The 144,179-nt window shown below is 37.9% G+C and overlaps 3 protein-coding genes and 2 long non-coding RNA genes across 6 annotated transcripts; 1 reads left to right on the forward strand and 4 right to left on the reverse strand.

Annotated features, from left to right (window-relative positions):
* The first annotated feature begins 45,248 nt into the window (after nt 1-45,248).
* Nucleotides 45,249-64,305, forward strand: LOC129283017 (uncharacterized). Its single transcript, XM_054918858.2, has 6 exons — nt 45,249-45,483; nt 45,932-46,282; nt 56,014-56,098; nt 57,680-57,728; nt 58,158-58,258; nt 59,170-64,305. The coding sequence occupies exons 2-6, from the start codon at nt 46,047-46,049 to the stop codon at nt 59,314-59,316; spliced, it is 618 nt and encodes a 205-aa protein (XP_054774833.2). The 5' UTR covers nt 45,249-45,483; nt 45,932-46,046; the 3' UTR covers nt 59,317-64,305.
* A 10,718-nt stretch (nt 64,306-75,023) lies between these two features.
* LOC135156369 (uncharacterized) lies at nt 75,024-86,695 on the reverse strand. Of its 2 annotated transcripts, XR_010295495.1 has the most exons (5): nt 86,613-86,695; nt 86,222-86,304; nt 79,591-79,672; nt 79,108-79,280; nt 75,024-77,045 (listed from the first exon to the last, which is right to left on the reverse strand). It is a non-coding gene; the product is annotated as an uncharacterized LOC135156369 (long non-coding RNA). The 2 variants fall into 2 exon arrangements; XR_010295494.1 differs by lacking the exon at nt 86,613-86,695 and having other exon boundaries at nt 86,132-86,297.
* An 8,398-nt stretch (nt 86,696-95,093) lies between these two features.
* LOC135153051 (uncharacterized) lies at nt 95,094-100,776 on the reverse strand. The gene is made up of 6 exons (XM_064108750.1): nt 100,719-100,776; nt 99,419-99,485; nt 98,524-98,631; nt 97,625-97,775; nt 96,977-97,086; nt 95,094-95,430 (listed from the first exon to the last, which is right to left on the reverse strand). The coding sequence occupies exons 2-6, from the start codon at nt 99,476-99,478 to the stop codon at nt 95,179-95,181; spliced, it is 681 nt and encodes a 226-aa protein (XP_063964820.1). The 5' UTR covers nt 99,479-99,485; nt 100,719-100,776; the 3' UTR covers nt 95,094-95,178.
* Nucleotides 100,777-106,276: 5,500 nt separating this feature from the next.
* On the reverse strand, nt 106,277-110,409 carry LOC129283032 (uncharacterized). Its single transcript, XR_008586635.2, has 3 exons — nt 109,967-110,409; nt 108,958-109,060; nt 106,277-108,409 (listed from the first exon to the last, which is right to left on the reverse strand). It is a non-coding gene; the product is annotated as an uncharacterized LOC129283032 (long non-coding RNA).
* Nucleotides 110,410-119,184: 8,775 nt separating this feature from the next.
* Nucleotides 119,185-121,047, reverse strand: LOC135156321 (uncharacterized protein K02A2.6-like). The gene has a single exon (XM_064108296.1). The coding sequence runs from the start codon at nt 121,045-121,047 to the stop codon at nt 119,185-119,187; it is 1,863 nt and encodes a 620-aa protein (XP_063964366.1).
* Nucleotides 121,048-144,179: the final 23,132 nt, after the last annotated feature.

The raw sequence follows: 144,179 nt of genomic DNA on the forward strand, positions 1-144,179 counted from the left end.
ATAGGTTGATAAACATTACTGCCAAATGACATTGCTAAAGACAGCCTTGGAAAAAAGTTCCACCATATTGAATAAGGGGTTACTTATTCTTAAAGATATGCACCCATAATGTACACAAGTCTATGAGAGAGGAAGTCAAAATTTTAACAAATATGAAATGAGGGTTTGTTTCATGGACGGTTTTTGTTACTTCTGCCAACAGTTATTTCATGAAACTTCGCACATGGCTTCAGAGTAACACTATCGAAAAGGCGCGCACACCAAAATAACCATTCGATACGGCACAGAGTGGGGCCAAGGCCTTGAACTTTCTTCTCATTTGCATAATTTTCGAATATTGTGTGCTCACTGATGCATTAAACATCGGGATTTTCATAAAAATCAAATCAAATGAACTATGCAAGGAGGTTTGTGACAGATATCCATAGTTACAAATTGCATTTTTCCCAATAACATAAAAAAGAGCTAATCACATAACGGTTCATTCAAGCGTGAATGTTTAATTAAACGCCTTTGAATCATTGAAGCATGTTAATTGGTCTTGAACATTATGAAAAAGTTGAGAAAAGATCATTTTCAGTTACCAATATGAAACAATACTTGTCTATGATATTTGAAAATCGTATTTTTTGTTTTCAGTAAATGTTTATTGAACCGTGAAATTATGAATATTGTTGAAGATACTCTTCCCAAAAATAACTGGCATCATATTCTATCATTTTTATTGATAGAAATGTGTAAAAAATCAAATTATAGCAAATTTAGACTTGTGTTTATTCAACCGTGAAATTTAGCCCAAAAAGTTGTATTGTCTTTTAGAAAGTACCTTTTACAAGCCTTCTGACTATTTTTCATGATGAGAATGTGGAATTAGTTCCAATAAAATGGAATCAAAGTCATGATATTTAGCTTGTGACTTTTGAAAAGTGACATTTTTGCCTTCTGACGGTGCTCACTGATGCATGACGTAAAATACATCCATAACGTTTACTCAGAGGGTAGCTTATAAAATTACCTACACGCTCATGTAAAAATATATTAAAAACTAGCATTGGTTCGGAAATTATTGATGTTTGTTTGGGGGACTTACTTTTTTTGTTGTGTATATATATATACATACATACACACATACTTACATGCATACAACACGCATACATACACACACAATAAAAATTAAGGTCTGAGGAAAATCTATCAAAGATTAAGGGGGTGTTTCAAGAAGATATTTGCGATCTATTGCAAAGTTTCAGATGCATACTTAGAAATGATATCTCAATTTTGACTGAATTTGTTGAATATTTGTTGAATTTGCAAGAAGCAGACCCCCAATCATTTGCAAATTTACAATAAAACGCATGACTTTCAGTGGCGTAACAGGCGGGGGGCAGGGGGGGCAAGTTGCCCCCCCCCCCTGGCGGATTTCACCGGGAAAATAAAAGAAAAACGGGAAAAAGAAAAAAAAGGAGGGGGAAAGGGGAAGGAAAGGGGAAAAGGAAAGGATGAAAAGTAGAGGGAAAGGAAAAAGTAAACGAAGAAAAATATTTTTTAATGGAAAAGGAAGGAAAGCTGGGAAATGTACGAAAGAAGAACATTTGAGAGATAACAAATCATTCTGAAATAGGCCTATGTAATGCAATAGCACGGTGGGAAATAAATTAAAAGATGAAAAATGGCAAACAATAGCGGGAAACGAAGGTATGTAATTAGTCAAAAGCTGAATTGGAAAACAAAGAAAAGGGACAAGAAAAAAAATAAGTACATGACCGGGCTGCCGATTATTGAAATCAAAGAGCGGGAAGAAAGATGTACTGCAAACAACATTGTGCTATAAGTTTGCTAAATTATATGCAAATAAGCTACCGGGGCTTTGCCCCAGACCCCACGCAGTAGGGGCTCTTCATTTATAACATTCAAATGGCTCTATAACGCCCCCCCCCCCCCGTTCAATCACGTTCGATCACTGACATACAGGCGCGAGGGGGGGGGGTCTTAGTTCCACACACAAGAGAAAATAGAAGAAATTATAGAAGACAACGTATAATGAAATGAATGGAAACAATGAAATGTGTTATTTGCTGAATATAATGGAAAAATCTATCACATAATTATAATTTAATTTCAATAGGCAATTTATTTTCCAGCTCGCTTTGCACGCTGGCGACTTTTTACAAAGTTTTCCCACATTGCTATGTTTTGCCCCCTCAAAATATTTGTTTCATTACGCAACTGGGTTGAATATATGTGTTGTGTAAAAGCTATATTCTATATATACCCGCGATTTGATTAAAATAGCGGCAATCTGCGAGGTTTAAATGGCTTTGATATGAGAAGTTCCGGGGGCTCCGCCCTGGACCCAAACCGCACAGCACTTCGTATGGAAGGGTTGGGCCATGGCCCCAAAAGTTCTACAAACAAGAACAAACAAAAAAGGAGGAAAGAAAAAGTGTAGGATAATTATGATTTTGTTTACTGAATATAATGTCAAAACATAGCTCAAAGTTAGATTCTCATAAAAAGGTGATTTTTTCTCGCTCGCTTCGCTCGCTTCGCTCGCTCGGGACTTATATGAAGCAGCTTTTTAGCACATGTGCTATAGCTGCACCCCTCGTTTTTTTAATTTTTATTTTACTCTTCACTGCCGCAAAGAATCCTGTTCACAGTGGCGTACACATCACAAAAAGGGAATCTAAAGAGAGAAGAGTGAAATATTTTATTCTCTGGATATCATGTCAAAGTCTATCACAAAATTGTATTTTTTGTTTGTATTATTAAAAAGGTCAAAATTTTTGCTAGCTCGCTTCGCTCGCTCGCAACTTTTTTTAAAGATAAATTCTGCCCAATACGCGATATCTGGCCTCAAAATAGTCGCCTCATTACACCATTACGCCTGTTCATACCATGATATGACCGAGAAATTTTTGGCTCTTGCCCCCCCCCCCCCCCTGGCCACCGACCCCTGTTACGCCGCTGATGACTTTCAGTTAATTTGGGGTTCTAGAATTGACTAGCGACCAATTGCAAGTTTCTTGCAACACTCCATAAAAAAGTTAATGGATTTTTTTTTTAATTTGTGACGTCACATTAATACGAGCAGCTGCACCATATGTTAATTATGCAACATAAAATGAACCTATATTTCAATTTTTCAATGGTATACTTCCTAAAAATTTATTTTCTTTCAGGAGCGAGTGTAAAGAATGATTTGTTTGTTGATAATTTGATATACTGAAGGTACAATAAAAACAATTTCTTTATTTATTCTTTTTTAAGAAAATGACATTTTATTGATTTTTTAAATAATAACCCATAAGGGGAAGCTGCTCGCATATGACGTTTAAAATAATAAAAAGGAGAATATTCTAATAACTTAAAAAAATCTTTGATGGATTTTTCTCAAACCTTCACCATTAAAAAAAAAAATTTTCCTGCTAATTTTTAAATAAAAATTTTCGTCATAATAACAATAATATTAATGATAATAATGATGATTATATGGAGCTTTTATATAGTGATTAATTCAATTACAGTTTCTAAATGCTTTACAATTGAAACAGAACGTAGATAAAACAAGTTCAATATAATTAATCTAAATAGAAACAAAATATGAATATAAGTGTAAAATTTTATGAGGTACTCAATGTAAATCCTATAAACAACAAATCAATAAATGAAATAGCAAGAAAATAACAGACATCTGGTAATAACACGAAGAACTTCCCTTTAATTCCTAATATTTGTAAATTAAATTTCAAGTGTGTTTGAGGAGGGAAACATGAAATAGGCCATATTTAAGAAAAAAAATAATTACAATTTCCTCCAAAGTGTATATTCAACTCATATGTATTAGATCATACTACAATTAACATGTAATTCAAAGTATTTGTGTCGAATGTATACTTTTATACTTGTGATTTACATGGACATCCATTTAGAGTAAGTAAATAAAAAATCAAATAACTGTCATGTCTTTGCTGAAGAATTACTTTATTTGTGTGCGCAAAATAGCACGCAAATAAGTTTTTTGTGATTTAATTCAATTCAATTCAATTTATTGATACTTCCATTCAATCGATAAAGATCTTGTTTTGTGTGGGAATTTATAGTAAAAGATCATTTTCCGTATTAGAGGGAATTTCATCCTTTCCCTATCGAATTGGAATTAGGGTTAATTAATTCTTCTGCTTCATTCCAAATTGATCCTGGTAGACCTTTATTATATCATCATTCTTGTAAGATTACTGTACTTAGGCTTAGGCATTAGCTCTCCCCAAAACTGATAAGACATTCTAAAGATAACGACCAATTATAATTTGTAAAGAAAAAAGAAGAAGAAATTAACATGCCTAATCATAGGCACACAAATATTAAATCAAACAAAAAGGATATTATTTTTTTCTTTTTCTTTCTTTCTTCTTGTATTTCTTCTGCTCGTTTGAATTTTTTGTGGGGGCGAAAATCTTATACAGAATAAATCAAATCAAGATGCAAGGGAAGGCAATAATGAAATTAAAACATGCAGTATTGTCAATGACTGATAAGGCCGGTATATACCGGTATATACCGAGTACGGCCCACAAAAAAGGAAAGAAAATGAAAATATACAACTACAGAAGATATCAAGGGCATTTCATCATATATCTCTACGTGTACATCATTTACGTACCTATGGATTGAGTATCAAGACTTTAACCTCAAACAGACGAATACCATAATTATGTGGGCAGGGGTTCGAAAACTTCATATTTTTTCCCCTTTGTTCATTTTTTGAGCTACCATATACCGGTACTTTTACCATCCGAGCTAGCACACACGTACGTACGTACGTGCATGCGAGATAACGGAGTTCGACTGCGAAGCTTGATACTAGCGGTATCAAGTCAAGGACAAGGGTAATGGAAAACAACGAAAGACTATATTTCCTGAGGGTAACTTGTTTTTGAGCTTTCTTCCTTTTTCATTTTGAATCTAGCTAGACCTAGACAGCTGGCAGCCGTCTTTTTCAGGATTTTAAAAAACATTTTTGACTATTAGTAATAGTAGTAGTACTGTAGGCCTAGTACTCACTAGTACCGTCACATAACCCAGGGAGCTCCCGCCCGCTGCGTTAGCCTAGAGGCTGTTCTCACTGTGTCAGTTGGTGATGGGTGCACTTTCAAAATTCTCTGCTAAATTCCACTGAAAATCTGCTATTTAAAGATATTTTTCACCACAAAACTTGCTTTGCCAGCCACTATTATCATTGTGAGCATTTTTTGCCACCTTTATTATGGATATCGTCAGTTAATTTTATGGGAATTTGGACACCTCATACTGCTCCTCAACACTGTATAGCTGAGTAATGGCCTACATCAGCCCCACATGCTACTTTTCGTGTTATTACCAGTGGTAACGTGAAATGCAATCCACTTCTCCAGATTTGGTAATGTACCATACTACTGCTATACTACGAGTCTCCCTAACTTCTGCATAATGTTTGTGAGAGTATAAGTTAATCTTTGAAAATGTATACTGATTTTTGAGGTGGGAATCTGCTTTTCTCATATTGATTGTTTGTAGATCTACATCATACATGTATGTATGGATCTGGTGAAGTTTTTGTCTCTTGAGAATTTGACTGACTTCTGCCATTGTCATTGACATTGACTTTAGGCTTTTAAGCTTCTAACTTCAATTCAGATGTATGCCCCAGTCTGGATTCATTTTATGCATAACTACTATAAGCTTTTTTATCCCAGTTATTCCTGCGAGTTGTAATTGAGCCCTCCACTCATTTACTAGACCTGTTAGTGTTAGTTACTCCCGACTACTGGACTATATGACAACTCATAATATGGGTAGACGCCCTTCTTCAACCATGACTCCATGGCCACATCCAGTGATAATGGTTTTCTTCCTCATTATTACGACAAGCCTGTTGCTAGTCAAGCCACTATTCAAGCAAGATGTTCATCAAGATTTTGAATTTCTGTCATCAGATGCCTCAAGCATTTCTCTGTGTCCTCGAGTAGATATATCATTGACATGGAAATCAGGCACATCGTTGCTGCTTCTGACAAAACAGAAGCACATGAATTCAACAAAAGTTTTGAATCTTCACTCTGCTATGGCTAGTCACCTTGCTATTCTCCTTCTTCTGAGCGGCCAAGTTGAGACAAATCCAGGACCTGCAGACACATTCCCTTGTGAGTTTTGTAACAGAAATGTCACGGACAATGACCATGCCCTCCTCTGTGACAACTGCAATATGTGGTGTCATATTGCATGCATTGGCATCACTGAGCAGTCATATGAAGTCCTTTCTAGGTTTAACAGTTTCTCTTGGGTCTGTGCTAAATGTGAAAGTGTTAATGTAGAATTAACAGCTACGATCAGCAAATCCGATCTCTTCACAAGTAATCGTTTTGAGTTATTGAGTACTAGTGACACATCTAGTGATGCTTCATACCATCTGCAGACATCTACTCCAACCTCAGGTCATGCGCCGAGGCTTCCACCTCGGCTTAACTTTTCACCCTCTAAAAACCGCAGAAAGATCCTGAAGGGTATGATAATCAACTGCAACGGCCTCAAAAGCCCTGCCAAGTACACTCAGTTCCAAGCCACAATCAATCATCACAAACCAGATGTAATTCTTGGCTGCGAATCCAAGCTTGATGAAGCAATTTCTACATATAGTGTATTCCCATGTAACTACACAGTATTTAGAAAGGATCGAAATGAACATGGGGGTGGTGTTTTCATAGCAGTCCATGAGTCTCTCATATTATCCAGCTGCCCTGAATTTGACTCTCAAAGTGAAATCATTTGGTGTAATTTGCAGTTCACAAATGCAAAGCCTCTTTTCATCGCAAGTTTCTATCGTCCTCCAACAAATGGAAGGTGGGATCTTGAGGAACTCCAACTCTCTATATCTAAGGTGGTTTCCAAACACAGGAGAAGTCATCCTAATATCATCATTGGAGGAGACTTCAACCTTCCGGATATTGATTGGGAATCCTGCATATTGAGCAGTATGAGCCGTGCAAGCATCCACCAGCTCCTGCTCGACACCCTTTTGGAATTTTCACTGGTACAACTTGTTATGGATGTAACCCGCCCTGCATCGGGTAACACCCTGGATCTTCTCCTGACATCTAACCCAAGCCTTATTACAGATGTACAAGTACTTCCAGGCATATCTGACCACAATGTTGTATCTTTTGTCTTCTCGGGTAACCCTAAGACAGGCCGCACCCCTTCCAGGAAGATTTACCAATTCCACAGAGCAGATGAGGAAGACATCAAAGATGCTGTTGCAAAGTTCTCTTCAGATTTCCTCCTTTCAAATCCAGAGCTTGAATCTGTTGATGGGAACTGGAAGAAGATAGCTGTCTTCCTCAAGAAATGCATGGAAGATCTGATACCATCCAAGTTCAGCAAGTCCCGAAGACACCTTCCATGGATAACCACTGACCTGAAAAGGAAAATGAGGAAACGGGACAGGCTCTTCAAGAAAGCCCGTAGGGGCCCTAGTACGTTAAGATGGAAGGCCTACAGACAGCACCGAAATATGGTTGCTAAGCTTGTTCACCAGGCACACCACAACTATGTGAATAACATCATAGGAGACAGCCTACAAGAAAATCCTAAGATGTTCTGGTCCTACGTCAAATGCTGCAGGTCTGAAAACATCAGCATTCCATCTCTGAAATCTGACAGGGGTATCCACATGACTAGCAAAGACAAAGCGGAGTGCCTAAATGCTTACTTTCACTCTGTCTTCACAAACCAACAGGCTTGTCACACATCTGTGGAAGGTTCTATGCACTATCCTGACATTGGACATTTGCATGTTCATCGCACTGGTGTGGCTAAACAACTGTCAGGTCTCAACCCGTCCAAAGCCTGTGGACCGGATGAGATTCCTCCTAAGCTACTTAAACTTGTAGCCATTGAAATCTCGCCGGCTCTTGGGTTCCTGTTCCAACAGAGCTACAATACAGGTACTGTTCCAACAGAATGGAAGTCTGCCTTGGTGACCCCCATTCACAAGTCGGGTGATAAATGCGACCCAGGAAATTACAGGCCGATTTCCCTGACTTGCATCTGCAGTAAGTTAATGGAACACTTAGTACTTAGTCACATCTCAAAGCATGTAGCTGCAAACAACATCCTAGTAGATGAACAACATGGGTTTAGGCAGAAGTTGTCTACAACTACCCAACTCATCTCAGCCACTCATGACTGGGCACACACCCTACAACGCAGAGGCCAGACGGATATCATATTTCTTGATTTCAAGAAAGCCTTTGACCGAGTACCTCACTGCCATCTGCAAACAAAGCTAGCATACTATGGCATCAAAGGAGACACTCAAAACTGGATCATGTCACTACTCACCAACCGACAACAAGCAGTTGTTGTTCAGGGATCACGGTCATCTTGGATGCCAGTGACATCTGGGGTGCCTCAAGGATCAGTGATCGGCCCTGCCCTTTTCTTGCTTTACATCAACGACATCACTGCAAATATCCAGTCCAAGATGCGCCTCTTTGCAGACGACAGTGTGATATACCGAGATATCAACACAGCACATGATGTCTCCATCCTGCAGCAAGATCTTCAAACCCTATCAGATTGGTCAGCAAAGTGGCTTATGGCTTTTAATGTCAAGAAGTGTGCTTCCCTTACCATTACTAGGAAGCGAGCTCCCATACAACACAACTACAGGCTTTCCAATGAGGTAATAGCAAAGGTCGACCAATACAAATACCTCGGAGTCACCATCTCCAAAGACCTCCGATGGAATACGCACTGTCAACTTATTGCGAACAAGGCCAGCAAAACCCTTGGGTTGCTGAGAAGAACTCTCTCACCTTGTTCTGAAAAGGCCAAATCAAATGCGTATATGGCCTTGGTTCGACCGCAGCTTGAGTATGGTGCTGAAGCCTGGAATCCCCACACCTCTACTACGGCTGCAAGCCTGGAAAGGGTACAGAAAACAGCTGCTCGCTTTGTGACCCGCGACTATAGAAAATCTACATCAGCCTCAGGACTTGTCTCAAATTTGGGATGGGACCAGCTGCACACACGTCGTATCCTTGCACAAAGCACCATGCTCTATCAGATATACCACCAGTTTGTGAATATCCAGCTTCCACACTTCATAACCCAGGCTCCATACATCAGTAGAAGAGATCATATGCTAAAACTCTCTGTACCACAAGCAACGATTGATGCATACAAATTTTCATATTATCCCCGTACCATTCGTATCTGGAACCATCTACCAGCTAAAGCAGTTACTGCCCCATCAGTTGCTGTCTTCCGGGGGGCTGCCCTTCCTGTCATCAGAGGGTTAAAGCCTCCTGTAGGTTCCAGGATGCTGTAAGCACTAGGAGCATGATTTTTACTTGCACTTCACCAATTTTATTGTAAATAGAATTCCAACAAAATTGTCTGCACCATCACCTTCTGTCACAGCACATCCCATCCCAGTTTAGCTTGGAAGAGCTGCTTAAGGGATTATTCCTTCAAGGTTCAAGGTTCAAGGTGGAAACTAGTTTAGTGGAAACTAGTTTAACGCTAAGTGAGAACGGTCGAAGCGCTCTTGGAAGCGCTCTTCCAAACCAGTTTGGAAGACCACCTCGCGATGTAGTTTTCAAGATCGCTTCGCATCGGAAAAGTGGTTTTAGCGTAAGTGAGGACACAACCGTTCTTCGGGAAGCGATCTTCGCACATTTTGAGCGCGCTACTCCACACGACAGGTGTAGAATGCCTATGCTGCGGTTTCGAATTTCGCGCGAAACGTGTCTCCCCACTGAGAGCGTTTCCATAGCAACAAGAGCGCTATACGTGAAGTGATTTTGAAAACCACTTTCGTGTGATCAAGTGAGAACGCTAGCAAAGCGATCTTCCAAACTGGCTTTCTGAACCGGTTCCCAGTAAACTAGTTTTAGGAACGTAGTGAGAACAGCCTCCTAGACTGGCACTGCCACGCGCCACTTAACCCAGCGGGCCGGCGCCCAGGAGCTCACCGTGTATTTACCCATACCCGTGGGCGTGTTTTTTTTCTGTACCGCTAACGCATCATATTCTCTAATTTAATGCCAAAGAGAGACTTGAGCAGAGGCCGTTATCTGTCTACGAATGCCTTAGACCAAAAGCTTCAGCTCAGTTAGACAGCTGGCAGCCGTCTGTTTCGAGGAGTTTTTAAACATTTTTTTAGTTTTTTAATTTCCCCTCGTACACAGACGGCTCGCTATCGTGTAACCCAGAGAGCTCCCGCCCGCGCAGCTGGCGGGAGCCCAGAAGCTTACCGTGTATTTTACCATTGTCACCGGACTAGGGTGATTTATGGTCTAAAAAATGACTAAATATTTCTCCAAATAAATTGTGAAAACAGAAAGTATACAATTACCACGATTATATGGATGAAGGTCTAACGAGTGGCAGTTTCCTGACGTCTGGGCACAGACTGGAACCTCAAAAAAACGAAAAGTTCTCTCCTCTACCCCAGTCTCGATCACTCCTAGTACCAATGAGGTCCAAACATTACATGTATGGACCTCATAGGCGACATCAGTAGTATTTTTGGTTAGAAATCTCTGAGAACAGGATATTTCTATATTATATCACAAGTACAAGCTATATTCCTTTCTCTTATTTAAATTATAATTTTATAGTGTAACTGCATCGTTAGCAACAACAAAAAAATGAAAGAAATGAAGGGGAACTTACATTTTCACGGCTTTTTCCTGATTTTCTGGGCAGTTGCTCTTCACTTCTGACTCGCGATCGAAGCTGATATGAAGATCACGTGATTCGCGTTCTCGTCAGCTGATCGGTTGATTATTCTTTTCGTCAGACGTTAATAATATATATTTTATAATGCTAGCATTCATCGCTAATTTAGGTGAAAGAGATTGAAGTTAAACAGCGCCAGGTCGGAATCATAATTATTTTGGAAGAGTGTATTTATACACTCGATCTCATACCTGACGTAGACGGCGCTATTCAACAAATGCACAATCTTCAATATAAAAAATAAAACAGAAAGAACACCTTGAACACAGGCCAAAATGCCTAACGATTTAACTAAGGCAGCGCGGACGGACGTGTTGCGAATTTCTCGCTCGCTCGATATTTTGCTTTATCTTTGGAATTTTGTCAATCTTTGGATTTTTGCCTATATATGGATTTATATTATCTGGAATAGGGACCATTCTAGCTATATTTGCTATACTTCGGACATAAAACTGGTAAGCAAACATTTTGGGCTTTCTTTTATACACGACTAATACAGCACTTGTTTGATTTTCAAATTTCCCGCCAAATTGGCACATGCCAATAATGGCGGCAAAGTATCCACATCCTCTATTTAGGGGAGAATCTGAATCGGGTACCCCCTACACAGATCATGAAGGCGAATTTCAAACAGTAGAAACGTCTAGACGAAAGAAAAAACGTAAAACTAGAGAAGGAAGTGTTAGTGTAGAAAATGTATCTATCAGGAGTGGATCGTCGGGTGAATCTGACAATGAGTTCCAATTCCGCACACCTTCTGCAGAAACAAGAAACCAAAACCTGAAAGTTTTCATTGTACCAATAGATCGTGATAAATCATTAAAAAATGTTAGCCTATCAGTTGTCATTAGAGCTATCGAAAATTGCACAAGCCTTTCTCCCGAATACATAAAGTCTACTAGAAACGGAATTTTCGTGAAATGCCAAAATATCAAACAGTACAAACGAATCCAGGAAATTCAATCTATTGGAAATATCCCAGTAAAAATAAACAATCGTCCAAACCTACAAAAGGGAGTAATTTCAGGAGTACCAACCGAAATGACAGACCAGGAAATAACAGCAGAATTAAAAAGTCAAAGAGTTGTGAACGCCAAAAGAATATTGAGAAAAAATCCTAGAAAGCAAGAGGTTGATATGGAAACACAAGGTGGACCTACTACTTCCCCGACAAGTAGTGTTATTTTATTCTTTGACACACAGTCTCTCCCAAAAGAAATAACAATGTGTTTTCAAAGAATGGAGGTTAGGATGTTTATCCCCCCTGTCAGTAGATGCTTCAACTGCCAAAAATTTGGACATACGGCAAATACATGCCGTGAAAAACAAAGGTGTGTAAGATGTGGGGAAGCACATAATTTTGATGACTGTACAAAAAAAGAACTAAACAATTGTATCAATTGCGGTGGTCAACATTCGGCGGCGTATAAATGATGCGCAAAAGCCAAAATAGCGAATGAAATCCAGAAAATAAAAGTTGTGAACAAAATGTCCTATGCACAGGCAACCAAAGCTTTCTCAGAAATTCAACAAACGGAGACTCAGATCCCAACAATACCGACTTCGGTGCAATTCAATAAAATCAAAGTAGACAATAACAAACCAATTACTGTCCAGGCACAAATACACAGGAATCCCGATCCCGATAATGTAATTGAACCCAATCACCTTAAGCTACCACAAATACCAACACCCACACATAATCAGATCCCCACACAGTCGTTCTCTAATGTTAGGAAGTTCAAGACCCCACGCCCAGCACCAAAAGAAGAAAATTTTCTAACAGCAGCTAGCAATGAACAACTTGTTACTTTCTTTGCCAAATTACTCATTAACTTTGCAAAAGACCAATCAGAGGCGGAAATTATGTCTTTTATCAGAACAGCCGCGGAACAACTTCCAGCACAAGCAAGCTAATAAGTGTTATAATACCCGCGCTCGTCATTTTACAATGGAACGCGCAGGGAATGCAAGGGCACGGTGATGAACTAGTTAAATATATACATTGTAAAAGAGATGAAATTATCCATTTAATATGTTTACAAGAAACATGGTATCAAGGTTCTCAATCAATACATATTCCTAATTATACTTGTTTTTCTAAAAGCAGAAATTCCCGAAGAGGAGGGGGATGTGCATTCTATATTCATAACTCATTGGATTACGAATACATATCTCTAAATGTAGATTGCGAAATGCAATCAATCAATATACACATGGACAAGTCTTTTATTACAGTTATTAATTACTATAATCCATGTAAAAAACTAGAAGAATACGACTTAAATTTACTCCTTCAAAAAGTCAAGGACATCTCCAAATTATTGATAGTAGGAGATTTTAACTCCCATAACACTGTATGGGGGAGTGAGAAAACTGATAGCAACGGTCATTTAATTGAAAACTTTCTTGCCCAAAATAACCTCGTCATACTTAATAATGGTTCTGGGACTCGATTAGATCCACATACAGGTAAAATATCCTGTCTTGATTTATCCATCACCTCACCCTCTTTAGCTATTAATTGTGAATGGCAGGTCCTATCTGACAAATGTGGCAGCGACCACTTCCCCGTCAGAATTGATTTGCATCTTAGGAAAGCGCCAACAGTGAATGATCCAGATCACTACCCAACCAAAAAATGGTCTCTTAAACATATGAACTGGTCAAATTTTCGAAAGAAGTGCGAGGAACACTTTAGAAACACATACCCTAGTACAACGAGTGCATTGAACGCTTCAGAAACCTATGACCTTTTCATAAAACTAATCACAAGTGTTCTGGAGGAAACTGCCCCACCTTTTAAAAAACACAAACAAAACCCAACTCCCTGGTGGACAAAAGATTGCACCACCAAAATAAGGGAACGAAATAAAGCAAAAAACAAACTGAGGAAAAATCCATCCCAACAAAATTTGGAACACTATAGAAAAAAGAAAGCAGAAGCGCAAAGACTCGTTAGACAGGCTAAACGGCAATATTGGCGGGAACTCTGCTCTAAATTTAACCGGTTTACGCCCCTAACGATGATATGGTGCTCTGTAAAGAGACTAAATGGTTCACAAACTAAACCAACCAATAAAATGCCAGTTCTTCATGCAGACGGTAGGACAATTACCGCAGACGAAGAAAAGGCAAGCGCATTCGCACAAAGTTTCATGTCTACGGGAAAAAACAAATCCCATAACAAAGAAGAAGAGGAGATTAATAAAGAATTTAATGATCTCCCCTTTAAGGAAATGGGCGGTAAACTTGCCATTAATGAACCTTTTGACATGACAGAACTAAATTATATCCTGAAAACGAAAAAAGAATCAATGCCCGGGGAAGATAACATTGGATATCAGGTATATAAGAATCTTCCAACGAACGCAAAAGAAGCCATGCTTATGTTAATCAACAAAATATGGGAATCCGGTGAAATTCCACCCTCGTGTAAGCATTCCATAATGATTCCAATTTTGAAACCAAATAAAGACCCCACATTAACAAATTCATACCGCCCCATTTCCTTAACTTCTTGCCTTATGAAAATAATGGAAAGTTTGGTAAAAAGGAGACTCCAGTTTTATTTGGAAAAACACAATATACTATCCCCAATTCAGAATGGATTTAGAAGGGGACGTTGTAGCTTAGATAATATTATACATCTTGAAAATAGTATCCAAAAGAATCTGGAAGTCGGTACGAAGACGATAGCTGTATTTGTAGACTTAGAGAAAGCGTTCGATTCATTGTGGACCAAAGGACTTTTAGTCAAATTAGGCAAAATAGGACTGAAAGGCAACATACTTCTCTACATCTATAATCTTCTATCACGTCGTACTTTCCAGGTACGAATAGGAAAGCAACTTTCTCCATGTATGGAAATTAACAATGGTCTCCCCCAAGGGAGTACACTCAGTCCAGAATTGTTCAATATAATGCTACATGACATTCCTATTTCACCTTACGTATATAATCTGTTATATGCAGATGATTGTGTTATCTGGAGACACGGAAGTGACTTGAAAGAATCTAGCGAATATATTCAAGAATATTTAAATGAATTGAACAATTGGTTTTCATCATGGGGATTGAATATATCTCATGACAAAACTCGTCCAATGCTATTTTCACGTTCAAATAGAGAAGAACATTTCAGGATCACTTTGAATGAATGTATTCTCGTTCCACAAAAGGAGCACAGATATTTAGGTGTATTATTTGATAAGAGATTGACATGGAAGCCACATATTGATAGCATTGTTCAGAGATGTCAGAAAAAAATAAATGTACTTAAATGTATTGCTTACAGCCCCTTTTGTAACAGCGCGCATGAAACCCTCCAGGTATATAGAGCCATCATACGGTCACTGATGGATTACGCCTGCGAAGCATACAACTCTGCAACAACAAATGTAAAAAATATATTGAACTCGATCCAATATCAGTCCCTGCTAATCTGTGCTGGAGCAAGAAAAGGAACTTCTCTCAGAACATTACAGGTAGAGCTGGGGGAGATGCCTTTAGAATTACGTCGGGAAATGCTAAGTGTCAAATTGAAAAAACGTATTGAAAGTATCCCATACCACCCTTTGATGGAGGACTTGAAAGATTGTTGGCAATTTAATATACAAGTGAATCAAAATACTCGGGAACCCTTTGGTCAAAGAGTGCTAGTATTACCACCGATCTTATCATACAAGATTGAGGACATGTTTATTACAACACCCATTCCAAAGTGGCATTATGAGACCCCATCAGTATCAAATGAACTCGGTGACCTTATTTCCAAGGCAGACAACCCCTTGCTCCAAAAACAGAGAAGTATAGAACTTATTCATCAGAAGTGGCCAAACCACCTACATATATTTACGGATGGCTCAAAGTCTCCAGACACGGGCAGGGCAGCTGCTGCATTTTTTATACCACGCTTCAATCATGTAGAGTCCAAAAGACTACACAACAATACATCCTCTTACAGAGCAGAATTAGCTGCCATTATTCTGTCACTATATTGGTTAAACCAAATACAGATACCAGGATTACTCACAGGAGCGGTTATTTTCTGCGACTCTCTTGGAGCACTAGAAGCTTTAAAAAACAACAATGAAGAACAGTTCATTTATGAGTTGTTGATGCTCCAGACACAACTTCATCATAAAGGATTATACACATTTGTTATGAGTGGATACCTGGGCATTGTAATATCACCGGTAATGAAGTGGTAGATAAGGCCGCCAAAAGTGCTTTAATACATCCTACAATCAACATCCATAATAAACTAAATAAAAGAGAATCAAATAGTATGATCAAATTGTATTATATGCAAAAATGGCAAAAGATGGGAGGAAACTGTATCCCCCTTAAAAAGAATCCAAAAAAATGTAGCAGGAACTTTTAAATGTTCCTTGAACCACAAGAATAGTGAATCCATTTTGCACTGTCTAAGAATGGATAATATAGGATTAAACCAAAACCTATTTCTTTTCAAAACACACCTAACTGGATTATGCGATGTTTGTGGAGTGCCCGAAACAACAAGACATTTTCTAACTGAATGCGCAAAATATATTATAGAAAGAACAATGCTGTTAGTGGATACAGACTGCCAAGATGCAGCAGATCTAGAGGGATCATTGTCTTCAGCAGAAGTTTCACACCAGAGAGCACTTGTGTCTTTCGTAAGAAGGACACATAGACTCTCTTATTTTTAAGTTCTCTCTGCATAACAAGATATAGCGCCTGTAAATAAATGTATATAATGTGTATATATGTATATAATATGTTTTATTTTGTTTTGTTATTTATTTTTTTCCTCTCTCTAAATTTACTTGTATTTTGGCTACTGCATTTTGAAGTTCCCCTTGAGTATATGTACACAGGTGTCACCCATTTATGAATCGATAGAATATTCCAGATAACCATGTAATACATATAACATTTAATAATAACACATAAGATTAATTGCACCGAGCACAAGCCCAGAATGTCTGCATATAATTAATTGTTTCCTTATATTTGGTTATGATATATCATACAGTAACATGTATTTTATATTACACACTTTTATTTTCTCTTTTCAAACTTCGGAAGGAGAGGTCTGTTGACAGGCATCACACTGTCTTGGTTGGGTATTGGGGGGCCTAGGCAGTGCTTGTTTTTATTAGCAACCACGCGCATGCTGAGAAGCCCGTTCAAATTACTGAACCAGGTTGGCCAGAAAATACTATTCAAACAATCAAGAATTTGTGATGAGCCGCCTTTCACGATCTCATCCAAATTTGCTGAAAGCAGCGCTAATCCATTATGCGTCAAATTTTATAACCACAAAACGACAAATTGATCATAGGCGTAACTATTCATATCTGAATGACACGCGCCTCAAAACCCAAGATAACAACAACAACAACAACATTCTCCGCGGCATTAACAACTATCGTAAAGGGCGCTCCATTTATTAATAAAGATGGACGTATAGCTGTCTATGGCGACAAAATTTGCCGCAAATATTTACGAAGAATTGTGAGAAATGGTCTGAAAATGCAACAAAAGAACCGGTGAGTACCGATTAAACATTATCAATTTATTTAATAGAACATATTTCATGACTACAGTTTAACAATTTCTAGATAATATTGCTTAGTTCTAAGCTAGGGCGGCCCAAATGCGCGTGAGTGGAGTCCCAGTTTATTAACACGGGTAAGTATTGGGGTGTCGCCTAGAGTGGTCTCAATCGGCCATTTTGTTACGATTTTTAACAAAAATGGCCAATCGAAACGGGGGTAGAAGGAGAGAACTTTTTTTTTTTTTTTGAGGTTCCAGTCTGTGCCCAGATGTCAGGAAACTGCCACTCGTTAGACCTTCATCCATATAATCGTGGTAATTGTATACTTTCTGTTTTCACAATTCATTTGGAGAAATATTTAGACCATAAATCACCCTAGTCCGGTGACAATGGTAAAATACACGGTAAGCTTCTGGGTTCCCGCCCGCACAGCGGGCGGGAGCTCTCTGGGTTAGCTATCGTGCAGCCACCATTAGGGGACTTACAATGCAAAATCCCCCCGTCGGGGCTCTTCAATTTTCGTCTTTAATGAATCAAAATTTTGAAAATAAACACGACAGAAATGCAAATTAATATTCCCTCTTGGCATTAATTGCCAAAAAACGGGGAAAATCAAGTTGAAGGGAACAAAAACAGTGACTTACCTCGGCTGTTGCGCAACTTCACTTCCTGTTTTATCTGAACTTATAGTACATAAACATATGGCCATTGAGTCCCCTGTACAGATCGCGCTAGAACTTCGGTCTCTGTATTTGGTGAGTGAAGTCAACGGAGTTCAGCTGAACAACCAACATAACAGAGACCGAAGCTTTTGGTCTACAGCTCAGTCAGTCAGTCTCTGTATTTTGGTTGTTCCGCTGAACTGCGTTGGCTCACTAAAATGTCAGAAATTGTTTAATAAATCCCCAGAAACGACGGTTATACCTGTCTACGAATGCCTCAGCTATATCGATCTCTCGCGCGCGCTATAGAAAAGTACCTTAGCTCGCTACATGTAGGCATATCTTCGAGTTCGACTACGTCTATTCTTCGATTAGTAAACCTACGAATTATCATATCAGTTGAAGCTAGTTGTGATGTGTTTAAAAACTCATATTTATTGAAGTTTTATATCGTTGCTGTGCTACCTCGAAACAAAAAAATGAACAGTTTTCATGAAAACGAAAAAATTATTATTTTAACAAATTACGTCAGTACATGTAGAATAAGAGTAATTAAGACCATGTTTGATAATCAATTTGATATGCATTGATTAAAATGCACAAAAAATAATTTGGAAGGAGGAAAATTGAGTTACAAGGTTTTTGCACTAAATTAAATCCAAAAAAGAGATACGAGGTTTTTTACAAAGATGAATTTTGACATATTATGAGTTATACCTTACACCTCACATTTATCAATGAATTATTTTCAGAAAAAAATGAGAAACGAGTTTTAACAGCCCAGTGATGATACGTTCCATAAACGGTGCTGTCATTGACATCGCAAGTTGAACTACAATGATTGCATGTATTTATATATTTATTTCTTGTGGGAATTTGTTATTATAATTAGTCCTAATGGTCAATGTTAGAGAGAGGGACTCTTGCGCATTTTTTTTAAAGATGTCTTCAATTTTTTCCCAGTGCGCCAACCCTGAAAAAGTTACTAGCTTTAGACTCAGACTCCGATGAAAACCAATAATAAAGTTGAAATTAAAACTGTCATTGATGGACTGTTGCACATTTTTTCATGACAAATTTTTCCCCAGTGCACCTGAAAAAGTCGCCCATGGGGGGGGGGATGGCTCTTTTACATTTTTGGGATGTCTTCTCCAATTTTTCCCACCGCGCCAACCCTGAAAAAAGTGACTCAGTTTGGGTCGGATGGGGGAAGGAGAATGTCCAATTTTCCTCCGGTGCGCCAACCCTGAAAAAGTTGCTCAGGGGGGGGGGGGGTATAGTGTAAATAATGTTTTACATGTTTATCACATGAACACTATATGAATATGATTTCTTGTGATAAATACTTGCAGGTACAACTAAAGAACATACATGTATGGTCAGAAAAGTGTTTTGAAGAATGATGTACTTCAAACTGGTTGGAACATACTTCTTTACTTTTGTTGATGTTAACAAATATTTTACTATTAACATTACAATAAAAAAACATGTACACCAATAATGATACTCAATAGTTGATTGAATTGATTTACATTGGGCATTACAGGGATATGAATGATATCACCAGCGTTGTGTTTGTTACAGATTGATGAAGATGTTGTTGGAAAATGATATAATTATGAAGTTTGTTATGATGATAATATGATATAAAGGATGGTGTGGGTGATGATATTTATAAAGGCAGTTGTGGTAATGTGAATATTCTATACCATACATTTGTGTGTGATATGATAGTGATTATGCTGATGGTGATAATTGATATAGAAATGATGATTTTTCTGAGGTGGACTTGACCTTTAAGATTTGTTTTTCTTTTAAAGATTAATCATATGACTCAGATTTATATGATATTACTTCAATACAGATCATCTGAGGTGACCATCATGCATTTAGATTTTTTTTTTTTTTTTTTTTTTTTTTTTGGGGGGGACCTGACCTAAAACAATACCCACTTTATATAGGTACCCATACCTACGTACACGTTATTTGGATGGACCAGGGAGTTGAGAGTGATTGGATCGAGTCACTTACTGAGATAAAGTTCAACTGCATACAATCACAACAATTTGTGTGACTTAATTGCATTATAGATACATTCCTCTCTATTTCTGAATTGATATTGAAATTAGTATTACACTGCCCTTAAAGGGGAAGTTCAGTATATGGTGTAGAGGGTGCTTCAGGTTGATAACTACTCCGGGAGGGAGGATGAAAACTACCATGAGTATTGAAGCAGAATTATCATCTATGAAGAAATATGCCTTTGGTTTGAAGAAAATCTGTTCAGAAATGACTGGAATATGAAGAAAAAACTACTGTAATTAACATTTGGGTATACCAGACAATAATTGCAATTTGAAAATAACCATTATTTACATGCTATGCGCTGATTGGCCTATTTTGGGGGTAATGCATATGCTAGAACTATAATTTGTCATTAGCGATCAAGAACTTACATTTTTAATGGACTAGCTATCATCCTCATTTTGGGAGAAATTTATAACCGATTATAATAATAATCGATTGTCAATTAATTCAATTGAATTCATCTCTTAATAGTGTAAAGAAGCAATCTATTTTTTGATGGTTTCTAAAATTGCTAAATGATATTCCACTCCATAAATGCAATGTTAGCATCATGTTTGCATATGGTTGAAAAATCAAAACCACTACTGATCTATCCCTTTAAATTACGAGATCACAATACTTAGAGCAGATTATTTACTGGTAGTTTAGGATTTGTTTCTAAGTATATTCATAGAATAAATCTGCATGAATTGGGAGGTTGGGAAGGGCTTGTTGCAAACTACCATTACAAAACAACCCAATTTATCCTCATTATCAGGTCCTTCAGAGAGGACCTTAAGCCATCGGTCCCCTGGTTGCTTGTTCACAGGCATTTGTGCTTTCTTAGCAGTCAGGTAGAAACCTCGATATAAATGTACTCATGTCATTATTTCCTAATTCGCTAGCTCAACCGGAAATAAATATTTTCCTATTGAGCCTCTTTCTTTGCAAAAGAAACATATATACTATATAATTAATAAATTATAATTATATTACCTTGAGAGGCACCGTACTTCAGCTGCAGGGACAAGACATTTTCTCTGCTCTCTCTAGGTCAAGACTAAAGAACGGGCATGGTGTATATAGGGTATCAATATCGATAGTTATTCATTTTATGATTAATTTTTGATATTCATTATAACAGAAAACAAGTTATCAAAGCAATGATCAATACTGGAATGATATGCTGAGATCAACTTTAAACCATATTACTATGATTTGCATAAAATTCAAATACCCAGATTCAATGACACAAACATCTTATTTTCAAGAGATTCTTTGATATATCTGTCTTTAAAAGAATCTGATGCCCATCTGGCGTGCCTTTTAATATAGGCGATCTGGTACTGCGATTTGGGCTGCTGCCGTAGCACCACCCGTCCTCAGGCTATGTAACCCAAACTGTTTCGAGTTCACCCCGATAGCTTCCAGAACTTCTTTGAAATTCTCCCTACATCTCGAATAGGACATCGTTCCTTTTCCGAGTTTGTAACAATTCTGAGATGTACAAAAAAAATGAGAGGCCTGAACATAAACTCATTTTCATCTATAGATACTTATTGTGTACTCTCTAAATATCTGCGCATCATAATATTTACTGGATATGTTTCTTTTCCAGTGATAGAAACGATTACCCAGGCTCCTCTCGAAATTTGTCAGTCTAACTTTTCTCAAGGAAAAATTTCATGTGAGAATCAAATAATTCAATGTCAGTAAGCTTAATGATGAAAGGTTCATCGAATCTTAAAATTCCTGCATATGCTAACAATAACATAGAACAATAACGAAGATCTTTCACAGATCCCGAGTCAAACTTAAAAACGATACTCAAAAGCATGTCGGGGGTAACAGATTCTTTCCAATTCACCGGTCTTGGTACGATCCTCTTGATCCCTTCTAAAATCAAATTCAAGAACTTAGATTCACAAGGATTACTTCTGTTCCTTGTATTGAATGAACAATCAAATTACTATTTTAAAGCACAAAAAGCCGTCTCTATTTTGCTATATGTGGATCCTCCAAGTACATAATTAAGTCTTGATATGATGTGCCACTGTTACTACACCAAGCATTCCATGCTTCTACTGCATGTTTATATTTCTTGACCGTGATCTCTGCCCGGGAAGCTTCTAAAAATCTTGTGAGCGTGTCTTTGAAGTCAATGTCCTGTATAAATTATAAAATGAAAGCAAAGAGGATACATCCTCCTCTTGTGAAGATGAATTCTCCATGAAAAACTGCCAGTGCAATCATTAATAGAATATATATTCATTTTGCTACTGCCAGTGCAGATGCATACAGACAACACTTCACAATTAAGGAAAACCAGTGTTTACTTTTAATACACATTCTCCAGTGAGACAGTGTAATTTATCATCTCCAGTGAGATACTATCGCTCTGCTGTCAATCTATCTATCGTCTATATGTAGAAAAATGAATCCACTTTTGAATTTATCGGATCCGAAAAATGTATTTCTATTTCGGCCTTGATCAAAAATTTGATTTAGATCAGAAAACTTGCTAATCTGACAAATAATGCTTGAAAAAATGCCTTTTCTGGAGAAAAGTAAAGGCCAAAAGGGTGCAGAAGGCCAAATAGGAACCACAAGAGTAGCTACTGTTCTGCTTGCTTCAGTGTGTCTGATAGCTTTTGGTACCAATTTGATTGGGGGAACTAACCAATTATTGTGATGTTCCCAGGACACTGAATATGCATCTACTTGATTAGTCTTGGGGATACAAATTTGGAATTGAATTCGGAATCTTAGCATTGCGTTCGTTTGCAAAACTATCAACTGTGTGTGTTCCCCAAAGTCTATCTATGGAGCTATTAAACACAGTAATAGCTCTATGATCTATCCATAAGAGAAAAAGGTTTCTGAAACACCCCAATCATCAAAACCTATTTCTCTGCTCAAGACGTCTGCCTCTTGATTTTGATTTCTCGGTATCCACTGTACCTCCATTACTATATTCATTTGATTACAGTAATCTGCTAACTCAATGCTCAGCTGATGGAGATCATTTTTTCATACTGCCCTTCTTCATGATCTTCTCTACTCCAGTATTATCTGTGAATATCTTTACTGTTTGGTTTCTTATACTCTTTTCAAATGCATTTACTGCCAGTGCAACACCTTTAAGTTCTCTCTAAGTGGAACTTTTACCTTGCTGACCAAATGTGGTGAATTTCAGTCCGCCACACTCTGCTGACAAAGCTCCACACCCGACGTGGCTGGCGTCTGAAAAGACAAGTATCTGTGGTATAGAATAATGCAATATATTTCGTACATTTATTGACTTCACATTATCTCTCCAGAAGAACATTTCTTTTAAGATATCATTTCGTGTGGATAGATTAATTTCATTGGCCCAGTGTTTGCATGATGCAACAACAATTGATGAAAATCTAGTTCTCAACTGTGCGATCTGCCCAGTTACAGGTAGCAAGGAAATAATTTTTACCTATAAAGGCCGATAATTTCCTAGAGGTAGTATGTGATAATTATGTTATCATATTGTGTATGAAATCCAAAATGTTGACAATTCTACGATCTGATGCATGTAAAGTGCCACTATTTGAATCCCACGTTAAACCAAGCCAATCAATTTTCTGAGTTGGTATCCATACCGAGTTTTCTACGTTAGGCACTAAACCCGCATTCAACAAGTCATTTCTGACTGCTAGCTGAGGCAATTTCTTCACATTCTTGAAAGGAGGATGCTCTAATCCAACCATCATCTAGGAATACAACTACAAAAACATGTTTATTCCTCCAGTACTTGACAATTTTAGTGAAAATATATGGAGCAAAGGACAATCCAAAAGGGAGTACCTTTAAAGAGTAATATGTAATAATTCCATTGAAGTTCCAGCTGAAACATTAATACTTATCGTTTTCAAGTTAATATGGTGATCACCCGACTTAAGGTTAAAGGAAACCATGTATAGTCAACCTTTTGGAGGTATTCCAGTGCTACATTCCAATCTTCAAAGAATAATCTTTATTTCCAAACGATATCTTAAATCTAAAATTAGGCACTTCTTGTCAGAATTTTGAGCAGGCTGTAAAAGGATTGACGCATTCTGATACAGAACTCACTTCGAACATGTCGAAATAAAATCTTTATTCAATACTTCATCAAGAGCTTCCGAAACGAAGTCTGTATGCTCAAGGGCTGATTTGTTATTGAAAGACTTTGGAGGAGGGGTCTCAAGAAATGGTATCTCATAACCAAATTGATCATTTTCACTTTTTCTTCTTTGGCTCCTATTAATTTCCAGAAGTAAAAGTTGACTTTCATTCTTCCTCTAACAATATATACAGCTCTACCTTGTTCGTATTTAAAATAGTCGATTCTGTAATCTTCAATTTCAAACCGATTCATAATCTCCCCTCTCCGATTCCAGATCTCTTTCTACTCTTTCATTTAATTCAGTTAATGCTGAAAACAAGAATCCGAGAAAACATACTGATATCCGATGAAAGCACGGATATTGTACTCATTGCAAGCATGTGTTTGATTCTTACAAGAGTGACAGTTTTTATGGTTTCTGGAAGACCCATACAAAGTGACAGTATTTCTCGGTAGAATTTGACTTCTTAAAATCTAATCAATAAATCATGTTCTCGAGTGAAGAAATTGTAACCATATGATTATCTGTAAGATTCCAACTTGGCCCACTTTTTTTTTTTTTTTTTTTTTTAAAACATACAATTAACTTCACACCATTGGTACCACGTACTCACACCAATGCTATAGGATTATATCCAGACGAATGCTTGAAACATGTCTATAAATATTGTCAAAATTATGCTTACCGAATCTGGTATCTTTATAGGCCTGTGCCTTCTTTGGTGGGTTTGCTATTCGGGCAATTCCTCCAATGTCACGACTTGCCGCAACCGAAGCATAAGTCGAATGATCTTGATGTACGAACCTGGTTAAATTGAGGTCGACCTTGTTGCAAATAGCTACGAAAAGTAGCATCAGGATTAGGGAAAAGTTTCTTTTAAACTTAGCATTCCGACGTTTGAAGCTGCTCTGTTTCGAGCAGCTTTGATTTTCTTGTCGTCATCGGAATCACTTGCGAGTTCCTCTGATAAGTACTCATCAACCCCTCATTCTATGAACAAGGTTATAACAAGGTTATGATATAACAAGGTTATGATATAACAAGGTTATGATATAACAAAGTTATGATATAACAAGGTTAGGATATAACAAGGTTATGATATAACAAGGTTATGATATAACAAGGTTATGATATAACAAGGTTATGATATAACAAGGTTATGATATAACAAGGTTATGATAAACAAGGTTATGATATAACAAGGTTATGATATAACAAGGTTATGATATAACAAGGTTATGATATAACAAGGTTATGATATAACAAGGTTATGATATAACAAGGTTATGATATAACAAGGTTATGACATATATGCTCATCAACCACCTTATAACCATCTCCATGATCAGACTTGTCTCTAATCCTAATGAGCTCGTTACGCTTGTGGATATCATCTACTTCCTGAAGCTCTGAAATCACGGAAGCAGTATCTTCCTTCTTGATCGCCTTCCTCGCGGTATGCACACGCTCAAGTTGGGAATTGTTCAATTCAAATTAAAGCTTAAATATATAACCTTTAAATTTGAAATTTATTTCAACTGATTCAATCACTTTAGAGGTAGCTTCTTTTTGTGAAGCTATAGCTTGACCAACGTTTTCCCTAAATCCACCAAGAGCCTCTTTGATAATATCTGATATATTGTTGGCGCTGATGATTTGAAACTGGCCTGGCTGCTGGCCCGGCTGTTGTCCTTTATACGGGTTAGGATTTACCGAATTGTTAATTACTGGGACCGAGCCCGCATTAGGCGATAAATTATTATCAGGCTTTCTCAATGAGGAGGGCAATGATCCCAAAACAAATTTTTCGGAGGATTCCGCCATAGTATGGCTCTTACCTAGTGTGCAAATACAGCTATACGACGTCGCTAAGCTAGAAAAAGTTGTAATAAAACATGGATCCAACAAGGAGGATTTAGAAGCGTGACTTGTCCGCTGCGTGCTGAAAACGGTCAATGATTCAAGCGACTCTTACATGACTGCACACAGTTTAACTTTCCCGCCTCTCCAGCTGATTTGCATACTTGAAATGCAAAGCACGTAACCAACAATTATAGGAAACATCAATATAGTGACTGCAATCACTAATTAGGCAAGTCCATGCGCATGCGTATTGCACAATTCTACTTCTGTAGTACTACTTCTGCACTTTTTTGCGTACCAAAAGCGATAATGGCCTCTGCTAAAGATGCTCTGCGGCATTAAATTAGAGAATCTGACGCGTTAGCAGTACGGTAAAAAAAACACGCTACCTGGGGGGGGGGGGGCCCACTTACATTGATTAGTGGATACCATGTGCGACCAAAAAAACATGTAAGAAGGATGTCTTTTTTCAAGACAGGGCACATTACGTACGTAACGTGATAAGGGTGTCAAAAACACAAAAATAATGAAAAAAGGGTACCGGTATCTATTTCGTTAAGAAAGCTACGTGTTTAGGGTAAAATTTGCGGGGATGATAAAACAAAATTAAAAGGATGTTTTTTTGCCCCAACCCTACGTGTTTAGAGTCCGTTTTGCGCAAGGTGTGGAAGGTGAGGCCGTACTAAACCAAAGGTGTGTAAAGGTAAACAAAAACCGATAACCGACGGACCTGTGACATAATAAAATATCGCTGTACTTGATTAGGGGTTCATTTCAGGGAATACTTGCCAAGAGTCTCATTTTGTTTCCAATACTTGTTAAGGGTAGGTTTTCAGACGCCAATACTTGTTAAGGGGTGCATTTTCAGAATATGGATAATACGTGTTTAGATAGACCAAAAGCTTCAGTTTCTGTATTTTGGTTGTTCCGCTGAACTGCGTCGGCTCACTCACCAATACATAGACTGAAGAGCTTGGAGGCCCGTACGTACAGACAACGTATTTTAGCAGTAACGTTAGATCCAACAGCGGAAACCCGATTTTCCGATCGTTTTTATGTACATAAAATGTCACATTATGAAAAAGAAATCACATCAATATTGGAGAACGGATTGCCAATTAAGCTTATGCAGTATTAGTATAAAGTAGATGTATATCGGTCGGCATTGAGAATCATTCTGGCGTAGGGATTCTGGGCTCTTTGTAGTCTCTTAATGTTCGTTTTTGTTGTGTTACCCCAGATTACGGAACAGTAATCAAGATGGAGGACAAACATGGCAAAATACAGATCAATCAGTGTCTTTTGGGTTAAGTAGGTCTTAATCCTCCTAATACAAGCAGTGACCCGATGAAGTTTGCTTAACACACTGTTAACATGTTTTGTCCATTTCATAACTGGGTCGAGAGTAACTCCAAGATACTTGATGCTGTTTACGTTTTCCAGTGTTAGATTTTTACATGATATATCAATTTTACAACTTTTTATTTTCTTTGTGGAACCGAAGATCATGACTTTAGTCTTGTCGATGTTAATATACATTTTGTTTCTGTCCATCCAATCAGTTATCATATCAAACTGTGATTGTAAAGAATGTTTCAAATTATCTTCAGATTTTTCTCTACAAAATATCACTGAATCATCAGCGTATAAAGATAGTTTTGAATATGGCATAAACTTTATATTGGCAATATCATTGATATACTAAAGATCAAACGCCCAAGTGTCAAACCCTGAGGAATTCCTGTTTTTACGATTAACGAATTGGTATTTTGGTTGGAGTGGCAGGATGTATTTAATTTTAGTAATTGGAAAATGTCTGAAATATATTAAAGATAGGCTTTTGAAAATAAAGGTAGGCTAACCTTTTTTTCTTTGTTTGAATTTACAGGTGAGTGAGAATTGCAGACTCCATACTGAACTTTACATCCTTCATGATGAGTTTAATCAGACCTGGTTTGAAGACAGGCATTTACAGGTGACTAGAGACTTCACTTTGATGGATTTATGAAATTTCTTTCCATGAGTGTAGAATATTTTCCTTTGGCTTTGGCGGTACAGTTTCATTACTTATTTTGACCATGCGTCACAAATGATTTTTCTTTTAGTATGCTATTGGAAAAGCAGTACAGTTTTCATGAATTTTGACCATTATTACTATTAACAATTTAATAAATTTTGCTTGGTAGTGCAAACAATTTTCTGTAGATTTTAGTTCTATATCTCAGGGGATATAGAACTAAAATCTACAGAATTGATAATTTCTAGAATATGAATATATAAAATCTACAGAATTGATAATTTCTAGAATATAAATATATACAATTTTGTTTTGCTTGGGAACGATTTCTCTCAAATTAAAAATTCTGCCATCGGGGCTCTATTCCATTAAAGTTTTTTTTTTTTTTTCAACTCTAGTTGATATCACAACTCTGTACTGTTCTACTATGAAAATTAAAGTCCAAGATTTATTTGCCTTTCTTCTTTTCTTTTTGGATGATGACTTTAATATTTTTACTCAGTAACAGAAAACAGAACCTAGATTATTGCATAGGCCACCATGTTTTTCTTATAAATGTCTACCTAATGAAGTAATGGTAATAATAAATAAATGAAAGGTGAAATAGTTTATTACATAGATCAAATTCTTTATGAAACTTTATGAATCCAAGTGTCTTTTGTCTTACTTTAACAGGAGGTAATTATCCTACTTCGGGACCCCATTAAGGCTAAGTTGGTTTCCCACAATGAACAAACTAGGAAGAAGAAATGGGCTGATGTCAAAGAAGGAAATGATTCTAAGGAACAACCAATCACAGATCAAATGAAATAATGCATGAAGTTATAATAAATAGTTCTGCCATTCTTTTGGATTCACATCTCTTCAGACTTTAATAGTAGGCCTATTTGACTGCTGTGATATATTTTTTTCGCTGTTTGTAATGGCATTTAGTTTTCTGTATGTGTTTTATTGAATCTATTTGATATATTTTTTTGTGGGGGGGGGATAAAGTTTAGAATATTTGTCACTCTAAACTAGTTTAGAGTTTTTATTTTTATTTTTTTAATTTGGTGTACCGGGTCACGATTGGAACAATGCAGTTCGGACTCAGATTGCAAAAAAATGACTGATGACCCACCACTGAAATCAATTATGATTCCTATTCCTTTCAGGTCAGTCTGTTAAGATTGGTTATAAGTTTGTAGATTGTAACGTGCATCAACACTCATGTTTGACACCAACTGAGATTGAATCACCAGTCTGGAAGGATAGGAACTCAAGACATACAGGTAAATATTTCTTTTTTAAATCAGTAAAAATGAAATTTATTTATTTTCATATTTACAGTATCATGAAATTCAAATCAATCTCTTTCTACTGTAGATGACATTCACATTCATTTTTGTCTCACCTGCATAAGAGTGAGACTATAGGCGCTGCTTTTCCGACGGCGGCGGCGACGTCAACACCAAATCTTAACCTAAGGTTAAGTTTTTGAAATGACAGCATAACTTAGAAAGTATATGGACCTAGTTCATGAAAGTTGGCCATAAGGTCAATCAAGTATTACTGAACGTCCTGCCTGAGTTTCGTGTCATATGACCAAGGTCATTTAGGGTCAATGAACTTAGACCATGTTTGGGGAATCAACATCAAAATCTTAACCTAAGGTTAAGTTTTTGAAATGTCCTCATAACTTAGAAAATGTATGGACCTAGTTCATGAAACTTGGGACATAAGGTTAATCAAGTATCACTGAACATCCTGCATGAGTTTTACGTCACATGACCAAGGTCAAAGGTCATTTAGGGTCAATGAACTTTGGCCGAATGGGGGGTATCTGTTGAATTACCATCATAACTTTGAAAGTTTATGGGTCTGATTCATGAAACTTGGAAATGATAGTAATCAAGTATTACTGAATATCTTGTGCAAGTTTCAGGTCACATGATCAAGGTCAAAGGTAATTTAGGGTCAATGAACTTTGGCCAAATTTGGGGTATTTGTTGAATTACCATCATAACTTTGAAAGTATGTTGGTCTAGTTCATAAAACTTGGACATAAGAGTAATCAAGTATCACTGAACATCCTGTGCGCATTTTAGGTCACATGACTAAGGTCAAAGGTCAATGAACTTTGGCCATAATGGGGGTATCTGTTGAATTACCATCATAACTTTGAAAGTTTATGGATCTGACTCTTGAAACTTGGACATAAGAGTTATCAAGTATCACTGAACATCCTGTGTGAGTTTCAGGTCACATGATCAAGGGCAACGGTCATATAAGGTCAATGAACTTTGGCCACGTTGGGGGTATTTGTTGAATTACCATCATATCTCTGTAAGTGTATTGGTCTAGTTCATAAAACGTGGAAATAATAGTAACCAAGTATCACTGAACATCTTGTGCAAGTTATAGTAGTTTTCAAAGTCAGCACTGCTGCTATATTGAATCGTGTGATGCAGGTGAGACCGCTAGAAGCATTCCACTTGTTTAAACAAGATATTGCAATTCATTTTTTTTTTTACAGTTAATGAAATTTGAATCTATACTCCATTTTTTTTCTTTTTTTCAGTTAATGGAATTCAAAATTTCCTTGATTTCTTTCCTCTGACACATTGCTAATAAAGATCATCAGAGCAGTAGAGGTTTCCATTATAATCTCTGTACATGAAAACGGAATAAAAAGAATTCAAGATAACTACAAATCTTTGGCAGCTGAGGTCTATTATAATAGAGAGATGCTGTTTTATCTTCTGCCAATATTTTTGTCTATCCTGTGAAGCAATGTGAGACTATAGGCGCCGCTTTTACAACAGCGGCGACGGCATCAACGCCTAATGTTAACCAAAGGTGAAGTTTTTGAAATGACAACATAACTTAGAAAGTATATGGACCTCGTTCATGAAACTTGGCCATAAGGTTAATGAAGTATTATTATTTGTTTTGGCGTCACCTGTGCCTGGGAGGCGAAAAGCGAACTGGATCACTGTGACCCGCAGGTCTCTCCTCCCGATATAACTGATTGGGGGGAATGCAGGTGGACCACTACACCGGGGTTTCCCCCTACTCTTATACGAATAGTGCAGTGGGTTCTTAATGTGCAAAGGTGGTGATTCCCCTCTACAGGGGGCCTCCATTTAACGTCCTATCCGAGGGACGGAGTGTTTTCAATTGTAACATAGCCTGCATCTATGAAACATGGGAGAGACGTTTACACACAACGTACTGGCTTCAGTCATCCGCCCGGGGTGGACTCGAACCCACGATCTTTGGTTCGATGGGCAGACACGTTACCGACTGAGCCAACTCCGCTGCCTGAGTTTCAGGTCACATGACCAAAGGTCATTTAGCGTCAATGAACTTAGACCATTTTGTAAACAAATTTTCGGCATTACTCCTTAAGATCGCATGCTTGATCTGTAATGAAAATCATAAGTCAGAAAAAATTGGAACCAGTGGGATTCAAACCTGCCATCTACTGCTTTCCGGGCAGTGAAATAACTACCAGGCAATTCTGGTTCACGGCTAAATCACAATGAACTGGAATTCAAATACCCTCAATCATCTTCTTTTTGACTCATTAATATGCAAATGCAGTCCGCCGTGGACAATGGACGGTAAATTAAGAGGCTTTAATAGGAGGAAATTACAATTTGTAAACAAATTTTCTGCATTACTCCTATGTATTTATGTTGCATAACATAACTGTGGAACGTCCTTAAATATGCTTCCTGCTCATATTAGATCATGGTTACAAAATTAAGTGTTTAGAATGTCCGGTTTGTCAGGTCATGAAATCAAGTTTTCAAAGGAGGGAAATAAAAAGGTAAATTTCCAATTCGTCCACTGTCAACACATCTACTCACGTCCATCAACATAATGTCTAACAACCATTATAGGTCAAATAACCATTATTTTGGTGCTATCAACACTTTGTCTAATCACCAGTTGGTCTACATGTATGACCATTTCGTCTCATAACCAGCTGGTCTAATAATCGTATTATTTCCATTTGTTTTGCCTAATAAACACTTGAGACCAATTGGTATAATGACTTAATGACTTTTGGATGAACTTGTTATTAGACGAAATGGCAATTATACCATGCGGATATTGGACGAACTGATGGTAGACACAATTTCTATTAGACAAGTTGGTAAATTGACGAATTAGTATTGGACTAAATGAAAATTCCTTTTGACTAAGCTACTTTAATAGCGCCCCTCTTTATTAGTATTATGAGCAGTGACCATCTTTATTGATTATTGTTAATACCTTGGTCACATTTGATCTATGGCGGCCGTACGGCGAGTCGATATCAGCCGTTTTATTCATTTTTATTCAAACCACCTATACATAGCTGGTACAAAAATGTTAAAACGGCTGTTTTTGACTCGCCGTACGGCCGCCGTAGAGCAAATGTGACCAAGCTATAAGAGTGATGGCCCTCATGGTTGAATATCAGACCTTATGATTTATGGTCCTTATTACTATGACTAATGACCCACTTTCCCTTATAGCAAACCTTTGGTTATAAAGGAACTTACACTTTATGAATAGCAGACCCTTTCACCAGTGGGCATTATTCTAGCCTTACCTGCGGGCAATGCAGGTATGGTTAGAGGATTTTGTATAGCAGGGGTTCTCAAAAACTTTTTCTTTGAAGGGCCAGATGAGACTCCAAGTAAACCTGAAAGGGCCAGGGTGAAGTGAATACTTTGAAAAAAAAATGTGCGCGAAGCCCAAAGATCCTTGTGATCGGGGTCTTAGATGCTATCTTGTGCAATCTGGCCCTTATTTTTGGAGCATTTAATCCAACAAATTTATAACAGTTTCATATGGAACGCAGGCAAAATTAGAAAAAGATTTCAAAATACAGCGAGAGTCAATATTAATGATAACAAAATGGTAGTACTTTGTTAAAATGAATCTAGCAGGGGTTCTCAAACTTTTTCTTTGAAGGGCCAGATGAGACTCCAAGTAAACCTGAAAGGGCCAGGGTGAAGTGAATACTTTGAAAAAAAATGTGTGTGAAGCGCAAAGATCCTTGCGATCGGGGTCTTAGATGCTATCTTGTGCAATCTGGCCCTTATTTTGGGAGCATTTAATCCAACAAATTTATAACAGTTTCATATGGAACGCAGGCAAAATTAGAAAAGATTTCAAAATACAGCAAGAGTAGTACTTTGTTAAAATGAATCTAGATTTATACCTATCCATACCTGGTATTGGGGAGACAGATAATGTCTTGAAGTATCAATATTTGTTGTAGCCAAAGTAGATTGAATAATAGAAGAGGGTCTGTTGTAGACTCTAACAAGGATGTCAGTCTCCTAATCACTCTCAATGGGAAAAGTGACACTGTCTGTCAGCAACAAGTTGCTTGAACCTTGGCACAAAAGGTGTAATTGTCAGACGAAGGCAAATGTTCACTTTTTTTTCCAAAACCATGTACTAAAACGTAAAAATTACCATATGATTGAAAACTGTTCCGCGGACCCTGTCAAGGTACTACGGTATGAGTTAGTTCTTTAAAGTGTTCATTGTGGAAAATGCACTTTCGCACCTGTATTTAGATCTTACATGGTGAGAACAGCGCTGGTCATCTATTAAAGTAGATCGAACAGAGAGAAAGACTCCACTTAACTTTGTTTAAAGGTCAAATTAATTTGACTGCCATTACTTTTATTACGGTTAGGTCTACATTGATACACAATGTAATCATATTGAGCTATGTTTCATATTGTGACTTTAAAAAAAGTGATTAAAAAAAACAGCATCGTCTCGCGGGCCAGATTAAGAAGCACCGGCCCGCGGGCCGTAGTTTGAGAACCCCTGTTGTAGAGGGTATATTGCAGTAGATGTTAAAGGTCAAGTCCACCCCAGAAAATTGTTGAATGAATAAATAGAGAAAAATCAAACTAGCAAAAATCAGATGTGAACTAAGAAAGTTAAGACATTTTAAAGTTTTGCTTATTTTTCACAAAAGAGTGATATGCACAACTCAGTGACATACAAAGTGACATGCATCACTCACTATTTCTTTTGTTTTTTTATTGTTTGAATTAATTAGTTTAGTTTACTTCAACGATGTTGGAGGACTAAAGCATGTTCATCGACCAATTAGAATGTATATTGCTGCTCTCCTTCAGATAAAATTAGTAGCGCTACTTATGTTGGCATGGAGGGGTGACCTATTTCATTTTTTTTTACAGATTTGACAATAAGGACCAACTTGACTGATGTATTAAACAGTGCTGACTCCACATGTTCAGAGAGGATTGATTGTTGTTTCAGTTGATAATGAGGAAAAAATCAAAATATTTCATTTTTTATATAGTGAAATACAAAAGAAATAGTGGATGACATCATCAGTTGCATTTGCATATCAACCAGGCTAACTGTTTAGTAAAATTATGTGAAACTATAAAATGCCATACCTTACTTATTTTACATCCGATTTCGATGAAATTTTCAGTGTTATGCTTGTTGGAATATTCTCTTTTTATTAAAATTAACTTTTGTTGTGGTGGACTTGTCCTTTAAATAAAGATCAATGACGGGCCTACATGTTGTTTCTTGTTGTTTCTAACCTTAAAATGTCCAGTGGAATTTGTGCCTTAATGAAGGTCAGTCCTCATCGTCGAACCATTGACGTCCCTGGTCTTATGTCCCTTGTTAAGACCAACGATCCATCGTTGGGCCAGAGTTCTGGTACCTTTAAAGTATACTTGGCGAAGGTCACTACCATTGGACAGTATACAACATCTGCGTGAAAAAAAATATCACGGAAAAGAATTAGTTGATGCTAAAAATTGCTGGTAGGCAGGGAGCGCATATTCAGCCAAAACACAAAGAATGAGAAAACAGCTCCGGGCTGAAAATATTTAGATCTACATGAATAGAATAAAATTCAGAGCAAAATGCTGAAAATTTCTTCAGAATCGGATAACAAATTACAAAGTTTTTGAATTTCAAAGATTTGCATTACCCATCCCCGGTATTCCGGTGAAACAGTTCTAGGCATGTCTTCATGAATCAACGATTTCGCTACCACGCGTCACCGACAACCCTGAAAATTTTCAGGGCAAATTCGCCAACCGTGAACTTCCCCGACAACCGTGGCCGACAACTGAAAAACAGGCCGAGATCTACTAAAAAAAATGAATAATATATGCTTTTCAGATCCTAGAATAAACTTGTCGATTATTTCTTCCCGGGATTTCTTTGACTCGCTACTATGTTGTATACGATACGACCTCGATTTGAGAATCAGGGTACTAATGGATAATTCGTTTTTCATTCCCGATCATAGCAGAGCAAAAACGGAAATCAACCTCATGGTTCGGTCTTTGAAAACACAAAAACGAAATCACAACGAGAAAAACCTGTTGTGATTTCGTTTTTGGAGATCAAAAACTGAAGAATGAAATCAGAAATACTTTAGGGCTCTTTCTGATTTCTCATTCTATACTTGTGTTGTTATATATCAAAAACAAAATCAGAACACGCTTTCCGCTCCGTGATTCTGTTTGGAAAAACGCAGACAGCACTAGCGTACCTAGGATCTTCCAGGATTTTCGTCAGGGGGGGGGGGGGCAAACAAGGTATTTCAAGCTCGTCAGGGGGGGGGGGCAGACTTTCTTTTCGGACCTTCACAGAGCAGGAAGTGGAAAGCGAGTTTCCGATTCGTTTTCGCTGTCTGCGCTTTTCCAAACAGGAAAAAAAGAGAATGGGGGGTGGCCGTGGGCAATGTAGATGAAAATGATGGGATGTTTGTGACTTTGTGGGGAGGGGATTGTTCGTAGCGAATGAAATTAATATTAATTTATGTATGTGTCTACTGTGATTGTGGCTGCATAATCTTTATGGCGATTGGAAAATCCACCTTGGGGCGGGAGGGGTACGTGATTCAATAGATTTCGATAGAAGTACACATTCAACAAAGTGGAATTGGCAATTCATTCACAGATATTCGTTTCAAGTACGAATTATTGAAGTTGATATGTGTGAACGTTTTAGATGATATCGGATATGTAATCGTTTTTTCACGCCCACAATGAGTTTGCTAGTATAATTTGAATATCGTTGGATGAATTTTTCAAGTTTGTCTTTGTCTTTATGTTTTATATCGGAATTGTGCTTTTAATATATGAGTTATATCTTGGCAACGTCGTTAGCCTAATTATACTGCGAGTGGATATTTATGAAATGAGTTGGAATGTGAACGAGACGCCCCAAAGCCGATGGCACGTGATCTAATTAGTATTCACTTTCTGGGTTGAGCCAATCATTGTGCTTGAAAACGGGTTTCCCCGAATTCCCGCCCTTGGAATGTGTCCCACATGTGTGACCTGTTAACCTGTTGTTTGAGTGCGAATCAGCTGATTTCGTGACCTCAAAAACTCTTCATGGTGTTTACGCTGGATGGGGGCTATAAAATTAAAAAGATCTTTCTCTTTTATTCATTTTTAATAAACTGTTCGTGATTTTCAAACTACACCTATAGTGATATTGTGATGCAATTTATTGAATCACGTACCTCGATCATCCCACTCATGGTGGAAGAAAATATTTTTTAAATTCACCAAAAGATACATGTAAAGAAAGATTATTCGGCCGTCATCATCGGTAGACGTATAGACAGGTCTATAAAAATGTAATCGCTTCGAATATTGACTTCTTCACCAATCCCACACACACGATCTCAACATCCCCTTGTCATTGTCCACGCCACGACCCCTCCCCTATCGCTCTCTCCCTTCGACCAGCCTAGCTACAATCCCCCCTTCCTCTCTTTCACACACACTGTATTTATATACCTACATAGTGCATTATTTAAACATAGAAATCTGCTTTCCTGTCAGTTAAACTTTACTTTCAAAACATTTTAAATCGCAAATAAAAATAAGAACAAGATCGTAATATTAAAGAATTATGAATGACTAAAAATATTTCTCCCGCTCGTGATGGGCACATTCATTATTTTATACATGTTGGTGAGTATAGAACAATACAAATGAACATAGCAATAATTGAAAGTGATAAACGAATCTTGATTGGGTATTATTAGCATAAACATCAACAGAAGTCTTATGAGAGTTATAGTTTCAGTGAGTATCTGAAAACAAAACAAACATGCAAATTATATAAGTTGGGGACCCCGTCTGATGAATACCGATGCCCATTATTTGGAACAGTCTTTGGATTTAGTAAGGGCGTGCCGTGGCGCGGCGCAAGCTCAAAGGGCAACACATGCGGTCCGTAGATGTAGTCGGTCATTAACACGCATTCACAAAATTAATCGCACTTTTTGTGGCTGGAGAAGCATTAAATAGACATAAAATATGGTGCATTTAGCAGCAATCTAAGCTCGTCGATATTGGTATTTTCGATAGCTACTGCGCTTCGCGCGGAAGGGGGGACACCCCCAAACCCTCGACACCCAAGCCCTCCCCCCGTGCGTGCTTCGCACGAACCGAGGCTGCTGCGTGGCTTGCGTCGCTTCATGCCGCCAAGCGTCAGAATGAACCTGGCGAGAACGTTGTCATGAATATTCATTTGGTGGGCTGATGGTGTCATATACTTTCCTTTTTCCAATGTCATAACACGAAATCATAATTGTTTCATTTTTCATAAAATGTGTAAATGATGTGTCTCAATTATTATGAAATACGTTGCAGCTAGAAATACCTATGTACAAGTACGTAATCAGACAGCGGGGATATGACATCATCAGCCCACCTAATGAATACTCATGAAGACGAGCCTATAGCTGTTTCACCAGAATAATGCAAATATTTAATAATATTAATAACTTTATTTGTTATCCGATTTTGATCAAATTTTCAGCATTTTGCTCTTTGAATTTTTATTTTTAATATATAAATATCTCCAGCCCGGAGCATCCCTTTAATAATGAGGGCCTAAACTGCAAATAGAGGACGTCATTTGAAAAATTGAGGGAAGGGTGGCATTTGGTTTATTCTCCCTTTTACCTTGGTCACATTTGCTCTACGACGGCCGTCGAAAACAGCAATTTTATTCATACCACATGTGTAGCTATTCCAAAAAATGTGACCGAGGTATTAATTGTAGCAACGGTAAAATAATGTAAGGTCCTAGTAACAATGCAGTACAGATGATGATTAAAAATGAAATTATTCTGGTTGTGAAGAAATATGTATGATTATAAATTAAGGACGTTCCACAATTAAAGTGAAATCCATGTCATTTTCACCAAACTTTGCACATATATACTTTAGAACCTTAATATTCGAAATATTCAAAAATTAACATAGGTCCATGTGCTTGATTTTTTGCTATAGAGCTTCAAAGTTCACCTAAATTGATGTTCTTAAAAATTGCGCATTCAAAAGAATTTGGCATTTTTAGACCGCCCAAGATTACTAAAAGTGAGTTTAAACCTCTATTACTCAGTCAAAATACATGAAAAAGTCATCAAATTTCGCAAGAGAGTTAATAATTTATCGTTAGAATGGAGAATCTATTTATAGTGCTATTTGTTTGCAATTTTAAGTTTAACAGCACTGTCAGTTCTTAAAATGGTGTTAAAGATAACAAAATCCCAATCTAAAAAATGTAAAATTTCAGTAACAAACTACAAACGTACAATAAATGCTGCACTTTACTCAAAATCCATGTCATTTTCACCAAAATTTGCAGAGTTGTAGAGGAAGGTATACCTAAGAGGGACTAACATTAAAAAATAGGGGTTCATGTGCTCGTTTTTAAAATATCAACATTTTTATTAGAGCAAATGTGCATTTTAAATCACAAAAGTGCGCCGAATGCTTTGTATCTATGTGAAGAAAAAATGAAAACCACTCTACCATTTATTCAAACTCGGGGTAATATTCGTGATTCTTCGCAGCACTGCAGAGTAAAGTATTTTGAATTTGTAGATAAATTTTTTTAATGGTCCATGGAATAAGTCCATTTTTTAGCTTCATGAAATAACGCATCAGATTGATTGATTGATTGAAGGATTTTATTGAAAATATCCATTCTCGCAGTCCAAAGACTGAATTGCAATGGTTACAATGTATGTACAAGATAAAATAAATGATACAATTAAACATTTGGTTCGAAAAATAAATAGTAAATGAAATAGTTACATGCATGCACAATTGAAAGTAGTACTTTTTGGAACAATTATTAATAAGAAATAAAAGTGTATTCACTGGGAATGACAATGCAATCTAGGAAGTATGATATTACTAGAAAGTTATTAAAATTGAATATTATTATACAAGAATGCTTGTATTTTGAAATTGGTTGTTTGTAGATTGATATTGCACAGGTTTAAAATAAAATTGAATGATCTGGGTTAATATATGGTAAAAAAAAAAATCAAACTAAAGTCATGCAGTCTCTACTCAAATTGTGATAAAATTAATATCATTCATGATTAAACGTAATCAATTATAAATCGTACTAATTCAGTGATTAAACAAAATATGCAATTGGGAATATATTAAGTAAAATATTTTAATTGAATATTACAACATTTAATAAAGAATGCTCCTGTATTGAAATTGGTAAATAAATATTGATATTGCACACGATCAAAATACAAAGAAACATAAAATGAATATAAATAAATACCTTATTCACAATTGTGTAAACATTCAATGAATAGTAAAACGACGACATTATTAAAATTCTGAGTACTAAGAAGATCCAATAACACGGAGATAACTGATCTGTCCATTCGATTCACATAAAATTCAAAAAGAAAGAACATGGGCCTAGTAAGTAAAATGTTGATTTAGAGTCTTAACCAAGTAAGGAAGAGTGCTATTTCGTAGTCTTTCTGTTCGGCATTTAAAGTCTCTCAATCTCTCACTGTGCCTCAACTTTCGGTTCATACTTTGCATGTCCGGCAGCCAATCACGGACATGTCTGTAGAGTGATTCAGCGAATCGTAGGCATAGGTGTTCTCTTCTCTCACTGAGCGATTGAAGGTCCGAGATCTGGAGAGCATGCTCGTAGCTTTGATATCGATCATGGAAGATAATACGGAGTGCCCTCTTCTGGACTCGTTCGATATCACTGGCCTGCTCCGACGTGATTGATGAGTGCCACACAGGAACACAATATTCAAGTACAGGTCAAATATAGCATGTGTATAGTACAGTCAAGAGGTCAGCAACAGGAGCGCGATACCGCTCCAGGGCTCGAATGATGTAGAATTTCCGCGATGCACGTCTTGTGATATCACGAATATGTCCGTCCCAACGTAGGTTTTGCTGCAGCATGACACCCAAAAGCTTCAGCTCTTTGACTTCTTGGAGAGTTGCATCATCTAACTCAAGATGCAAAGGTGGAGGGCCAGTCCGTGCAAATGACACTCTCATGAATTTACACTTAGACGAGTTGATACGAAGTCCATTATCTAGACACCACTGACCAAACTCTATCAAGGTGGAAGGTATCACGCTGTTTGAGCCCATCCTACGGCCTTCTGCAAAGGTTAGGTCATCGACGTATTTCCATCTCGATATTCCAGTGGTGTTTCTCAGAGCGTCATTTATTAGCACCAGGAAAATTGCTGGCCCAAGTCGAGTACCCTGGGGTACCCCTCCAGCAGGAGTAAGGGGAGACGAAACCACTCCATTATATCTCGTCATCTGTTCTCGCCCATGAAGAAAACTACTGATCCAAGGCAAGAGACATGGTCGAGCACCCATCGCGAACAACTTATTGATGGCGATATTGTTGTTGACCAAGTCAAATGCCTTTGAGAAATCGGTAATCACGACGGTGGAAACAGTCTGAAGCCGATCAGCGTTTGTGTGGAGGAAATGAAGAAGATTGACGAGATAATGTGTAGTAGAATTCCCTCTTCGACTTCCATACTGTTGGGGATCGATGTTTGCATCAATATCTGACATCAGTTGACGATAGATGAAGAGTTCAGCCAACTTTGCAAAGTGGTCAGTCAAGGAGACTGGTCTTAATTGATCTATTGTAGGAGGAGACTTCTTAGGTACTGGGACCACAATAGATCTTTTCCACTGCGATGGGACCTTTCCTTCCTTGTAAGAGGTGTTAATAATGTCACATATGGGTGAACTCAACTCTACTGCGAATTCTCTAATCAGCTTTGCAGACACTCCATCTGGTCCGCAACTTTTCCCAACTGGTGTCTTCTTCAGCTCACAGTATACTTTCCATGGAGTGACCTCTACGACACTTGAAGGATTTATGGGCTGATAAGCTGGTAGTAGTCGTACATCCAATGGAGGAACATTCGCGGAGATGTCAGTGAAGTGGTGGTTGATTGCATTAGCAATCGCCTGGTCATCATGGCTTTCCAGTCCAGGTACTTCTATAACATTCAATGGTGTTGAGTTACTAGTTGCAATTTTAACAAATTTAAACCATGCACTTGGGTTCTGACTTTTTAATCTCTGGATCCGATTCTTGTAGTAATCCACTTTAGCTTTTTTGATTTCTCTTATAACTCTGTTCTTTAATGATGACCACTCGGAACTGCACTTAATAAAAGCGGTCTGTCTATTCTTTATAAATTCCTTTACCACAGGTGTGATCCAAGGTTTGTCCTTGCAGTGAACCTTTACTTTTCTTGATGGGAAGAAGACTTCAATGGCAGAGTTAAGTTCACTGTAAAAGTTATCACACTTGGTACTGACATCATGTGCGTTCGTGACACTAGACCAATTTTGATGAACTATCCAATTACCAAATCGTCTAATGTCAGATTCCTTCATTGGCACTTAAAGTGCAGAAGATGAGAAAAATCAGCTCATACCCGCAGCTAATTAATCACCGGTTTATCCATTGTGACGTCAGCGCGTAGAGTGTAAACTATGCGCAGATCATAATGCGCACAAACATAACTGTGGAACGTCCTTAAGTAATGAAATAAATGAATTGCTAATGAGATTGGCCCACTTTTATCCAACCTTCATTCTTTCTCTCAATCTATCTCCCATACACCTCTCCCCCTTCATCTCTTGCTCTTTTTACCTCTTAAACGAACCCCTTCTCTCCATTCGCCTTCCATGTGTATTGCACTTTATCCTTTCACTGTTAATTCTTCATAAAACATCTTATGGTCATATCCATGCACCCTTGTTCAGAGGTCAAAATGAGGTCAATCGGAGTTTGTCTTCAACTCTAGTAATCTGGATTGCACAAACCATGGACCTATTACAAATAGGTCCATGCACAAACTTATTGAGCAAGATTTGAGTGCACAAACTTATTGAGCAAGATTTTAGATTTACCAAATAATACCAAAGCAAACTATCATAGATTTCAGTACTTATTTGCTTATATGACAGGGAAATAAAGTGGATAAAAGTGTTTATCGCCTATCGGTTTGTGAATTATTGGTGAAAATTAGAATGCTGTGGTATTTTGATCCTTCTTCATTTTAAAAATATAAGTTAACTGGTCAATATTTGGACCAGGTATATGAAATAATAACAATAACAATATTATCTATTCATATCGTGTGACCAAAGAGTATCTGTGCTCGCAATCTAATTAATAATAAATTCAACGTAGACAAAATGAAGGGGGGAGGGAACCCAAATTAACCTCAACACCGAGAGAGGGAGGAAAAGGACACATGATGATAAACATGAATTAAAAGTAGAGCTTCTAAATAGATCATTCAAAATGAAAATAGGGCCTGTTAAAATCAATGAAGAGTTATGTACATGTATTTACATGCATCAAATTAGTAAACACCCAATATTTAGTCTTTACACATTCTGAGGCAAACACCCACATGGCACGATCCATTTTAAACTAAACTAAAAATACGAGTGCCGACCAGATGAGATTCACTCAACATACACATGCACATTACACAACATTGGGTCTACATGCGTTTAAATAGGAGAGCATCAAAGTTCATACACCCTGTACATCGTGGCCCGCATCGTGGTTTGCCATTCACAGAATCAGGATCTTAACTACACGGAATTGAATAGTAAGTTTATTGTTGCTAATTGATATGCCGATCAATTTTAGCGCTGCAATCTTCCCATTTTAAAGAAGCTTCAATGAGCGTGAGTCATTGCAGAATCGTGTCCCGCTGATCTGCCATAGCGCAGCGCAGCATTGCGGCGGAAAGAAGCAGAACGGATTAGTTCTCCTGTAATCCGACGATTTAGGCTCCTCCTCCTTTTCAACTCTGTCAAGGAGGTTGGGCTAAAATCGTCAGCTATTCCACATGCAGGAATGGCTGCGAACGCCAGCGATAATAAAAATATGGTCCCTTATACAGTGCGTCCCCCAAAAAACTATACACTTTGAAATGGCCGCCATATAAAAAGTGTAGTACTTTTGGGAAAAGACTTCTAGATATGGAAAGCCAATAAAGTAAACTTTCATATGACACCAAAAAGTTGGAAAATTATTCATGCTTGAGCGAGCACTGCCCAGTGAAACAAAGGGTATGAAAATTAGGGTGGGCCGGAATAAGCCTTCCATTTTCTTTCAAGTTTTTTTTGTTGGTACTTGCAAAGTTGAGGGTTATTTGGTGAATTAAAGATCATTTGGGATCAGTTTGTTGTTTGTGAAAATTTAATGCGTTATTTAATTGATGCATGAGTGATCATGAATTGCAATTTTTAGTGCAGCATTTTGTCTTTATCATGTGGATATCAACAATGTGTCCATGACAGTCAGGAGAAGAGGGGGTAAGATAGGACTGAAGTAGGTGAAGTACGTTGATGGGATAAAGGTCAACAGAACGTTAAGCAACCCCCCCCCCCCGTTTCTCTCCTCTTGAGAGACAAAGCTCGGCTAGGCTGGGCAGGAATTAGCCTTACATTTTTTTTGAGTGGTTAGTCCTAGCTTTGGAACTTGCTAAGCTAAATTAATGAGTGAGATATGTTTTGGTTTCTTAGGCAAATTTCATGAGTTACTAAATTAAAATTTAGTGCAGGAGTGAACAGTAAATGTAATTTTAGTGTAGCACATTCATCTTGTGGACCTCAGAAGTGTGTTAGTGAGAGTCAGAGTAATGTGATGGTACTTGTTTCAAGCAAGAGGGTGAGATATGCTAAGACTTGGTTAAAACGGCATTCCTCTTTTTGTCCTTTTACAAATTAAAAGTCATATGTGCCCTCCCCTCTCTCACGGTCTCACTTCCTGGATTGTAGCTTATTCAAAACTTAACTGCCAAGTGTCCGATGGCTGATGGTCAGGTTTTTCTATTGAATGATTACCAAGAAATTTAATGATTATGATGATTAATTGAATAATTTATTGAAAAAAACTGAATGTTTGATTGATCACATTGCACATTGAATGGACTTCACGCGTACATGACAATTGCCATCAGTCTCTCAACAGGAGGGGAGGGAGTGGGCGGGGGCTGAATGTTCTGTTGACCCTTATTCCATCAACCTACTTCTTCCAATTTTTAAGTCTATCTCACCCCCTATTCTCCTGACTCCCATGAACACATTGCTGAGATCCACATGATAAAGTTGAAATGCTGCCCAAAAAGAGATCCAAATGATAAAGTTGAAATGCTGCCCAAAAAGTGTAATTTGTGTTCACTAATGCATTAAATTTTAATTCAATAATTTACAAAATTTGCTTAAGCAACCCAAACTGGTCACGGTTGATCATTAATTTATGACAACGCCCTTAACTTTGCAAGTTTGAACGGATTTGCCTCTCCAAAACTGACATAAATTGGAAGGCTAATTCCAGCCCACCCTAATTTTCATACCCTTTGTTTCAGTGGGCAGTGGTCGCTCAAGCATAAATATTTTTCCATCTTTTTGGTGTCATTTGAAAGTTGACTTTATTGGCATTCCATATATGTAAGTCTTTTTCCCCAAAGTGCTACATTTTTTATTTGGCAGCCATTTCAAAAGTGTATAGTAGTTTTCAAAGTCAGCACTGCTGCTATATTGAATTGCGCAATGCAGGTGAGACTGCCAGAGGCACTCCACTTGTTGAAGTATTGCAGTCAGTTGATAGTAATTCAATCTGTGTATTTCACTTTTTTATTCACTGAAATTAAGAAATGGCAGGCAAAAATGTTAAATTTGTTGAATTTGGTCCAACTGTTCTGAGTTTTTCTACAATTTGTGCACTAAGCCTTGATTTAGCAACATGTTTGAAAACATTTTCTCAATTTTACTGTGTTCATCTCTTTTCAGGTGGAGGATTCAATACCGCCAGAATCTTTGCCAAGAAGCTGATGGTGTTCGTCTGTAGGTACCAACAATCCACCATTGACTATACCACATCGCAGCTGATGAAATCATTGTGTGCTACTTCACCCCCTTCCAAACATGTCAGCAGCTATTTTGCTCCCAAAGCAGATGATGACTTTGTGGGTCAGTCTGTAACCGAGTCAGCCCGCAGGAAGAGGAATAAGTTGAAGAAAGTGTAAGTTCCTATGTTCTTGCTAATTTCATTTTTTTCCTGTAGAATCAAGGTTAATCTCTGAAAATAGTTTACATATCATAGATCTGCATGCTAACACATGTATTCTATTTGTTCTGAAATGAAGTAAATTTTATTCCGTGAACTCCATTATCTTTAATCATTTATCTTCGATGTAAAAGAAGGATTAGCATTGAATAAATTTTAAAAAAAATCCCTTGACTGAGAAAATTTTAAAGTTAGGTAAAATTTCAATAGAGTAAAAAAGAATACTTGTGTATATTTATTGTACATGTACAAATTGTCAACAAAGTCACACTCCCCCAAACCTGTGTCTTGATTATATGATGATCCAGCAATTTGATTATCTTCATCAATTATTATGTATTAAATAATTCTTATGCTGTGATGTTAACAAAATGTAGACTTTGTCTTTTAAAATCCTATACAGTGCCAAAAGAACAAAGACAGAGGCTACTGGATTGAAAGAGTAAAAAGTTCTCTGTGATGATGTGATAGAATCTGTTGAAGAGGCAAAGAATGATCAGGATAAACATGAACATAAAATGGCTCTGCAGTCATCATCATCTGATGACCTTATGATACCAAGCTTTCTTTATAGCAAGGCAACACATTCAACTAAGATGAAAGAGTTGCCGCTGTCCAGTAGTAGTAGGCAGAACAAACTCAATTCCCTAGGGATGAAGGATAATGTTATAGTCATCTCCGATGATAGTTCATCTGGAGATGATGAAGCCCTGAGTCACCACAACGACAACACCGTCTGTTTACCAAACGTCAGGTAATATACAAACAATACACATTATGTAGGGCAACATGCTAGAGATACCTTGGGGACAGTTCTTATACGCCTGATGTATAGACAAGGTCATTTGGACTGTTTCCAAGGTAACAAGTGTGTGTAATTATTCTATTGTGTGACTAAAATGATATGCATCAATGTTTTATGAGATAAACCATCCTCATTTCTAAAATCCTGAACGATTAATAAAACTTGTCATTAGTATTGATCATTAATACATTTTCCTGTTAACTCAAATAAATGCTTAGTCAGTTGAAACATTTCAGCCAATTAAAATGTTTTATCTCATTTCTGAAGTAACATTTATCGTATCATTTGTCTAAGTCAAAACACTTAAGATTATAGTAAACATTGTGACTTAGAAGATTCACAATCTTTTATGAAATATAACATTATTTTATACAAACAGTATTTAATTAGATCGTTTGACTTACATGTAGGAAGAGCTGATGGTATGTCGTTATATCTCTGAATTATTTATGTTTATTTTATGCTAAGTAAAATTTTAGCAATTATTAAACAATGGTCATGTTTATTATAGAATCAGAATATCAATTATAATAAAATATTTCTTTCACTTAAACTGAAATAATGACAATGATGATATTGGATAAGGGTTAACCTCTACCACTAAAATCCATAATATTTTTTGATCTTTTATTTCAGATTTTTTTCTAATACTTGGTTGTTCCTTTTATTTTGTTTTATTAAAATGTCTATTATTTTAATTTTCAAATATAATATTTGGGAAAAAATAATGAATTTATGAAATATGCTTCTATGTGTAGGCTATAGATCTATTGAATATTGATGGTAATTTTGATTGATGCTTCAAAATATTTTTTCCAGGAGAAAAATACCCAACAAAATTCATCATGTGTTTTATAGTCCAGGATAGAAGAGGCATAACCTTGCTTTTTTACATATACAGTATTTTTTGGGGGTTTCTTGCCACTTGTGTAACCTTGAGCATTTTCCGCAAATTGGCAAAATCCAATATGGCTACCAAATATGCAAATTACCCATGAAAATCATTAAATTTACCACCTATTGGCAATGAAATGCATGAAATCGTGTGGCAGGAGTGAAATACTCTCTGAAAAAATAATTTTTGACAAAAAAAATTATTTTTCTGATATTCAAAATGGCCGCCATAGGCCCTTGTATACTCTATTATGTACAATATGAAAAAAAATTAGCACTGAACTGCAAAAAAATCATGATGTACGAACAAAGTAATATAAGCAAATCATCATTATTAACAAGATAATATAATTTATAATGTCATATATGGAAACATTGCTGTATTTTGATATCTTTCTCTTGTCCATCCCCTCTCTCTTAACTTTGATTATCCCACCCTTATCCACCCCTCCCCTTTTCCTCCCACTTCCTCTTACTTTCATTTCTCTTGTCAATCCCCTCTCTCTTAACTTTGATTATCCCACCCTTATCCAGCCCTCCCCTTTTCCTCCCACTACCTCTTACTTTCATATCTCTTGTCCATCCCCTCTCTCTTACTTTGATTATCCCACCCTTATCCACCCCATTCCTTTTCCTCCCACTACCTCTTACTTTCATTTATCTTGTCCATCCCCCTCTCTCTTACTTTGATTATCCCACCCTTATCCACCCCATTCCTTTTCCTCCCACTACCTCTTACTTTCATTTCTCTTGTCCATCCCCTCTCTCTTACTTTGATTATCCCGCCCTTATCCACCCCTCCCCTTTTCCTCCCACTACCTCTTACTTTCATATCTCTTGTCCATCCCCTCTCTCTTACTTTGATTATCCCACCCTTATCCACCCCACTCCTTTTCCTCCCACTACCTTTTACTTTCATTTCTCTTGTCCATCCTCTCTCTCTTACTTTGACTATCCCACCCTTATCCACCCCTCCCCTTTTCCTCCCACTACCTCTTACTTTCATTTATCTTGTCCATCCCCTCTCTCTTACTTTGATTATCCCGCCCTTATCCACCCCTCTCCTTTTCCTCCCACTACCTCTTTCATTTCTCTTGTCCATCCCCTCTCTCTTACTTTGATTATCCCACCCTTATCCACCCCTCCCCTTTTCCTCCCACTACCTTTTACTTTAATTTCTCTTGTCCATCCTCTCTCTCTTACTTTGACTATCCCACCCTTATCCACCCCTCCCCTTTTCCTCCCACTCACTCTTACTTTCATATCTCTTGTCCATCCCCTCTCTCTTACTTTGATTATCCCACCCTTATCCACCCCACCCCTTTTTCTCCCACTACATCTTACTTTCATTTCTCTTGTTCATCCCCTCTCTCTTACTTTGATTATCTCACCCTTATCCACCCCTCCCCTTGTCCTCCCACTACCTCTTACTTTCATTTCTCTTGTCCATCCCCCTCCCTCTTACTTGGACTATCCCACCCCTCCCCTTTTCCTCCCACTACATCTTACTTTCATTTCTCTTTTCCACCCCCTCTCTCTTACTTAGACTATCCCACCCTTATCCACCCCTCCCCTTTTCCTCCCACTACCTCTTACTTTCATTTCTCTTGTCCACCCCCTCTCTCTTACTTTGACTATCCCGCCCTTATCCACCCCTCCCCTTATCCTCCCACTACCTCTCACTTTCATTTCTCTTGTCCATCCTCTTTCTCTTACTTTGATTATCCCGCCCTTATCCACCCTCCCCTTTTCCTCTTGCTACCTCTTACTTTCATATCTCTTGTCCATCCCCTCTCTCTTACTTTGATTATCCCACCCTTATCCACCCCATTCCTTTTCCTCCCACTACCTCTTACTTTCATTTATCTTGTCCATCCCCCTCTCTCTTACTTTGATTATCCCACCCTTATCCACCCCATTCCTTTTCCTCCCACTACCTCTTACTTTCATTTCTCTTGTCCATCCCCTCTCTCTTACTTTGATTATCCCGCCCTTATCCACCCCTCCCCTTTTCCACCCACTACCTCTTACTTTCATATCTCTTGTCCATCCCCTCTCTCTTACTTTGATTATCCCACCCTTATCCACCCCACTCCTTTTCCTCCCACTACCTTTTACTTTCATTTCTCTTGTCCATCCTCTCTCTCTTACTTTGACTATCCCACCCTTATCCACCCCTCCCCTTTTCCTCCCACTACCTCTTACTTTCATTTATCTTGTCCATCCCCTCTCTCTTACTTTGATTATCCCGCCCTTATCCACCCCTCTCCTTTTCCTCCCACTACCTCTTTCATTTCTCTTGTCCATCCCCTCTCTCTTACTTTGATTATCCCACCCTTATCCACCCCTCCCCTTTTCCTCCCACTACCTTTTACTTTAATTTCTCTTGTCCATCCTCTCTCTCTTACTTTGACTATCCCACCCTTATCCACCCCTCCCCTTTTCCTCCCACTACCTCTTACTTTCATATCTCTTGTCCATCCCCTCTCTCTTACTTTGATTATCCCACCCTTATCCACCCCACCCCTTTTTCTCCCACTACATCTTACTTTCATTTCTCTTGTTCATCCCCTCTCTCTTACTTTGATTATCTCACCCTTATCCACCCCTCCCCTTGTCCTCCCACTACCTCTTACTTTCATTTCTCTTGTCCATCCCCCTCCCTCTTACTTGGACTATCCCACTCCTCCCCTTTTCCTCCCACTACATCTTACTTTCATTTATCTTTTCCACCCCCTCTCTCTTACTTTGACTATCCCACCCTTATCCACCCCTCCCCTTTTCCTCCCACTACCTCTTACTTTCATTTCTCTTGTCCACCCCCTCTCTCTTACTTTGACTATCCCGCCCTTATCCACCCCTCCCCTTTTCCTCCCACTACCTCTCACTTTCATTTCTCTTGTCCATCCTCTCTCTCTTACTTTGATTATCCCACCCTTTTCCTCCTGCTACCTCTTACTTTCATTTCTCTTGTCCATCCCCCTCCCTCTTACTTGGACTATCCCACTCCTCCCCTTTTCCTCCCACTACATCTTACTTTCATTTATCTTTTCCACCCCCTCTCTCTTACTTTGACTATCCCACCCTTATCCACCCCTCCCCTTTTCCTCCCACTACCTCTTACTTTCATTTCTCTTGTCCACCCCCTCTCTCTTACTTTGACTATCCCAACCTTATCCACCCCTCCCCTTTTCCTCCCACTACCTCTTTCATTTCTCTTGTCCATCCTCTCTCTCTTACTTTGATTATCCCACCCTTATCCACCCCTCCCCTTTTCCTCCCACTACCTCTTACTTTCATTTCTCTTGTCCATCCCCTCTCTCTTACTTTGATTATCCCACCCTTATCCACCCCTCCCCTTTTCCTCCCACTACCTCTTACTTTCATTTCTCTTTCCCATCCCCTCTCTCTTACTTTGATTATCCCACCCTTATCCACCCCTCCCCTTTTCCTCCCACTACCTCTTACTTTCATTTCTCTTGTCCATCCCCTCTCTCTTACTTTGATTATCCCACCCTTATCCACCCCTCCCCTTTTCCTCCCACTACCTCTTACTTTCATTTCTCTTGTCCACCCCCTCTCTCTCACTTTGACTATCCCGCCCTTATCCACCCCTCCCCTTTTCCTCCCACTACCTCTTACTTTAATTTCTCTTGTCCATCCTCTTTCTCTTACTTTGATTATCCCGCCCTTATCCACCCTCCCCTTTTCCTCTTGCTACCTCTTACTTTCATTTCTCTTGTCCACCCCCCTCTCTCTTACTTTGACTATCCCACCCCTCCCCTTTTCCTCCCACTACCTCTTACTTTCATTTCTCTTGTCCATCCCCCTCGCTCTTACTTTGATTATCCCACCCTTATCCACCCCTCCCCTTTTCTTCCCACTACCTCTTTCATTTCTCTTGTCCATCCTCTCTCTCTTACTTTGATTATCCCGCCCTTATCCACCCCTCCCCTTTTCCTCCCACTTCCTCTTACTTTCATTTCTCTTGTCCATCCCCTCTCTCTTACTTTGATTATCCCACCCTTATCCACCCCACCCCTTTTCCTCCCACTATCTCTTGCTTTCATTTCTCTTGTCCATCCCCCTCGCTCTTACTTTGATTATCCCACCCTTATCCACCCCTCCCCTTTTCCTCCCACTACCTCTTTCATTTCTCTTGTCCATCCCCCTCGCTCTTACTTTGATTATCCCGCCCTTATCCACCCCTCCCCTTTTCCTTCCACTACCTCTTACTTTCATTTCTCTTGTCCATCCCCTCTCTCTTACTTTGATTATCCCGCCCTTATCCACCCCACCCCTTTTCCTCCCACTACCTCTTACTTTCATTTCTCTTGTCCATCCCCTCTCTCTTAATTTGATTATCCCGCCCTTATCCACCCCATCCCTTGTCCTCCCACTACCTCTTACTTTCATTTCTCTTGTCCATCCCCTCTCTCTTACTTTGATTATCCCACCCTTATCCACCCCTCCCCTTTTCCTCCCACTACCTCTTACATTTCTCTTGTTCATCCCCCTCTCTCTTACTTTGATTATCCCGCCCTTATACACCCCTCCCCTTTTCCTCCCACTACCTCTTTCATTTCTCTTGTTCACCCCCCTCTCTCTTACTTTGATTATCCCGCCCTTATCCACCCCTCCCCTTTTCCTCCCACTACCTCTTTCATTTCTCTTGTTCATCCCCCTCTCTCTTACTTTGATTATCCCGCCCTTATCCACCCCTCCCCTTTTCCTCCCACTACCTCTTACTTTCATTTCTCTTGTCCATCCCCCTCTCTATTACTTTGATTAATCCGCCCTTATCCACCCCTCCCCTTTTCCTCCCACTACCTTTTACTTTCATTTATCTTGTCCATCCCCTCTCTCTTACTTTGATTATCCCACCCTTATCCACCCCACCCCTTATCCTCCCACTACCTCTTACTTTCATTTCTCTTGTTCATCCCCTCTCTCTTACTTTGATTATCCCACCCTTATCCACCCCTCCATTTTTCCTCCCACTACCTCTTACATTTCTCTTGTCCATCCCCCTCTCTCTTTCTTTGCCTTTCCCACCCCACCCCTTCCCCCTCCCTCTTTCCTTTCTCTTGTCCATCCCCCTCTTCTGCCCTTCTTTGTATCTTGCCATTTCTTTCCATTGTCTTCCTTCCTCATTGCATATTCACATATCCTCACATGAAATGTCAAGAAAAAATTGTTATTTGATATACAAAAAAAGATGTTTATAAATTTGCAATTAATTAATAGTAAAATAAGAAATTAAATAATAAAAAGTAAATAATTAATTTCAATATTCTTTATACAGGCAGGCTTGTAGTTTATGTCCAAAAGAAAGTGGAGGTTAAATGTACTTTTTTGTACACACAAACATCTACCTAGTCATCTCTTCTGATTCTGTTACTCATTTTGAAATTGTAACCTCAGCCAGATTTTACATTTATAAAGGAATTATGATTTTTTTTCCCTCTTGCCCTATATAAACATATACATGTATGATAGAACCCGGGATGTGGCGCTTACATTAACGAGTGGCTACCCTGCGCGACCCAAGAAGCATGTTAAAAGGATGTCTTTTTCAAGATAGGGCACGTTATGTACATGAAGTAATAAGGTTGTCAAAAACACTATAATAATGAAAAAAGGGTATCTATTTTGCTAGGAAAGCTACGTATTTAGGGCCAAATATACGAGGGTATAAAAAAGATTAAATTGTTTTATAAAGGATGTACTTTTTGCCCCGTCAACACTACGTGTTTAGAGTGTTGGCGGTGGGGCCATACTAAACCCTATGATGTAGGTAAAGGTAAAAGCGATGTTCTTGACATAACTAAAATATCGCTGTACTTCAATTAAGGGAATACTTGTCAGTATTCCACTCGTTCATCTTGCTCACTCTTGTGAAATTTTTTGCCCCCATTGCCATTGTACGTAATACTTTTTGGGCCAGTGGCGGCTATTTTTGATATAAAAATACAGCAATTTCCAATACTTGACATATTAAGATTCAGATTCAGATATTTTTATTGTCCAATTGCAATTGAGTACAAATTGAAATTAAATTTGTTCGCACAAAATAATTTAGAATATTACATGATACATACAAAAGATTACACGATACATACCGTAAGTAACGGTCTATTAACCGCACCTTTTTCTTGGCGGGATAGAAGCAAAAGTCGGGGGTGCGGTTTATACATGGTGACGGGTCTGAGCCAGCCCGTGGTAACCCCTCCCGAACATGTACGATGTCTGCCAGTTCACAACACATCGAGTGGCCGGGCGTAGCGGCCCAGGCAATGTCGTTTAGAGGGTTATGAGCCGCGGGTAATGGGAATCAATTATTACGATCTTAATGAAATATTGTCCATAACAAACGCACCCACATTCATGACACTAATTTTGACTTTATTCTTGACTCAAAGTAGCACTCGGTAAGATTTTGTCACCGCTGAGCGAGAGTTGACTGTTGAGTGAGCTGATCGAGCTTGTGTTGTATTGTGGTTATAGTGAGACTTAAGCTGGCGCTATTCATTTTAACCCCTCCCTCGAAAGTCCTGTTTCGCGCCAGCTTATTTTTTCTTTCCCGTTTGCTTTTCATAAGATTCCATGTAAACCACACACGAGACGACACGAAGCTGTAAAAAACAACTAAAAAAAAAAGCCAATTTCTTTGTTTCTTGAACCTTCCTGTAAACCCGTATCCAAAATTCATTCTAAGACATCCAGTTTCTGAAAGTGATTATGAGGTTGTGATGCAAGAAATGTGAATGTTTCTTCCTCCTACGCCGGGAAAGACACAGATCAAAGTTTACTAAGATACATGTACTGGTACTGTATCGTAGTTTGCAATGTACAAGAACGGCAGTGCTGTGTGTGTGTACATTGTGACTGTGAGGTGAGTGAGTGTGTAAGTGGCCAATATTGTCGGGACCTTTTTTTTGTTAATATTTGTAGATGAATTGATCAAGAACAGCAGATTTCCGCATTTACCGTTAATCTCTTTGGATGCTTTGAAATCTTTAACTTAGTTTTTGTTTCTTCGTACCTCAAATATGCATGTAAATGTGAGAAGGATTTTTTTTTTAGTCCAAAGTTAGGGGTGCGGTTTATAGTCCGTTACTTACTGTAAACATACAAATCAACAAGCAAAGATAAGAGAAATTAAAGGAAAATGAAACCTTGAAAAAAAGATAGCTTGTGTGAAAACAGAAAAATCAAAGAAACAGACCAACGAAAGTTTGAGAAAAATCGGACAAATAATGAGAAAGTTATGAGCATTTGAATATTGTGATCACTTATGCTATGGAGATCCTCATATTGGCAATGCGACAAGATGTGTGATGTCACTTATGAACAACTCTCCCCATTTCATTAGTATATATTTCACTAAAACTGCCTCTTTTATCACATCTATCAGTAGATCATGTATTCTTTCTATAGGAGAGCACGTTATACAGATTTGTAAAGAATACATCATGGATAAAGAGTTTGTATCACCATAAGAAAAAGCAAAAAGAGACATTTTGGGGGTATTTTATAGTCCATCAAAGGGAAAGTTGTTCACATGTGACATCACACATCCTTGTCGCATTGCCAATAGGAGGATCTCCATGGCATTAGTGATTGCAATATTCAATTGCTCATAACTTTTTCATTATTTGTCCAATTTTTCTCAAACTTTGTTTGTTCTTATTCTTTGATTTTTCTGTTTTGACACAAGCCTACTTGTTCCAAAGGTTTCATTTCCCTTTAAGATAAAGGCAAGAAGGGGGTAACATAATTTCAAGTATGGCTATTAAATGTCTGGATTGAAACTGGAACGAAAGAATTTACAAAGCGTAAGGTTCTGCCGGGAAGGGATCTCAAATGTTTGCCTGACCTCATCAATTTATAATAATTATGAAGGGCATGGTTCTCATTGGTCAGGATCTCTTGGGCTTTTTCAAGGACTCTACCTTCATTCTCGTCAACAAAGCACCCTTTTTCTTTTGTCATCTTAGAGGCTTGATAGTAAATGATATATCTCTTTAATAATGGTGATGTGCATACAGTTCTTTTTTCATATATCACGATTTCTTGCAGTTAAGTGCTCATTTTTGTGAAAATTTGTTTTCCCTAAAGACATAATAGAGTAAACATTTACCTATGGCGGCCATTTTTAATATCAAGAAAATGAATATTCTGTCAAAAATTATTTTTTCAGAGAGTATTTCACTCCTACCACACAATTTCATGCATTTTATAGCCATTTTGCAGGCAATTTTATGAATTTCATGGGTAATTTGCATATTTTGGCAGCTATATTGGATTTTGCCAATTTGCGAAAATGCACAAGGTTACACAAGTGGCATCCAGATTCGTAATCAGCACCCTCAAATTGACAAGAAACCATAAAAAAAAACATTGTGTATATGAAAAAATAAGGTTTAGCCACTTTTCTATGTGGGCCACATCTTATAGAGGACGTGTGCTGCTGTGTATCAATTAATAAGATTGCGCATTACATGTCATGTGCGCGTCACCATTTAAAGGAATAGTCCGGGCTGAATATATTTATATGTGAATAAATCGAGTAAAATTCACATAGCAAAATGCTGAAAATTTCAAACTCGGATAACAAATAAAAAAGTAATTGAATTTTAAAGTTTATCGATATTTTGTGAAAACAGTTATTTGCACATCAAATCTGAAGACACATAAACAGGATGACCCATTTACTTTAGTTTTAATAACCTCTATTCAGTTGAGCAGAAACTTGTATGCCTAATTGTTTATTTCTTTTCTAGGCTGGTGAAAGAGTTGAAGATCAATGACATGGTGTTAAGGACTCATCGAAACAGGCGGTATTTAAACGAAGTCTTTCTAGGCCAGGTATACTATCTGACTGAATGCTATGTAATGACAGTTTTTCAAGTAGTGGGAGAAAATTAATGAGTAAGATAAAGTAAAAGAAAAGAAATAGGAGTATAAAAAGACAGCTAATACCCCTAAAATTCAAATCATAAAAAGGATATAGGTCATCTTTTCCCCCTCCCATTAAAGTACCCTGACACCACCCCTGAACAAATATGCCTTTGACAGGTAAGCAAGTTGAATCATAGCTATAATAGAAGTTTTTATGACCTAGAAATTGATAACAGGGTACCATAATGGTTCCAGGGCAATTTGCTTGTCCCTATTTTGCATAATGAACAATCAACTCACTTCGAGTTTTCAAGCTACAACCAATTCTGTGTATTTGATTAAATGCAGAACTTCATACTGTATGTGGGTTGATTTAATGTCTCTGTATTACCCTTTTTACACAGGATTTTCTTAGCCCCCGACTATCGCTAACCCGGCACTATCCTTAACCCTGTACTATTTTTTTCCTTTTCACACATGCCAAATCGTTATTGCTAACCCCGGGTAAGGAATGCTTGCTTTTCACACACGAAACTCGCTAACCCTGGACTTGTGGTAGCTCATGAATATTCACGAGCGCACTGAGGGGTCATTCGGGTCATATCCAAAATCGCTAACATTTGTCAATCATTCGTAGTACAAGTACTTGACTCGTACCCTTTTTTACACATGCTAAAATTTCCTTAACCCTGTACTATAGGTGGGGCTAAATGGCAATTTATAGTACGGGGTTGAGCTAAGCCCACTTTCGTTTTACACTAGCAATCTTAACCCCGTACTATCGCTCGTAGCACCGCAATTGCTGGGGTAACCCTGCTTTTTTGCAGGGCCGAATAATCCCGTACTAAAGGTGGGGTTAGCCCACTTTGCAAAAATGCTGTGTAAAAAAGAAAATGGGCTAAGCTTAACCTCGTACTATAGGTGGGGCTAAATGGCAATTTAGCTCCACCTATAGTATGGGGTTAAGGAAATTTTAGCGTGTGTAAAAAAGGGTATATGTTGATCTGGGTGTTCAGTGGATGATTAGGTCTGCTAGACTGAGCTTAAGCAGAGAGCTTGGTTTCAGATAAATGATACAGATGGTGTTATTGATAGCTCATGAAATCATTTTGTTTTGCAATCATTTCAGCTAGATTTTAATTAGCCTTGATGATGAAATGGAATCAGGCTTAGTGGTGAATCTCATTGTTCAGGATCTAAAATCACGCTAAAAGAGCAAAAGAGACAATACTAATACTCATTGAAATGTACAAAGCTCCAATGATTTGCGCTCATCTTTACTTTAAAATCTGCTTTAACATGAACAATGTAAGCTCAATATCTTTAAAAAAAAAACTTACATACAGTGTAACTATCAATATATTCACTCCTTAAAATAAATATGCTTTGAACTGAACCCAATTCAATTACCTCTTTTAATAAAAGTAAAAGAAATCTCTCAACAATTAAGAATTACAAATTGATTTTACATTGATAGGATTTTTTTATGCTCAGCTACTTGATTTACAACAATATTCTTATCTCTAGCCTGAATTTATTTTCTTTCAGAGAGCTTGTGAAAGGCACCAATGTTACAAGAGAGGTGGGCCACACAGAAGTAAGAAAGTAAAATCAAATTAAAATGTGATTTTTTTTTCCTGTAAGACTATTCAAAGAATAGAAATAATGAAATGGGGGGGGGGGGGATGGGGTTGGGATGGGACTTTTCAAGCATTGAAGAAAAATGAATGGATTGGCAAGTAATGTGAGATTAGTCAGTAGTACCATTCAAAGAAGAGATACGTAATGAAATAATGTTATTCTTTTGGGTCTATTCAAATACCAATCAAAAAAAGTATTATGCAAATATAATATTCCTTTTACCAGTTGAAATGGTAAGAAATGTGAGATCAGTGCCATTCAAAAAAAGAGAATTACTGTAGTGAAATGATTTAATTCTCTTTTTCAGTTTGAATGGTGAGTAATGTAAGGCTAGGATCAGTCAAAAAGGATAATTGATTGAATAATGTCATTTCTTTTTTTTCAGTTGGAATGGGGAGTAGCGTTAGACTGGGACCATTCTCAGAAGATCAGATGGATGCAGTCATGGGGGAACTGGTCAAGATTTACTGCAACAAGCACATTAAGGTAAACCTTGAACACAAATAAGTCTGTCATATTTATGTCATATCAAGTGGACTTTGTCCAGCTCTTATTAAGTAACATATCCATACGTGGCATGAGAATATCCCAGGAGCAGAAAAAAATCTCTCAAAGAATTGATAAGTAGAAGCTTGAAAAATTAATTATATTGTAACAAGGTGTTCACAATGACGAAGTGAGCCATCTTCGGCGAAAAATAAAAAGTTGAGTTATGAAAAACAAAATTATGATGTCGGACTCGATGAATTCGGGCTTGGTGAATGACCATTGTGATGGAATGGACATGATGGGTAATTTTTGAATGCGCTGAAAGGAAAGAGATTGGTACCTCGCGACAATATCATTATCCCCCAACCAATGAAAAATTTCTGTATTATTTGATTGTTGAACTTTTGAATCAATTAATTGTGTGACTGTTTGGATATGACAATTGAGTTATTTTCAAAGATTTTATAAAAAATGTTCTGTTTAAAATTTTGTACAAAAGGTGATTGTAAAATAGAACTATTTGAGTTGTCAAGGCCTATAGCTGTAACTAGAAACTTGACAATAGCCAAAGTATATTAGTTTTCATATTTTGGAAAAAAGAAAGCAAGAATATATTAAAGGTATATCTCTTGATACTGTTGCGAACTTGTACCCTTACTTTGAAATGTCAAAAGTCAAAAGATCGAAATCAAGTATCAACTGGATGTTGTTTTAATGTAAATAGACTCTACATATTCACACTAGAAATCTTAAAATTATGACAAGAATTCACTGATATATTTATTATATTCTAATGTTTATATACCAAAGTGCATATATTGCGTGCAGGATAATAATTATGTAAACCGCTTATAAAAAAAGCTACTACTGTAACTATTATTATATTTTCTTTGTTTTTATTTATACAGTATCTTGATTATGTATCTAAAGTTCTTGTACCAGAGGCCATGACAAAAATATACATGGATGTGCATGGGGCTAGCCACACCCATGCTGAAGAGGTCATGAGAGGGGTGAAAAAGGAGTATCCAAGGTCTTCTAGCTTATCCATCTAAAGTTCTACATGAGACTATCGTTAATGTATGGTCACAAATACCTACGGACAGCAGATGAACAATTATTGTCTCACCTTTTTGAAATGACAGCATAACTTCAAAAGTATATGGACCTAGTTCATGAAACTTGGCCATAAGGTTAATCAAGTATTACTGAATATCCTGCCTGAGTTTCAGGTCACATGAGCAAAGGTCAAAGGTCATCTAGTGTCAATGAACTTAGACCATTTTGGGGGAGTCAACATCAAAATCTTAACTTAGGGTTATGTCTTTGAAATGTCATCATAACTTAAAGATATATGAACCTAGTCATGAAACTTGGCCGTAAGGTCAATCAAGTATTACTGAATATTTTGTTATGAGTTTCAGGTCACATGAACAAGATCAAAGGTCATTCAGGGTCAATGAACTTTGGCCAAGTTGGGGGTATTTGTTAAATTACCATTATAAGTTTGAAAGCTTATTGGTCTAGTTCATAAAACTTGGACATAAAAGTAATCAAGTATCACTGAACATCCCTGAATTTTTAGGTCACATGACCAAGGTCAAAGGTCAATCAACTTTGGCCATGTTTGAGGATATCTGTTGAATTACCATCATAACTTTGAAAGTTTATGGATCTGATTCATGACATTTAGACATAAGAGTAAATCAAGGATCACTGAACATCCTATACGAGTTTCAGGTCACAAGATCAAGGTCAAAGGTAATTCAAGGTCGGTAAAACTTTAGCCATGTTGGGGGGTATCTGTTCAATTGCCATCATAACTCTGTAAGTGTATTGGTCTAGTTCATAAAACTGGGATGTCTTAAAAGTAATATCACTGAACATCCTGTGCAAATTTCAGGTCACATGAACAAGGTCAATGGACTTTGGCCAAGGGTATTTGTTGAATAACTATCATAACTAAAAATGTATGGATCTAGTTCATAAGACTTGGACATAAGAGTAATCAAGTATAATTGAACATCTCATTCAAGTTTCAGGTCACATGACCAGAGTCAAAGGTTATTTGAACTTTGGCCATTTTGGAGGTAATTATTATAAACTTTTTAAGTTTATAGATATAGTTTATAAAATGTGGATATACATGTAGGGATAATCAAGTATCACAAGTCTTAGGTCACATGGTCAAGGTCAATGTCATTTATTGTCAATGAACGTAGTATTGTTTCATTATATAAATGTTTTTTTTTTGTGAATAATTATTTTTTAGTAGTTTTAAAAGTCAAAATTTCTGCTATATTGAATCGTGTGATGCAGGCGAGACTGCCAGAGGCGCTCAACTTGTTTAGTATAGAATCATTTGTACTATACGGTGTTCGTACAGGTATCAGTGACCGTAGCACAAAATTTATGTTATTTATACAACAGAGACTTGGTAGAGTGTTTAGTGAAGCACTTTTTTTCACTGACTAATTAATTCTGAACCAATCAGATACAAGGATTTTAGGAACTTAAAACAGTAGTCAGTGAAATTCATATTTTGACTATTTATTTCATGAAATGCTCCCCGGGAGTATGAAGTGCCAAAATGCAAAACCAAAGAGGCTTTTTGTATGTGTGTGAATAAAAACTTCCATATTTCAATTATTTTTGTAACCTTATGATTAGCTTTCGGAAAGATTCCTTGCATTTTGTCTGATTTAGCCCGAGTCTGGAAATATTTGAAACATTATTTGTGCAATAAGTACATATATAAGTTTATTATATCTAGTTAAGTATATTTAAAAAGAGGTTGGATTAAAAAAAGTTGTTTGGTCTTTCTTTAAAGCATTCTTTGATTCTTTAGATGTATAATGTGGAATTAGCCCAAGTCTGGCCACACATGAAATGTTTTTATGTGTGCAAAAGCTTACAATTATTAGTTTATTATTTGTAATTATGGCTATTAAAGTTTATATATTTTTGGAAAGTTGTTTTGCCTTTTAATACTTAAGACATTTTTTGTCTCTTTAGATTTATAATGTGGAAGTGTTTGGCCCAAAGTGATCATTAGCGTTTGAAGTAAAATGTATTATATAATCAGTGAAATATATATATTTTTCTTTTTCATAAACTATTAGACCAGATGGGAGGAATTCATCGTTATTATTGCTTTTTAGTACCACTTGGTACATTTTTGTCTCACCTGCATAGCAGAGTGAGAAAATAGCCACTGCTTTTCCGACGGCGGTGGCGATTGCGTGTGCAGCGTCAACATCATATCTTTACCCAAAGGTTAAGTTTTTGAAATGACAGCATAACTTAGAAAGTATATAGACTCAGTTTATGAAACTTGGATATAAGTTTAATCTTGTATCACTGAACGTCCTGTGCGAGTTTCAGGTCACATGACCAAGGTCAAACTTCAATTAAGATCAATGAACTTTGGCCAAGTTGGGGGTATTTGTTGAATAGCTATCATAACTCTGAAAATGTATGAATCTAATTCATAAAACTTGGACATAAGAGTAATCAAGTATAACTGAACATCTCACGCCAGTTTCAGGTCATATGATAAAAGTCAAAGGTTATTTAAGGTCATTGAACTTTGGCCATTTTGGAGGTAATTATTAGATTGCTGCCATATCTTTCAAAGTTTATAGATATAGTTTATAAGATGTGGATATAGGGGTAATCAAGTATCACAAGTCTTAGGTCGCATGATCTAGGGCAAATGTCTTTTATTGTCAATGAACATAGTATTGTATCATTATATAAATGGTGTTTTTATTTAACAATTATTTTATAGTAGTTTTGAAAGTCAGCACTCCTGCTATATTGAATCATGTGATGCAGGTGAGACTGCCAGAGGCGCTCAACTTGTTTATTATAGAATCATTTGTACTATACAGTGTTCATACGGGTATTAGTGACCGTAGCACAAAATTTATGTTATTTATACAACAGAGCCTTGGTAGAGTGTTTAGTGAAGCACTTTTTTTTCACTGACTAATTCATTCTGAACCAATCAGATACAAGGATATTAGGAACTTAAAACAGTAGTCAGTAAATTCATTGACTATTTATTTCATGAAATGCTCCCCAGGAGTATGAAGTGTCAAAATGCAAACCAAAGAGGCTTTTTGTATGTGGGTGAATAAAAACTTCCATATTTCAATTATTTTTGTAACCTTATGATTAGCTTTTGGAAAGATTCCTTGCATTTTGTCTGATTTAGCCCGAGTCTGGAAATATTTGAAACATTATTTGTGCAATAAGTACATATATAAGTTTATTATATCTAGTTAAGTATATTTAAAAAGAGGTTGGATTTAAAAAAAGTTGTTTGGTTTTTCTTTAAAGCATTCTTTGTTTCTTTAGATGTATAATGTGGAATTAGCCCGAGTCTGGCCACACATGAAATATTTTGATGTGTGCAAAAGCTTACAGTTATTAGTTTATTATTTGTATGTAAGTATGGATATTAAATTATATATATTTTTGGAAAGTTGTTTTGCCTTTTAATACTTCAGACATTTTTTGTCTCTTTAGATTTATAATGTGGAAGTGTTTGGTGTTTGGCCTAAAGTGATCATTAGTATTTGAAGTAAAATGTATTATATAATCAGTGAAATATATATATTTTTCTTTTTCATAAACTATTAGACCAGATGGGAGGAATTCATCGTTACTATTGCTTTTTAGTACCACTTAGTACATTTTTGTCTCACCTGCATAGCAGAGTGAGAAAATAGGCACTGCTTTTCCGACGGGGGTGGCGATTGCGTGTGCAGCGTCAACATCAAATCTTTACCCAAAGGTTAAGTTTTTGAAATGACAGCATAACTTAGAAAGTATATGGACCTAGTTTATGAAACTTGGATATAAGTTTAATCTAGTATCACTGAACGTCCTGTGCGAGTTTCAGGTCACATGACCAAGGTCAAATTTAAATTAAGATCAATGAACTTTGGCCAACTTGGGGGTATTTGTTGAATAGCTATCATAACTCTGAAATTGTACGAATCTAATTCATAAAACTTGGACATACGAGTAATCAACTATAACTGAACATCTCATGCGAGTTTCAGGTCACACAATAAAAGTCAAAGGTTATTTAAGTTCATTGAACTTTGGCCATTTTGGAGGTAATTATTAGATTGCTGCCATATCTTTCAAAGTTTATAGATATAGTTTATAAGATGTGGATATAGGGGTAATCAAGTATCACAAGTCTTAGGTCGCATGATCAAGGGCAAATGTCTTTTATCGTCAATGAACGTATTATTGTATCATTATATAAATGGTGTTTTTGTGAATGATTATTTTATAGTAGTTTTGAAAGTTAGCACTCCTGCTATATTGAATCGTGTGATGCAGGTGAGACTGCCAGAGGCGCTCAAGTTGTTTAGTATAGAATCATTTGTACTATACGGTGTTCATACAGGAATCAGTGACCGTAGCACACAATTTATGTTATACAACAGAGCCTTGGTGGAGTATTTAGTGAAGCACTTGCCAGTGGTTTTCACTGACTAATTCATTCTGAACCAATCAGATACAAGGATTTCAGGAACTTAGAACAGTAGTCAGTGAAAGGTCATATTTTTTTCATATTATATTATGAAATTCATATATTTATTTCATTAAATGCTCCCCGGGAGTATGAAGTGCCAAAATGCAAACCAAAGAGGCTTTTTGTATGTGTGTGAATAAAAACTTCCATATTTCAATTATTTTTGTAACCTTATGATTAGCTTTCGGAAAGATTCCTTGCATTTTGTCTGATTTAGCCCAAGTCTGGAAATATTTGAAACATTATTTGTGCAATAAGTACATATATAAGTTTATTATATCTAGTTAAGTATATTTAAAAAGAGGTTGGATTTAAAAAAAGTTGTTTGGTCTTTCTTTAAAGCATTCTTTGTTTCTTTAGATGTATAATGTGGAATTAGCCCGAGTCTGGCCACACATGAAATATTTTGATGTGTGCAAAAGCTTACAATTATTAGTTTATTATTTGTATGTAAGTATGGATATTAAAGTTCATATATTCTTTGAAAGTTGTTTTGCCTTTTAATACTTCAGACATTTTTTGTCTCTATAGATTTATAATGTGGAAGTGTTTGGTGATTGGCCCAAAGTGACCATTAGTGTTTGAAATAAAAGGTATTATATATACCCCCTTGGAATCTACCCTTGCCCCCCGGACATCTATCCCTGGACATCCACCCCCCGGACATCTACCCCCTCCCTGGAATGTACCCCCTAGAACAGGGGTTCTCAAACTATGGCCCGCGGAGCTTCTCAATCCGGCCCGCGAGACTCTGCTGTGTTTATTTAAATCACTTTTAAAGGACAAGTCCACCCCAACAAAACTTTATTTGAATAAAAACGTGAAAAATCCAACAAGCATAGCAGTGAAAATTTCATCAAAATCGGATGTAAAATAAAAAAGTTATGACATTTTAAAGTTTCGCTTAATTTCACAAAACAGTTATATGCACATCCTTGCTGGTATGCTAATGAGACTATGACATCCACTCACTATTTCTTTCGTATTTTCCTATATGAAATATTCCAAATTTCTCCTTATTGTCAAGGGAAACAACGATTAATTCCTTCCTGAACATGTGGAATTAGCATTGTTTAATAATATATGGTTCAGTCAAGTTGGTCCTTATTTTCAAATCTGTAAAAAAATGAAATATTGTATAATTCAAACAATAAAAAACAAAAGAAATAGTGAGTGATGGACATCGACTGGCTCACCTAGTTGTGCATAATCACTGATTTGTGAAAATATGCGAAACTTTAAAATGCCTTAACTTTCCTATTTTACATCCGATTTTGATGAAATTTTCAGTGTTGTGGCAGTTTGATTTTTCTCTATTCAAGTCATCATTTTCCTGGGGTGGACTTTACCTTTAAGTCACAATATGTAACATACCTCAATATAATTACATTGTGTAGCCATGTAGACCTAACCGTAATAAAAGTAATGGCAGTCAAATTAATTTGACTTTTAAACAAAATTTAGTGGAGTCTTTTCTGTCTGTTTGATCTACTTTCTTAGTAGATGACCAGTGCTGTTCTCACCATGTTTGGATCTAGGTGTGAAAGTGCATTTTCCACATTTTAAAGAACTAACTCGTACTGAAGTACCCTGACAGGGGCCACGGAACGGTTTTCAAAGTGGGGGGGGGGGGGGGAGGCTGGCCATGCAAAAATCACAATCATGTGGTCATTTTTGTTTTTGTACATGGTTTTGGAAAAAAGTGGGGGGGGGGGGTGAAGCCCCCTCCACTTCCACGGCCCCTGCTTGTCCAGTGAACATTTGCACCAGTGCCTTCGTCTAGCAATTACACCTTTTGTGCCAAAGTTCAAGCAACTTGTTGCTGACAGTGTCACTTTTCCCATAGTGAAAGTGACCAGGAGACTGACATCCTTGTTAGAGTCTACAACAGACATGCTCTATTATTCATTCTACTTTGACTTTTAGAAATATTGATACTTCAAGACATTATCTGTCTCCCCAATACCAGGTATGTATAGGTACAATCTAGATTCCTTTTAACAAAGTACTACAATTTTGTTATTAATATTGACTCTCGCTGCGTTCCATATGAAACTTATAAATTTGTTGGATTAAATGCTCCCAAAATAAGGGCCAGATTGCACAAGAGAGCATCTAGGACTCCGACCGCAAGGGTCTTTGTGCTTCGTGCGCATTTTTTCCCCCCAAGTATCCACTTCACCCTGGCCCTTTCAGGTTTACTTGGAGTCTGATCTGGCCCTTAAAAGATAAAGTTTGAGAACCCCTGCCCTTGAACATCTACCTCTGGACATCTACCCCGGTCATCTACCCCTGTACATCTATCCAATCGAATTGCGAGCAGATTTATTTGTTCATATTGATTTAAAAAAAGGGATCTTTAAAGCCAGTGGGGTCTTGCCCCCCTCCTACTCAAAAAAAAGAGGAAGAGGGGGAAAGAAAGGGGGGAAAAAAAGAGGGAAAAAGAAGGAAAAACGGAAGAGGGGAAAGAAGAGAAGAAAAAAGGAAAGGGGAAAGGAAAAGAAATAAGGAGAGGAAGAGGGAAAAAGAAAAAAAAGGGGGAGAAGGAAAAGAAGAAAAGAGAGAAAGGAAGAGGGGAAAGGAAGAGAGAGAGAGGAGGAGGGGAAAGAAAGAAAAGAAAAAAGAGAGGGAAAACAAGAGGGGGAGAGGAGGAATGGAAGAGGGGAAATAAAGAGAGAAGGAAAGAATATGTTGACCGGGCGTCAATATGTTTGAACTAGGAGGGCCCCAAATTGTTTTTAGATTAGGGGGTGCCGAATTGATGTTCAAACAAGGGGGCGCCAAATTGATGTTCAAACTAGGGGGTGCCAAATTGATGTTCGAACTAGGGGGCGCCAAATTGATGTTCAAACAAGGGGGCGCCAAATTGATGTTCGAACTAGGGAAGCGCCAAATTGAACTTCAACATGTTCAACCGTCTTTATGTTCTACCTATGGGGCGCCGAATTAATGTTTGACAGAGGGGGGCACCGAATCGATGTTCAACCTGGTGGGGGGGGGGGGGGGGCGCTGAATTGATATTTTTAATAGGGGCTCCGAATCGATGTTCAACGGGAACGATTAATGTGTGGAGTATTGTGACCCAGTGGATAAGTATGAAATGCATCTCGAACTAAAGCTAATAATAATGATAATAAGCAATGCGCCTTGGAATAGATTATTTTTAGATAGATGGCGCTATACAAATGCCTTTTTTTCATCATTATTCTTTTCATAATTATTATTATAATAATGATTATAATGACTATAATTATTATTATTATTAATATCATCATTATCATTATTCTAAAAATAAAATACTAAAAATAATCATTATTCTTTCAGTTATTATCATTATCATTTTTCTTACCAAGATGCGGATGATTGAACAACAGATAATGGTGGGGGGGGGGGGGTTTGTACTTTACCCGACCTGTATCCCTTTATTCATCCATCGCATCTGTATCACATCACCTTCTGTGATAGAAGTAATGTCATTCAAGCAAAATTGATACTGTACATACGTTTTACCTGAGAAATGGAGAGTTGTCCACAAAATCAGCCATTTTGAAGCACGTTTGCCAATTTGAGGATCCCCATTGAAAGTACAACAAATTTATTTAAACATCCATGACTTGCTTATTTCATAACCGATTTTGATGAAACTAGTTTTATATTTTTCCTCAAATTTTACTCTTTCCAATAAAATTGCTTCTCTTCTTGGGTTTTGGTTTCCTTTAATAAGGGCATTACACCGGCCACCAGTTAAACAAAGAATATTATTTAAGATTCTCTTTATTCTCTCTATTATCTTTCTTTATCTCTTTTCCCTTTTATTTTCATATCCCTTGTGTGTGTTTCCATTTTTTCTTGTTCTGTGCTTTTTGTTTTGCTGTTTTGTCACCTCTGTGTCCGTCTTCGTAGGTAATTCTACAATTATTATTTAGAGGGGTCCACACAATACATGCACTGCTTTTTAGTGGATCCCTCCATTTTCTCAGAACTTTATTTTATAATGTTTATATTTTCCTTATATGTAATAATCTGTATTGTTTTACTTACAGAAAAATATCATATATTGTACATGCCTCAATTCATACCATCCACTAAGTTCATTGTAATTATTTTGACCACTTTACTTTTTTCTGTTAAATAAAATAAAATTGGAAAAAAATGTGTATAAATCATTTCATGATCATGTACCAATGTATATCAATGGGGCACTTCAGATCAGGGGCGGAAATCTCTCCCAAAAGGTAAGGGGGACAAGGGGCTGGAAAATTTGACAAGCGAGAAAAAAAAAGGTTATCCCAAATTTCAGGAAATTTCGATGAAAAGAAATTTGACAAGCAAAAAAAAAATAAATTCCATGTCATTTTGTAAGGTCATCTCATACTAAAATACATATTTTATTTCGATTTTGAATGATGAATTTTTTACAATCATAAAAGAACAGAAATAGTAGGGAGTTGTGTCCCCCTGCTATTTTGAGGGGGGGGGGGGATGCTTCAGATTCACAATCCTAAACGAGAAGGTCTTTATCAACTAACCTATCAGGCAACTTGGAGCAAGGCGGGTGAACATACTTTTACTGTTGCTGTGGCAAAAGAATGGAACAAGCTTCCCATTACTTTGAAATCTAAAAACTTCTCTTCAGATTTAAGAAACAGTTGAAAACTTACTTTTATCCAGAATAGATGTAGCCTCTAAGTATTGCCAATTGATCTACAGTGTAAACACTATGAAATAGTGTACTCTGTATAGCGTTCCTAAATGCCTTATTTATTTATTTGTTTATTATTGCACTCATGCCTTTTTGCTATGATTTGTATATTATATAGTGTTATTTATAACATTTATACAGACATGACAGTTATCTTACATTTTTTTTTGTCTTTTAGAGAACATATTGACATTTGTCATCTGGGATTTCATGGGATATTGCTATTCATACAATTATTGAAAGTTTTTATTGTGCTCTTCGGTTCCTGTAGAACATTGAAAATTAGTACCTGATTAGATATTACCTTGATTAGGTATACCTTGATACTCTGTGCTGTGCTATATCAATAGGATATCATGAAAGGACCAAGCAATAGGGCCTACTATTTATTATTTATTTTTTTAATTAAGTGTGATTAGTTTATCATGAATGGACATTTAAAAAAAATATTTTTAATATTATTATTATTTATTGGTATATATGCATATAAAAATTGACTAGCAGAACAAGCCGAAAGGGCCAATTTACAAAAATTCATGAAGTACAATATACAGATATAACCAAGCAAATGAATAAAAACGTAATTACAGTATTCTATACCAAAACTTAGATCCAATTAAAAGATGTATCTCATAACTTAGAAGTTTGAGAAAGAGAGAAATAAGCAAAGGGGAAGAGGGATAGAGAAGAAGAAGAAGAAGAAGAAGAAGAAGAGAGAGAGAGAGAAATGATAGTAATGGAAAGAAAGAGAGGGAGAGAGGGGGTATGTTCTCCAAGTTCAAAGAGAAAATTGAGTGAGGTAGCGAGAAAAACAGAAAGTGGTGAAGAAGAGGAGAGTGACATGGAGAACATAGAAGTAAAAATACTGTCGATTATGATTTGACACTACTTAAAGGTATGAATATTCTATATGAGATACAAAATGAATTATATATATATAAATAGATTCAACAAAAGGACAATTAGTATAATACATTTTAATTTTCAATTCAAAATTTCAATCAAAAAATTCAATTTTGGCAAGACAATAACTGTAATCATTTCAAATTTTGCCTAGCCTACAAAAAAACGATAGAAAGCTAAAGATAGGATGTAAAGAAAGAAAGAGGGACAGACAAGGAAATAAAAAGAGAAAAGTGGAAGGGAAAGGACTCAAACAGTTAAAGATATTAAGACATTAAATTCAACCTTCATTGGCTTATTAGTATGACAGGTATTTGACAAATTAATGTTGATATCTTTAGGGTTTATTTATAGAGGTATTCTGAGAAATGCATGTTTGGTTGCCATGGTGTGCATATTGGTATGCAAATCAAAGAAAAGATTTTTTATCACAGACGGGTTCAGTATAACCTTGTACTGTACTAAATAAATATGGATGTAAAAGGATTTACCTTAATACAATAGTACCATGTACTATACCCTATCATTATGGATGTCATAATTGAATCACACAATACGATAGTATTGTTTATTTTGTGTGATCAGGTCTTCATGGATGAACATTTTCAATTGATATAAATTAACAAAGTAACATTGAGGCGTAACAAATTAACATGGAGGCGCGATAGCTCATTCATATTCTGATGACCTAGGTTCAATTCCCACTTGGTGCGCCAGTGCATTAATCCTCATTACCAGTTCCCTCTGAGAGGACTTTAAGCCGTCAGTCGTCAGGTTACTTGCTTACAAGCATTGATGCTTAGCAATCAGGTAGAAAAAATTACCACCATTTTACCACGTGGATTTTTTTTAGGGTTCATCACTCGGGCTACCATTGTATGTTCTAAATCTGAACAGTAGATGAGCTTGGTAACTTTGGTTGTTAAACTTTCTTATGCATGTTCAAATCACATTTTTTCGAATTCATTATTTAAAATCAAATTTATTTATTGAATCTTTTGGCATGTCTGTTTCCTTTCCTTATTATTCTGCCATCTTCAACATGATTTTATTTATTTGTTTATTTATTTATTTATTTATTTATTTATTTATTCATTAATTTTTTTTTTTTTTTTTTGGGGGGGGGGGTTAAAGACATTTTATAGTTGTAATAATGGGCAAATAAATTCAAACAGAATACAAACAAAACGACCCTGAAAGTATTAATTCATAAGCAAACAAATATTCCAGATGAAATTCTTTTTGCCATTATTCAGTGAACATGTTTTTTTTCCCAAACCACTATTATCAGATGTACCAACATGTGCTTACTTTTTTAAAAGCAATTTTCAATGAACTCAGTTTGCTAGCTTTTATTGTTTCATGATGTTTACTTACTTAAACTTTGTCAGAACTTGTTAAATCTAGAACTTTAATACTATAATACCATTTCATTTTGAAAATGTGTGTTGGCTCAGTTGGTAGAGCATCCATCTCACAACCGGGAGGTCGGGGGTTCAAACCCAGGCCGCGTCAGACCAAAAGATGTTAAAAGATGGGAGTTGATGCTACCCTGTTTGGCATTCAATGACTGAAGGGATAGAGCCTCGTCAATCTGGCACTGCACAGCCCCTGTCGGGTCTACGATTAATAGAGGGCAAAGCAGATTTTTTTAGTATTTCATTTCATGTCTTTTTCGAACAATCAAACATGGATTTTCATTTTTGGATATTCAAAGGCAAAGATTCTTCTTATAACAGTGAAACAGATACTTGGTCACAAATCTCAAAACAAGATTTTGTGTAATCACAAAATCTACATTTTGTGATTATCTTTGTGATATTTTGTGATTATTGTAAAAATCTAAATAAATCTCTAAGATATATTATTTCTTAAAGGAATGTAGAGCATTGGAATCAAGAAGATTGCAGTACTGTATATCACATCTGTGTATGCTAGTATTGGCTTCCATTATTATGTCATATCAGAAACAATACTGTTAAAGGTCAAGGCCATCTCAAGGAATTGTTGATTTGAATCAATAGAGAAAATCAGATAAGCACAATGCTGAAAATTTCATCAGAATCAAATGTAAAATAAAAAGTTATGACATTTAAGGTTTCACTTATTTAAAAAAAATAGTTATATGCACAAATTAGTCACATGTACAGAATCGATGATGTCCCTCACTGTTTCTTGTGTTTTTTATTGTTTGAATTATACAATATTTCATTTTTTACAGATTTGACAATAAGGACAACTTGACTGAACTATAAAATGTTAACAAGTGGAATGCCTCTGGCGGTCTCACCTGCATCACACGATTCAATATAGCAGCAGTGCTGATATTGAAAACTACTATAACTCGCACAAGATGTTTAGTGATACTTGGTTACTCTTATTTCCACGTTTTATGAACTAGACCAATACACTTAACAACAGAGATATGATGGTAATTCAACAAATACCCCCAACGTGGCCAAAATTCATTGTCGCCGCCGGAAAAAAACTTAACCTTAGGTTAAGATTTTGATTTTGATTCCCCCAACATAGTCTAAGTTCATTGACCCTAAATGACCTTTGACCTTGGTCATGTGACATGAAACTCATGCAGGATGTTCAGTAATACTTGATTAACCTTATGGCCAAGTTTCATGAACTAGGTCCATATACTTTCTAAGTCATGCTTCATTTCAAAAACTTAATCTCAGGTTAAGATTTGGTGTTGACGCTGCTGCCGCCGTCGGAAAAGCGGCGCCTATAGTCTCACTCTGCTATGCAGGTGAGACAAAAAATGGAAATTCCACATGTTAAGGGAGGAGAAAAAAATAACATTTCATATTTCATATCATAAGATACAAAAGAAATAGTAAATGAGTGATGTCATCAGTTCCCCATTTGCATACCAACCAGGATGTGCATAACTGTTTTGTGAAATTAAGCGACACTAAGAAATATCACAACTTTCTTATTTTACATCTCATTTTGATGAAATTTTCATTGTCATGCTTGTTGGATTTTTCTCTTTTTATTTAAATCAACTTTTTGTTTTGGTGGACTAGTCCTTTAATAAATCAGTATATGCATGTATGTAGTTCATGGAGATTCAAAGAAAGACCTGGATTTCAAACCAGTTTCAGGTAAAAATATTTATAGTGCAATCATTCTACTATTTAGTGTGACTTTCATCTTCACAATCTCCCTGACAATAATTCATCTTTGTAAACAGAAATTATGGAAATATAAAGGACTGAAGTTATGGTAATATCAAAGAAGGAAATGTACAGAGAAGTGTAAATGAAAACATGATTGTACAAAATGATCTTTGTAAAAGGTAAATTGTGTAAGGCTGCGTTTATGCGACCTCAAGCCAGAATCATGATTTGAATCATGATTCAAAACACAAACATGAATCACAATATCACAGAATCAGCGTTTAGACGACCTTCATTCCAATGCTGTTTCTCCTCATATTTGGGACAATCCAGTGTGCATCACTAGTGCGCAGTTTGACAGAGGAAGTTTTTCGCACGTGTTTCGGCTCTCGAAAAATCTTTTGCTTCCAGAATTCAGTCTATACCTCATTTTGTTTACTTCTATCATATAGGGTCCATATGCTTCTATTCATCTTGTTAGTTTATCCAAAATGGTGTTCGGAAGTGAATTTCAGCGTAGATCCAATTTAATATTGATACTGTATACTCAACAACAACTGAGATCATTGTCTGTCCAGTTAATTCATTTACTAGAACTTGAAGACATGACCAAAAAATGAAAAGTAGTGGACGATGCGATGACCAACACAGAACTTGAACATGACAAGAAATGCATGCGTAGTACATAATCATGTACATACAATGAGCATATAGAGCGCCTTGAGCTTGGCAAGAGTCAAACAGGAAGTAGCCCGACACAACAGTGAGGTCATAGAATCATGATTGTAATCACGATATTGTTTATTCGAACATTTTCGTACGTGATTCTGCAGAAACGTCTTTCCAAACGTCCCTTTTTTCGTGTTTCATGTTTGTGATTCTAATCATGATTATATTCAATTTCGACTAAACGCAATCGTGATTCTGCAGAATAATGATTTGAATCATGATTCAGATCATGATTCTAGGGTAAAAAACTGGCGGATAAACGCACCCTAGGAAATGGTACAACATGTACCAAATATTTGTTTTCTTCTAAAGTCAAGCAGCTGTTACAATTTGTTTGTCACATGGTGCCTTGCATCAAATAAAGTTGTTATTTATTTATTGTATTCTCTCAGTTCATACATATCTGTTGCATATTTCTTGTTGGGCAATAAAGATATTAAACTATGAACAGGAATGGAAAGGCTATTTATTTCCTATTGTACAATTATAGCAAGATGCAAGTTTATGTTCTTATTCCATTCAATAATTATAGACACATTGAAGCCATGACTGGATATCTGCTTGCAAGGTATAATAAACAATAATTGATAATTACAAAAATACACACACAACAAAATGAAACGATGCATCAAGGCCTTCTTTTCTATTTCAGCCTTTTATTTCAATATTCATTTATGGGAAGTCTCTGTAAAAAATGTTATCATGATAAATACAAATCAACTGACTTTTCCTTCAATTCCAATGTAGAGTGTTGGAATGTTTACCTTGCAAAATTATAACATTTATAAAAAAAATCTTTGCAAACATCACAAACATTAAAGGAGAATGAAACCCTTGAAACCAGCTGAATCAATATCAAAGAGAAAAATCAAAGAAACATATTGTTGAAAGTTTGAGGAAGATTGAATGAATAATAAGAAAGTTATGAGCATTTGAATATTGAGATCACTAGTGCCATGTAGATCCTCCCATCGGCAATGCGACCAAGATCTGTGATGTCACACACGTACAACTCCCTCATTACTTTAGTACTTATTTCACTTATATTCTCACTTTTATAGAGTCTATCACAAGGTGAGGTGTTCTCTTTATGAGATGACAAGTACAGAGGTTTCACAACATTATATCATTGATGAATCATTTGTCATATGATTAGAATGAGCAAAAAGAGATGTTTTGGGGTATATTTTCAGTGTTCAAATGGGAGAGTTGTACGTGTGTGACATCACAGATCTTGGTCGCATTGCCAATGGGAGGATCTCCATAGCATTATTGATCTCGACATTCAAATGCTCATAACTCTTTTATTGCTAGTCCTATTTTACTCAAACTTTTGTTGATCTTATTCTTTGATTTTTCTGCTTTCACAAAAGCTAACTTGCTCCAAGAGTTTCATTCTCCTTTAAACTTAAAATCATTAGATTAATTTAGTAACCAGATTTTGTGACATGACTGCCAAATCAGGGGCAAAAATACTTTTGCCTTTTGAACAGAATATGATTATATTTCTAATAATATACTTTGATACTGTTTGCAGAAATAAACATTGCACTATTTGTGTGTGTTGACAATTATCTGCATATCGTAACATCAGAATATGTGATTTCTCTTAAAATGAATTTGAAATCAAAATTGTTAGCAATGTCATGCATAATGTCATCAACAGCTTTGTAGATGATAAAAAAAAACCTCCTAATTTACCCATCAGAACAACAACAAAAGTAATCAATAAACTTTAATTTGGTACATATAAATAAATTTTATTGCACATTAATTCTCATTTAAACCATATAAATGTAGCTGAATTCAAATCACTTTGAACATATTCTTTTATAATCAACACATAATCACAAATATACATGTAGCACTCTGTGTAACAATACAGAAAGCAAAAAACAAACAAACCCATACACACCACTTAACTACATGTATCAACATACATTTCTTCTTTTTTTCTCAATGAGAAGATAATGCTATGCTTTGGAGCGGCTTTCTATGTTCTTTTTCTCAATAAGACAAAAATGCTATGCCTTGGAACGGAAATTTGAGTGTAAAAATGGGGGTCCCCTCCGCGGCACATACCCACTATGCATTATATACTGAGTGCCCCCCCCCCCCCCCCGGGTGGTAAAAATGAGGGGAGGGGTTGCCAAATGTTCTGTTGACCTTTATCCCATTAACATACATCACCTACTTAAGTCCTATCTTACCCCCCCCCCCCGACTCTCCTGACTCTCATGAACACATTACTGAGATCCACATGATAAAGTCAAAGTGCTGCACAAAAATTGCAGTCTATTAACACTCATGCATTTAATTTCCACATCCTTTGTTTCAGTGGGCAGTGCTCGCTCAAGCATGAATAGTTTTCCAACTTTTGGGTGTCATTTGAAAGTTGACTTTATTGGCTTTCCATACATACAAGTCTTTCTCCCCAAAGTAATATATATTTTATATGGCAGCCATTTCAAAAGTGTTTTTGTTTTGTTTTTGGATGCACTGTATATGGAAAGCCAAAAACCCCATACACACCACTTAACTATCCACAAATATTGGAATGGCTAAGGATTTATAAGACATGTGAATATAAATATGCCATGGGTTTGTCTGGCTTTGACCTCTTCCAAAACAAAACTAAATGTTTATCTATAATCTATAATAGAGATTTGACATTAGACTATATTTTACATGTATAATTAGTCAAAAAGGGGGAATAAACCATAGATAGAGGTCTAATGATTTTATCTATAAATTCAGATAATTTATTTTAATGCAAGACAAACTTCATCCATTGAATTTTTATAATGAATAACAGAAGGTATGCTCATGTGTGTACAATTGTATAGATTTCTATTATTCATTATGGTTTACATATTCTATGATATTCCATTAAAGTACCACAATTCTATTTCAATGTCATATCTATTTAATAAATATGCATCTTAAAATATCTTATCAATAATCATAAATTCAAAGTATGATTTATTCATTAATCTTCATTTGTGCAGGGGAGGTTGAATAACAGGAATTTGTGCAAATTATCAGTCTAATTTTAACTACAATAATTTTCAACCACATGAATTTAGTGCAGGGACAAGCAGTATATATGTGTAATCCAAATAGATGGGTTAGATATTGTATGAACAGTGTAAGCGTATCTTATATGCACATCAAGGGCATTTATTTACAAACTGACTTGTTGTCCCCATTTCTAATAAAGCACAGTAAGACCACCCTTTTTCCTAATATAAAATTCCTCTTGCAAAGGGTCCTTGTAAAAAAAGATTTAGGACAAATTATTCTGTGCGGAAAAAACAAATCAGATTTCAACTTATTTGCAATAGACATGTGTTGAATACAATTTTAGGGAAAATTTATGGCATGAAACACACAGTATTATCATTTAAAAAAGAAAGTATGAAATACTAAAAAAATATGATCTCCTTACGAATAGTAATTAGACCTTTCAAAAATTTCTAAATTTCTAATTGTCTGATTTGCTTAAAAGAATTTACTAGTCTTCTCTTTGAATTCATCCTCTTTAAATAAATATATGATTTGTATAGCGCAAGTATCCACCTTGCTCAGTGCTCAAGGTGCACCTACAATACCACGGCTAAGATAGCCTATTGAGTCCGGTACACACAGCTTTTTGAATTACTTCCTGCCGGTACCCACAGCTTTTTGAGGAATTACTTCCTGCTGGTACCCATTTACCTCACCGGGGTTGAATGCAGCACAATTTGGGTACATTTCTTTCTGAAAGAAAACACACCATGACTTGGAATCAAATTCACCCATGTCCTTCAGATTGAAAGACGAGTCTTAACAACTACACCACAACACACCCATATGTTTTTCAGAATATGTCATTTGAACCAGACTTTTTGTTTCAGATCAATTCAACAAGGTGAATGGTTTAAGTGTACATCTAATCAATCTTGGAATGAAATTAACTTTTTTGGTAATGCAGTGATTATAAATTGGTTTGGGGTGAGCATTGGTGTATGCACATCATTGCTATGTACACGTAGGTAAAAAGATGCGATAATCAAATAAGTCTCTCTTGATGTAGCCATTGACTTCAAAATAATGTCTTACAAAGCAAGAACTAGTACTATGATATTTATACACTTTCAAAGCATAATGATTGCAAGGGCTGGTTGAGATGATAAAAATATAATATACCATAAATTCTCAAATGATATTTCAACACAAGAGTCGTTTTCATCTAATGAACTTCAGTAACATTATTCAAATGTAAGTTTTCACATATCTCATTAACACACTCTGCTGCTATATAGATAGGTTGGAAGGTTAAGAATCAGGAATGGGGGGGGGGGGGGGTAGGGCTAGGAGACAGGAGAATGGGAGGTTGAGAATTAGGGATGGGGGGGGGGTAGGGCTAGGAGACAGGAGAATGGAAGGCTGAGAATAAGGGATGGGGGGGGGGTAGGGTTAGGAGACAGGAGAATGGAAGGCTGAGAATAAGGGATGGGGGGGGGGGGTAGGGCTAGGAGATAGGAGAATGGAAGGTTGAGAATAAGGGATGGGGGGGTAGGGCTAGGAGATAGGAGAATAAAAAGTTGAGAATAAGGGATGGGGGGGGGGTAGGGCTAGGAGACAGGAGAATGGAAGGTTGAGAATAAGGGATGGGGGGGGGTAGGGCTAGGAGATAGGAGAATAAAAAGTTGAGAATAAGGGATGGGGGGGGGGTAGGGCTAGGAGACAGGAGAATGGAAGGTTGAGAATCAGGGATGGGGAGGGGGTAAGAAAGAGGAAGTCAGGAAGAGAAAGCATGCCCAGCGGAGCTGTGCAATTAACTCTGCGATAACATTCTAAATGTTTTAAATATCTAACCAACATCTACAAATGTAGAAACAGTTTATTTTCTGCATGTAAAATTCATCACCTCATATTTTCGCCATTTTTGAAGTAAACGCTCTCAAATTTTCAGGGCTTGTTTAGAATATCAATTTGTCCTGAGAAACTTATATTAAACAACCAGGTACTTTTCATTTACTGTTCGTTTTCCCTCACATTGTCTAAAAAACTACAAAAAAAAACTGTGAGGAATAATATAAATAACATTTTCACCCCCAAAAATAGCCTTCTCGGAACTTCATTTAGTGAATTAGATCAAAAAGTAGGAATTACGCATAAATACGCATAATTCATATCATATGAAAGTAGTGCAATTTATTATGTCATCTACTTTTGAGCAAATTTTTGTCACGATCCATGGCAGCGATCTCAGAGGGCATAATGCATCAACTTACCGCAACCAGGAATTTAAGGTCACAAAAAAAAGCCCCGGTAAAAACCTAAAAAAAATTCTCATGAATCCGATGTAAACAAAAAAGTTGCATACACTGTATCTTTGTCATGCTAAATGTACAGTGCGTACAGGAAGTATATGTACACTATACATTAACAACGCTGTACACAAGGATTGCACATTAATTGCAACCCTGTAAAAAGTCAATAAACCAATACCAGTCAGACATTTATTCATTTAAAATTGTTTGCAAATTGAGTGAAATGATAATAGTATTATCATGTTAAGCAGAGCCTGCTTGGAGAACAGTTTTTGGAAATGAAGTTGCTACACAGAGTAACATATGACATTATCATTATCATTATGAGTAATACCGATTGGAATACCAAGATACTTTTCTTTTTCATTTTTTACACTCAGTGATTGTCAGATATTTTTTGATATCCAGCATAATTCATCTTCAACTTTTAAAATGTTGTTAATGTTAAGTGTTCATTGAATTCCTTGGGACTTTGTATGTCTCAACAATTAAATGACTTTTACCTGTTGTATGGCAATATTTTGTCTTTGTTGCATGGTTTGCTGTGGAGTAGAGTATAATGTTGTAGCTCCTGTTAACCCATTACTGCTCACCATAGATTGACCATAGACAGTGGTAGGGGTACCTACTACACCAGGCTGGGCACCTAATGATGACTGGTTCTGCTGTATCTGATCTGATATCAACAAAGTAAAAATAACTGCCATTTGCAAGGGTATCCTCACTGTCAAGACTATGTATTGGTACATGCAAATCAACTCCAAAGAAGATACTAATAATATTAAAATTAACTCTGAAAAAGATCTTAATATCATAAAGATATTTGAAGCTAGACAATAATAATAGCCATACAGCAATGAGAATGTTACCAGTAATATTGGAAACTTCATTAACACATCAAATACATAACATATATATTGGATTCCTATGTAAAGAAAACTTGGCCAGCTACAAGTATTAGATTAGAAGTCTTAAAAAGAACTCACTTAGTGCAGCACCAACATTACTCCAGGGAGAGTCTTTCCAGGTGTACTGAGACATCTTACCCTCTGATTCTTAACAAGTTTCCTAAGAATTGAACAGGGAGAAAAAAAAAAAAAAATTTTCATTATTGTATTGTCATTTGGGGAGGGGGAAGGGGGAAGGGGGGGGCTGTTGGTTACTAGTAAACAATTCCATGACAAAGTCTGAAAATTTGAACAATATCAAATCATTTTATACCAATGAATAAGCCAATAAGTTATTGAATCATTCATAACAAACTTATTTATGATTTGGGGGGCCATTTTCATGATTTGAAAGAAAAAAAAATTGTATTAGCCTCAATCAAGAATGAAGTTGCCAGTTAGGTCTACGAACTATTGCTTTAGAGAAGCCGTTCAAATTATCATCAGCGACGCGCTGCGGATCCCGGGGCAATCCTGCTCGATGCCGACTGCGCGCTATGCAGCTTACGCGTATCACAAAAGTGGTGCATGATTTAGTAGGAAGACGATTTTATCTTCTCTGATGGGTTTCAGCGTCGGGCCGTGGAACACGCTAGCGAGATCCAGCAGGATCCTGAATTTGCATTTCACATGTGTGCGTGCTGAAGTTGCATGTGTGTACGCTCATTTTGCTGTTTTGGTAGTAGTCAAGCTCCGATTCTAAACCTACTAATATTTGGATGTTGTTTGAAGGTTTGCATGGTGGTATGTACAATCGCTGATGTGGTTTACGGTACACCATGTGAAGTGTTATAGAAACAGTGGATAGAAGAAGAGAAGAAATGGATAGGCGAGAAAGTGGAGATTTGAGAGTAGAGTATTCTTTCTTGAAAGTAGTCCTGAAAAGGACTGTAAACCAGGAAAGATTAATGAGGAGATGCTGGCTTGAGTCGGCGAGTAGAGATGATGAGTAGTAGAGAGACTCGATGTTTCGGGCAGGTTGACTGTCCGTCTTCAGGAGTGAGTGTTCACTTGGCGTGCGGCGGTACTTATGGCATGCGTGCGGACGTGGGGGAAAGCGCTGGGATGGCGGTCACGGCGGGCTGACGTCGTAGGTGGCGCTCTGTGCGTGGGTCGGCGGTTTTAGCGGGAAACGAGTTGGCGTGGTATGCGGACGCAGTGTGTAGACGGCGTGTATGTGTGTCGGCGGCGTGGTAGGTACATCAGTGGTGGCGTTCTGTGCGTGTTGGTCGGCGGACTTGTCGGGTAGGCTTCGGCGGGAGTGAGTGGGTGGCCTGGTGTACGGATGCGGTGTTGGGTCGTCGGTGGAGGTTGTAGCGAGGTGTCGGTGGCGGTGGTGTGTGCGTCGGCGAAGTCGCTGGTTGAGTTGGTGATTCGATCAGACTGTTGTGTTGGGTAGGAGGGCTTGGTGGGGTGACGGTGGACGGCGGGTTACTTGTGGAGTTGGTTGTGGATTGGTTGGAAGTTGGGTGGTGACGTAGGATTGGGTGCCAGATGCTGTTGATGTGGAGGCCTGGGTCTTGAGGCACGGTGTTGTGTTGATGTATCTCAATGGCTTCCCTGACCCTTCTGGTATTCAGTGCCGGATGTTGGTGATTAGGTGGCTCTTGTCCCTGTCTATGCGGTGATTTTCCTGTTGTGCATGTTTGACGATGGCAGATCGGTCCCAGTCGCTGCGTCGGTGGTGGGTCTTGTGTTCCTTTAGTCTGGTGTCGAAGTCTCGGCCGGTTTCTCCAATGTAGACATTGCCACAGTCGCAGGGAATCTTGTAGACGCCTGGTTGCTTGTTGGATTGGTGTTTGTCCTTATGAGGGTGCAGGATGGAGTGTAGCTTGTGAGAGGATTGGTGTCTGACGAGGATGTTGGCAGAGTGAAGGATGCGTTGTAGTCGGTGTGAAGTCTTGCCGATGTAGGGAAGTGCTATGGTGGCGATAGGCTTGGTTTCGGATGGGTTTTCGGTGCTGTTGGTGCTGGGTTGGTGGCTGGATGGTTGAGTGTTGATCCTTCTCCTGGGGTAATGGTTGATGGTGGTGAGTGCATTGGTCAGGTGCTTGAGTTCCTGCTGTAAGTGTGCCTTGTCGCTGAGTTGGTGGGCTCGTCTGATGAGAGTGTCGGCGACTGATTGGTGGACGGATGGGTGATGGTGTGAGCGGAAATTGAGGTAGCGGTCTGTGTGGGTGGATTGTATTTGATTGTATTTGAATTACTAGTATGTGTCATTTTTAAAATGTGATTAACTCATCTCTCTCAATTTCTTTTTCCGTGATTATGAACATCATTTCTATCTTTCGTGGATTGTCTTTACAATATATTACTGTAAAAGTGGAAATTTTCATGGATTTCGCGGCAAGATCGGCGAGCGAGACTTCAAAAACACACAAATTCATGAGCATTTATTTTGATGCAAGTTTTCAACCCCGGTTCAATTGCATGTACAGTTTTGGCAAAGAGACTACTTATTTGACCTATTGAGGATGACATTTAAGCAAGTTTAAGCTCCAAAATTGTATGCATATCATGAAAACTGTTCCAAAGAGGTCTTTTTTTTAAACGTTCGCAGATCGGTACTACAGTGCGTCTAAAAAAATATACACGTGAAATTGCTGCGAAATAAAAAAAAATTTCACTATAGGGGAACAGATATAATGTCAGTTTTTTAGAGCTAAATCCTTTGGAACTTGCAAAGTTAAGGGCATTGTGATAAATTAATGACCAAATGTGACCAGATTTGCTTGTTTTAGCAAATTTCATAAATTAGTTAATTGGACTTTAATGCATGAGTGAACACAAATTTCACTTTTTTTTTGCAGCATTTGAATTTCATCATGTGTATCTCAGCAATGTGTTCATTGGAGTCAGGAAAATAGGGGGTGAGATACATGTAGGACTTAAGTGGGAGAAGTAGGTTGATGGAATAAGGGTCAACAGAACATTTAGCCCCCTCCCTCTCTCCCACCCTCCCCTCCTGTTGAGAGACTTGCTATTGTTATACACGTGAAGTCCAGAGCAGAATGTTGATTTAATGATAAATTCTGAATTGGGGCATCAGCTTTTTCCTATCAATCATTTAATCAACAATTTATCAATAAATCAACTCATTTAATGTGCAATGTGATAAATCAAACATTCAGTTTTTTTTCAATAAATTATTTCATAAATCATCATAATCATTCAATTTATTGGTAATCATTCAATGAAAACAAAAGACCTTCAGTCACCAGTCACTTGGCAGTTAAGTTTTGAATAGGTTACAATCCAGGAAGTGAGACAGTCTAGAGAGAAGGAGCCTGGGAAATAGAGGACAAAAGGACAAAAAATAGAGGAACGCCATTTTAACCAAGTCTTACATATCTCAACATCTTGCTTGTAACAGGTACCATCACATTACTCTGACTCACGAACACACCTTTGAGGTCCACAAGATGAATATGCTACACTAAAATTACAATTCCTGTTCACTCATGCAATAACTTTCAATTTAGTAATTCATGAAATTTGCCTAAGAAACTAAAACTGATCTCATTTATTAATTAAGCATAACACCCTTAGCAATGCAAGTTCCAAAGGACTAACCTAATTACAAACTGTACTAAGGCTAATTCCTGCCCAGCCTGGCAGAGTTTAGTCTCTCAGGAGGAAAGAAGGGGGGGGGGGTAGAGATGAGGGGAGGGGTTGCCAAATGTTTTGTTGACCTTTATCCCATCAACATACTTCACTTTAAGTCCTATCTAACCCCCTATTCTCCTGACTCTCATAAACACATTGCTGAGATCCACGTGTTAAAGTCAAAATGCTGCACAAAAATGGCAGTTTATGAACCCTAATGCATTTAATTTCCATAGCCTTTGTTTCAGTGGGCAGTGCTTGCTCAAGCATGAATAGTTTTCCAAATTTTGAGTGAAACTTGAAAGTTGACTTTTTTGGCTTTCCACACATATAAGTCTTTCTCCCCAAAGTAATATATATTCTATTTGGCAGCCATTTCACAATTTATAGTTTTTTGTGGATGCACTGTATATGGAAAGCCAAAACCCCCATACGCACCACTTAACTATCCACAAATATTAGAATGCCTAAGGATTTATAAGACATATATGCAGTGGGATTTTTTGGCTTTGAACTCTTCAAAAACAAAACTAAATATGTTCATCTATAATCTATAATGTAGATTTGACTTCAGACTATATTTTACATGTATAATTAGTCAAAAAGGGGGAATAAACCATAGATAGAGGTCTAATGGTTTTATCTTTAAATTCAGATAATTTATTTTAATGCAAGACAAACTTCATCCATTGAATTTTTATAATGAATAACAGAAGGTATGCTCATGTGTGTACAATTGTATAGATTTCTATTATTCATTATGGTTTACATATTCTATGATATTCCATTAAAGTACCACAATTCTATTTCAATGTCACATCTATTTAATAAATATGCATCTTAAAATATCTCATCAATAATCATAAATTCAAAGTATGATTTATTCATTAATCTTCATTTGTGCAGGGGAGGTTGAATAACAGGAATTTGTGCAAATTATCAGTCTAATTTTAACTACAATAATTTTCAACCACATGAATTTTGTGCAGAGACAAGCAGTATATATGTGTAATCCAAATAGATGGGTTAGATATTGTATGAACAGTGTAAGCGTATCTTATATGCACATCAAGGGCATTTATTTACAAACTGACTTGTTATCCCCATTTTTAATAAAGCACAGTGAGATCACCATTTTTCCTAATATGAAATTCCTCTTGCAAAGGGTCCTTGTAAAAAAAAGATTTAGGACAAATTATTCTGTGTGGAAAAAAAAACAAGTCAGATTTTTCAACTTTTTTGCAATAGACATGTGTTGAATACAATCTTAGGAAAAATGCATGTCATGAAACATAGAGTATTATCATAAAAAAATTATGAATTATGAATAGTAATTAAACCTTTCGAAAATTCCTAAATTTGTAATTGTCTGATTTGCTTTAAAAATTTACTAGTCTCCTCTTTGAATTCATCCTCTTTAAATAAATAAAATAATATATGATTTGTATAGCACACGTATCCACCTTGCTCGGTGCTCAAGGTGCACCTACAATACCCTGGCTAAGATAGCCTATTGAGTCCGGTACACACAGCTTTTTGAATTACTTCCTGCCGGTAACCACAGCTTTTTGAGGAATTACTTCCTGCCAGTACCCATTTACCTCACCGGGGTTGGGTGCAGCACAACTTGGGTAAATTTCTTGCTGAAGGTTAACACACCATGGCTTGGAATCAAATTCACCCATGTCCTTCAGATTGAAAGACGAGTCTTAACAACTAGACCACGACACATTCATATGTTTTTCAGAATATGTCATTTGAACCAGACTTTTTGTTTCAGATCAATTCAACAAGGTGAATGGTTTAAGTGTACATCTAATCCATCTTGGAATGAAATTAACTTTTTTGGTAATGCAGTGATTATAAATTGGTTTGGGGTGAGCATTGGTGTATGCACATCATTGCTATGTACACGTAGGTAAAAAGATGCGATAATCAAATAAGTCTCTCTTGATGTAGCCATTGACTTCAAAATAATGTCTTACAAAGCAAGAACTAGCACTATGATATTTATACACTTTCAAAGCGTATTGATTGCAAGGGCTCGTTGAGATTATGAAAATATAATATACCATAAATTCTCAAATGATATTTCAACACAAGAGTCGTTTTCATCTAATGAACTTCAGTAACATTATTCAAATGTAAGTTTTCACATATCTCATTAACACACTCTGCTGCTATATAGATATACAGTACTGTTATAATCAGGTTGGAAGGTTGAGAATCAAGGGGGGGGGTAGGGCTAGGAGACAGGACAATGGAAGGTTGAGATTCAGGGATGGGGGGGGGGGGTAGGGCTAGGAGACAGGAGAATGGAAGGTTGAGAATCAGGGATGGGGTTGGGGTTGGGCTAGGAGATAGGAGAATGGAAGGTTGAGAATCAGGGATCGGGGGGGGGGGGAGGGTTAGGGCTAGGAGACAGGAGAATGGAAGGTTGAAAATCAGGTAAGGGGGACGGGTAGGGCTTGGAGATAGGAGAATAAAAGGTTGAGAATCAGGGATCGGGGGGGGGGGGGGGGGGGAGGGTAGGAAAGGGGAAGTCAGATAGAGAATGCAGGACCAGCACAGTGCATACAGGAATTATTTGTACATTATCAATGCTGTACAACAGCATTGCACTAACATTAAATGCAACCCTGTAAAAAAAGACAATAAATAAACACCAGTCAGATATTTATTAAGAATTGTTTGTGATATGATAATGACATTATCGTGTTAAGCAGGGTCTGATGGGAGAACAGTTTTTGGATACGAAGTGGCTACCCTAGGTGAAATATGACATTATCATTATGAGTAATACCAATTGGAATACCAAGATACTTTTCTTTTTCATTTTTTTTACGCTCAGTGATTGTCAGATATTTTTTGATATCCAGCATAATTCATCTTCAACTTTTAAAATGTTGTTAATGTTAAGTGTTCATTGAATTCCTTGGGACTTTGTATGTCTCAACAATTAAATGACTTTTACCTGTTGTATGGCAATATTTTGTCTTTGTTGCATGGTTTGCTGTGGAGTAGAGTATAATGTTGTAGCTCCCATTAACCCATCACTGCTCACCATAGATTGACCATAGACAGTGGTAGGGGTACCTACTACACCAGGCTGGGCACCTAATGATGACTGGTTCTGCTGTATCTGATCTGATATCAACAAAGTAAAAATAACTGCCATTTGCAAGGGTATCCTCACTGTTAAGACTATGCATTGGTACAAGCACATCAACTCCAAAGAAGATGCTAATAATATTAAAATTAACTCTGAAAAAGATCTTAATATCATAAAGAAATTTGAAGCTAGACAAATAATAGCCATACAGCAATGAGAATGTTACCAGTAATATTGGAAACTTCATTAACACATCAAATACATAACATATATATTGGATTCCTATGTAAAGAAAACTTGGCCAGCTACAAGTATTAGATTAGAAGTCTTAAAAAGAACTCACTTAGTGCAGCACCAACATTACTCCAGGGAGAGTCTTTCCAGGTGTACTGAGAAATCTTACCCTCTGATTCTTAACAAGTTTCCTAAGTATTGAACAGGGAGAAAAAAACATGAAATTTTCATTATTGTATTGTCATTTGGGGAGGGGGGAAAGGGGGGGGGGCTCCTGATCCCTTGGTGGTTGTTTTTTCTTGAAAGTGTTCTTGATAAAACGGCGTGGGTAGCAGTTGCTGTACAAGGCGCCACGTATGTGTGCTCTTTCTTTCGGGAGTTCAGGTGGGTGAGTTATAATACGTGCTGCTCGGTCTTTTTCAAGACTCGCACAGTCTTGCCATACATAGATGGCCTTTCACAACAACTTAAACGCCGATTAGAAGGTCACGGTATCCGAACGGTTTTCCGCTCGGACACCACCGTACACAAACAGCTTGTACACCCCAAAGACCCTATCCCTGATCACAGACGTGATGGCGTAGTATACAACATTCCTTGCCAGGGATGTGACGGGTCTTACATCGGAGAAACAGCCCGACCGATAGTTGAACGCATTTCTGAACACAAGCGCAATGTTCGGTTACAGCGAACCGACACATCCGCGGTGGCAGAACATGCTTGGGAGAAGCAACACCACCCAGATTGGGAGGGTGTACATTGCATTGCCAAAGAGAGACATTGGTATACACGCAGGATTAAGGAGGCTATTAGTATATATGTCTTTGTCGTAACAACTTCTACAGAGACAGCGGGATCGACATCCCCGACTTCTGGATGCGAACCATCGGACAGCACAATACCCCCTTACCTGGCAGTGAACGCCGACCCGATCGTTCCTGGCCCCGAATGAGGGACCGCTCAGCTAGTCAACCCCTGCCCATGGCGTATTTGCATATACCCCCGGCTTATTTGCATATACGGATTACCGGCCGCACCGCACACACCGGATCAATGCCTACCTATTGTTCTCGCGTTCGTGTGTACGGTCCTGGAGATTAGTATAAATAGAGTACGTTATCAGATAATTTTTGTCACTTGATAAAGAGTTGCAGCGGCACTCGAAAGCTCGTGAACTTGTAAGCTAGTGAACACTTTTTGCGAGAGTGATCACGAATTTCCTAGAAAGCCAGTGAACACTTTTTGCGAGAGTGATCATGAATTTCCTTGTTGACCATAGTAGATTGCGAGACAAATGAATACCCTCTAGCGATTATTTCAATCCACAATAATGAACCTATTTAGTATTACGTATATTGCTTAATGTCTTCATGAAAGAAACAATATTTTAAGTAAAACATTTCAAAAGAAATTACATTATAACTAATTTACTTATTGGAGTACAGAGGAGAGTATTCATTGCCTTAATGACATCATTATATATGCAGCCAATTTGTAGTCTACATGAGTATATTATTATTATTTGTCTGATATCAACTTGTCTGATTTTCATCTAAAAGCAAGTTATTATTTGGATTTGGCTCCCCTTTAAGTGCTGAAATGTCTTCATGAAATGTTTATCTTTATTTTTTTTTAATGCAGGGCACATGCACGGACACGATGTTTGATTGAAATGACGTTTGGACAGCTGAAAAACAAGTTCATGTGCTTGAAGGGGCATGGAATGCAGGTGGAACCAAGGAGAGTCTGTGATGTTGTTGTTGCATGTGCAGTCTTGTACAACATAGCTAAGTTATTAAATGAACCACCAGACGAAGAAGCGGATCAACAGCCTGAAAATGAAGAGGGAGGAAATGATGAAGTCAATGTGGAAGAAAATGATGATCATGAGTACCAGGTTAGCCAGATGGTACAAATGGATATTGTTAATGATTTCTTTACATATTATATATATTTTTTTTGAAGACCCAGACCTAACCCAAAAGTAAAATTGACAAATCATATGCCAATCAAAAGTTTATAAACTACTGAATACAGCAATGTAAGCTTTTTCATCACCAAGCAGTTGAATATTTTGCTTTAGAATAGCTCTAATTATTGTGCTTTTCATCGGCCTCAAAATTGTTAAGTAATGTTGTGTTAACGTTGTGATTCCATAGGTTTGTACACATAAAAACTGAAATATTGTCAGTGCCTGTTTCCTCTCCAAACGAAAAGAAAGTGAATATATATACATGTAAATCTGGAAATTAAAACAAAATCAACCATTTTTCTGTGTAAAAACCTTTGTAATCGTAACACTCCTGACGTCACGTAATACAGACTGTCAAAAAAATTAATAAAGCCTTTTTAAGCAATATACTCAGCTGTCTAGCAGTGAATATCAGACTTGCAACGTTGCACTATGTATTTCCCACTTGTAAATTTCACTTCTAGCTTCAATCTTGGTCTTTAAGTTATGTTTTCAGGTACGTTACAGACTCTCTTTGGTACCTTTGATTAATGTAGAAAGTTGATAACACAATCCTAATTGTAATTGAGGGTGGGTGGGGGAATATAAATAATCTCATTGAATGCATTACCTACTTTTTATCAATAGAGTATCCATATCATAGCATAATATCACTCACTAAGGGTTGGTCATTATTATTACTCCAGTAACACTTTCATTTTCTATGTGATTTAATTGCAAATGTCATCTACAGTGCGTCCTAAAAAATTATACACTTTTGAAATGGCTGCCAAATAAAAAATGTAGCACTTCGGGGGAAAAATCTTACATATATGGAAAGCCAATAAAGTCAACTTTCAAATGACACCAAAAAGTTGGAAAACTATTCATGCTTGAGCGAGCACTGCCCACTAAAACAAAGGGTATGAAAATTAGGGTGGGCTGGAATTAGCCTTCCAATTTATGCCAGTTTTTGAGAGGCAAATCCTTTTGAACTTGCAAAGTTAAGGGCGTTGTCATAAATTTATGATCAACCGTGACCAGTTTGGGTTGCTTAAGCAATTTTTTGTATTATTAAACTGAACTTTAATGCAGGAGTGAACATAAATTACACTTTTTGGGCAGCATTTCAACTTAATCATTTGGATCTCTTTTTGGGCAGCATTTCAACTTTATCATGTGGATCTCAGCAATGTGTTCATGGGAGTCGGGAGATTAGGGGATGAGATAGGACTTAAGTGAGAGAAGTAGGTTGATGGAATAAGGGTCAACAGAACATTCAGCCCCCGCCCCTTCCCTTTTTCCCGCCCTCCCCTCCTGTTGAGGGACTGATGGCTATCGTAATGTACACGTGAAGTCCATAGCAGAATGTTGATTTAATGATTAATTCTGAATTGGGGCATCAACTTTTTCCTATAAATCATTTAATCAACAATTTATATGGAAATAAACTCATTCAATGTGCAATGTGATCAATAAAACATTCAGGGTTTTTTTTCCAATAAATTACTTCATTAATCATCATAATCATTAAATTTCTTGGTAATCATTCAGTAAAAAAACCCTGACCATTAGCTACCGGTCACTTGGCAGCTAAGTTTTGAATAGGCTACAATCCAGGAAGTGAGACAGAGAGTGAGTGGGGGGGGGGGGGGCTGGGAAATGGAGGTGGAGAGGGGAAGGTTATGACTTTTAATTTGTAAAAGGACAAAAAGAAGAGGAATGCACTTTTAACCAAGTCTAAGAATATCTCGCCCTCTTGCTTGTATGAGGTATCATCACATTACTCTGACTCTCACGAACACACTTCTGAGGTCCACAAGATGAATATGCTACACTAATATTACAATTCCTGTTCACTCATGCATTATATTTTAATTTAGTAACTCATGAAACTTGCCTAAGAAACCATAACTTATCTCACTCATAAATAGCATAACACCCGTAGCTTTGAATAGCATAACACCCTTAGCTTTGTCAGTTCCAAAGAACTAACCTCTCAAAACAAAACTGGTAAGGCTAATTCCTACACAGCCTAGCCAAACTTAGTCTCTCAGGAGGAGAGAAGAGGGGGGAGGGGTTGCTAAATGTTCTGTTGACCTTTAAAATCCCATCAATGTACATCACCTAAAAAATGACCTAAGTCATATACCCCCCCCCTCTTCTCCTGACTCTCATGAACACATTGTTGAGATCCACATGATAAAGACAAAATGCTGCACTAAAATTTGCAAATCATGATCACTCATGCATTAAATTTCAATTTAATAATGCATTACATGTAATTTTCACAAACATTGAACTGATCACATCTGATCTTTAATTCACCAAATAACCCTCAACTTTGCAAGTACCAAACAAAAAAACCTGAAAGAAATTGGAAGGCTAATTCCGGCCTACCCTAATTTTCATACCCTTTGTTTCAGTGGGCAGTGCTCGCTCAAGCGTGAATAGTTTTCCAACTTTTTGGTGTCATTTGAAAGTTGACTTTATTGGCTTTCCATATATGTAAGATTTTTCCCCCAAAGTGCTACATTTTTTATTTGGCAGCCATTTCAAAAGTGTAGGGGAGACCGGGGTTAGTTGGAACATTTTTGACAAAAATGGCTGTAAAATCCAAATAGATTTTATTCCAGAAACAATCAATATATCAGCTTGAAGCATATATCTCAGGGCTTCAAATGTACCCCATAAAATTTTTAACTCTATTATGGTTACTGAAAAAATCCACCTTGAACAAGACTATCGCAAACGTTCCAACTTACCCCCATATCGGGGTAAGTTGGAACATGGTATGGGGTAAGTTGGAACACTGCATGGTCAATTAAGAATTATACTAAAACTACTTAAAACTGTAATATTACATGGTTTTAGCCTATTTGCTTTATCTTATTCAAGTTCAAATATTAAAGTGTGGATTCGTTGAACTTTATGTAAGATATATACTAAAACTACTTAAAACTGTAATATTACTATAGCCTATTTGCTTTATCTTATTCAAGTTCAAAATATTAAAGTGTGGATTCGTTGAACTTTATGTTTTCTATTATACAGCCACTCACGCAAGCAGACTGTGTAGTAGAATTCCGCATATTTGGGTGCGTTTGAGTTTACATGCAATTAAGTGTACTATCACCAATTTCATGTACTTCTGCATCAAATTTATAAGACAAAAATTGATTGTTTTTATTTTTTTCATAATTAATTATGCAAATAAGCATATAAAATTTTCCAGAAATTTGTTTTTTTTTTGTATGTTTTTGCCTTTAACTCTATTTATTAAGCTAGTAGAATTTTTGGTGAGAGTATCAATTTTCACATTTATAACAAATATCCACCAAAAAATGCATGAAATATAATTTCTTATGTATTTTTTGTTTTTTCGAACTTTGTTTTTTCCGATGGACTTTGTCAGGAGTCTTTTGCGATCATAAATAGCATAAAATGAATCTATTTGAACCAGCAAAAGTAAAAAAATAATCATACATTTATGACTTTTGGTTGAAAAACACAATTTGCATTGACCTTGTACATGGAATCACCTTTTTGAACAATTTTGGGTCCGAACATGCACATACAATTTGTTGCGTAATTTTGAAACCGCGCACACAGGCATCACAAATTTGGTCTCAAATGATGCGCAAGACTTGAAAGTAAAAAGTCAGCTAGCTGAGTGTAGTCAAAAAATTTCGTGCGACGGCATAGTGACAAAATATCTTGAGGGGGGCTCAAATTGACCCCCCCCCCTTTTATATTAAAAAAGGGTTAACATTGCATTAGGTGCCTAAGCATGGTATACAATACATGTTCAGAAGAGTGTGAAATACTTTTTTTTTTTTTTCTCATATCCAATATTTTCATTCATAATTATGTTTGGGGTAAGTTGGAACATGTTCCAACTAGCCCCTTCAATTTTGTTCCAACTAACCCCGGAGGCTCATTCGACGTTTATAAGCTTACAGCACAAAAAAGGGACTTCACCATGGCATATTAATAACCTCATTTTGTAGCTTGGTATAAGTGTATATTATACCCCTAAACTGGCCAACTTGATCTGTAAACTTCTCTGAGATAATCAAACATTTCTGAACGAGAAAAAATTTACTCAGAAGGTCAAAAAACAAAAATTTGTTTCTAACTTCACCAGGCTTGTTGCACATGTGTTGTCTGTAATATGGTGGATGGCCGTTGATAATGACAATAACTTGAGGGCAGTATTGCAGAAATTTATTTAAAGACGTTAAAGAAAATTACAATGTTTCAACTTACCCCATGTTCCAACTAACCCCGGTCTCCCCTATAGTTTTTTTGGGATGCACTGTATTGCCTACCGTGAATTATGTAATCCATTACTTTTGCGATAATTATTTGGAACCCTTATGATGTTTAACTGATAGCTATTTATTGAATAAAAGTAGTATGAAGAGAGCAAGAGTAGCATTGTGACAGCAACTTTGAATGACAGTTTCATGTCACCATATTGAATAAACAGCTTCCCTATTTCAGTATATAATGAACAAAGGGTTTAGAAAAGCAACTCTTGAAAATTGAAGCACTTTATTATTCATGTCAGACTATTTATTGAAAATTGAATAATTTCATCAACGATTTCTATTTTAAACACAAATGAACAAATGTATTCTCATAGACATAAAGAAGAATATGTACATTAAATAAATAAAGTTACCAAGTAAATGTCAATTTTCTAAAATAATTATATTCTGTATACATCATATAATTATGACTTGTCAACATATTTAACAAATTAAAGGCACTTGAATTCACTGTATCATAAGTAATGAAATTATTGAATATATCTATAATAATTGATCAGTATATAGTTGTATAAACTTCTTCATATATTCTTAGATACATTAACATTAATAAATACCATGAAATTTAAGAATTTAAATTGCACAGAGTTTTTCTCTTTTGTTAAAGTGTGTGAATACTTTTTCAAAATTTCATATTTACAGAAATTAATATTCAAAATGCACCTTATATTCAAAACCTATTATGACAGAAAAAGATGGAGATATGAATAACGAAAAAGTATCTCCCCTTCCTCTTTATTCAACTGAAAATTGTTACTTTGAAAAAAAATATCCCACACTGTGTTCTCACTCATGTATGACTTGATCAATTGTTTTTTTTTTCCTTCAAAATATTAGCCAAAATGGTACTGCTGCAAAATGATTTGCATGAAATCAATTCATCTAAATGTTTATGTATTTTGAAAAGGGGGAGAGTTACTTTCTCATTGTGTGTGAAAAGAGTAAGTCCATGTCAATTCACCTGAAATGTTCATGTTGCATCATGAATGGAACCATTTATAAAGTTTTCATTATTTAAGGGCCCCGGAGGTTTATCTTAGTGGATACATAAAAATTCTTATTTAGACCATATGTGACCAGCCACCAAAAGATCAACAGTATGTCGTCATTGAAGGTTCTCTTTGAATAGCAAAGATAATAATTTGGTCTTCAAAATGAAAAAAAAAAGAAGTTAATTGGAAAGGGTAAATCTTCTTCTTCATACTGTCAAAGGCTGAAGCTTTGAAGTTGACTAGAAAACAAGATACAACATTTTATCTAACACAACTTTTTGCAGACTGCTTTGAAGTTTCATTTAAATTGCAGAGTGTGCACATCTCATGCTTGAGTGAACCACAAACTTCAAACCTTGTTTTCTCCATATTTTTTTAAGCTCTCGCTTAATTTCATCTGCTTTCAATCAAGTACTTGTAAGGAATATTCTTGATCAATTTTGACAAGTTATATATCATATCAAAGTTTAGGCTATGCTTTTCAATCTCAATGAAAACATTAAAAATTATTTTGGGAGATTTGTTGATTTTTGGTGGCTGGTCACATATAATATTTATAGATCTAGAATTTCAAGTATTTGACCATCCTTCTAGCTGATAAATTTGATGAAATTTAAATGACAATTAGCAATTTTGTTCATTAATGAAACTATATACACCCTATACTCAAATCACAATTCTTTATTGTTAACCTTTTCTTTTGTAAACTGAAACAAACATAATATTGCCTGGTATATTATGCCTATTGTTAATTGATTCTTGGGGATTAACAGTTGGAGAAATTGCAAATTTGAATATCCACTGTCTTAAGCTCATTCATTGTCACTTCTTCAAGTTCTAATCCTGAAGAAATCTCTTAAGAAACTTTTTTTTTGTTTCACCAGGTCATTAGTGGTTCTTAAAGCGACATTGTGAGCATATCGTTCTAATACCATAGGATTTCTAGTGGACTTTGGTCAAAGTTGAGGGATAAAGTGTCATCAGGGCTGGTATGCCATTCAAAACTTAGGTTCTACAAAGATTTTATGATGTATTTTACACTGCTAAGAAATATGCTTATTTTTCATTCAGGTCAACATTGTTTTACTTTTGTAACAAAATATATAAACCAAACATGCTGAACAATGTGACATCACCAACTTTGTGCACTTAATACGTTCACCAAAAGCACTACAACCCAATTCTTCATAACCAAGGATGACTACAAACACACACAAAAAAACTACCTGCAAATACATTCCAAATTATTTTATTTACCCATTTTTTCAATTAAATAATTCAAAAAGACTTAAGTATTGAATTGAAAACAGGCTGAGTTGAATTGACATGGGCTGACCCTAAAAAGGAGGCTTTAAATACTTCAAAATAGTAAAGAGAGAACCTGAACACAGTGAACCATTATTGTTCCTTGCCTCCCCGCTGTCTCATGACAAGAAGATCTATTATTGTACCTAACTGACCGCTGATTCTCAACAGGTCAGCATGGATAACATCAGGGGGACAAGTAACAAGTTGTGTCACTGTGTCCAAGTTATCAAGAACCTGAATATCCCCAATATCATCTCCCAAGTCTTCTTCATCATTGTCCATGTTCTGGTTCGTGTCTTCGGCTAGGGCAGCAACCTCCAAATTCTGGGAGCTTGTGCATTCCTAGTAATGAGATTATTAAAAAATATAAAAATACATTAACCATCGTAAAATGGGAAGGGTTTTTAGAAATCCAATCTTGCAACCCTTACCTAGTATTAAAAGATTATAATGCATATGCTGGTTGAGAAGAAAATATGCCCCTACATATTATTTTCAAATCCTATCAAGAAAAAAATCATTTATAAAAAACCCAATATAAATCAAATTATTTTTCTCAATAGTAAGATTGAAAAAGAAAATATATGAAGATGTTGAAGTCACTTTAACCATCATAAATGGATATGCCTGGCATTATACTTTAAGTCATACTCCCGGGGGGGGGGGGGGGGCACTCAAATTATTTTTTGATGGGGGCGTGCCTCACGAAACTCTGAAATGGTGGTCTAAGGAACTGACGAAAAGGGTAAAATACGGGGCCTTGGGAACTAAATATATACCGAGCGGTGTGAAAAACAGGGTCTACAGAACGGGATCGCGGCACTGCAAATACGTTGCACCATAGCGCTGTGCATGCACTCGCCATGCGTAGAGCGGCTACTAGTTATTATGTAGGGAGTTGCGAAGACCTATGTGCATCTCTCGCATGCGGTGCTTGCGCTGGACAATTTTGGTAGGGCTGGAGAACTGAGATGTCTCGAAACGGGGTTCTTGCGAGCGGGACTGGGCGGCTTCTGAACTGAACTTTTGTCATTCGGAGTATCTAGAGAACTGAAAATTGGGTCTGAAAAGGGGGTCATCAAAGCCGCACGTCCCCGCACCACCAATATATGTGAGTGCCCCCTCCGGGGTCATACTTAACTCTTTGTGAAACACCCCCCTGAACTGTTCCCCAACCAGGTATTAACAGAATAATATTGTGTCTTCTAGTTGAAAAGAAAATGATGTACATGTACTCCTAAATAAGAATTACACATTTTTATTAAGAAAACAAAAATCATTTATAAACCCCAATTACACATCTAATTATGTTTTCTTAATATTATCCCCAATCACTCACAATTAATACAAAGTTAACACAACAGGAAAGGGTCAGTGAGATAAAGAGTTTGTTGCTTGTCAACTTTAAAATGTAGAAAGTAATGCCTTCATGGATGTTTTGTCACCTTAACCCCCCATTTTTTTGAGGGGGGGGGGGTTAAAAACATAGTTTCTGCAGACACATTTTAGTTGAAGTGAACAGCCACTTCCAAGAGTGATTATATCATAGAGACTGATATCAAATCATAGTTTTGATATGCTCTTTCACATAAGATGTGTATTTATTAAAAAATTGTATTCATAATCTAAAAAAAATAGCATTTTCACAGTTACAAAGCAAGTATAAAATACAAATCAAACAAGGATATCTTAGGAATGGCAGACAGTCATTCTCAATAAAGGTATAGATGTTTTTCTTAGCACACAAAATGATTATATGTAATTTGAATGATTTATATTAATTCAATTTTTTACATTATTCAAGTCTTTTAAAAAAAATATTTTGGTTTTTTATGAAAGAAAAATTACAATTTCGATTGTCAATCACACACACACAAAAATAACTTACACCCAACCAACCTTCATTCTGTGAGCTCGCCAGCCCCTCCCTCACTTCAGTTGCTACTGCTTCCAACACCTTTTCAGAAATAAAATCAATAGACTTTGGGGGTCCTCCACCTGAATATTGAAGCATAAAAACAAATACTCAAATGATATTTAAATAAATCCAATATGATATGATTCGTAATTGATATTAAAAATTTGATTTTCATTCAATTTCATTCAGTGGATTAGTCTTCGGACTTTGAAACAGAGGGTTGTGGGTTCAAATCCCTGCCATGGCGTAATTTCCTCCGGCAAGAAATTTATCCACATTGTGCCGCACTTGACCCAAGTGAGGTGAATGGGTACCCGGAAGGATTTACTCCTTGATCGCTTTAGCGCCTATTAATATGACGTTTCTGCTACTGCCGGGGTAATAATATGATACCAAGTATCAAAATGCAGTTGAGTATATGCACAAAGCAACTGCGCTATATAAATGGACATTATTATTATCAATAATTTAATAATTCAAACTGACATCAATGAATGACGAAAAATAAATTGATGACCATGTATTTTGATTGATATTTGTCTAATTATAATCAACCATCAGTCTTCTGCATCCTTGCAACAGTGAACAACAAATATATATTCACAGAGATATGCTCACCTGTGAGCTTGGCATGGGCCGTGCATTTAAGAGCCCTGCTCTTCAGCTCCTGCCTCTTCTTCTTCAATTCTCTCCAATCTCTCTCAGAACCACCACAAATCCTTAATTCCGTGGCAAGTTCCTTCCAGGTATTCTGCTTTCTCTGGTCATTCTAAAAAGACAAATATCTTTATCCAGTGTGTTTTGCCCCTGAAAAATGTTTTCATTGAAAATCATAATATCAAAAACATTCATGTACAAACACAATTTTGTTTTCCTTCCAAAGTCTAACAAGCTTGGCTTAAAGATAAGAACAACCTGAGAACTCTCAATATCCCGCTCTCTCCTGTTTATGATTCTATTACAATCTGAGGTGGATCCAATGGGAAGGGGGCTCTAGCCTCTGCCCCTCCCTTTTGAGAGTCACAGACTGGATTTTAATGGGTATCATTCATTCACAAGTGAGGACATTGGGGTTTTTTTTTTTTGGGGGGGGTCCAAATTTTGCTCGGGGAAAATGTGCCCCCCCCCCATTTGAAAATCCTGGATCCACCCCTGGGCTTCATGACACAAAGGTTTACACTCAATCGCTAAATACCAATGACCAATCAAAATCATCTTGGCATGCGCACTCTGTTTAAAATACTGACCAGGAGCCAATATTTCATATTTGCAATTCATTGCAAACCTTTGAGTTACTGGGCCCTGATTATAATTATATTGATTTTGGAAGATGAGGTACAGCAAAAATTATCATCAATATATTTTACGTAAGGATGTTCATTGATACTTGATTACTCTTATGTGCATGTCAAAGTTTCATGAATTAGATCCATATACTTTAAAGGTTATGATGACCATAGTTTAATATAAAATCATAATGCATTTGAGTTTGATCACAAAACTTTACATTACCGTACCTTCACTCCACAAAACCCTGCCTTCCCGAACAGGTCCCCTTTTCGTCTCTTTACGAATTCCACCAGCTGCAACTGCTCCTCTTTGGTGTAGTTTAGCCTTCTTTTCTTCTGTAATAAAGGTAGGATAAAAACAATTCAAAAAAAGGGCATGAATGAATGAAACTAAATTTATTTCCAACAATAAAACTAAAAGCATTAATATCTTTTGTAAACTTTACCAATGGAGGTATCAACTCAGAAAGCATAGCTTGTAATGAGTGCACCGTGACATAGACAATACATACATGAAAAAAAAAAGTACATTACAAAACAATCAGCGATAAAAACAAGGGAAGAACAAAAAACAGGGCATTGAACAGTAAATAAATCATCAAACCAATCATCCTACAAACAAAGCTATAAAGCAAATCACAAAATTTGAATCTTGGTCTTGCTCCAGCTTTATCTTGTTTTTGTAACTACTTTTTATCTAATATTAAAACAGCTTTTCAAATTTCAAAATTCAAATAGTGTTTAAAAATCTGTTGTGATTGAGGTTCTTTATGAAGCCGGCTTTAAAAAAGGATCCTCTGGCCTCTCAATAATTATATCTAAAAGTGTTTTGAGAATTTCTGGATTTTTTTTTTCAACAATTTTTTTTTCAATTTGTATACAATAGATAAACCCAGTTAAATACATTTATGCTCTTTTCTCTTAGATCTTGAAAGTGAGAACACCATTGACTGAGATGAAAATACTCACTGCGCAAATATTCACTGCTGAATGATATGCACCACATAAGCTAAAACAAAAACATACAAGTACAACCAAAGTATCCCTCATCATAAAAATACCATTAAAGTAACAAAATATAAATATTTGATGTAAATGTACTATTGGTGAATAAGAAACATACCTTGCCATTCCCAGATGGGGTTGAGCTCCCAGCTGACGTTCCAGCTTCTTGTTCTGACATACTGCAGCTGAAATTGACAAACAATTGTAAAAAGTATTGTTTTAAGTAATTGATCTTATTCAAGCGTGATATAAATTTAGAGGTCAAACCGACTGAGGCAAATGACAAGGACATTCCAACAAACCACATCCATAAAAGCATATTCATGCCAGGTATCAAGGCTCATTCTTTGGTGAAGGTTTTTCTTTTTTTCGTGGAGGGGAAATACATTCTAATAAAAATATCTAGGTATTGATTCAAAGTCTTCACAAAACAGGAGACACACAAACTAGTCCTAATAATTCCTCTGGCCTCCAGCTTCAGTATCATATGAGATCAAAGGCAAAACCAAAATCAGATTCCCCATTTCTCAATTGCCATGATTGAATATTATTTTGAAGAGGTCTTTGTCGAAGTGTAACAAGTGTCTCTGTGACTTGTCTTTTGACTGATGATGCCTCTTTGTCTGAATATGAGTTACATTCATTGATTTTTCAATTGAGTAAAAAGTTAGAAATAAGGCTATGCCTAAATCTAGTCTACAATTTATACCTTTACTACCACAAACAGAAATATAACTTCAAATTATAATTAGTAGACCCTATCTAGCTTTACTACTAAATTACAAACATGACAAATACTTTACTTTAGCCAGGCTAGCAAAGAGTAGCATACTGTTGAGCATTCACACGTATTGCAAGGACTTTTGTTTTGAGTCTAAGAGTAAGACTGTAAATCAGTCCATGCCCATGGAGTTCTTTCCCATATTTTTAGGAAAACATTCAGGTCCATTTATCCTTTACTTTCATTAAGATTTAAACTCAACCGGCATTATCGTGATATTGGGAACCACCGTTCACTTCATACAAGCACTTGGCAGCGCTTTATTCAGTCTCATGCACGGTTCCCCATTCACTTTGTACACAAGTGCGGGTAAACAAATCGACGAGTGGTTCCCGAAACCACAATTTGGCCACTCAACCCTTACCTTAACTCATCGTACAATCTCAAACAAACTTAAGACGCAAATTTAATTACAGATAAAGTCAGACAAAAAAGTAAAGATTACCCATTTAAGCGTCCTACGGGATTATCTATACGTGGGACTGAATTGACCGGCTATCGAACAACACTGCAAACACCGGCCATTTGAGTCACGACTTTGCCCATTTATTCACGGTTATATCTTTTTCAATAATTGTAAAAAGAAATCCATATTTTCTTAACAAACACAAACAGAAAATAAGAATACGAATCTTACCTTGTGATATCAACAATCGAACAATGAAACCCTTCGTTTTAGCAGATGGCAATATAATCAGCGGGAAGATCGAAACGTCGAAAAATTCGTCAACATTCATTTGCATCTAATTTGCATCTAATTTGCTTAAGAACAGGCTTGTTCATGAATATCGAAGTGTTTTTTTAATTAATCGAGTCGCTCTTAGGTTACGAGCGACTTAATGAAATGGCCTTTTCGAGTTGCTCGTATCTTAAGTGCGACTTCACCAACTTAAGAACGACACCCCCCAGTAGTAGCCGATAAACTCTGTGCTGGAGTTCAGTGGCTGTGTAGATTGTATGTGGTGGTGTGGCAAGAAACCAGCGACGTGTGTAGACTCTTCACTAGTCGCTTTGTAGGTATTTTTGCGGAGATTGCCTTTGCCCGCTCCAATCCAAGGGTTCATTACAAATAATACAATGCCGCCGCGCACAGAAAAATCAAGCCATAGAAGTCGTGTGTTGTGGACACCAGGGGCCCGTTTCTCAATACCTGGACAAGTTAGTCATATCTTTATCCACCTCTCTCTCTTAGGTGATCCCTCCATGGTTTTGGAGATTCTAAGATACAAAAAGAACAAATCCCAGTCCGGTAAATTACAGATTCAGCATCAAGTTGGAGCGGTAGTCATGAATTTTATGTAGAAAAAAGAGAGATTTAAGGAGCAGACTATTATTAACTTCTGAAGGGAGACCAGGTTGATGGGTTAAAAGGGTAGCACAGGAAAATTGGTGTGGATCATCAGCAGTACCGGTATACAAGTCTAGGTAATGTGGGAAGTCAGTGAGAAAATCCTCGACTCTGTGTATGAAGTCTTGGCAGAGGTGATCAAGAGAGGAGCACGATCCTACAAAGTGTTCTACTGTCTCATCATATGACTCACAAAGAGGGCAAGTACGGGTGGAGGACTTTCCTAATGTGTGGAGGTGATACTGAGTAAGATACGTGGAAGAAAGTAATTGGGCTCTGACAATGAGTGCATAACGGATGACAGGGGAATGTGTGGTCTTCGGATAAAGGAGATTGGTGGAGGATGGGATGTGATCAATCCAGAACTTGAGAGTTGACTTCGCACGGATGCCCTGTGACACGAGATCATTGACGGCAATGTAGATCTTGTACTTAACCAATTTCTTAAAGGTGGAGTAAGGAAGTGGTTTCGAGATATTGCTGTGAAGATCAGGAAGGTCATACTTTCTCAACGTATCCTGGATGACTTGGATAGTTGGAGTCCATGCTCCGAGAGCTGCTAGAAAAGTCCGGTATTCGAATCGGTTGTGGTCCAGATTGGAGAGTTGGCCAAAAAGGAGCAGTCTATCGAGATCTATGTGGATGGAGAGAGGCAAGAGGTTGGTGAGAAGATACACAATCTCATCAGCAGCTGTTATTGGGACTCCAAGAACCCTCCTGAAAAGGTGCGATTGGGCTTTGTCAAGTTTCTGTAGCATGGATTTAGTGAGTTTGTTAATAGGAGTGCCATGCAACATCCTTGGTATACAGAAAGTTCGCCAAAGGTGTGCAACCAACATGGGGGAGACACCGCCAGTATATGCCCCAGAGCTAGACAGAGAGTAGAATGCACGAAGGCCAGTTCCGATGATGCTGTCAATTGGGTCGGACCTAGAACCAGACTTTGAAATTCCAAGGTGAGGGTGACTGGTTTTTTCATCAACAATACTTCCATTGACTGACCAGGAAGATTTTGTGGGATGTTTGGCGTTGTTGAAGACAATGACTGCACTTTTGGAAGGGTTGATTTTGTAGTGCCAGAACTCCGCATAGCTGAATGTGGCATCAAGCATCAGCTGTAGCTCGTCTGGAGAGTTGGCTACCAGTGCGACATCATCGGCAAGAACAACAACGCCAGAGAACCGGCCGTCTATTGAGTTGCCGAGGTTCTTGTCTCGCAGCTCCTTGATCAAACCATCAACAAAAGCTGTGTAAAGTAAAGGAGACAGGACCCACCTTGACGTACGCCTTGGTTGATGGGATTGGGTTGCTGGCTGCACCCTTCCAGAAGACCTTGCTTTCAATCCCATTCACGAAAGTCTTCTTAACTAAAATCCATTGATATCGAAACTCTTCCTAACTAAAATCCATTGATATCGAAACTATCGGCAGAAAGAATAGACGAGATGTAGCCTTAGTCACAAAATAGCATAATTTTCAAAAAGCAATATGATAAAACTGCAATTATTGTGATGAATTGGGAAATAAATGTAATCAAAATAAAAGCAGACGCAAAATATGTATCATACATACTTAACCATGAAGACTTGAACACTCAATTGCTGAGAAAATGAAATTATGAATGATTTATTTCATGACTATAAAAGACACATGTGGACGTTGAGATGGTACCCCTGGGAGAGTAAATTTTAATAGTTTACGAAAGTAAACCACAATTTTTTAATTATTTTTTTTTAATAATGAGAACTATGCGTTTATTTATGGTGCCAAACATCATCAAAATAAAGTTTAACATAAATTTTTAAAATCTTTGAATACCGAAACACACAATTTGACAAATTCTTTGCATAAATTAGAGATAGTTTACCGAAATATTGATAAGGGTCTCAAAACAACGAATACAAGTCCGATTATGGATGACCCGACGTGGTAGAATCCTTACCAAATCAATTATTTTACTATTTCAAAATGAATGGTTTTGTTGCATTTTACCAACAGTTTTTACAGTTTCTGTGCATTACAATTAATTTTGAATGATTTATCACACCTGTTTTGCAATGTAATTTCAACTTCTATGATTAATTGCGTAAGATTTTAATTTTCAAATTTCGAGGCACTTTTGCATTTCATAGTCTACCCACGTGAAGCCACCACATAATTAAGAAATAAGTTATGACAGGTTCGGAGGTGTCATAAATATTTAGTCAGGTTGTTGTCTCTGATCTTGGCAAAGAGGGCTTCGTGAAACGATTAGCGGACAAGTAGCTCACTATCTCCGATTTAGTCAAGAAGGGCCCCTGAACTTGGATCGCAGCACGCGCGACCCACTAGTTAGAAATCTACTGCCAAACACGGTTCAAGGTGCGAGGTTAGTGGCCTTCGCCAGGGTGTAAAATGGAAACGCGCTCCCCGGACCAACATGCAAAAGCCGCATAATAAACAATGGCAATCCTGTATTTTAGGGGTCTAAATTATTTTAGGTTGCTAACTTCAGGCAACAGCTCCATGACCGTTGTTACCCGGGGGGGGGGGGGGGGGGGGGCACTCAGTATATAATGCATAGTGGGTATGTGCCGCGGAGGGGACCCCCATTTTTACACTCAAATTTCCGTTCCAAGGCATAGCATTTTTGTCTTATTGAGAAAAAGAACAAAGAAAGCCGCTCCAAGGTATAGCATTTTTTTCTTATCGAGAAAAAAAGAAGAAAGAAATCCGCTCCAAAGCTTCGCATATTTTTGTTACGCCGTTCCGGTCGCATTGATCTGCTACAATGAGCGGCCGCAGAGCGCTGTCCGACCATCGCCTCTGCGCGAGCGCACCAGGCGGAGGCCGCGCTAGCTGCATCATGCACGCATGCCCGTTCCATAGGGATGCATACGCACGTACTCACACTCTGGCGATCCGTTCCAAGGACCCCCGTTTTCACAAACATTTAGTTCCGAAGCCCGTTCCCAGGACCCTCCTTTTTACAATAAGCCCGCTCCAAGGCCCCCGTTTTTTGTCTCGCCCGCGGCACACCCCCACCACTTTTTTGGTCGAGTGCCCCCCCCCCCGGGCATTGTTAACGGTAATTCAGTAGTGCGTACGCACATGCCGGGTATGGCGGTCCGTTAATGCCATTATTATCGGACTACTAGTATACAGCTACACGCCTATGTAGTAGATGTAAAGTTGTATATGGGGCATCATGCGATATATAGGGGCCAGGGGAGGGGGTGGTATAGAACAACGGTATACCTAAAGCCGTTGGGGTGTCACATGACCTGGGACTAGTCATGGCCGGGCCGGGGGGGGGGGGGGGGTGTATGCAATGAAGAAATATAATGCCATGCAGCACGCCTGGTGAATATAATTTTAGGGGGTTTTATTATTTGGGGCATAATATGGGGTATATCTGAGCACTTATGGGTGAAGGATGAAGAGTATAATGGTATATATCAAACCACAGTAATCAGCGTTACTTGTCATGGCGGGGAGGGGGGGGGGTTATAGAATGAAGAAATAATAATGCTGAGCACCTCCCTGGTTTAATGCGTTTTTATTATTAAGGGCTTAATGGGGTTGGATAAAATGATGATGAGGAGGGTATCCAGACAATTCGTCCCTTATTTCACGAAGTGACGGATGAGCGCGCAACTTTTAAAAAGTTAGTTTTGAGTAAATCGCGTTCAAAGGTTTAGACCTCAATCTCAACGTCTTCCACGTATGCAGGGTGGATAAATGTCATATCCTCGTATTGGGCATATTCTGGACAATATTCAAGTACAATCATTTGCATTTTCCTTTAATATTCAAGAAGATAATGAGCTGCAAGCAGAACCATATTTTCGTGAAAAAAATATATTACGGTACGCGCTTAGATTTATTTTCACGAAGTGACGGATAGTGCTTCGCGCGCATAACCGTCACTTCGTGAAAATCCGAAATTCAAGGACGCGCTTCAATTTTGTTTTTACGAAGTGACGGGAAGAAGCTTCGCCTTAGTCCCACGTATAGCCTTGTCGATGCAATTCGATAAATAGGGTCTAGATATACATAATTTCTTTATTTGCTATTGTAGGAAAAAATTAATTCCAAATGTCAGATCAATTAGGCCTACATTTACTTCTTTTAATAAAAAAAATCACTTTAAATACTTTGATTTCATTTTTCAAGTAATAACAGGAAGACCAATAAACACACGTGTTATACTTAAGCCTATTTCATTTCAATATTATCTTCATTTTTGAGAGATGAACTCTGATATACGGAAAATTCCTAACAGGATATGAATAAAATGACTACAAGAGATACAACACATTTCGTAATTCTGTTTGAGAAAAGACTATTAAGCACTGACTCCGTTGGAGTAGAAAATGCGACATTACAAATATTTGTCAGTTTACTAACCTCCCTACCCCCCTAAAAATATGAAATCCCAATTAAGTTTCTCTTAAATGTTGTTTATAATGTTAAAGGTATTCTCTGTTAAGGCCGAGTTAGCTATTCAAAATTATTCTTTGAGACTTAATTACCTCGAAAATGGTACAAAACTAAATGTGGAACTAACTTGTCAAAACGGCAACAAGAATTGGTAAATTATGACTGATTGCTACCCCCCCCAAAAAAAAAAATGAGAAGAATAAGAATTTGTCAAAATAAAGCGAGCAAATTTTGAGTACAACCACTCTTGCTCCCTTCCTCTTTCTCTCTCTACTCAAGTTTTCCTTTATCAAAATAGTCATGTATTCTCTCCTGAACATCATATTAAAATACCTTTATCATGCAAAATAAGAGTTATGACTTGTCATAAATCATTGAAAATACTAACTATATAAAATAAATTCCACAAAGTTAGCAATGTAAATAAATTTAGAAGAACTCCTTTAATTTTATTACATATGAAACCATAGCAGCAAGTGACTTATAGACAAGTAAATAATAACTTTTTTTCATATCAATCATTATGATAATGGTTATGCTTAATAAATTCATTAAAATATCAATTCCATACAATGTTAACAATGGAAATATATTTTTAATTCAATAATATATATCGGACCATAATCGCTAGTGACAAACACAACGGCATTCATAATTATTATAATGAATCTAATATTGCACTTTGAAATGTATAAGAAGTGAATTATCAGGTACACATTGACAGAATTTTGTCATTTTATACATTAAATAAAACTTGAATATATGCAACAATATATTTATTTGTATATCATGCCCTGCTTAACACAATCAGCAATCCTAGTCTGTGAATGCCACATTTTGAAATACAGAATTGCTAACAAATACCAAATTCAATAAGTTACTCTACATTCAAAACATTCCAATGAATAAATTACAAGAATACTGGAATATAATCAATGCTAGTGGTGCAGGAAAGTTGTATTCTCTATGTCTATTTGTATTGAAATACACATATTCAAGTAAAATGGTATATTTCTTTTCCATCAAAATAGAAGTAACATAATCACCATTACTTATTACATTCACTACACTTTTTTTTTAAAGAATGTCATAATTAAATCAGTCGACACAGTTGCCTTGAGTTATTTAATCTTTTTACACACTGTCAAGTACTAAACAACATTTTCCAATCAAACACTTGTTTTTTTAATAGCAAATTATTGCCCGAGTCCAAAAACAGAAAGATACATTAAAATACACCTTAGTTCCAACTCTGAAAACTTCACAATAAATTGTCACGATTTTAGCAAGTAACATCTTTGAGATCATGTACAAATTAGTTAAATTCTTACTACAAATATACAGAAAAACATGTGCTGCAGTGTATCTTTAACTTCAAGCTAATGTAAAATGTCTGCTAAAAATAATCATGTATTATTTCTTTCCTGAATATCATTCATTAGAAAATTCTGGAATAAAATGACGACACATCAACTGTAAAACTGCATAAACCAGGTGTGTGAATGAAAGATAAAGAGCTGAAAATGCTGAAGAGTTTTAGGGGATGAAATTGAATGAGCCCTCAAACTATTGTACACAAAAAGGGATATCAAGCTGAAAATAAAAAAACAAAAATAGCTGAAATCAGCTTAAGAATTCTCACACCCCTGATAGACCAAAAAAAAATTACCTCATGGAAGGGGGGGGGGGGTCTGTATTAACACATCTGGCTTTTGAAAATGAATTCATGAAAACCTAATATGATTTTCACCCTTACTAGTAATATATCCTGTAACAATCGAGTTTCACAATGCATGTCAGTCTAAATTGTATGGTTATGTTATTATAAGAAAGTATGAAGTATTAATACAATACATTTAAGCACAATAAAGCTAGTAACATTCTGTTTTACAAAAATGTAGACATATGCAGTTTTTTTTTTAGATGGCACCAAGCAAAATGAAAACATGCCAAACAAAATGAATAAAGAAGGGTAATTCTTCTGCAAATATGCGGACGATGTGTATTTATAAGCAATTTAAACATGTGGCAAGGATAGCAGATAAATGACTATTCTGAACTTTATATTTGACTGTATATATATAAAACATATTTGAAGGAGTTCATAATTATATCACTGTAAGAGCACAGACTAGTTCAAGCAGCATGGTTTCTTTATATAATACACTGCTCTAAAAATTAAACCAGATTTGAAAATCCTATCAAAATTAGAACTAAACTTATGTTGAAGTCAAAATCACAAGAAAGTTAAAACGGGCATCAGTTACCCAGCTGGAAACTAAAGAAAAAGTTAAGTGAGAGCCTTAAAAGGCCATGAGGCAGAGCCAATTCCTTCATACTTTTCACAAGTGTAGACATAGTTTCATCATCAGAATTGCAGTCAGAGTTCTCAGAAGATGTTTCTAGTTTGGTTACTTCAACAGTTCAAAACCAGGGCACACTGTTAAAATCCAGTCACTACCAATTCAACTGTCATGTCACCAAATCAGATCACATCTGCGGTGCTCAGGGAATTATCAATGACCCACCTGACAAGCATGTTGGCTCCTGGATCCAACCTAAGTATGTAGAATAAAATAATATACAAATCAACTGTTTGTTTTCAAAGTTTTTTGTCAATCCAATATCAAATTTGTAGAATTGATAGCAGACTCAATATTTTAAATTGCCCTTACCAAACAAAAACCTGCCCAGTCAGTATGGTACTACAATATTATTAAGAATATATTTTATAACTCTATTTACCACTGATATTTACAGCAAATATTCAAATTTAATGTTTCCAATTTATAAGAAAGTTTCAGCTAAAAATATGATCACATGTCAAATTTCAATGCTCTAGCATGTCTAGGGCAGTACACAATGCATTTGTCAAAATGGGAATAATGTTCTTTTACAACTTAGAAATACATTTATATCTGCTAAATGCTAACATATTCCCAAATTAACATTTTCTGGTTATTATAACCTTGAGTCAATATGTTTTAATAACTTCATTATTTACTAGATTTGCAATTGAAATTAATTTTGGTAGTGAGTGCAAATGAATGGATGGCTGATACTGACAGGATGTCATGTTGGATTATAACACTATGAAAATTCTCACCTGGAATCGTATCTGACCATCAGCATTGTTAAATAGCGAGTGTACTGGTTCCAGGACTTCTCTCATTTGTTCTCTGAAACATTGCTTACTGTATATACTGCATCTGAAAAGAAATGAAAATATCTTCATCATGATTATGATCAGAACCGAGGTGCAGTTTATTTATGTAGATTCTTTCATTTTCTGTAAAATGTCATAGAGATAAGGGCGAGGGTGTGGCCACCAAACAACAAAGTATAAAGCTCTATCTACATAAGATGTAGACTGACTCTTGACTTGAGATGATTTATTTAAAACAGAAATCTCCAGTAATCCTCAGTTTAATTAAGGACTCAACTTATTTGCACAAATGGGTTGGCCTCTAACTTAACTGAATTAATTCATGATCTCAGCATTCTCACTGTCATTTATATAAAGCCCCCCCCCCCTCCCCTGGGGAGGGGGGGGGGTATCTTTCAATTACATATGTTTGAAAGTACTACTAGGAATTTAGATGATGAGTTAACACTACAGTAAGGAAGACAATATAATCGATATATTTAGTTCAGATTTTTTGGTGGAAATTTATTGCAAATACTAGGCACTTGTGAAGACAAGTTAGAACATAACGAGATAACATTGGACTCTTTTGGAGTCCAATGGCAATGCAATTCGTGTAAATTTATCTAGATCTAGGCCTAAACTAATGCCCCTATATATGATTATTTTACCAAAATCCTCAGCCTTCATTAAATCTATTTCGTCTTGATTAATGTTGGAAAAATATTCTTACCCTTATAGTTTGACTAAACTTAACATTCAAGTTCAATTGAGGACAAAAATGACACGCCATACTCCATTCAATTTTCACTGACACGAAAATAAATATGTGGGGCAATGTATGGAAAGATTGGACGTTATTTTAAGGATTTTTGCGATTAGAGACGTTTAAAATGGTTGAAATTACTCGAAATGACTTAGAAAGCTGCATTACATTTATTTCTTTTCCTACATTTACAAAAAAACTCACCATTTCATGGTCTTCGGCTGTTCCAAACTGTAAAAATTTGCCTTCCGTCACTTCGTGAAAAAACTCTTGAGTGATAAAGCGTATTCGTTTATTTTCACGAATTGATGGCTGCTTATCCGTCACTTCGTAAAAACAAGAAATCCTTAATCTGGGTATTTTCATGTGTGCACTGTTGTCATAGCAACGTAATTAGGCATTTGTGTGATCTGAAACTTGTTGAGGTTCGAGATATGAATTAAAGATCTCCAAAAATGCAAAAAACTCGAAATTGAAAAAAATGCGATTTTTCTCATATCCGTCACTTCGTGAAAACAGGGACGAATTGGTTGTCACATGACTTGATAAGGGGCGGGGGAGCGGAAATATGTAATACCATATATAACATGTATATATATATAAGGATGATGATGAGTATCAAGGTATTAGAGCACAGGGGGTGTCACATGAATAGTCGGGGGGGGGGGGGTGGGGAGTGTAAAGAATGCAGACATATTTAATGCCATACAGGACCTCCTGTGTTTTAGGTTTTTTTTATTATTTGGGGCATAACAGGGGGTATCTGAGCACATAATGGGTAAAGGAAGATGAGTATAATATGGTATACATGTACATCAAACCAAGGGTGAGCCGCATGACTTGTCATGACGTGGGGGGGGGGGGGTTGTTATAGAATGAAGAAATATAGTGCCATACAGCACCTCTCTGGTTTAACAGATTTTTATTATTAAGGGCTCAGTGGGGGTAGGATATAATGATGATGAGAAGGGTATCCAGCCAATTGGTTGTCACATGACTTGATAAGGGTAAGGGGCGGGGGGGGGGGGTAATATGTAATACCATATATAACAACTCTTTGAAATTTGGGGGAATTCATTTTCAGGGGCCTAATAGGGGTATCTGAGGGCATTGGGGTCAAGGATGATGATGAGTATCAATGTATTAGAGTCCATGGGGTGTCACATGAATAGTTATGGGGGGGGGGGTAAGAATGCAGACATAATTAATGCCATGTACAGGACCTCCTGTGTTTTAGGGGTTTCTATTATTTGGGGGCATAATAGGGGGTATCTGAGCACATAATGGGTAAAGGAAGATGAGTATAATATGGTACACATGTACATCAAACCAAGGGTGAGCCGCATGACTTGTCATGACGTGGGGGGGGGGGGGTTGTTATAGAATGAAGAAATATAGTGCCATACAGCACCTCTCTGGTTTAACAGATTTTTATTATTAAGGGCTCAGTGGGGGTAGGATATAATGATGATGAGAAGGGTATCCAGCCAATTGGTTGTCACATGACTTGATAAGGGTAAGGGGCGGGGGGGGGGGGGTAATATGTAATACCATATATAACAACTCTTTGAAATTTGGGGGAATTCATTTTCAGGGGCCTAATAGGGGTATCTGAGGGCATTGGGGTCAAGGATGATGATGAGTATCAATGTATTAGAGTCCATGGGGTGTCACATGAATAGTTATGGGGGGGGGGTAAGAATGCAGACATAATTAATGCCATGTACAGGACCTCCTGTGTTTTAGGGGTTTCTATTATTTGGGGGCATAATAGGGGGTATCTGAGCACATAATGGGTAAAGGAAGATGAGTATAATATGGTACACATGTACATCAAACCAAGGGTGAGCCGCATGACTTGTCATGACGTGGGGGGGGGGTTGTTATAGAATGAAGAAATATAGTGCCATACAGCACCTCTCTGGTTTAACAGATTTTTATTATTAAGGGCTCAGTGGGGGTAGGATATAATGATGATGAGAAGGGTATCCAGCCAATTGGTTGTCACATGACTTGATAAGGGTAAGGGGCGGGGTAATATGTAATACCATATATAACACCTCTTTGAAATTTGGGGGAATTCATTTTCAGGGGCCTAATAGGGGTATCTGAGGGCATTGGGGTCAAGGATGATGATGAGTATCAAGGTACAGTTATGGGGGGGGGGGGGTAAGAATGCAGACATAATTAATGCCATACAGGACCTCCTGTGTTTTAGGGGTTTCTATTATTTGGGGGCATAATAGGGGGTATCTGAGCACATAATGGGTAAAGGAAGATGAGTATAATATGGTACACATGTACATCAAACCAAGGGTGAGCCGCATGACTTGTCATGACGTGGGGGGGGGGGGGTTGTTATAGAATGAAGAAATATAGTGCCATACAGCACCTCTCTGGTTTAACAGATTTTTATTATTAAGGGCTCAGTGGGGGTAGGATATAATGATGATGAGAAGGGTATCCAGCCAATTGGTTGTCACATGACTTGATAAGGGTAAGGGGCGGGGGGGGGGGGGGTAATATGTAATACCATATATAACACCTCTTTGAAATTTGGGGGAATTCATTTTCAGGGGCCTAATAGGGGTATCTGAGGGCATTGGGGTCAAGGATGATGATGAGTATCAATGTATTAGAGTCCATGGGGTGTCACATGAATAGTTATGGGGGGGGGTAAGAATGCAGACATAATTAATGCCATGTACAGGACCTCCTGTGTTTTAGGGGTTTCTATTATTTGGGGGCATAATAGGGGGTATCTGAGCACATAATGGGTAAAGGAAGATGAGTATAATATGGTACACATGTACATCAAACCAAGGGTGAGCCGCATGACTTGTCATGACGTGGGGGGGGGATGTTATAGAATGAAGAAATATAGTGCCATACAGCACCTCTCTGGTTTAACAGATTTTTATTAATAAGGGCTCAGTGGGGGTAGGATATAATGATGATGAGAAGGGTATCCAGCCAATTGGTCGTCACATGACTTGATAAGTGGCTGCGGGGGGGGGGGGGTAGCAAATAATGCCATATAAGACCTCTTCGGAATTTGGGGGAAATTATTTTTAGGGGCCTGAAAGGGGTATCTGATGGGGTGATGATGAGTATCAAGGTAGTGTAGCCCAGGGGATGTCACATGAATAGTCATGGGGGGTGGGAAGAGAATGCAGAAATTAGATGACACACAGGATTTCCTTGGTTTTAGGGGGTTTTATAGTTGAGGGCATAATTGGGGTCTCTGACGTATTGGGAGAGAGGATATTGATGAGGAGGAGGGTATCCAGCCAATTGGGGTGTCATAGCGTGATAGATGAGTGAGGGGGGGGGGAATACAAAAATGTTTAATACCTTATAGCACCCTCTTCGATATAGGGGTTTTATTTTTAAGGCATTCCGGAGAGGGAGTATCTGAGCTCGTAGAGGTGAGGACTGAGGATGTGTGTAAGGGTATACCTTTAGCCAAGTAGGGTGTCACCTGACTCAAAACATGGAAGGGGGTTTAAAATGCAGATATATAATGCCATACAGCACCACCTTGGTTTAAGGGGTTTTTATTATTAAGGGCATAATAGCGGGTCTCTGAGCTCATGTGGGGGGGGGGGGGGGGGCTAAAGGATATTGATGAAGAGTATCCAGATAATGGGTGTGACTAAAAAAGGGGCAGGGGGCGAATGCAAAAATATGATGATTAGGAGGGTAAATAGGCAAGGGGATATCACATGATTTCATAACGGGTGGTGGGGGGGAGGTGCGATTGCCTTGATATAATGCCTTATATAGCTCCTCTTTACTGTAAGGAAATTTTCTTATTTACGGTATAATAGGGTGTCTTTGCTAATGGGGGATAATAATGATGAAGGATATATAGCTCACGAGGTGTCATGCTACTTGATTATGGGGGGGGGGGGGCAAATGAGGATAAAGGCCCCTTTGGCTTCAATGGATTTTATTTATTATAGTTACTATAAATTGCAGAATTACTATTACTGGTAAGGATATTCAACAGGAACCAGGCCTTTAAATAAGTATAACGCATGTACTATAAATTGAAACTTTAATTCATGTTATATTTGTTTCCTATATTTGTTATCACTAAAAGATGGTATAAAGTCTAATAACTGAAATTCATTCGTTTGTTTTCATCTCGTCTCTTTTATTTTCCTTTATTCAATTTGACAGATTACTATATGGCACTTCAAAATTCACGCAGTTTGTCCCCACGACATCAAAGTCAGTCTTACAAAGTGTTGCTGAGTAGTTCAAAACATCTTTACGTCCTTTTCACCCCGTTGAAATTAGAAGGAGCACGAGCATACTCTACGATACCATCTTCGAATTGCAACACAACAATGATGCCATAATAATGATTCGAGGATCCTCTTACAATGGATATTACATGTAGATTGTAGATTGAAGAGTTTCCTAATTGAATTATAATTCTAGTTCACTCACAGGACACACAGTAAAAACCTAGGGCAATGTGATATTATAATTGGCATGTCTATATTTATATTGAAGTATTTATCATTGGGAGATGTTCCTTTTTCTGAATGTCATAATGCTGAAAATGAAATAAGATTCGTTATTCTGAAAATGGAAAAAGCGTTATTTCCAACATTTGTGGGGTTATTCCGAAGGTTTGTTAGTCCGAAAATAAAATACATTTCATTATTCTAAAGGTCCGATATTCCGAAAATAAACTTAAGGCTCATTATTCCTTAGGTTCATTTGTCAGAAATTCAAATAAGACGACTGATTTACTCTGTGTCATTTCCGGAATCGAACTTTCGGAATAATGCCGCGAACGACCCCTTCTTCATTTTCGAACTAATGAACATCCAGGTATACTCAATTTGAGTGTTATGGAATAACGAACCTTATTTTATTTGCCAACTTAGCCTCTTCTTATGTTCTATATAATTTTTTATATCTAATTCATGCACCAATGCACTTTTCTGCAACTGAAAAATGTGCCGGTTATTTTTTTCTTTTTGTCGCCAAAAATGAGGGGCGGGTGGCAATAAAAAGGAGGGGAGTGACCGATTCGCCCCCTTGATCCCCTACTGCTATGAACAAAAGATATACATGTATATCTACATCTCTTATTCCAATTCGTCATTTCCATATTGTATCTCAAATATTATGAATTCCATCCCATTATTTGTCTATAGATCCATCCCTTTTTATTTGTACATTTCTTCTGACTTCTTCACTTCTTGACTTTATCATTATCATGTCTTCTTTCAAGGGACATATAATCTCTAGTTGGTATTTTGACATTGGAACTACAGGTACATTACCTGTATGATACGCTACAAATTGCTTATTGGGCTTCTTCAAATGTATATACTAATACAAGCCTAACTACTCCAAAATAATGAGACTATTCTTTTATCGTTCAAGATAAAGAAAATCTCCGACAAAGATTCTGCTAGGATCGAAAGCTTAGGCCCCTTTTTGACTTTCTAATTTACTCCATTGTCTCTCTTTTATTAGATAAGCATTTTTTAGCAGCTTCTTTTTGCCAAAAATAAAGTTACACGTTTATTAAAATCGGAATTTCGAGGTTAGCATAACAGATAATACGTACTTTAAGCGATGGATATAATCAATGTGGATTATCAAAACGTTTATGCTTCAAAACTAGCATGAGTGTGTGTTCTTGAAAAAGCTAAATAAAATCGATGTGTTACACTGTACGAGTTATGATACAAAATCAAGTTCACCCTCTACGAAGGTGAAAGAAGTTTTGGAAAATAACAGACATCGTATTTTGTTCTCGGTTATTAATTTGGACTATTTTCAAGGGGCAGGGGCAGCGGAACACTGAGACTAGGGGCACGTAGCCCCCATCCCCTTTACTTTATTCATTTGTTCTTTTTGAGCGGACTTCTGGTTGCCGAAGGGGAGTCATGACCCCCCCACACCATTTTTTTGGCCTGCATTAACATCAAACTCTTAGTGAATGTATACATTCTGAAAATCTATGATAGCAAGCGCCCCCAGCTTTTTATTTTGAATTACTTTGCGCACTGTCCATAATACTGAAAAATATTTAGCCTACTTTTAAATCAGATTCAGATTTTTGAAAATAAAAAGCTAATTTATATATCAAAAGTATCAAACACATTATCTTCTGAAAGGTAAAATGGGATGTGCCCGATTGCCCATGAAAAAATAGTCATTATCCCCAATGAATGTGTCTCTGTGTGTGAATCTGTGTGTGTATCTTCTCTTCCAATCCCTCAGAGACCCTAATTATGCCCTCAACTATAACAAGAGTGTCGCTGGGGCGAGCACATACTACGCCCGCCTCTAACGCTGAAAAATAAAGTTATTCCTGGGATCCATGCTAGTGTCATACACATCAAATTAAATTAGCCTTGGTTAATTTAATTGCGTTTACAAGGAGAAAGTAACAGAACACCAAATTATATGAGCCTAGGTCAAAGGAGAATGAAACCTTTGGAACAAGATAGCTTGTGTGAAAACGGAAAAATCAAAGAAACAGATCAACGAAAGTTTGAGAAAAATCGGACAAATAATGAGAAAGTTATGAGCATTTGAATATTGCGATCACTAATGCTATGGAGATCCTCAAATTGCAAATGCGACAAAGATGTGTGATGTCACTTGTGAACAACTCTCCCCATTACTTTAGTACTGTATATATACATGTCACTTAAATTGCCTTTTTTATCACATCTATCAGTAGATCATGTGTTCTTTCTAGAGGAGGGCATGTAATACACATTTTTTAAAGGATACATCATGGATAAAGGGTTTGTATTACAATAAGAAAAAGAAAAAGAGACATTTTGAGGGTTAGGGTTAGGGTTGGCATCACACATCCTTGTTGCATTGCCAATGGGAGGATCTCCATAGCATTAGTGATTGCAATATTCAAATGCTCATAACTTTCTTATTATTTTTCTGATTTTTCTCAAACTTTCTTTGTTATTATTCTTTGATTTTTCTGTTTCGACACACGCCTACTCATTCCAAAGGTTTCATTCCCCTTTAAGTTAAACTGAAGTTATCGCGTTTACAAGGACTCCATAAGGGTAACATAAAAACATGTCAGTGTGACCTTTACCATGTCACTGTCACCTTGACCTCTGGACCTCAAAATCAATAGGCTTCCTGGGATCCATGCTAGTATCATAAACACCAAATTATATGAGCCTAGGTAAAGTTAAACTGAAGTTATTGGAAGTTAATGGACGGACAGACACTGAGCGTGATACCATGATACGTCCCGCAGCCTCAACCATAAAAAACCCTAAAACCAAGGAAGTCCTGTATGTCTTCAAACTTCTGCATTCTCTCCCCACCCCCCCCCCACCCCTGAATGTTCATATGACACCTCCTGGGCTATACTATGTTGATTCTCATCATCATCCTTGACCCCGTCAGATACCCCAATCGGGCCCCTAAAGATAATTTCCCCCAAACTCCGAAGAGATCTTATATGGCATTATTTGGTACTCACCCCCCTCCCCCCTCCTGCGTCCACTTATCAAGTCTCATGACAACCAATTGGCTGGATACCCTCCTCATCATTATCTCCTACCCCCAATGAGCCCTTAATAATAAAAACCAGTTAAACCAGGGAGGTGCTATATGGCATTATATTTCTTCATTCTATAACCCCCCCCCCCCCTCCCCGCCATGACCAAGTGCTCAGATATACCCCCTATTAATAGTATTATGTCCCAAATAATGAAACCCCCTAAAACCAAAGCGTGCTGTATGGCATTATATTTCTTCATTGCATACCCCTGTTCAATACCAGTCCATAACTCCAGGAGAGGTCTAAATAAAGCAAATATTCACTCAGCAAATTCCAACACAAACGTAACTTTAATCGGCATCCATTTTTCTACACGATTTCCTTGTGCACCCTATTTCGGGTATCCACGCACTAGTCTAATTCAGACTGTATACACAACATCTCCCCTCTACTTGAAATAGGGTACCGTATCAATTTTCAAATGATCAAATAACACCAATGGCAAATAGAAGTATAAATACCTTCTAGCATATACATGTGTTTTGAAAAAATAACCTTATACTGAAATCAGTTTGTAACATTATGTACATTTAGGGACAGTGATTTTCCGCGATCGCGGAAAACGGACGGAATTCACGGAAATTGCCTTTTGAAACGGAAAGTGCCATTTCAAATGGAAAACCACGGAAAACATATTTTTCCTCAGAATACACAGAACAGCAACAGTAATTACTCCAAAATCTCAACAAAATACGAATATTAACTGGCCACAAAACCTCACAAAACACGATCTCACTTCACTACAAAGTATGACAATTCACACATCGTGACTGCTCTTGACTCCATCACTCTCGATCGTACCCCGCGGGCCTCGGCCGCGTCTTGGCCGGCGGCGGGGTCGGCCGTATCAAAAACATTCACATATGCAAACAACACGGTCGTGTGTTGCTGCCCTCTACGTTTGAAGATGTAACAGCACGATATTCCGGTCTTGGAATCCAAAATGGCTGATAGGCTACAGTCGTTGACTGGTCGAAACGATGTCCAAAAACCCCCAAAATTATCGATAAAATTTAATTGAACAAAAAAATAATGCCAATAATGTGAAAGGTAAGGATGTATTTATGTCAGATATGTTTGTGAAAATATTTTGTGTATCCACATAGATCCGATTAGAGCGGATTCTACTGCGTTGTTGGTACAGTGGCAGATACAAATTTTGACCAGCGCAGCGCGAGTGATATATTGCTACTGAATGGTAAACGGAATTGCCAATTTTCTGTGTACACAAAGTCTATGGGGAAACGGAATTTCCGTTTTCTGACATGCTGAAACGGAATTTACGATTTTCTGAAACGGAAAAGGCAATTTTTTGAAACGGAAAATCACTGTCCCTATACATTGTATTTCAAAACATAACTGCATTATTTCCATATGTATCCTGGTTGCATAAGAAATATTTTCTATCTTGAAAACCGATGTGTACAGTACAATTATTTCAAATATGAGTTTTTTTTCTTTACCTGGTAACTTTATTCAATATATTGTTTTCATATGCATATGCAAGTGTTTAACCTGTATAAGTTGTATTAAGGAATTTCAAACAACTGTTTAACTTTCTTTACTTGTAATTGTATAAAATGAATTAACAGTACACCACATAATAATCACTTTCAACTTGCAATGAAAATAACACAAATTGTTGATTTTTTCATTTGTTTTTTTCACATGTATAACAATTTCCATTAAGTTCAATATCTTTCCTTCTTTTTTTTTTTTGAACCCTTGAAGCATAATTTGAACAAACTTAAAATATACATGTTCTTTAATCAATGAATCCTGAAAACAATTTATGCCTTTCTGTCATGAAAATAATTTCTTTTTCATGCCTAATTACAAAGATTCAATGAGAAACATAATCATATGTCCAGACTGGTACTCTTTTGTCACGTTTAGGTCTTTCATTATGACTTCCAGTCTGTTCACTAACTGTGTATGATTTTCTCTGATCAACATGACTACTATCCCTGAACAAAGTCAGTTTTGAGGCATTCCAAATACGTCCGTCTTCCAAGACAAATGTGTACAAACCCTTTTTGGCTACAATTTTTTGTGGTGCCTCAAACCATGAATTGTCCTTTTTCTTGACTCTTTTCACTCTAACCTTATCACCAATGCTAAACTTTGGAATGGAAGCACCCCTAGTTTTGTCAGCGTACTCGCATGCTTTCTTTTGCTTTGCACCAACATGGCTTCGCATTTCAGTATCTTCCCCGGCACGCCTATTGCCATCATTAGCATCATGAACATGTAATGACGTGACCATTGGTCGACCATGTAACAACTCTGCTGGAGTTGTACCAGTGGTCTGATGAGGGGTAGCGCGGTATGCCATAAGCAATTCAAGGACTGCTTCCTTCCATGGTTTACCTTGCATTGTTGCAATTTGAAGTGTTTGCTTCAACACCCTATTCCAACGTTCAACTTCACCATTTGAACGCGGGTAGTACAATGATGCTTTGGAATGTGAAATACCTAGCTTCTTTAGGAAATCTTCAAATTCACTAGATACAAATTGAACACCATTGTCAGTAACAACTTCAGAAGGAATACCTTCCGGAATACCTTCCCTAGCGAACACTTGTGTAAGGAATGTAATGACCGAATGTGTAGTCGCTTCAGAAACAAAAGCAACCTCTGGCCATTTGGAGTAATAATCTATGGCTACAATGGCATATTTGTATGAAGGTTTTGTAGTATTGAATGGACCTGTTATGTCAATACCTATTTTCTTCCAAGGTCCATCAGGAAGAGGAACACTCTGTAAGGGAGTATTACGAGTATGTGAAACCTTATCACTTGATTGACACAAACTACAATTATGAATAGCATCCTCTATCATCCTATCCATACATGACCACCAATAAATATCACGTAAGCGTTGCTTTGTACGCACTATTCCTTGGTGTGCAGAGTGCGCATTTGTAATCAAGACTGCATGAAGTGATTTGGGAATGACAACTCTATTACCACGAAACACGCAATCATCAATGATTGTAAGCTCATCGCGAATCATGAAATATGCTTTGAGTGAACTATCTTTGCTTGATTCTTTTGACCAACCATGTGAAATCTTCTCCATCACACGTTGTAGAATTGAATCAGAAGCCGTTGCACGTTGTAACTCTGCTTTTGATATGGTAACTTCCGCGAATATGCTCTGGATCACAACTTCATGATCATCATCTTCAAAGACTGAAGGCGTTGGCTGTGGTAATCGCGATAATGCATCAGCAGCATGATTCTGTAGACCTGGAATGTACTCGACGGTGTAGTTGAATCGTAGCAGACGCGTAGCCCATCGAGCGATCCTCATAGACTGACGTCCTGTCCCCTTCGTTGACAACAATGTAGTAAGAGCTTGATGATCTATGCGAAGAACAAAATGGCGGCCCCACACGTACTGGAACCACTTTTCACAAGCCCATACACATGCGAGAGCTTCTTTCTCGCCAACAGAATAGTTTTTCTCAGATTTAGTAAGCGTACGGGAAGTGTAAGAGATAGGAACCTCCTTTCCATCCTTCATCTGCATAAGGACAGCTCCTAACCCGTATTCTGATGCGTCAGTTGAAATAACTACTGGTAGATCTGGATAAAAAAAGATGCAACGTTGAACAATGTAGGATCTGATCTGACTGTAGCGAATGATTCGGCAGCAGCAGTAGACCACACGAATGGAACGTCCTTCTTGGTCAACTCTCATAGTGGTGCAGTTACGCTGGAGAAATTCGGAATGAACTTTGCGTAATACGAAGCCAGTCCCAAGAACGACCGGAGTGTTGCAGCATCCTCAGGAATTGGAGCATCGCGTATTGCAGCAACGTTATCTTCATTAGGATGACCTAGATAACTGATCTCCTTCAGGTTGAACTGGCACTTCTGTAAGTTCAGTGTAAGTCCTACACTCTGTAGACGCTGTAGAACTGCCCGAAGATTTGTGTCATGGGTTGATGGAGTATCACCGTAGATGATGATGTCGTCAAGGTAGCACTGGACACCAGAAAGTCCAACTAGAATAGATGACATAAGCTTCTGGAATGCTGAAGGAGCCGAAGAAAGTCCAAAGCAGACACGCTTGAACTGAAAGAGTCCTTCATGCGTAATGAAAGTTGTGAGATGACGCGAATCCTCATGAAGAAGAAGCTGATGATATGCACTTTTGAGATCTAAAGTGCTGAATACAGTTGCTCCTCGCATCTCACTCAACAGTTCTTCTATGTGAGGCAGTGGATATTTATCCTCAACTATCGCTCTGTTCACATCTCGCAAATCGACACACAGGCGGATGCCCCCATTCTTCTTATTCACGAAAACTAATGAGGAAATCCATTCACTTGATTCTACTGGTTCTATGATATCAGCTTTAACCAAACGCTGTAACTCTGTCGACACTTTGTCTCTAACTGCAAAAGGTAGGCGTCGTTGCAAGTTGCTTCTCGAGCTTTACAAGAGACATCATTAGCTTTGTGCCTCAACGGTAACAAGTCACAGTTTTCTGTTCAGGTGGACTGGCAGTTGACTGTTTCCTCGCACCAGGCTGTTTCTGTCTACGCTTGGGCTTAAACTTCACTGCGTTCACACTATCTGCAGGTGTATTCAGTGCTTGAGTCTCTCATGACGCAGATTCCATCTGACGTGCAATTGTCATAGCAGACTGAAGAGTAAGAGACAGCTCGATCAGAAGCCTTTCCCGAATTCGCTCTGAGTTGGTTTTCTCCACCAGCTGATCCCGAATGAACTCATCTCGAAGATCACCAAACGCACAGGTAAGTGACAGAGACCGGAGTGCAGAAATGTATGTTTCCACAGGCTCATCTGGCATCTGGCCTCTCTGTCGGAAACGGTAACGTTCTGCCACAACATTAACCGTTGGTAGAAAATGATTGTCTAGTCTGGCTATTGCTTCAGCATATGAACAAGACTCACCAGCACTGGTTTCTGTAGTAGATGACCCAGCAGGAGAGGTCCCCGATGAGGTAGATGGTAATGTATGAAACACCCGTTGGCCCTCCGCTCCGAGACAGTGGAGTAGCGAGGCACGGCGACGGTCCTCGTTGAATTCGTTGGCAGCCGATGCAATAAGGTACACGTCAAACAGTCCTTTCCACTGTTTCCATGGCATAGCAGGAGTGCCTGGAGAAGGTAAAAAGTATGGTGGGGGTTGCAAATTCGCCATATCGTCGCCAATGTTCAATACCAGTCCATAACTCCAGGAGAGGTCTAAATAAAGCAAATATTCACTCAGCAAATTCCAACACAAACGTAACTTTAATCGGCATCCATTTTTCTACACGATTTCCTTGTGCACCCTATTTCGGGTATCCACGCACTAGTCTTAATTCAGACTGTATACACAACAACCCCCCCCCCCCACGACTAGTCCCGGGTCACGTGACACCCCGACGACCCCTATATATCGCATGATTATCATGATTATGATGATACCCCACTCACACGAATACGAGGTTAGTATATATATATATATATATGAACCTCGTACACCGGACCGTGTTTGACCGTAGATTTCGAAGTAGTCGGCAAACTTGCTTCATTGCTGGAGTAATATTTGCCGAAACTCCTTCTCGCTACGCACCGGGGCTCTTTCCGGTAAGTAGCAATACATAACAAAATTATACATACAATTTTTAACTAATTTCATTAAAAAAAGAGCACATTTTGCATTCCTCGGCCTAGCAAGTGACTTCGTTTGTCTCTTCTACGGAAATACAAGGAAGCCCGTTGGCGGCGCTAATAAATTTCACAACCTTGATTCAGCTCCTCGGTAATTTTATAACTGTGTCTAAATTATTTGAATGCGCAATTCTTATAATTAATTTACTAATTATGGGCACCAATAAATAAAATACCTTCAAAAACATAATTCAAGATTACTATTGGCGATGATAACACTTTTGTTGCAATTAATTTAAAACGATGACTATTAGAATTAAAAAAAAAATACATATGCCTGGAACGAAACCAGCAGTACAAGCAGTATTAACAAACAGTATTAACGAACGTCACGGTATACCAAAGTCTATACAATGAAAAGATTGGACACTTCACGGACTTTGCGTAATGCCTTGCGTTGATTTGTGTGTAAAATAGTGTAGGTTCCTAATCTTTCCCTTGTTGTGTCTTTGATATGAATATAAATCGCGCGCCCTCTTTAGGCGAAAAATTGATATCTACGCTGACCAATTTTTATCTCCGTGAAATCTTCACTAAAGATCAAGAAAATATACATATTTTTAAAAAGAAACTTCAAGGAGATGTCACGGAAGGATCTGAATGATTCGGTAAGTGTCATAGCAGAATGTGAAATACCAGATTATTGGTGATATTTTATGTGGGCAAAAGCCCACTATCTTTTTGACTTGTCGTGTGTGTCGCGTGCATATGACAGCATTATCGTGATCCAAGTCCCCGGTGACTCGGATCCACGGACAATTTTTCACAACGTAAAACATGTCCTACCTGTCTCTACCTACCTCGTCGTAGTTGTGTGTTACTTGTCTCTTTTCAGTCTCCACTTTATTGGCGTAATAAATCAGAATTTGCATCATTCTCTATTGCTTTAGTTCGTAAACTATTACTTTTCATATAAATAAATCAGGATTATATTCATCTTTTTATGTTTCTTACAATATCAAATTTGCTTTATTTCGTCTACGTTTTTACTAAATAAATCAATTAGCCCTATATCCTCTTCAGTCTCAATTGCTTTATTTCGTTGATTCCTTATTTACTAAATAAATCAGAATTGCATCTACTTCTTTTCAATCTATATTGCTTTATTCCGTAAACTAGTACTTTTCATATAAATAAATCAGGATTATATTAATCTTTTTTATGTTTCTCACAATATAAAATTTGCTTTATTTCGTCTACGTTTTTACTAAATAAATCAATAGGCCCTAGATCCCTCTTCAGTCTCCATTGCTTTATTTCGTTGATTCCTAATTTACTAAATAAATCAGGATTGCATCTACTTCTTTTTCAGTCCTTATAGCTTTATTTCGTCGTACTTTTTATGCTAAATAAATCTCTTTTCATATATATGTTTCTTATGATTTTGCTTATTTCGTCTATCACGTTTTTACTAAATAAATCAAATTGCATCTCCCTCTTAACAGTCTCAATTGCTTTATTTCGTTAGGTAAAAAGAATGTCTGCATAATTACTCCTCGTGATCCAAGTCCCCCCTCTAAAATAAAAAGGCAATTAACCCCGTTGATATTCATCTACCCCTCATTTCCCTCCTCTTCAAAACCACTCTGCCACTTTTAGACAGTTTCCTAGAGATGATAAATGAATATTTTCGATAATAAGAATCATTAAAATCAATGAAAATCACATTAAAAACACTATTTAACTGTCTTATTACTCCTTGTGATCCGAGTCCCCTTCCCGTGTTAAGACTGTCCAATTTCTCATAGGAGGGGACTTGGATAACGAGGAGTACTATTACTCGTGATCCAAGTCCCCTCTCCTAAAAATACAAAACGGCAATTAACCCGTTGATATTCATCTACCCCTCATTTCCCTCCTCTTCAAAACCACTCTGCCACTTTTAGACAGTTTCCTAGAGATGATAAATGAATATTTTCAATAATAAGAATCATTAAAATCAATGAAAATCACATTAAAAACACTATTTAACTGTCTTATTACTCCTCGTGATCCGAGTCCCCTTCCCGTGTTAAGACTGTCCAATTTCTCATAGGAGGGGACTTGGATAACGAGGAGTACTATTACTCGTGATCCAAGTCCCCTCTCCTAAAAATACAAAACGGCAATTAACCCGTTGATATTCATCTACCCCTCATTTCCCTCCTCTTCAAAACCACTCTGCCACTTTTAGACAGTTTCCTAGAGATGATAAATGAATATTTTTGATAATAAGTATCATTAAAATCAATGAAAATCACATTAAAAACACTATTTAACTGTCTTATTACTCCTCGTGATCCGAGTCCCCTTCCCGTGTTAAGACTGTCCAATTTCTCATAGGAGGGGACTTGGATAACGAGGAGTACTATTACTCGTGATCCAAGTCCCCTCTCCTAAAAATACAAAACGGCAATTAACCCATTGATATTAATCTACCCCTCATTTCCCTCCTGTTCAAAACCACTCTGCCACTTTTAGACAGTTTCCTAGAGATGATAAATGAATATTTTCGATAATAAGAATCATTAAAATCAATGAAAATCACATTAAAAACACTATTTAACTGTCTAATTACTCCTCGTGATCCGAGTCCCCTTCCCGTGTTAAGACTGTCCAATTTCTCATAGGAGGGAACTTGGATAACGAGGAGTACTATTACTCGTTATCCGAGTCCCCTCCTATGGGAAATCGGCAGTCTCAACACGGGAAGGGGACTCTAATCACGAGGAGTAATTAGACAGTTAAATAGTGTTTTTAATGTGATTAATTTTGTTTTATTTAGTGTTTTTGATCATTGTTTCATCAACTTGGAAGAATATACAGCCACAGGAGAGAAAAGAAAAAGACTAATGTTGTAACCCGCAAGTGAAAACCCGAACCGTACCGTCCCGTATAATCCAATAATTTGCAAGCGGGACCCGCTGACCCGTCGGGTTTTAACCCGCAAGTAAATTTATCTTTGAAAAGTGAAAAGTATTTCTGCAATCCCCACACTATACAGGCTCAAATCACGAAAATATATGCCAACTACTTACCTAGCCTAGAGTGAATTTACTTACAATTTGCAAATTCGCCTTTTATTCCGGAGAGAAAATGTTTTTGGGGGTTACTTTGTACCCGAAATGGGTCGGCTCTGATCTCGTAATCGAAAGCATTGCGCAATTAACTCCTCGGATCGGAGCCGCAGCTTAGCGCGCGCTAGCTACATGTAGCCCAGCAAATTCGATGTTCAGTTTCCCGTCGCCCGCCCGCGTTATGAAATTTGGACCGCGTTTAAAAATCAAATTCTGAAAATAATTCATTATTTTACTATTTTGACATAGATATAGATTCAGAACTGATATAAAACATTAATATAAGCTTTTCAGTCACAATTACTTGTATATCATGTAAATACCTGTAATTCTTTTCTTGTTTTTTTCTTGTGAATGGAATGACACTGCATGCTCAACCACACCTCGAGCGATGTTCGTGCAGGCTCCACTCAACTTCACTTCTGCTACACTACGCTCTACCTACCCGATGTAGCGGTAGTGAAGTGGAGTGGAGCCTGCACGAACATCGCTCGAGGTTTGGTCGAGCTACCTCAATAAATCCCATAGTCTAGTAACCTCGCATTGGTGAGTTGTCATACGGCATATCAGACAAAAAAAATCATCAAACAAAACTCAATCTGTTTTACAAGGCCGACGGGAGGCTCACGCACGTACGCATTGGCACTTGTACTAGCTAGCCAGTCTGAGCTCTGTCTCTCTGCCAGAGCTCTGGGGGACAATTCGCTCTGTAAAGGCCTCAATGATGGTGATTTTATGTTTCAGACAGAGTTTATATTTCGGGAATATTATTCAAAACTGCCAATAAAGTTAGATGATTTCTTCATTGTCATATATTTAAGTTATTAATGAGTTCATTCTCACCAAATTTAGACTCCCTCATAGAGAAATGCAATTTTCGTGGAGATCTGCGTTTTCAAAGAACATCAGGAAAAGTTAGGGTATGTGGGCCTTTATTACATGGCCAAGTACTGGAATTAGATGGAGTAGAAATTAGATATTGAATTCATTTATATCCAAGTTCAACTCATAGTCACACCCACACAAACACACCCACATCCAAGATTCTAAGCATGAAAAAAAAATAACTTTAAAATCATGCAATATTAAACAATAAGTAATAATTAATTTAATAAGTGAACAGGGATTCCTCAAAATACAAAAACGTAGCATTTGAAAAGAGCCCGAAATGAAAAAAGTAGCCTCCAAAACGGTAGAAATGGAGACCCTGAAATATTACCAAAAAAATGAAAATGGAACCCCTGAAAAAAATGATTGATTTGCTCCCTGGCTTCAAGACAGTTCCACAGAATAAAAGTGCGTTCAAAGGTTACAAAAGGTCAAACTTTCATCTTCTGGAAAATAATGAATAATGAAATCCTCATTATGAGCTGGAAAAAATGGGACGGGAAACTCGACATCGAGTTTCATTGGCCTATGCGATTGCTTTCGACTAGACTGTGCTGCGCTGCACTGGCGCGCGCTCCTTCTTCTTCGAAAGAGCAACTCGATGTATTTATGTCGAACTGTCTCAGTCCTGTTCACTGTTCACAAGACAAAAATACGCCAGCATTTTTTTAAAAGGAAATATCTACGTCTCTAAAAGAATCCGCCACGTAAGAAGCACATGATCCTAACTCAATTTTCATTGTTAATGTTTTTATTATGCGTCGTTACTTCTCCCTTTTTTTTCGCATGACGGTCTGCGGGTTTGAGAATGAACTCGGCCCGGCCCGCAACCCGCGATCGGGGGCATACCGGCAGGTTAACCCGTACCGCAACGGGTGCGGGTTACAACATTAAAAAAGACTATTATTGTCGTTTGAAAAAGTGTCCGAGGCATTTGTTATTGTGTCAATGACAATGGGAAAACGTGTAGTGGAAGGAAGTCCCCGTTCAGTGAGAAGCTTCGCATCGTTTCGCACCGCGAACAATAGATTTCTTTTGAAAATCTGCCAACCGTGGATTCCATTGAAAGTTTGCTGATATTTGAGGTGTGTCTCAAGTTTGTCCCCAGTGACTTGGATGACGATAAGGCCCATATGACTGATATTCCTTCGCACGCGAGATGATATGAACCCATGGGTGTTTGATACCCCATTGCCAACTTACTACAGCCTACAGTACAGGCTACAGGCGTGTAACTGTATACTAGTACTAGTCCTATAATAATGGCATTAACTGCCCGCCATACCCGGCATGTACGTACGCACTACTGAACTACCATTAACAACGGTCGTGGAGCTGTTGCCTGAAGTTAGCAACCTAAAATAATTTAGACCCCTAAAATACAGGATTGCCTAAACAATGTCACTCACACCAAAAACAGTACATGGGACTAAATCTAAGGACTAGGACATAACAAAAGTCGATTTTTTAGACTGTTATTGCAACCTCATTATACAAAAACGACTATCTACCTTCAAAGAGAACAGTTCTCAGAAGTATCAATTAAAAAAGAATCCATGAACCGCATACTTACCACAACAGCAGAAAGATTTGAATAGTGGGTCACGGTGACTGGGTGATCGTATCATAATCCTGTAATCTGTATGGCGCTGTCGCTGTACGTACATGCATAGATCGTAACAACGAACGTAGAGGGCAACACTCCTGGTAATGCAAGGTAATCCAAGGTAATGTTCTGAAAGATGTGAAAATGTAATTAAAGTTGCCTTCATTTTGTAGTGAACCCCCCCCCCCCTTTTTTTTTTTTTTTTTTTTTTTTGCTTTTCGAACTTCTCTGGACCAATGTGAACTCAATTTTGTAGTGAAAACCTTTTTTTTTTTCAAATTGACATCATCCCCCCCCAGTCAAACAAAAATCATCCCAGGGCAGTGGAGATTCTGCTGGAAATTTAGACTAAAAAATATTTCGTAGATAACAAAAGAATGATGATTATGGTATCATTATAGGAAAAAGCAATGTTTATTCGGAACGAACAGAAACAAATCTCGAGAGAAATATATATTTTCCGAAAACATTACCTGGCATTTATAATAACAACCATGAGCGGATCCAGAGTTGAAATTCTAGGGGGTGCTACAGGATCCATGATCTTTAAAAAGGGGTTGCCACCTAAAATTAACTTCAATAATAAGTCTGAAAAAAATTACAAGCAAAAAGAAAAGCCCCTATATTTAAGGTTAATTCGTTTGTCTTTTTTATACTTAAAAAAAAAAACCCTACGGGGCTAGTGTCCTCTTAGCCCCCCCCCCCCCCTGACAACTACTATCAACGCTAAATAACATGTCTACAAAATAATCTGATGCCATCCAATCGAAATAATAGGAGATCATTTCATTATCAAACAAACAACATTGTGATAAGAAAACACAATATTTCTCAATTCTAAAACCTAGGTTACCAAGTAAGTATCAAAAGAGCACCAGGACCATACAAGTGCAACTCCTGTTTTATATTCCATGGTGATGTGAGGGCTTGAGTTAATTACAGTGGTTAACTAATCAGAACACACTTGAAGGAGTGGTAAATTGTCACTTCAGTGGGGGTGGGGGGGGGTTGAAAAAGATACTCACCTTCATTGCATTGTATGAAAGGAGTACTTCAAGAATTGGATAAAAAACATGAAAAATTTAATATCTACAATGTGAATGTTATTGAGGCGATACAGATTTTTTTACAGACAGTCTTATTGCCCCCTAAGCATTATTAAAATGGCAATGGTTTTGGTATGTTTTTTATAGCATATTAATTGAGCAAGCGTAAGAGTTGTTGTTGTTGTTGTTGTTGAATATGATGGCGCTCTTCAATCTCTCCAGATTATTCGCGCCAGTCGGCAAAGGAAAACGATCCAGTACGACGTCAAACCATTTGTAACGATTATATGACAGATTAATATAGATTAGTCACCCATCAACCTATTATTAGTAGGTCCTACACAATTAAACATATTCGTGAAATAACACTTTAATACATAAAGAGAATTTAAATACCGCGCGTGCTAAATGATTGTTCGTGGAAAAGGGCACACCAGCTAACAAATCGGCTACTAGTTATTGCATAATAGTATTATTTCTTAAAATCTTCGTCAAATAACATTTCAAATGTGAAATCACATACATATTTCTCGTCCTTCTTATTGTTTTGTTTTGTCTTTTCTTAGTTTCTTATTAATAAGAATTATAAATCCTTCTTTCAAGTCTTGTGTTTGAACAACCAAAAACACACCCTAACTGTCAAAACAGTTAGTAGCATACATTGTAGTTCCCGTGTATAATCGGGATTAATTAACAATTGTTTAAGAAATTGATCTTAAGTTTATTCAACATAATGCATCTCTCCTTTACATATTTTGAACAAAATAAAACATAATGATCAATAGTCTCAAATACTTTGCACACCTCACAGAGGCCTGAATCCTGTTTAATTTTAAAAACATATAATAGTTTAATTTGCACTGACCTACTGCAATTTGATGAATGAGGCATTCCCCTTTCCGGGAAAAACTTTTCTATATGGCTGCTTAAAAACACTATCATGGATAGCATATGAAAATATACCATTTACGCATTCCAATCTGCTTGTCAGATACCTTTATAAAATGTCATGCGTGAGCATGTAAATTTGTTTATAGTGTTTCGTAAAACGATGTCTACAAAAGAGGATCTAAATAAAGGTTGCTGAATCGTAGGTGGCGGGCTTTCACGTTCAGCCACGGGACCATAATTTAAATTGGTATTGCCTAACAAAGCACTGTGTGTCATTTGAAACCGGGTGGGCAGAACTCTCTCTTTTTTAATGGCTCTGCTCACCCTAGCTCGAAGTAAGGAACATCTTCTTTCAGATTTGAGTTCTTATTTAGTGAAATTGCCATACATGAATTGTTTATTACAATTTAGTAGATTATAGTTACAATATAGGGTATATGTGTAGTAATAAGTTAGTTTATTATTCGTAACAAGAAACACAATTTAAGGCATTAAAAATCAAAAGAATGTATGGAGTATACACACTATATCAGTATGCGTTAAATACGTAGAGCTTGAATGCCTAACGTATCGTTAGATACCCATGTTTACGGTAGAGTGCATTGGTTCTTTTATCGCGCACTTAGCCGGTTGGAATGGCTCAGTCATTGTCAATTGTTGATTGCGTAATACGCCTTTCTGAATGAGGGTGTGAACAAAGATTACTATTTTGAGTTGAAAGGGGCCGAATGGAGAAGTGTGTGTATGCACGGCGTTTTTGTAACTGAAAGGAAATTGAACTTTCATTGAACTCGATTGGATAGGAAAATGAAAATATACAGCATAATTATCATCGAAACAATTATCAGGATGTCGATTCCATCTGCTCAGTCTGCGTCTGCTAATCATGACAACTCTACCGATCCCCACATGAAAATAGACCCCCTTTTCAACAGGGTTAAAAAAGGGGGGTTCAACCATAAATCGGGTAACAATATTCTCAGAAGGGAAATTTGCCGCACTATGTGTAAAAATAGGAAATCAGGAGAACCACAATGCCCCCATTACATAAAATCGCCGTTAATGAGTAGGCGATATACCCTATAAAATTCAGAAAGAACGTTATGTAATTTCATAAAAAGCAATACACGATGTTTAACAGAAGAACAAAAAGAAGCTACAATGAAATGTTGGATATTGTTTAATTCTTTTTCGTGAAGTGCATAGCTGAAAAGTTTTGTATTATTTTGTATTATTTACGGAACTGCCCCCCAATACAACATATCCTTATTGCACCAGTACCAACCAATACGTACCTTACGCTCTTCCAACTCTGTCCTTCTTCAAATACCTTCTTCCAAGAAATCCTGGGGGATCGTGCTTTTCCTCACGCAGCACCCACGCTATGGAATTCCCTTCCTTTGGTCTTGAGGAATTCCAATACTACTTCATCTTTTAAAACTAACTTAAAAACCTACTTGTTTAACACTGCATTCTGAAGACAGGCATTCATTTATCTATTTCAACTTGTATTTTTCTTGTTCTAGTTCACTTGTTTCTTACATTAAATTATAATTCTAGCTCCTCTTTTTCAAGCGCCTTGAGCATTTCAACAAAGTGGATAATGGCGCTATATAAATCTCATGTATTATTATTATTATTATTGTTTTGATTTTACTGAAATTGCACTCATAGATTTAAAAATATTGTTGTCTCGGCGCATCATAAAGGGCAAGTGAGAGATAGAGGAGAGGTAGAAGGGGTGAAAATTGGAGGAGGGGTTGGAACATTGGAAGGGGGAGAGGATCGAGAAAGAGAGAGAAGGTAAGGACAGTGAAGAGAGAAGAGAGAAGAGGCTGGGGAGTGACAAATACGGAGAAGAAAGAGATATTGGATAAAGAAAAAAAATAGAAAGAAAGAAAGATTTGAAGGAAGAAAGAAAGACAAAAGAGCGGTATACCGGGAAATTGAGCAAGAAACAGGTGTCTCCTAAAAAAAAAGCACGTTCGGAGAATTTGCACGACACATTACTTTTGAGTAAAGCGTGCATACCCATACACCCCCCCCCCACCGTTAGACAGCTATTTTTTTTCTCAGTAATCTTTTTTTTTTTTGGGGGGGGGGGGGACACATGCAGGAACCGGCTTGGGTCCGGGATGACTCCCTGCTCCGATTGCTCACAGAATCTTTGGTGAATGAATTACTTACTTTTCTGTTTGCATCTTCACGTTTATAGCGGCACCCGCGATTGCCTGAATTGCAGAGCGTCGTGTAATTATTGTCATTTTACACCGTTTTGAAGTTTTGTTATAGGTCTCATTGATTTAATGTTATTTGATCACAGCCTCCCACGAGTATTTGTTGTAGGTACTTTGAGATCTTGTAGTGACAAATGCACGTTAAAGACCCTTTTACACCTTCACAGATGCAACACGGATCATCCCACATTGTCAATCCGGGGTCATCCGTGTACTGTCAGGGATTAGCGTGTACACACCGGCTACTCATTCCGCGCCATCCTTGATGTAGGCCCTACCGGCATTTCCGAGAGAAATATTGAACATGATCATTTTTTCATCCCGGAGTATACATATATCCACGAATATTAGCCACCTTATACATCCGTGTAGCTACCGAATGCATCCGGGAGGCTCCTTGCAAAGAACGAGGAGGTCCTAAGTTTTCATACCGGCTACATCCGGGGTCGAAAATTTTCCATTGTTTGGGTACATGAACAATATTATAGTCCGTGCTCATGGTCATGTATGTGTACGCTTCAGACGTTGCCAAAATGAAAGAAATTTCACTCTTGGCCAATTTCAATTCAATTCAACATTTATTTGTAAAGATGAAAGTAATGATACATTTAACAATACACTGGAGGTAGCAACTCTGTAAGCAGTGCTTGTGACGAGTGCATCGTGACATATAGACAATAACGCCATGATACATAAAAAAAACTTATCCAATACATAGTACATTACAAAACAAGGGGAAAAATCAGGACAACTTTATATGCATCATAACAAATTAAACAGTAAATAAATTGTCAAACCAATCAACCCACAAGTGAAACTAGGCAAATTTCTCAATGTTCTATAGAGATATCCCAGTAGAGACCGAAGAGGACCGTGTAAGAACCCAGTGACATATGCATATTCCGTGTTGGCTCACGGTAGCTTATCAAGCAGATCCCTAGTGCTACCTTGTCTATCCATGTAGAAACTGCACGTTTCTGTACATTGCCGCGTAAATACCCAGTCAAATCTGTATTCACTCCGGCAACGGGTACGAAAATACCAATTCGGCACCCGCATCATCATAGACGAACTTAAGATCCGGTGATGATCCGTGTTGCGTCCTTGAAGGTGTAAAAGGGGCTTTACGTTGGACCCACGGTCCGCTAATACAATGAAATGGAGGCTCTCACGTTAATTATATTTAAATCATTTTTTTCGTTTTCTATGTTTAGTCAAGGCCACATACCGACTGTGGTGTTTTCGCTGGTTGCTTGGGATCACATTTCAATAAAAGATTATGATACAATCTGGAAATGGGCCTACTTTGTTCATCTCACTCGTTCATTCATTCGTTCATTCATTCAGTCATTCATTCATTCAACCATCAAAGGGATAAACGAAACAACATGAAAGATTGAAAAGTAACAAAAGCAAAACTTACATAAATGAGTCGAAGACATCGAAGACATCAAAGAAGTCAGAAACATTCTGGTCGACTGGATAACATCAGAGAAGCAATGCTTTTATTTAAAAAGTTCATCACAATACATGAATACATTACAAGCGACAATTTCAAACAAAATAGAAATAACATTGCTTTGAAATCGAATCATGTCATAATGACATTAAACAAAATTTAATGAAATGTAATATCAAATTGCCAGGAAATCAATAAACATGAAAAATCAATTAAACGACAATGATGAATGAAAATCAGATAGTTATGAGACACTATTACTTCTCCATTTGATACATGTATATATAGCCTTACGCTAAAGTGATTTAATGAAACAAAAATAGGCCTCTGTGGATTCATCTAACCATTCATACCTTCTACCATGGAGGTGATCCATAAATTTACAAAGTATTGTACAATTCGACATTATTGATATCAATCTTGACATTCAAGGACTATCATTAAACAAAACACTCTATATTAAACAATACATAATAGCAGGAAAAACAAATCATAGAATTCAAATGTCCACAAAATTAATGCAATAAGAAAGTAAACAATAAAGCAATAACAAATTAAACAATACACAATGGAAGTACCGTGGTGTAGCGGTTCTGACTCTCGCCTTGTAATCAGAGGGTCGTGTGTTCGAATCCCACCATGGCCTAGCGTCCTTTGGCAAGGCATCAATCCACTCTCCACACATGTGTTAAATGGGTATCCGGCATGATGCGAAAGCCTATGTAGAAATTGAGTCTTGGAACTCTTGTTGGAATTCTCCACAGGGAGTGGAGAAGGTGCTTACATTGTATGCGGGCGGGCAAGGATCCGATGACCGGGGTAATTATATATCTGTAAAGCGCTTAGAGACGTCGTTCCGATGTGTTAAGCGCTATATAAACGCGGATTATTATTATTAATATCAATATTTATGCAAAGTTATACTCACACAATATGACACAACATATTCTACATTTATTACTACAACAAGTCTTAATAAAAAAAGGGACCCTGGTCAAGTAACATTCATTACATGTACTGTTATGGATATGAAGCCTTATATGTGATAACATACAAAGGATTATAACATTGTAAGGAAAATCATATCATCGATTTTAGATATGAATAAAATCAATTTTATGATCGCTTTTAAGACCGATTATAAAATTTGGAGAGGCGGGCAGGCAAGACTGGCAAGCAAGGCAGGCAGGGGGCAAGCAGGCGGGGGAGGTAGGCAGGCAAGGCAGACAGGCACTAGCCCGGGCACGAGAAGAAAAATGCAGATCAGGCAGCAGGTATTCATGCAGGCAGGCTGCGAGGCTGGCGGGTTGGCAGGCTGGAGGGCAGGCATGCGGGGAAAAGGCAAATATGTATAGGGATGGGTGGCATGCAAGTAGCATGTAAAGTAGGGAGGTTTGTATGAAGGAAAGGGAGGTAGGGAAGAAGGGGACAGTGGGGAGAAACACATAGAAATAGAGAGGGACGAATTTTCGTTGCATTGCATGAACTGAAGAGAACCCCTGAGATTAGTGAACCAGCCTGTCGTTCCCTTGAATGGTTATGAGAAGCAGAACCTATTTAGAACCTCGAGATCAGAGGGAGGAAGATCGGGAGAAAATAGGGCACCGCTCCGAAGGCGGATGAGCCATAAGATAGGGGTGCGACATGACACGGTTGGCAAGTTGTGGGTCGCGTGAGGCAAAGTGAGAATAGGTGGTTTCAAACCGCCTCGATCACAAGAATCCCCGTTAAATTACGAGAACTTTTTTAGGCTGAAAAATACCCATTAATTATTCCTGCATTCACACCGCCCTGAAACATACCCTTCGGGATAAGTTCCTGAAGTTACGAGCATGCGCAGTATGGTCTGATAAGCAGCAAGGCGCGAAATTCAAAATCACTAGCCCAGCAGCAACCCATGCACGGCGCCGCACCCAACGACACGCTGGGCTAAAAGTTCCCGTAATTTGCTCTCAGACCGCCAAAATACCCACGACCTTGGAAAAATCCCCGCGAAAGTTCTCGTAATTTCGCCAAGTACCTACTATTTATCGGGTATTTTCTTTCGGGGATATTACGCGTAGTTTGCTTTCAGACCGCCAAAATACCTGGTATTTTCTGATCGGGGTAAATTTCCCGATCAGAGAATACCTGGAACTGGCGAACTTCGAGGCGGTCTGAAACCACCTAATGAGAACTGATCAGGGGCTCGTAGCACAAAGCTTAGCATTGGTCGTAGAACATTTTCTATGATTGATTGCATTGTCTACCGAATACAATCAATCCAGAAAACCAAGCCTATGATTTCTCGCTGATCTTTCTGTTACAGGGCCCATATGGCACTTGATCAGCTCATAGAGGATCTTGAAGGTGAGGATCCGAGTCATTCTGGGGGGAAAACAAATTGCATTATGAGAGAGACGCAAATCTCGCCCTGATGTTCGATCTTGCGAAATATGCGGGTTTCGTTCAGGAAATGAAGACTCGAGTAAAAGGCTCGCAGGTTGGAGCCAATCTTAGTACGCTTGGAATATGCTAGGTTTCCTATTGATGAGAAATGTACTAAAGCACTGTATACACTGACGGGTATCCCTGTCATCAAACATTGTAGCAGGCGTCTTAATAGAATGGTTACGAAAAGCATAACACTATTGAAAATACCGGATCAGAGGGAGGAAGGTCCGGAGGAAAGAATGAACGGAAGCGGGGGAACCGTTTCGTGAGCGGACGAGCCAGAACTTAGAGTTGGGAACTTTTATTATGATTCATGATGGCAGGCTGATTAGATGGCACATGATCAGCTCGGAAAGGATCCTGAAAGAAAGGAACTAAGGCAGTCTGGAGGACCAAATTTGCGTTGTGAGAGAGACGCAAGTCTCAACCTGATCTAACCAAACATGCGGATTTCGTTCAAGAATTGAATACTAGGGTGAACGGCTCGCAGGTAGGAGCCAACTTACGTGGAGTTTGCTAGGTACCCGATAGTGACCAGAAATTAACGATATCCTTGTATGATCTGACGGGTATCTATCTGATAAAATAATGCAGCTGGCATCCCGTAAGAACAGTTGTGAGAAGCAGAATCCACGTGGAAACTCTGGATCAGAGGGAGGAAGGTCCAGAGGAAAGAAGGAACAAACGTGAGGGCACCGCTGCGAAAGCAGTTAATCTCGTATGATAGTATATGATAGAGGTGGTGCCTCACATGGCCCGCAATTCGCAGGCCACGTGAGGTAATACAGAATGAGAACTGGTCAGAAGGCACATGATCAGTTCGAACAGGATTCTTAGGGGCCGAGTCAGTCTAGGGACCAAAGCTGCATTATGAGAGAGACTCAAATCTCACCCTGATGTTCGATCTTGCGAAATACGCGGATTTTGTTGAGAAAATTAATACTCGGGCGAAAGGCTCGCAGGCTGGAGCCAATCTGGGTATGCTAGGTGTCCTATTAATGATGAATTAACAATAACACTGTATAAACTGAAAGGTATCCCTGTGATAAGATAACCCAGCCAATGTCTTCATAGAATGGTTACGAAAAGCATAGCACGATTGAAAATATTGGATCAGAGGGAGGAAGGTCCGGAAGAGACCTAGGGATGGAACCTAATGCGGCTGGAGAGCTGCAAGAAGTGGTCAGACGGCACATGACCAGCAAGCTGATCAGATGGCACATGATCAGCTCGGAAGGGTTCCTGAGGGAAAGGAACTAAGTCAGGCTTGGGGGACCACCGATACATTATGAGAGAGACGCAAATTTCACCCCGAAGTTCCATCTTCATGATCTTGAGAAATATGCGGATTTCGTTCAGGAAATGAAGACTCAAGTGAAAGGCTCGCAGGTATGAGCCAATTTGCTTGGGGTTTGCTAGGTACCCTATAGTTATGATGATTAACGGTATCATTGTATGATCTGACGGGTACCCTATAATTAGAAAGCACAGTCGGCGTCCCCATACGGATTATAAAAAGCATGGCATTATTGAAAATACCGGATCAGAGGGAGGAGGGTTCGGAGGAAAGAATAAAGGGAAGCGGGGGAACGGTTTCGAAAGCGAAAGGGCCACAGCCTAGGGTTAGAAACTTTTAATTATACGATTCATGACTTAGTCGGCCCAACGCTTTATTTGTGAAGGCAGGAAGGTAGGCATGACCAGGAAGGCAACGGATACGGTCGGCAAAAAAAAAGGCTAATGGTCAATTTCTAAAGCAAAAATAACTGTTTTACAAAAAATATATATGAATAGAAATGAATATGACTTGATTCCTTGTATGGACCAGGCGCATTTAGCAGCTGAAACTACAACCATTGAATGGCATATATTATAATTACCAGAAAGGGTTCCCCTAGGCGGTTGAGTCGGAATTCTCAATGTGGTGCAGGGAGGGTTGGCAGGTGAAACTGTCGACCTAGTCAACCGGGATGATAGAGATGAAGGGATGGAGACAGACAGCTAGGCTGGCATGTAGCCAGTTAGCCTGCCTGGGCAGACGGTGGCGAGGGCAGGGATGGAAGAATTTAGTCAGGCAGACATGTGGCTAGACAGCTAACCAGAATGGATGGGGAGGCGAATGCATAAAGGCAGGCATGAAGCCAGAAACACTGCCTGGCGAATGCGGGAGTGGGGTAGACAGGGTAGCAGGCAGCCATCAGGGAGGACAGGGGAGGAAGGGATGCGGGAAGCCAATCAGGCATGCATTTAGCCTGCCAGTCAGTCAGTCGGGAGGTTAAGGAAGATAAATGCAGGAAACCAGCAAGCCAGCCAGCCTCGCAAGCCAACAAGCCAGCTTGCCAGTCAACCACCACCAAGCCAGTGTGCAAGGTTCGACTGGGAAAGCAAAAAAACAGAAAGGGAAGCGGGAACAAATGCTTGAAGGAAGGAGGGTGGGAGAGGCATGGGGATGTCAAAGGGTGGAATGGAATTAATGGAATGTAGAGCAGGAATGGCAGGGGAGTCAAAAGGCGAGCAAAACAAAACTGGCAAAGGGGACAACTGCATAGAGGGAGGGGGTAGGCAGGCAAATTTGATATTAGACAGCACGGATGTAGTCGAGACCTCTACTTTCGAGTCATGAGGCCGGTAGAGAAAATCTCACGTAGGCATTGCACTAGTGACTCGTTCAGAGGCCAAGGTCAAGACTCGCAGAATGTGACCTTATTTCCCACCTCGACTACTTCCCTGCTAGGAATGGAGTTGATATGGAATGGAATAGAAGGGACACGATTAGGGCAATGCAAAGGGGTCAACTGCATTGAGGGAGGGGGTAGGCAGGCAAACTTGATATTAGACAGCATGGATTTAGTCGAGATCTCTACTTTCGAGTCATGAGGCCGGTAGAGAAAATCTCACGTAGCCATTGCACTAGTGACTCGTTAAGAGGCCAAGGTCAAGACTCGCAGAATGTGACCTTATTTCCCACCTCGACTACTTCCCTGCTAGGAATGGAGTTGATATGGAATGGAATAGAAGGGACACGATTAGGGCAATGCAAAGGGGTCAACTGCATTGAGGGAGGGGGTAGGCAGGCAAACTTGATATTAGACAGCATGGATTTAGTCGAGATCTCTACTTTCGAGTCATGAGGCCGGTAGAGAAAATCTCACGTAGCCATTGCACTAGTGACTCGTTAAGAGGCCAAGGTCAAGACTCGCAGAATGGGACCTTATTTCTCACCTCGACTACTTCCCTGCCAGGAATGGAAGTTGATATGGAATGGAATAGGACGGACAGGATTAGGGCAATGCAAAGGGGGCAACTACATAGAGGGAGGGGGTAGGCAGGCAAACTTGACATTAGACAGCATGGATGTAGCCGAGACCTCTACTTTCGAGTCATGAGACCGGTAGAGAAAATTTCACGTAGCCATTGCACTAGTGACTTGTTTAGCCTGCCAGTCAGTCAGTCGGGAGGTTAAGGAAGATAAATGCAGGAAACCAGCAAGCCAGCCAGCCTCGCAAGCCAACAAGCCAGCTTGCCAGTCAACCACCACCAAGCCAGTGTGCAAGGTTTGACTGGGAAAGCAAAAAACAGAAAGGGAAGCGGGAACAAATGCTTGAAGGAAGGAGGGTGGGAGAGGCATGGGGATGTCATAGGGTGGAATGGAATTAATGGAATGTAGAGCAGGAATGGCAGGGGAGTCAAAAGGCGAGCAAAACAAAACTGGCAAAGGGGACAACTGCATAGAGGGAGGGGGTAGGCAGGCAAATTTGATATTAGACAGCACGGATGTAGTCGAGACCTCTACTTTCGAGTCATGAGGCCGGTAGAGAAAATCTCACGTAGGCATTGCACTAGTGACTCGTTCAGAGGCCAAGGTCAAGACTCGCAAAATGTGACCTTATTTCCCACCTCGACTACTTCCCTGCTAGGAATGGAGTTGATATGGAATGGAATAGAAGGGACACGATTAGGGCAATGCAAAGGGGTCAACTGCATTGAGGGAGGGGGTAGGCAGGCAAACTTGATATTAGACAGCATGGATTTAGTCGAGATCTCTACTTTCGAGTCATGAGGCCGGTAGAGAAAATCTCACGTAGCCATTGCACTAGTGACTCGTTAAGAGGCCAAGGTCAAGACTCGCAGAATGTGACCTTATTTCCCACCTCGACTACTTCCCTGCTAGGAATGGAGTTGATATGGAATGGAATAGGACGGACAGGATTAGGGCAATGCAAAGGGGGCAACTACATAGAGGGAGGGGGTAGGCAGGCAAACTTGACATTAGACAGCATGGATGTAGCCGAGACCTCTACTTTCGAGTCATGAGACCGGTAGAGAAAATTTCACGTAGCCATTGCACTAGTGACTTGTTTAGCCTGCCAGTCAGTCAGTCGGGAGGTTAAGGAAGATAAATGCAGGAAACCAGCAAGCCAGCCAGCCTCGCAAGCCAACAAGCCAGCTTGCCAGTCAACCACCACCAAGCCAGTGTGCAAGGTTTGACTGGGAAAGCAAAAAACAGAAAGGGAAGCGGGAACAAATGCTTGAAGGAAGGAGGGTGGGAGAGGCATGGGGATGTCATAGGGTGGAATGGAATTAATGGAATGTAGAGCAGGAATGGCAGGGGAGTCAAAAGGCGAGCAAAACAAAACTGGCAAAGGGGACAACTGCATAGAGGGAGGGGGTAGGCAGGCAAATTTGATATTAGACAGCACGGATGTAGTCGAGACCTCTACTTTCGAGTCATGAGGCCGGTAGAGAAAATCTCACGTAGGCATTGCACTAGTGACTCGTTCAGAGGCCAAGGTCAAGACTCGCAAAATGTGACCTTATTTCCCACCTCGACTACTTCCCTGCTAGGAATGGAGTTGATATGGAATGGAATAGAAGGGACACGATTAGGGCAATGCAAAGGGGTCAACTGCATTGAGGGAGGGGGTAGGCAGGCAAACTTGATATTAGACAGCATGGATTTAGTCGAGATCTCTACTTTCGAGTCATGAGGCCGGTAGAGAAAATCTCACGTAGCCATTGCACTAGTGACTCGTTAAGAGGCCAAGGTCAAGACTCGCAGAATGTGACCTTATTTCCCACCTCGACTACTTCCCTGCTAGGAATGGAGTTGATATGGAATGGAATAGAAGGGACACGATTAGGGCAATGCAAAGGGGTCAACTGCATTGAGGGAGGGGGTAGGCAGGCAAACTTGATATTAGACAGCATGGATTTAGTCGAGATCTCTACTTTCGAGTCATGAGGCCGGTAGAGAAAATCTCACGTAGCCATTGCACTAGTGACTCGTTAAGAGGCCAAGGTCAAGACTCGCAGAATGGGACCTTATTTCTCACCTCGACTACTTCCCTGCCAGGAATGGAAGTTGATATGGAATGGAATAGGACGGACAGGATTAGGGCAATGCAAAGGGGGCAACTACATAGAGGGAGGGGGTAGGCAGGCAAACTTAACATTAGACAGCATGGATGTAGCCGAGACCTCTACTTTCGAGTCATGAGACCGGTAGAGAAAATTTCACGTAGCCATTGCACTAGTGACTTGTTTAGCCTGCCAGTCAGTCAGTCGGGAGGTTAAGGAAGATAAATGCAGGAAACCAGACAGCCAGCCTCGCAAGCCAACAAGCCAGCTTGCCAGTCAACCACCACCAAGCCAGTGTGCAAGGTTTGACTGGGAAAGCAAAAAACAGAAAGGGAAGCGGGAACAAATGCTTGAAGGAAGGAGGGTGGGAGAGGCATGGGGATGTCATAGGGTGGAATGGAATTAATGGAATGTAGAGCAGGAAAGGCAGGGAAGTCAAAAGGCGGGCAAAACAAAACAGGCAATGCAAAGGGGACAACTGCATAGAGGGAGGGGGTAGGCAGGAAAACTTGATATTAAACAGCATGAATGTAGTCGAGACCTCTACTTTCGAGTCATGAGACCGGTAGAGAAAATCTCACGTAGCCATTGCACAAGTGACTCATTCAGAGGCCAAGGTCAAGACTGGCAGAATGTGACCTCAAGTCCTTCCTCGACTACTTCCCTGTCAGGAATAGAAGTTGATATGGATTAGAATAGGAGGGGCAAGATTGGGGCAATAGACAGCATGGATTTGGTCGAGACCTCTACTTTCGTGTCATGAGGCCGGTAGAGAAAATCTCAAGTAGCCATTGCACAAGTGACTCGTTCAATGAACTTTGGCCAAGGTCAAGACTGGCAGAATGTGACCTTATTTCCCCACCTCGACTACTTCCCTGTCAGGAATGGAAGTTGATATGGAATGGAATAGGAGGGACAAGATTAGGGCAATGCAAAGGGGTCAACTGCATTGAGGGAGGGGGTAGGCAGGCAAACCTGACATTAGACAGCACGGATGTAGTCGGGACCTCTACTTTCGAGTCATGAGGCCGGTAGAGAAAGTCTCACGTAGGCATTGCACTAGTGACTCGTTCAGAAGCCAAGGTCAAGACTGGCAGAATGTGACCTTATTTCTCACCTCGACTACTTCCCTGTCAGGAACAGAAGTTGATATGGAATGGAATAGGAGAAGGGGGGGGGGGGGCAAGGGTAGTAGTTGCGGAGATCAGGTGCCCTAGTGATGAAATTATGATTGCATTAACTGAAGGGTTACCTGAAATGATGCGGTTAAACGAATAGATGGAGCGGGAGGGTCGCTGTGATGTTGGCATGGAATTGATATGAATGGGGGGAGAAACGCAGCCAGGTAGACGAGGAGGTAGACAGTTTAGGCAATTACATAGAAGAAGGGGGGGGGGGGACAATGAAAGAACAAGGCATTTAGTGGCCACGGGCGGTGTTGAGTACATGACACCATCTTTTTAGCAAAAATAAATAAAATTATTATCATCATCATTTTCATTTATTAATACATTCTTATATACATCCTCATATGAATCTTTGCCAACAGCTCAGCCTGTAGGAGTCAATATACACATTTTAAAATTACAAAAAATTTACATGTACAGAGCAAATGTTAAAAAAGATAATTGCAATATAAAAAGCGTTAATATTTGATTGTAACAAACCGTTAAACTTACAAAATATTTTTCACGACAGTAATTTCTATAGGAGATTTGAAATTATGGGAGACAATGACGCATAGAATGAGGACATTAAAAGACTTATACATAAAAAGAGAAAGGTAAAGGGAGGATTGATGGAAAGGAAAGTGAAATGAACAATTTAGCCGAAAAAAATATAAGTAATCATGATCAAAATTACATAGGCACATGAATATCCCATATAAGGCACACAATGTCATAAAAAAATTCTCTGGCTACATTTAACATAAAAATCGTTAAGAGAATTAAATATTTTGACATGGCAATTGTTTCGATGATTACAAAGTTACATACAAGAATAAGATAAAAAGCAATATAAACAAAAGCCCCCGGAAAAAGGAATACGTATCATAAATAGTGGAATATGTTTGGAGAGAGAAAGATAAATTGAAACTTTATTTATCACAATCTTCATCAAAAAAATACAAATCAATAAATATGAATATTTCAATAAAATGCATTATAAC

Source organism: Lytechinus pictus, chromosome 13 (genome assembly GCF_037042905.1).
Source record: "Lytechinus pictus isolate F3 Inbred chromosome 13, Lp3.0, whole genome shotgun sequence".
In the NCBI taxonomy this organism is placed as follows: domain Eukaryota; kingdom Metazoa; phylum Echinodermata; class Echinoidea; order Temnopleuroida; family Toxopneustidae; genus Lytechinus; species Lytechinus pictus.

What these genes read in the sequence shown, in the direction of transcription:
- LOC129283017 (XM_054918858.2), top strand. Translation starts at nt 46,047, where the DNA reads ATGGCTCTGCAGTCATCATCATCTGATGACCTTATGATACCAAGCTTT. An exon ending in GAGAGGTGGGCCACACAGAA is followed by an intron (nt 57,729 to 58,157) that starts GTAAGAAAGTAA and finishes CTTTTTTTTCAG; the next exon opens with TTGGAATGGGGAGTAGCGTT. An exon ending in ACTGCAACAAGCACATTAAG is followed by an intron (nt 58,259 to 59,169) that starts GTAAACCTTGAA and finishes TTATTTATACAG; the next exon opens with TATCTTGATTATGTATCTAA.
- LOC135153051 (XM_064108750.1), bottom strand. Translation starts at nt 99,478, where the DNA reads ATGTCAGAACAAGAAGCTGGAACGTCAGCTGGGAGCTCAACCCCATCT. An exon ending in CCCCATCTGGGAATGGCAAG is followed by an intron (nt 98,632 to 99,418) that starts GTATGTTTCTTA and finishes CCTTTATTACAG; the next exon opens with AAGAAAAGAAGGCTAAACTA. An exon ending in CAGGGTTTTGTGGAGTGAAG is followed by an intron (nt 97,776 to 98,523) that starts GTACGGTAATGT and finishes TTGTCTTTTTAG; the next exon opens with AATGACCAGAGAAAGCAGAA.
- LOC135156321 (XM_064108296.1), bottom strand. Translation starts at nt 121,047, where the DNA reads ATGAGAGTTGACCAAGAAGGACGTTCCATTCGTGTGGTCTACTGCTGC.